The sequence below is a fragment of the Micromys minutus genome, assembly GCF_963924665.1.
Source record: "Micromys minutus genome assembly, chromosome: 3".
Classification (NCBI taxonomy): domain Eukaryota; kingdom Metazoa; phylum Chordata; class Mammalia; order Rodentia; family Muridae; genus Micromys; species Micromys minutus.
Genome location: NC_137972.1, coordinates 6,674,080 through 6,811,836, shown reverse-complemented (window position 1 = coordinate 6,811,836; position 137,757 = coordinate 6,674,080). Strand labels below are relative to the sequence as shown.

The 137,757-nt window shown below is 37.9% G+C and overlaps 2 protein-coding genes across 2 annotated transcripts; both read right to left on the bottom strand.

The window, feature by feature from the left end:
* Positions 1–46,458: 46,458 nt before the first annotated feature.
* Positions 46,459–48,077, bottom strand: LOC308418470 (ubiquitin-conjugating enzyme E2 Q2-like; the record flags this gene model as incomplete). The annotated part of the gene is made up of 1 exon (XM_080913841.1): positions 46,459–48,077. The coding sequence occupies one exon, from the start codon at positions 48,075–48,077 to the stop codon at positions 46,977–46,979; it is 1,101 nt and encodes a 366-aa protein (XP_080769967.1). The 3' UTR covers positions 46,459–46,976.
* Positions 48,078–59,217: 11,140 nt separating this feature from the next.
* Positions 59,218–119,888, bottom strand: LOC308418467 (solute carrier organic anion transporter family member 1A5-like; the record flags this gene model as incomplete). The annotated part of the gene is made up of 14 exons (XM_080913838.1): positions 59,218–59,437; positions 65,962–66,079; positions 67,165–67,229; positions 72,320–72,492; positions 74,355–74,520; positions 75,934–76,129; positions 77,511–77,675; positions 88,544–88,765; positions 89,807–89,905; positions 96,132–96,278; positions 96,687–96,793; positions 99,321–99,453; positions 116,690–116,831; positions 119,829–119,888. 14 exons carry the CDS (start codon positions 119,886–119,888, stop codon positions 59,218–59,220), a joined length of 2,013 nt encoding a protein of 670 aa, XP_080769964.1.
* Between the last annotated feature and the right edge of the window lie 17,869 nt (positions 119,889–137,757).

Genomic DNA, 137,757 nt, shown 5'->3' with positions numbered 1-137,757 from the left:
TCTCCATTTGATATTGGCTGTTAGTTTGTAGCAAATTGATTCTATTATTTTTATGTGTAGGCCTTAAATTTTTGATCTCTTCAATACTTTAATGAGGAAGGGGTGTTATATTTTGTCAAATTTTTTTTCTATATATAAGGAGATGATCATGTGTTTTTGTTTTTGTTTTTTGTTTTCTACACTTGTTTGTTTGTTTATATAGTGTGTTACCTTAATGGATTTTCATATATTGCACCAACCTTACATCCCTAGATGAAGCCTACTTAAGCATGGTGAATGATGGCTTTGATGTATTCTTGGATTGAGTATTTTTGTATCAATATTCATAATCGAAACTGGCCTGAAGTTCTTTTTTGTTGTATCCCTGTGTGTTCTGGGTATCAGAGTAATTGTTTCTTCAAAGAATTAATTAGGTAGTGTTCTTTCTGTTTATATTTTATGGCATAGTTTGAGAAATATTGGTATTAATAACCTACATATTATGTATAAACAAACATGTTTCTCTGTGTATAGGTGATATGTCATTATAAGTATTTATATGCAATGAAGAAAATGGGCAAGCTCTATTCAGCCTCATTAAACTTTCTACTTCTCATCTTGAAAGTATGGTTTTTTCATATTTACTCTAGACAGGCATATCAACATACCTACTGACATCTCAGGTGTATCCATAGCACTAATTTACAAAATCCCTCTGAACACACCCACTTCACAAGTGATCTGGAATGGCTCTGAGTTTATAGAACATTTTAAACACTTATCAGAGTTCTAAATCCCAGTCACCAATGAGTGATTAGACATGACCCCAGATCTCATTACTGCCCTGTAGTTCTAACAAATACTCACTCTGTGCCAATCACTGTGTGAACTACAAAGATCTCAAAAATAAGAAGACAAGCTATGCTGTTCTACAGAAAAGTGAGAAACAACTCAGTCACCAGGGAATGTTGCTTGGACCCAGTTCTCTAGGAAACTATTCTTCTCCCGGGAAAGCTAAAATGTACCTATAAATAAATAAAAATAAATCAATCAATCAATCCTACAGTGAGATAGAAATGGGTCGTGTAAATTGAGGTACAACTTATTTATTCTGTAAAGTGGGCTGTAAATTCACAGGATATAGATGAAAATTATAAGGATTATATTGACAGATCTGGACAGACCTACAAATAAAACTGCAGACTCAAGGCTCCCACATAAAACTTCAAGTCCACTTAACTTCCTGAGGAGACATGATACTGAATTTGGAAAGAAGGCACAGTGGGATGATTCCTAGTACAGAGTAAGCTCATAATTTAAATCTACACCACATATAAAAGAAACATCAAATTCTCAACTTGTATCACCTGCCTCTATTTTTATCATCCTTAGTACAATTTTTAATTAGCCTTTTCTTTCTTCTGTTTCTCCTTGCCCATGCATGAGCTGGAGCTGGTCAATCTGGAAGCTCCTTGTGACATGAGAGTGGCCAGGCCCCTTCACAAGAATCTCCAACCATGAGGTCTTACCATCTGAACATTCTAACTGCTCTAACATCTGGAGTAATACTCCAAATCTTTGTACTTGAAATCTTACCAAATAGCACCCTGAATGTTCCACCCTAAAGAAATTCTATCAGAAACTGTGTCTTCTACTCAGTTCTTTGTTGCCTCTCTCCTGAGCACAAGCAGTCACCCTCCTGGGTCCATCCTTTCCATTAAATTTTTTATGTGAGGTTTGTTGTACAGTGGGACTTTATAGTATTGCTTGGCTTTCATCTGATAGGATACCCTTCTTCTCAAAGCTTTAAAACTTACTTTGGTTCTGTGACTCACATAGGTTCTCCTGCTTTCTCACTTGAGTTCTAAGCTGCATTGAGATACTATCCTTCATCTCTAGCCCACCATCAAGAAACTCAGCTTTCAGATCACCAAGTGCTCAGCACCCCCTCAAACAGTGGCAATTAGGTAAGTTTCTGTTTGGGTCAGTGTACATGTTTCCCTGAGTACAAGGACAATACCATTGAACATCTGGCCCCCATGTGGTATTCTTAGAGATAAAGGTACCCACAGCCAACAACTTTAAGTCTATGCTGGCCCACTTCACCTGACCCCATTCACTTCCCTATCTTTGTAACTCCAACTCTGCCATTTCCTAAAGCACATATGTTTTACATATGAGTGGCATTAGACCATTGCTTTTGTGCTGTTTCACTTCACTTAAAGCTGACTCTAGCATTGGGGTATGGCTCCCCCTCCTTTAGATCCATGCATGCTATTAAAAGGTTTCCTTCAAATTCTCTCTCTCATATCAGGTGAGCCGTCTGACTTTATGACAGAGAAAAAAAGAACAAGACACCAACAAAAGAAACAGACATTTCCTATGGGGCTATAGCTACTTATGCTCTTTTAGCTTTGGTTTAACTCTCTGGCATTTTCCTAAAGTTCCTAAGTCTTACCTCAAAAATTTTAAGCATATTGAGAATTATTAAAAACATGTAAAGTCTAACAAAGTGGGTAACCCAGAGCTGGTAACACTAAGGTTGATGTTTTTTAAAAAATCTACATATAGGTAGTCTTAAAGGAAACATTTGTTGCTGCCATTTTAGAAGATGCTCATCTTCCATCAGAATGGATACAGCCATGTGGACAGCATCCATTTTTGCTAGAGTTGGAAAGGATAGATTTTTCTGAAATTGTCATTTATTTATTTACTTATTTATTTACATCTCAATGTTAGGAACAAACTAATGTTAAGGTTATCACCCTCGGACCTGTCCAAAAAATTTTTTTTAAACGACTTTATTTTGCAAAACAAAGATACATGTAAAGATTTTAAACATTTTTTGCTTAAAATTATACATTTTTGTCAGTACTGTTTTTTCAGACATTAAAATAAATTTTACATAAAACCATGTGAATATGTTTTTTAGTCAGTACTTGATTTTTTTCAAGGGCTTGACAGTATGTATTGAAAACCTACTAGTTGCAATAAGCGTAAAGTACATGCAAAACAAAACGCAACATGGAAATAGTAAAAGACTTCTTGTTTTGTGAATATATGTATATTTTTTTGTTTTCTTTATTTCTTGGACTTCATACAGTCTGTGAGTTGTTTTTGGGGGAGTGCAAGCCTCTGGGGTTAGCATCCCACTATCAGTGACTGCATATTATGTCTGTTCTTTTGTGACTGGGTTATCTCACTCAGGATGATCTTCTCTAGATGCAGCCATTTTCTTAAGAATTTGGTTAAGTCATTGTTTCTGGTGGCTGAGTAGTATTCCATTGTGTATATGTACCACAATTTTTGTATCCATTCGTCTTCTGAAGGACATCTGGGTTCCTTCCAGCTTCTGGCTATTATAAATAGAGCAGCTATGAACATTGTGGTGCATATATCTTTGTTGTGTATTAAAGTGTCTCTGAGGTATATGCCCAGAAGTGGAATAGCTGGGTCTTCAGGTAGTACTATATCCAATTTTCTGAGGTATCGCCAGACAGATTTCCAGAGTGGTTGTATTAGCTTGCAACCCCACCAACAGTGGAGAAGTGTTCCTCTTTCTCCGCAGCCTCGCCAGCATCTGCTGTCATCTGAGTTTTGGATCTTGGCCAATCTGACTGGTGTGAGGTGGAATCTTAGGGTTGTTTTGATTTGCATTTCCCTGATGGCTAAGGATGTCGAGCACTTCCTCAGATGTTTTTCGGCCATTCAGTGTTCCTCAACAGAAAATGATTTGTTTAGCTCTGTACCCCATTTTTTAATAGAGTTATTTCATTCTCTGGTGTCTAGCTTTTTGAGTTCTTTGTACACCTTGGATATTAGGCCTCTATCTGATGTGATGTTGGTAAAGATCTTTTCCCATTCTGTTGGTTGCCGTTTTGTTTTCTTGACGATGTCCTTAGCCTTACAGAAACTTTGCAATCTCATTAAGTCCCATTTGTTAATCTTTGACCTTAGAGCTTGAGCCATTGGTGTTTTGTTCAGGAAATTTTCTCCTGTGCCTATGTGTTCTAAGGTTTTCCCTACTTTCTCATCTAATAGTTCCAGTGTATCTGGTTTAATGTGGAGATCTTTAATCCACTTACACTTGAGCTTTGTACAAGGAGATAAAAACGGGTCTATTTTCATTCTTTTGCATGTTGAGTGCCAGTTGGACCAGCACCATTTGTTGAATAGGCTGTCTTTTTTCCATTGAATGTTTACTGCTCCTTTGTCAAAAATCAGGTGACCATATACATGAGGGCTCATTTCTGGATCTTCTATTCTATTCCATTGATTCACTTGCCTATTTCTGTACCAGTACCATGAAGTTTTCAGCACAATTGCCTTGTAATATAGCTTGAGGTCAGGGATAGTGATTCCCGCAGATGTTTTTTTGTTGTTGAGGATGGATTTCGCTATTCTAGGTCTTTTGTTATTCCATATGAAATTGCACATTGATCTTTCCAATTCCATGAAGAACTGGGTTGGAATTTTGATGGGGATTGCATTGAATCTGTAGATTGCTTTTGGTAATATGGCCATTTTTAAGATGTTGATCTTTCCAATCCATGAGCATGGGAGATCTTTCCATTTTCTGAGATCCTCCTCAATTTCTTTCTTTAGAGGTTTGAAGTTCTTGTCATACAGGTCCTTCACTTCCTTAGTTAGAATCACACCAAGGTATTTCATAGTTTATGTAACTATTGTGAAGGGTACCTTTTCCCTAATTTCTTTCTCCACATGTTTGTCCTTTGAGTATAGGAAGGCTACTGATTTGTTTGAGTTAATTTTGTATCCGGCCACTTTGCTGAACTTGTCTATCAGCTGTAGGAGTTCTCTGGTGGAATTTTTGGGGTCACTCAAGTACACTATCATGTCATCGGCAAAGAGTGATGTTTTTATCTCTTCCTTTCCGATTTGTATCCCCTTGATCTCCTTTTGCTGTCTAATTGCTCCAGCCAGGACTTCCAGTACTATGTTGAATAGGTAGGGAGAGAGTGGGCAGCCTTGTCGAGTCCCTGATTTTAGTGGGATTGCTTCAAGTTTTTCGCCATTAAGTTTGATGTTGGCTGTTGGTTTGCTGTATATTGCTTTTATTATGTTTAAATATGGGCCTTGGATTCCTGTTCTTTCCAGGAATTTTAACATGAAGGGGTGTTGGATTTTGTCGAATGCTTTCTCAGCGTCTAGTGAGATGACCATGTGATTTTGGTCTTTAAGTTTGTTTATATGGTGGATTACATTGATGGATTTCCTTATGTTAATCCATCCCTGCATCCCAGGAATGAAGCCTACTTGGTCATGATGAATGATGGTTTTGATGTGTTCTTGGATTCGGTTTGCAAGGATTTTGTTGAGTATTTTTGCATCAATGTTCATAAGTGAGATTGGTCTGAAGTTCTCTTTCCTTGTAGGGTCTTTGTGTGGCTTAGGTACGAGGGTTATTGTAGCCTCAAAAAATGAGTTGGGTAATATTTCATCTGATTCTATCTTTTGGAATAGTTTGGCGAATATTGGTGTTATATCCCCAATAAATGTCTGATAAAATTCTGCACTGAACCCGTCTGGACCTGGGCTTTTTTTGGTTGGGAGGATTTGATGACTTCTTCTATTTCTTTAGATGTTATAGGGTTATTTAGATGGTTTACTTGGTCCTGGTTCAACTTTGGGACCTTGTATCTGTCTAGGAATTCGTCCATTTCCTCCAGATTTTCCAATTTTGTGGAGTATAAGTTTTTGTAGTAGGATCTGATGATTTCTTGAATTTCCTTAGTTTCAGTTGTTATGTCCCCACTTTCCTTTCTGATTTTGTTAATTTGGATACTCTCTCTTAGCCCTTTAGTTAGTCTGGCTAGGGGTTTATCAATCATGTTGATATTCTGAAAGAACCAACTCTTTGTTTTGTTGGTTTTTTCAATGGTTTTTTTTGTTTCTATTTGGTCTATTTCTGCCCTAATTTTGATTATTTCTTGGCATCTACTCTTTTTGGGTATATCTGCTTCCTTTTGTTCTAGGGCTTTTAGCTGTGCTGTCAGGTTGCTGATGTGAGCTCTCTCCAGTTTCTTCTTGGAAGCACTTAGGGCAATGAGTTTTCCTCTCAATACTGTTTCATTGCATCCCATAGGTTTGGGGATGTTGTGTTATCATTTTCGTTGAATTCTAGAAAGTCCTTAATTTCTTTCTTTATTTCTTCTTTGACCCTGCTATCCTTTAACAAAGCGTTGTTTAGTTTCCATGTGTATGTGGGCATTTTGTTGTCTTTGTTGTTGTTAAAGACCAGCCGTAGACAATGGTGATCTGAGAGGATGCATGGGAGTATTTCAATCTTCTTATATCGATGAAGGCTCGTTCTGTGTCCAATTATGTGGTCAATTTTCGAGAAGGTGCAATGGGGTGGTGAGAAGAAGGTGTATTCTTTTACTTTAGGATAGTATGTTCTGTATATATCTATTAATTCTAGTTGGTTCAAAGTCTCTGCTAGTTTTGCAGTGTCCTGGTTCAGTTTCTGTTTCCCTGATCTGTCCATTGGTGAGAGTGGGGTGTTAAAGTCTCCCACTATTATTGTGTGGGGTGAAATGTATTTTTTGAGCTTTAGTAGAGTTTCTTTTATGAATGTGGGTGATTTTTTATTTGGAGCATATATGTTAAGGATTGAGAGTTCCTCCTGACAGATTTCCCCGGTAATGAGTAAAAAGTGTCCTTCTTTATCTTTTTTGATAACTTTTGGTTGGAAGTTTACTTTATTCGATATTAGAATGGCCACTCTAGCTTGCTTCTTGGAGCTGTTTGCTTGGAAGTTTTTTTCCCACCCTTTTACTCTGAGATAGTGTCTGTCTCTGTCTCTGAGATGAGTTTCCTGTATGCAGCAAAAGGCTGGATTTTGTTTATGTATCCAGTCTGATAGTCTATGTCTCTTTATTGGGGAGTTGAGACCATTTATGTTAATAGATATCAAGGAATAATTGTTTCTGTTTCCTGCCATTTTTGCTTTTTTTGGGTTGAGTTGTGTCTGTGTTTTTTTCTTCTTTTAGTTTTCTTGTTTAGGAGATTTCTTGTTTTTATTAGGCTGTATTTTCCCTCCTTGTATTGGGTTTTCCACCTATAATTTGTTGTAGTGCTGGGTTTGTGGTCAGATATTGTGTGAATTTTGATTTGTCTTGAAATATCTTTGTCTCTCCATCGATGGTGATTGATAGTTTTGCTGGGTATAGCAGCTTGGGCTGGCACTTGTGCTCTCTTAAGGAGTGCATGATGTCTGTCCAGGCTCTTCTAGCTTTCATAGTCTCTGTTGAGAAATCGGGTGTGAGTCTGATTGGTCTGCCTTTATATGTTACCTGACCTTTTTCCCTTACTGCTTTTAGTATTCTTTCTTTACTTTGGGCACTTGATGTTTTTACTATTATGTGTCGGGAGGTATTTCTTTTCTGGTCCAACCTATTTGGAGTTCTGAAGGCTTCTTTTATGCTCGTTGTCATCTCATTCTTGAGGGTAGGGAAGTTTTCTTCTATGTATTGTTGAAGATATTTACTGTGCCTCTTAGTTGATAATCTTCTCCCTCTTCTATTCCTATTATCCTTAGGTTCGGTCTTCTCATTGTGTCTTGTATTTCCTGGACATTTTGGGTTAAGAGCTTTTTGTTTTTTGCATCTTCTCTGGCTGTTTTGTCTATGTTTGCAATGTTGTCTTCTGCCCCCGAGATTCTCTCCTCGATCCCTTGTAATCTGTTGGAAATGCTTGCTTCTGTGACTCCTGATTTCTTTTTTTGGTGTTCTGACTCTAGGGTTAACTCTTTTAGCGCTTTCTTTATTGTGTCTATTTCTTTTTTAATTTCCCTCTTCCATTCCTTTATTTCTTTGGTTCTGTTTTCGTCTCGTTTTTTGAGTTCTTTGAGTGTTTTTCTTGTTTCTTCTTTAAAAGCTTCTGAATCTTTTTGCTTTTCCTCCCTTTCTTGTTTAAGTAACTTTATCAGCGTCTTGAGGCATGATTTCAGGTCTGTGTCTTCTTTCTCTGGAGTGTTTGGAATTCCGATGTTTGCTACTATCGGAGAGCTGGGTTCTGGTGTTGCTAGATTGTCTTGGTTTCCTTGGGATATACTCTTTCTCTTTCCTCTTGCCATTTTGTTGTCAGTGATATGTTCTTGCCTTTCCCTTGTATCTGGTCTGTGTCCCTGGTACACTTTCCGTGTGCACTCCGCAGAGATCTCTCTACTCCCCGGCAGCCCAGGTTCTGGGTGGCAGCTGGGCCAGGCTCTGCTCTGCGTCCTGAAGTCACCTCCGGGTGGGAACAGACGTTCCTAAGATCTGTTCCTGGTCACAGATGCTCAGCCTCTCCGAGCCACCTTTCCGGCTGGCAGGTGGGCCAGGCTCTGCTCTGTGTCCTGAAGTTGTCTCAGGGTGGGAACAGAAGTTCCTAAGATCTGTTCCCGGTCACTGGATCGGGGAGGACAGGACAGGTCAGGGCAGGGGGTGCCCTTTCCGTGTGCACTCCACAGAGATCCCTCTGCTCCCCCGCAGCCTAGGTCTCCCACTCACCAGTTGCTCAGCCTGTTCGAGCCGCCTTTCCGGCTGGCAGTTGGGCCAGGCTCTGCTCTGCGTCCTGAAGTCGTCTCCGGGTGGGAACAGAAGTTCCTAAGATCTGTTCCCGGTCACTGGATTGGGGAGGACAGGGCAGGTCAGGGCAGGGGGTGCCCTTTCCGTGTGCACTCCGCAGAGATCCCTCTGCTCCCCCGCAGCCTAGGTCTTCCACTCACCAGTTGCTCAGCCTGTTCCCAAATTTTTATACACCATTCCATCTGTGTCCATGGTGCTATCAAGAGAAGCTTTGGGACACTGTCTTTATATTCCTCAAAATGTAAGGAAATCAAGCCCAGATGATTCTCAGGTTTGGCCATTGAAACATGAGGAGATGCAGGTCCTCTTGACCAAACCATTGCCATCTCCTACAGGAAGCCTCAGGTAGTCAGCATAGTTTCAGGGCAACCCATCTCCTTCTGTCAGTGAACTGGAGCCATGTTTTGGGGCATGACAGAATTTGGAAGATCTACCTCTCCTTTCCCTTCTTTATTATCAGATTATGAGAACAGCCTTATCAGAATTCCCAAACCTAACACTTCACTATATTTTTAGGCATATTCCTCTTACTCATTCTTTCCTAGTGGTACTAACCTGTCCTGTAACCCTGCTGAGATGAGACCTCCTAGCCAAAGTAGGAGCCTCTGTTGGTTTTGCTCACCCCATCCTCTTTACCCCAGACCCAAAAGCTATCCTCTCTTTGTTTTTCTCCAAAGCATACAATCTGGCAAACCTTTTCCCTTACCAGCTTTCCAGGTGGATTCCTTAGTGGGGTATACAAAAACCCCTCTAGAGACAAATGTTGTTCCCCTTTCATCCAATTACACAACTCTTTCATTCTCTTCTAGGGAAAAAGTTTAGCTGTGGCCTACCCACATAATTTTGGTTGTTTGGGAAGTTACATCTGTCTGTTTTCTGTGTGCAGATGGGACAATGTTTTCTGGTGTATTTGTAAGTTCCGTTGTCAGCATTGTCAACAAGGTGAAAATCAGTTAGGCTGAATGAATGGTTATTTGAATATATGAATGATGGTAGCCATTACATGTTTGGTTTTTTACTGGTCTTCTTTGAGTGTGTGAGCTTTTTATGTTCTGTATTATTATTATTATTATTATTATTATTATTATTATTATTATTATTATTATTATTAATGTTTTGCTTTCTCTGCTGCTGCCAATTGCCCCTTACTATGGCTTCTTTAATGTCCAGAGTAAAAAATTTTATCTCTGAAATTTTTGGTCACTAGATTCAATTTGTGAAAGATAGGATTTTAAAACTATGCTTGTTTAATAACTTATTAAAGCTACATCTTCATGCATTCATATACAAGAATAGACTGTACCATTGTCTGTAACTAAACTTCTTATATGTGAATTAAAGAAGTTCACTTTTGAGTCACCTGTTTTCGTCTTCTCCCATCATGAACTGTTCTATCTTCTAACATACAAGAGTCTTCAAACATTACTCCCTTTCCCAGGTCTCTCCAGGTAGCATTACTAGAGAATGCCACACTCACCTTTCAGCCATGTGCAGATCCCACCATTTCAAACTGATTCAAGTTACTGATTTGATATCTAAACTTGCTCTCTTCTCTCTTCTGTTTCTTCCTATCTATACTTGTATGGGGTAGATCTTGCATATGGTTATGCAATATCCAAGAGACTTCTGTCTCTCACCAACTACCTGTCATAAAAATGTCTGGAAATTCCTCTATATCAAGATGTCAAAGGTGAGTTAAGTCCCCTGAATTCCCCATTTTCTCAAAAATAAATAAATAACTCTAAAAAGTGGCCACAAATTTAAATTTGTTACCCACATTGGTGCTGAAAATATTATAGGACAATCTGGGCCATTCTATTTGCTTAGCAATAGCACTCTTGTCACTTTGGAGAGTACAGGTTGCATCAATCCAGATGTTGAAGGTTATTTTATGATTGTGTAATTTACTGGGGGGGAATATTCAGCTGTTTCTAGCTGTGTTGGTGCTCAGGCCTACCACATTCCTATAATTCCTCTAGCTGGAATGCAGATGGATCCTTAGTATATGCATGCAGTCTGAAACAATGAAGGTGGCTAGTTTGTAGGAGGAAGTTCTCACATTGGAAGGTGATGTCTAATTGAGTAGTAGACAAAGTGATGAATCAGAGAAAGATTTGACCGAATAAGATATTCCCAACTCTCACCAGATGAGAGAAAGAAGAGATGCTACTGAAGAGAGTAGTACAGGGAGAGAAGGAGGCAGTTTTACTGGAAGAGATTTACAATGACAGGTTAAAGAGAGAACAAACTAGACACAGGTAAAGATCAAAGGAACCAGAATGGGAGAAGAAGCCAGAGGATTACAACAGATTGCCTGAGTTAATATGAGTCCAAGAAGAGACATTCAGGAGAATCCCAGAGACAGAGAACTCAGATTGGATTAGTCATCTTATAGAGGAGTTTTGAGCCAGAACAGCCAGCTTGAAACAGCCAGTAAGAGCACATAAAGAACTAGGAAGGTGTTCAGCAGCACATCTCAAAGGCAGAAAACATTCTAGGCCTTTATTAGATTGTACAGAGGCTAGAAGATTCCAGGACTAAGCCTAGGTTTACAAATAGAGCCAGGAGCTTCAGAGATAAGAATTACATCAGGCAAATAAAAGTTACTGTTATTTCCTGAGTCAAACTCATGACCACAGTTTATAGCTTCAGCCACTGGACTACTAGACTCTCTAACCTCAACTTTCATCAACATCAGTTTTCATAAAAGTTCATCTGGGATCTCCAGTGGATGGCTCAGACCATTCTTACACTCCATGGCAAAGTAGACTCATTGGCAACTGTTATACTACAAAATCAGTCAAAATTAGATTTACAGTAGAGGCAGGGAGTCTTTGTATCCTCTTTATGGAGGAATGTTGCTTCTGTGTTAACCAATATGATATAGTAAAACAAGATCTGACAACTCCAGACAGATTTCCAAATATGTTTCAGAAATACCAACTCAGTGGCTCTTGCCAGTGGATCATTGGCAATTGAATATTTACTTAGATATTACCCGCCTTAATCCCCCTTATCCTCCTTTCTTTTCTAGTCATACTCTGCCAATAAACTTTTGTGTCTAGAGTTCTTTAATAACTAATTCAAAAGGTTCATAACCAGACTTTTAAATAGTTGCTATTAGTTTTACCAGTCCCTAGATAAGAATCCAGATTCAGAGGGCTTCCAATTATATTCTGATGGTAAAAGTCAAGTTTGCCACAAAAACTTTGATGCCCCAATTCAGCATGAAGTGGTCTAATGATAAGTTATTTAATGCCTTGTCCTGAACCCTGGGTTTTTTTAATTATAGTAAACACAAAATGTGGTGTAAGCCCTAATAAAGCAGTTTGTGAAGTTTGTTGTGCAGTATGACTTTGTGGTAACCCTTGGCGCTTGACTATGAACTTACCTTTCTCCTCAAAGAAGGAACACTTACACAACTTGCCCATCAGTAATAAAAAAGTTACCCCCATTTAAAATATGCCTTCAGTTTCTTTAGTGGCTTAAAATATAGCCTTTCTAAATACCTATCTTTAATTTTTTGTTCAAGAGAAACTGAAATGGCCTCTCAGAAGATCACTGAATAGTACTTTCTATGTGCACTAAGTAATCATCTGGGTAGTTTCTATCACCATCTTCAAGAGTCATTTTAAAGCACTTTTTCTGTGTTAGAGAAGTTTTACAAACAAGTTCCTTGACTATGAATAAAGCAAACAAAACCAAGCACTTGAAAACAGATTAAATGTTAAAAAATTAATTTCTACCTTTCCTCTAATGTGACAACATTTTACATGGAAAACATCATATCTTTTGGGTACACTTTAAAGATGTCTATAGAGAAAAAGAGGCAAAACAATATCTGTTTCATTTATTCAGCAAAACCTGTGTTTTTGAATCATGTTACATTCCCCTGTTGAGCACTTTGAACCTAAATGAAATACAGCCACATGTCAGTTTGTTAGCACAGGTTGTTTAAACAATTATTTCTGCTCCCAGAATTATTGAGCATACAGATAAATCCATATCAATCACCAAGGCTCATGAAAACAGCAGACTGTTCCTTTAATTAAGCAGAGTGAAACAAATGTGATATCTCCCCCTCTTTAGCATCCACATAAGGAGTGGGAAAACACCACCCATTCTTAGGCAAAATTAGCCACAGTTGTGAACCATTTTTATTTTCTTTTATTTTAAAGATATTTGATGAAATGTCTGCTCTCAAACTTTTTAAGAATGCGGGTGAGCAACATACAATAAAGACACATGACCACAATGTTCATTGCAGCCCTATTTATAATAGCCAGAAGCTGGAAAGAACCCAGATGTCCTTCAGAAGATGAATGGATACAAAAATTGTGGTACATTTACACACTGGAGTACTACTCAGCTATCAGAAACAAAGATTTTATGAAATTCCTAGGAAAATGGATGCATCTAGAGAATATCATCCTGAGTGAAGTAACAAAAGAACAGACATAATATGCAGTCACTGATAATTGATACTAGCAGAAGAAAGCTCTGAAAACCCCAGAAACAACTCACAGGCCATATGAAGCTCAAGAAAAACAAAGGCCAAAATATGAAAGCCTCAGTCCTTCTTAGGACAAAAATAAATGTGTGGGACCCTCTCAGAGTGTGGTACACCAGGACCTTGAAGCATTAATAGCCCAAGAGCTAAGAATATACCCTTGTGGCAATTTTTGGCATTCAAAGATTATTATGTTTAATCTATACTCACCAAGTAAACTGTTCCCATGTTACATTCTGCCCTACATATACTTTATACTTATGGTAACTAGTGGGATTTCTCTGCATGCTATCAAACCTCTAAAAGAATTAAGTACTGACAAAAATATTCATATAATGCTATGCTAAATGCCTTTTAAAATCTGTATATGTATCCCTCTTTTTAAAAAAATAAAAATTGTAAAAGGGAGAGAAAACAGAAGAGAATGCACGTGAGCACACTTCAAAGAAAATCACTAGAACAGTACCTAACACTGCCTACTCATTGAGCACTCAGTCTAGAGAGGGGACACCCTTTGGTTAGCAGTCCTTAATACCATCTCAAGTGGGAGAATACAACCTTGTACAAAATGAATAAACATGCTCACTCACTCTCAGTATGCACACATGTTGTATTTGTATGCTGTTCACCCCACCTACTCTGTACTACTGAATTAAGGAAACAAAGGCTTTACTTTACCTTGGTCAATGGAGAAATACACACATGAAGAAACCATAGGAAAATGTCCTCTTGATGATGCTGGTAAGAGAAAGACACAGCAGCTAGTCTTATGAAACACACCTATTACAGAATCCTCAAATTGCCTTTAACTGTAAGGGACAGCCAATTGGATGACGTTCAGCTGGAATCAATTCAGCCAATACCAATCGAAGAGAAGATGTGGGTAATCTATAATGAATTGTTTGTTTGGCCAGCTTCTTTTAATTAAAAATCAGAGGAGACAGTAGTAAATTCTACCTGTTAAGCCTGACATATACAGATACATTTTTATTTCCTAACTTTAAGGTACATGGAATGTGCACTTCTGAGAAAATTTATTCATTAATCATTCATGTGGTTTTACCAAGACAGGAACATGGACAAACCCTTCACTAGCAATATAGCCAGCTTGTGAGTTTAGATGTATTCTAAGTCTAGACTGAGAAGAAGAACAGAGAATTCAAAAAGTGAATTCTGTCCTTAACAGAGGCAGCTGCAAATGACTCTACTGGCCCTCTGGGCTTTTTTCTTTTCTCCCTGAATACCTCTCTGCCCTCGTCTTCTCCTCCTTTTCCCCCTCCCATCCGAGTCTCTCCCTCCCTCTGTGTACCATGACTACTTTGTACTCTCTTCTGAGTGGAATTTACGCATTCATACTTTGGCCTTCCTTTATTGGGTCTTTGGTGTATATCATGGGTATTCTGTAAGTTTTGGCTATTATCCACTTATCAATGAGTATATGCTATGTATGTAATTTTGGGTCTGGGTTACCTACTCAGGAAGGTACCTTCTAGTTATATCCACTTGAAAACAAAATATATGATGTCCCAGTTTTTAATAGCTGAATAGCCTTTCATTGTGTAAATGGACCACATTTTCTATATTCTTCAGGTGAGGGGCACCAGGTTTGCTTCCAGTTTCTGGCTATTGTGAATAAAGCTGTTATGAAAACAATGGAAGTTGTGTTGTTGTGATATGGTGAGGCATTTGAGGGTATATTCCCAACAGTGGTTACAGCTGGCTCTTTAGGTAGAAATATTTAAAATTTTGTGAGAAACCTTCAGATTGATTTCCAGAGTGGTTGTACAAATTTGCAACCACACCTTCAGTGGAAAAGTGTTCTCATTCTCCATATTCTCACCAGCATGTACTTTCACATGAGTTTTTTTTTTTTTTTAAGAAATTTGAACCATTTATTTGCATATTGGCTATTAGTATTATAATTATCCATAATAAATATTGACATTTTCTGTACCTAATCTCTAAAAGTAGTATATCATAGTGGATAAAACAAAGACTTTGAAAAAATTTTGGATTTATATTCATGGCCTTATTGCCACCTGTAATGGAGTCATGTTACCTGAGTCTTTGTTACCAGATCTCTAGATTTAGCAGGATAAAAACCTTTCATGTAGTAAGAATTATGATACATAGGAAAAATAAAAAATACATGGTTTTAGATTTTCCATTTCTTTTTTTCTTTTCCTTTTGTTTGTTTCTTTCTTTCTCTTTCTTTATTTCTTTTTTTTTTTTTTTTTTTTTTTTTTTTTTTTGTCTTCAAACCAAGATTTATTTTTTTTTAACATGAAAATACATGGAAAATACATTGGTCTCTTATCTGTTACAAATAAGACTCAAATTATTAATCATAACAAGAAGTGTTTCTTGAGATATTTCCATCTACACAAAAGACTAACAGCTTATTATTTTTTTAAAGATTTTAAACATTTTTTGCTTAAAATTATACATTTTTGTCAGTACTGCTTTTTCAGACATTAAAATAAATTTTACATAAAACCATGTGAATATGTTTTTTAGTCAGTACTTGATTTTTTTCAAGGGCTTGACAGTATGCATTGAAAACGTACTAGTTGCAATAGGGTAAAGTACATGGAAAACAAAACGCAACATGGAAATAGTCAAAGTCCTCTTGTTTTGTGAATATATGTATAGTTTTTGTTTTCTTTATTTCTTGGACTTCATACAGTCTGTGAGTTGTTTCTGGGGGAGTGCAAGCCTCTGGGGTTAGCATCCCACTATCAGTGACTGCATATTATGTCTGTTCTTTTGTGACTGGGTTATATCACTCAGGATGATCTTCTCTAGATGCAGCCATTTTCTTAAGAATTTGGTTAAGTCATTGTTTCTGGTGGCTGAGTAGTATTCCATTGTGTATATGTACCACAATTTTTGTATCCATTCGTCTTCTGAAGGACATCTGGGTTCCTTCCAGCTTCTGGCTATTATAAATAGAGTCGCTATGAACATTGTGGTGCATATATCTTTGTTGTGTATTAAAGTGTCTCTGGGGTATATGCCCAGAAGTGGAATAGCTGGGTCTTCAGGTAGTACTATATCCAATTTTCTGAGGTATCGCCAGACAGATTTCCAGAGTGGTTGTATTAGCTTGCAACCCCACCAACAGTGAAGAAGTGTTCATATTTCTCCGCAGCCTCGCCAGCATCTGCTGTCATCTGAGTTTTGGATCTTGGCCAATCTGACTGGTGTGAGGTGAAATCTTAGGGTTGTTTTGATTTGCATTTCCCTGATGGCTAAGGATGTCGAGCACTTCCTCAGATGTTTCTCAGCCATTCGGGTTTCCTCAACTGAAAATGATTTGTTTAGCTCTGTACCCCATTTTTAATAGGGTTATTTGATTCTCTGGTGTCTAGCTTTTTGAGTTCCTTGTAAACCTTGGATATTAGGCCTCTATCTGATGTGATGTTGGTAAAGATCTTTCCCCATTCTGTTGGTTGCCGTTTTGTTTTCTTGACGATGTCCTTAGCCTTACAGAAACTTTGCAATCTCATTAAGTCCCATTTGTTAATCTTTGACCTTAGAGCTTGAGCCATTGGTGTTTTGTTCAGGAAATTTTCTCCTGTGCCTATGTGTTCTAAGGTTTTCCCTACTTTCTCATCTAATAGTTCCAGTGTATCTGGTTTAATGTGGAGATCTTTAATCCACTTAGACTTGAGCTTTGTACAAGGAGATAAGAATGGGTCTATTTTCATTCTTTTGCATGTTGAGTGCCAGTTGGACCAGCACCATTTGTTGAATAGGCTGTCCCTTTTCCATTGAATGTTTACTGTTCCTTTGTCAAAAATCAGGTGACCATATACATGAGGGCTCATTTCTGGATCTTCTATTCTATTCCATTGATCCACTTGCCTATTTCTGTACCAGTACCATGCAGTTTTCAGTACAATTGCCTTGTAATATAGCTTGAGGTCAGGGATAGTGATTCCCGCAGATGTTTTTTTGTTGTTGAGGATGGATTTCGCTATTCTAGGTCTTTTGTTATTCCATATGAAATTGCACATTGATCTTTCCAATTCCATGAAGAACTGGGTTGGAATTTTGATGGGGATTGCATTGAATCTGTAGATTGCTTTTGGTAGGATGGCCATTTTTAAGATGCTTATCTTTCCAATCCATGAGCATGGAAGATCTTTCCATTTTCTGAGATCCTCCTCAATTTCTTTCTTTAGAGGTTTGAAGTTCTTGTCATACAGGTCCTTTACTTCCGTAGTTAGAGTCACACCAAGGTATTTCATAGTTTTTGTAACTTTGTGAAGGGTACCTTTTCCCTAATTTCTTCTCCACATGTTTGTCCTTTGAGTATAGGAAGGCTACTGATTTGTTTGAGTTAATTTGGTATCCTGCCACTTTGCTGAACTTCTTTATCAGCTGTAGGAGTTCTCTGGTGGAATTTTTGGGGTCACTCAAGTACACTATCATGTCATCGGCAAAGAGTGATGTTTTTATCTCTTCCTTTCCGATTTGTATCCCCTTGATCTCCTTTTGCTGTCTAATTGCTCCAGCCAGGACTTCCAGTACTATGTTGAATAGGTAGGGAGAGAGTGGGCAGCCTTGTCGAGTCCCTGATTTTAGTGAGATTGCTTCAAGTTTCTCGCCATTAAGTTTGATGTTGGCTGTTGGTTTGCTGTATATTGCTTTTATTATGTTTAAATATGGGCCTTGGATTCCTGTTCTTTCCAGGAATTTTAACATGAAGGGGTGTTGGATTTTGTCGAATGCTTTCTCAGCATCTAGTGAGATGACCATGTGATTTTGGTCTTTAAGTTTGTTTATATGGTGGATTACATTGATGGATTTCCTTATGTTAAACCATCCCTGCATTCCAGGGATGAAGCCTACTTGGTCATGATGAATGATGGTTTTGATGTGTTCTTGGATTCGGTTTGCAAGGATTTTGTTGAGTATTTTTGCATCAATGTTCATAAGTGAGATTGGTCTGAAGTTCTCTTTCCTTGTAGGGTCTTTGTGTGGCTTAGGTACGAGGGTTATTGTAGCCTCAAAAAATGAGTTGGGTAATATTCCATCTGATTCTATCTTTTGGAATAGCTTGGCGAATATTGGTGTTATATCCCCAATAAATGTCTGATAAAATTCTGCACTGAACCCGTCTGGACCTGGGCTTTTTTTGGTTGGGAGGCTTTTGATGACTTCTTCTATTTCTTTAGGTGTTATAGGGTTATTTAGATGGTTTACTTGGTCCTGGTTCAACTTTGGGACCTTGTATCTGTCTAGGAATTCGTCCATTTCCTCCAGATTTTCCAATTTTGTGGAGTATAAGTTTTTGTAGTAGGATCTGATGATTTCTTGAATTTCCTTAGTTTTAGTTGTTATGTCACCACTTTCCTTTCTGATTTTGTTAATTTGGATACTCTCTCTTTGCCCTTTAGTTAGTCTGGCTAGGGGTTTATCAATCTTGTTGATTTTCTCAAAGAACCAACTCTTTGTTTTGTTGATTTTTTCAATGGTTTTTTTTTGTTTCTATTTGGTCTATTTCTGCCCTAATTTTGATTATTTCTTGCCGTCTACTCTTTTTGGGTATATCTGCTTCCTTTTGTTCTAGTGCTTTTAGCTGTGCTGTCAGGTTGCTGATATGAGCTCTCTCCAGTTTCTTCTTGGAAGCACTTAGGGCAATGAGTTTTCCTCTCAATACTGATTTCATTGCATCCCATAGGTTTGGGGATGTTGTGTTTTCGTTTTCGTTGAATTCTAGAAAATCCTTAATTTCTTTCTTTATTTCTTCTTTGACCCTGCTATCCTTTAACAGAGTGTTGTTTAGTTTCCATGTGTATGTGGGCATTTTGTTGTCTTTGTTGTTGTTAAAGACCAGCTGTAGACCATGGTGATCTGAGAGGATGCATGGGAGTATTTCAATCTTCTTATATCGATGAAGGCTCGTTCTGTGTCCAATTATGTGGTCAATTTTCGAGAAGGTGCCATGGGGTGGTGAGAAGAAGGTGTATTCTTTTACTTTAGGATAGTATGTTCTGTATATATCTATTAATTCTAGTTGGTTCAAAGTCTCTGCTAGTTTTGCAGTGTCCTGGTTCAGTTTCTGTTTCCCTGATCTGTCCATTGGTGAGAGTGGGGTGTTAAAGTCTCCCACTATTATTGTGTGGGGTGAAATGTATTTTTTGAGCTTTAGTAGAGTTTCTCTTATGAATGTGGGTGATTTTTTATTTGGAGCATATATGTTAAGGATTGAGAGTTCCTCCTGACAGATTTCCCCAGTAATGAGTAAAAAGTGTCCTTCTTTATCTTTTTTGATAACTTTTGGTTGGAAATTTACTTTATTCGATATTAGAATAGCCACTCCAGCTTCCTTCTTGGAGCTGTTTGCTTGGAAGTTTTTTTCCCACCCTTTTACTCTGAGATAGTGTCTGTCTCTGTCTCTGAGATGAGTTTCCTGTATGCAGCAAAAGGCTGGATTTTGTTTATTTATCCATTCTGATAGTCTATGTCTCTTTATTGGGGAGTTGAGACCTTTTATGTTAATAGATATCAAGGAATAATTGTTTCTGTTTCCTGCCATTTTTGCTTTTTTGGGTTGAGTTGTGTCTGTGTTTTTTTCTTTAGGTTTCTTGTTTAGGAGTTTTCTTGTTTTTACTAGGCTGTATTTTCCCTCCTTGTATTGGGTTTTCCACCTATAATTCGTTGTAGTGCTGGGTTTGTGGTCAGATATTGTGTGAATTTTGATTTGTCTTGAAATATCTTTGTCTCTCCATCGATGGTGATTGATAGTTTTGCTGGGTATAGCAGCTTGGGCTGGCACTTGTGCTCTCTTAAGGAGTGCATGATGTCTGTCCAGGCTCTTCTAGCTTTCATAGTCTCTGTTGAGAAATCGGGTGTGAGTCTGATTGGTCTGCCTTTATATGTTACCTGACCTTTTTCCCTTACTGCTTTTAGTATTCTTTCTTTACTTTGGGCACTTGATGTTTTTACTATTATGTGTCGGGAGGTATTTCTTTTCTGGTCCAACCTATTTGGAGTTCTGAAGGCTTCCTTTATGCTCGTGGTCATCTCATTCTTGATGGTAGAGAAGTTTTCTTCTATGATTTTGTTGAAGATATTTACTGTGCCTCTTAGTTGATACTCTTCTCCCTCTTCTATTCCTATTATCCTTAGGTTCAGTCTTCTCATTGTGTCTTGTATTTCCTGGACATTTTGGGTTAGGAGCTTTTTGTTTTTTGCATCTTCTCTGGCTGTTTTGTCTATGTTTGCAATGTTGTCTTCTGCCCCCGAGATTCTCTCCTCGATCTCTTGTAATCTGTTGGAAATGCTTGCTTCTGTGACTCCTGATTTCTTTTTTTGGTGTTCTGACTCTAGGGTTATCTCTTTTAGCGCTTTCTTTATTGTGTCTATTTCTGTTTTAATTTCCCTCTTCCATTCCTTTATTTCTTTGGTTCTGTTTTCATCTCGTTCTTTGAGTTCTTTGAGTGTTTTTCTTGTTTCTTCTTTAAAAGCTTCTGAATCTTTTTGCTTTTCCTCCCTTTCTTGTTTAAGTAACTCTATCAGCGTCTTGAGGCATGTTTTCAGGTCTGTGTCTTCTTTCTCTGGAGTGTTTGGAATTCCTATGTTTGCTACTATCGGAGAGCTGGGTTCTGGTGTTGCTAGATTGTCTTGGTTTCCTTGGGATATACTCTTTCTCTTTCCTCTTGCCATTTTGTTGTCAGTGATATGTTCTTGCCTTTCCCTTGTATCTGGTCTGTGTCCCTGGTACACTTTCCGTGTGCACTCCTCAGAGATCTCTCTACTCCCCAGCAGCCCAGGTTCCTGGTGGCAGCTGGGACAGGCTCTGCTCTGCGTCCTGAAGTCGCCCCCGGGTGGGAACAGACGTTCCTAAGATCTGTTCCTGGTCTCAGATGCTCAGCCTGTCCGAGCCACCTTTCCGGCTGGCTGTTGGGCCAGGCCCTGCTTTGTGTCCTGAAGTCGTCTCCGGGTGGGAACAGAAGTTCCTAAGATCTGTTCCCAGTCACTGGATCGGGGAGGACAGGGCAGGTCAGGGCAGGGGGTGCCCTTTCCGTGTGCACTCCGCAGAGATCCCTCTGCTCCCCCGCAGCCTAGGTCTCCCACTCACCAGTTGCTCAGCCTGTACAAGCCGTCTTTCCGGCTGGTGGTTGGGCCAGGCTCTGCTCTGCGTCCTGAAGTTCTCTCCGGGTGGGAACAGAAGTTCCTAAGATCTGTTCCAGGTCACAGTAGCTCAGCCTGTACGAGCCGCCTTTCCGGCTGGTGGTTGGGCCAGGCTCTGCTCTGCGTCCTGAAGTCTTCTCCGGGTGGGAACACAAGTTCCTAAGATCTGTTCCAGGTCACAGTAGCTCAGCCTGTACGAGCCACCTTTCCGGCTGGTGGTTGGGCCAGGCTCTGCTCTGCATCCTGAAGTCGTCTCCGGGTGGGAACAGAAGTTCCTAAGATCTGTTCCCGGTCACTGGATCGGGGAGGACAGGGCAGGTCAGGGCAGGGGGTGCCCTTTCTGTGTGGACTCCGCAGAGATCCCTCTGCTCCCCCGCAGCCTAGGTCTCCCACTCACCAGTTGCTCAGCCTGTACAAGCCGTCTTTCCGGCTGGTGGTTGGGCCAGGCTCTGCTCTGCGTCCTGAAGTGCTCTCCGGGTGGGAATAGAAGTTCCTAAGATCTGTTCCAGGTCACAGTAGCTCAGCCTGTATGAGCCGCCTTTCAGGCTGGTGGTTGGGCCAGGCTCTGCTCTGCGTCCTGAAGTCGTCTCCGGGTGGGAACAGAAGTTCCTAAGATCTGTTCCAGGTCACTGGATCGGGGAGGAAAGGGCAGGTCAGGGCAGGGGGTGCCCTTTCTGTGTGCACTCCGCAGAGATCCCTCTGCTCCCCCGCAGCCTAGGTCTCCCACTCACCAGTTGCTCAGCCTGTACAAGCCGTCTTTCCGTCTGGTGGTTGGGCCAGGCTCTGCTCTGCTCACATGAGTTTTTGATCTTAGCCATTCTGATGGGTGTAAGATGAGACCTTAGAGTCATGTTGGTTTGCATTTTCTTGATGACTAAAGACTTCAAACTCTTCTTTAGGTGCTTCTGGGCCATCTAAGATTCTTCTGTTGAAAATTCTCTGTTTAAGTCTGTACCTGGTGTTTTTAATTGGTTATTTGGAGGTTTTTTTTTTTTTTTTTTTTTTTTTTGGTTGGTTGGTTGGTTTTCGTATTTGTTGTTGTTTTTGATTTTTGGTTTTGGGTTTTTAATTGATTATTGGTTTGTTTGTATGTTTTAGAGTCTAACTTCTTGAGTTCTTTATAAATTTTGGATACTAACCTTCTGTCAGATTTAGGGTTGGTGAAGATCCTTTCCCAATCCGTAGGCTGCAGTTTTGTCTGATTGACCATGTCCTTTGCCTTGCAGAAGCTTTTTGGTTTATGAGGTCCCATCTATCAACTGAAAATATTAGAGTTTGAGCCTCTGGTCTTCTGTCAGGAAATTTCCCCTAGCACCTATGTATTTGTGGCTGTTTCCCACTTTTTTTTTTTTCTTTTAGATTCAGTGTATCTAGCTCTATGTTCAGGTCCTTGATGTTCTTGGATTTGAGCATTGTGCATAGTGATAAACATGGATCAATTTGCATTATTCTACATGCAGACCAACCGTTAAACCAGAAACAATTTGTTGAAGATGCTTTCTTTCCACTGTATCACTTTGCATCTTTGTCAAAAAAATAATAGAGTGTCTCCAGATGTGTAGGTTTACTTTTGGGCTTTTGAATCTATTCTATTGATCAACCTGTCCGTTTCTGTACCAGTACCATACAGTTTTTATCACTATTGCTCTGTGGTACAGCATGCAGTCAGGAATGGTGATTCCTCCATAAGTACTTTTATTTTTAAGAATTGTTTTGGCTATCCTGGTTTTTGTTTTTCCATATAAAGTTGAGAACAGCTATTTCAGTTTCTGGAAAATATTGCGATAAAATTTTGATGGGAATTGCATTGAATGTGTAGATTGGTTTTGGTAAGATGGCTAGTTTCACTATGGTAATTCTACTGATGCATGACATGGAAGATCTTTCCATTTTCTGAAGTCTTCTTGGATTTCTTGCTTTAGTGGCTTGAATTTCTTGTCACATAGATCTTTTACTTGCTTGGTTAGAGTAACACTGAGAAAATTTATATTGTATGTGGCTATTGTGAAGGGTATGGTTTCTCTAATTTCATTCTCAGCCCATTTATTATTTGTATAAAGGAGAGCTATTGATTTTTAAAACAAATTTTATATCCATTCACTTTGCTAAAGTTGTTTATCAGCTTTAGAAATTCTCTGGTAGAATTTTGGGAGTGACTTATGTATAATAGCATATAATATGCAAATATAGTTATTTTGAACTTTTCCTTTCCAAGTTTTATCCACTTGATCTCTTTTTGAGGTCTTATTACCCTAGCTAGAACTTCAAGTACTCTATTGAATAGATATGGCTAGAGTGGACAGCCTCGTCTTCTTCTTGATTTTAGTGAGATTGCTTCAAGTTTCTCTTCATGTAATTTAAAGTTGGTTATTAGGTTGTTGTACATTGCTTCTATTATGTTTAGGTGACTAAACCAGCTTCATCAGTCAACAGGGTTTTAAGGTAAGGAATGAAGATTGAAAAGGAAAAGATAATTAGACAAGACTATAACATGACTCCAGCCAATGCTGAGGCTGAAGCTCCTTTATTTTTTCCCAGTCAGCTTTTATATCAATCTAGGTACATTCAAAGAATAAGGCTAGTTCTTAGATCAAAGACAAAATAATCAAGCAAGAAAGAGAAACTAATTCATACCAGATAGTCATCAAACAAAAAAAAAAAAAAATAAACAGTCCCCAAAGTCCCTGGGTCTGGGGGCTTACTAGGATTATGAAGACAAGGGGGAAGTCACACAATCCTTGGCTGTATCTACCGTGATCTTTGCATTAGTCCAAATATAAATATTCTTATTTATATTTCTTCCTCTGAGCCCAGTGATAATTTCTGTAAATGGCACCAAAAGATCTTCATATTTCCTCCTTTTTAATTTCATAAACAGGACTGCATCTGTCTTAGGTTGTTCTGACAAAACAAGCCTTCCTTACACATCTTGGAATATGCATTATCAAAAGCAATGCACTTCTGCCTTAGGTTCGTTAAGACACTGTACAGAAACTTACATCATGGTCTAAGAGCCTGTTAAATTAATAACTCTATTCAGGGATCCATTTTTAGTTTCAAGCCGCATATTCTGGCCACCAAAATATCAATTTTGTTAAAGGCAAGTTTGATCACAATGAGCAAGAATAGAAGTATTTCCAGGACAAAAAGGGCTAATATGATCAAGCTATATATGCCATTCTTGAAGTTTCACCAAGATGAAAATACTGACCTTAAACCATAAATAATTTTATCATCAATATCTTCAGCATCAAAATTCAGTGGAGAAGCATTTTTTAAATTCATAATTTTAGTATGCAGTGTTAAAACATTCAGAGGGTTGTTAGAATCGTGCCAAATATCCTACAACTATCTTTACATTTTCCATTTTTATTTTGCATGATACTCAAGATGACTTCTTATTCTATTTTTCTTTTCTTTTCTTTTTTATAATGAGCAGACAGTACATGTAATACAGGGTAAAACCCAAAATTTATCAATGTGTTCTTGGTGGATAAGGATTGACCATGACTATTTGTTTTTGTTTTGTTTTGTTTTATTTTTTTCTTGGACATCATACAGTCTGTGAGTTGTTTCTGGGGCAGTGCGAGCCTCTGGGGTTAGCATCCCACTATTAGTGACTGCATAGTATGTCTGTTCTTTTGTGACTGGGTTTTCTCACTCAGGATGATATTCTCTAGATGAAGCCATTTTCTTAAGAATTTGGTTAAGTCATTGTTTCTAGTGGCTGAGTAGTACTCCATTGTGTAAATGTGCCACAATTTTTGTATCCATTCATCTTCTGAAGGACATCTGAGTTCTTTCTAGCTTCTGGCTATTATAAAAAGAGCTGCTATGAAAATTGTGGTGCATATATCTTTGTTGTGTATTAAAGTATCTCTGGGGTATATGCCCAGAAGTGGAATAGCTGTGTCTTCAGGTAGTACTATGTCCAATTTTCTGAGGTATCGCAAGACTGATTTCCAGAGTGGTTGTATTAGCTTGCAACCCCAACAACAGTGGAGTATTCCTCTTTCTCTGCAACCTTGCCAGCATCTGTTGTCATCTGAGTTTTGGATCTTGGCCAATCTGACTGGTGTGAGGTGAAATCTTAGGGTTGTTTTGATTTGCATTTCCCTAATGGATAAGGATGTCTAGCACTTCCTCAGATGTTTCTCAGCCATTCGATATTCCTCAACTGAGAACGTTTTGTTTAGCTCTGTAACCCATTTTTAATAGGATTATTTGATTCTCTGGTGTCTAGCTTTTTGAGTTCTTTGTATACCTTGGATATTAGGCCTCTATCTGATGTGGAGTTGGTAAAGATCTTATCCCATTCTGTTGGCTGCCGTTTTGTTTTCTTGACAATGTCCTTAGCCTTACAGAAACATTACAATCTCATTAAGTCCCATTTGTTAATCTTTGACCTTAGAGCTTGAGCCATTGGTGTTTTATACAGAAAATTTTCTCCTGTGCCTATGTGTTCTAAGGTTTTCCCTACTTTCTCATCTAATAGTTTCAGTGTATCTGGTTTAATGTGGAGATCTTTGATCCACTTACACTTGAGCTTTGTACAAGGAGATAAGAAAGGGTCTATTTTCATTCTTTTGCATGCTGAGTGCCAGTTGGACCAGCACCATTTGTTGAATAGGCTGTCCTTATTCTATTGAATGTTTACAGCTCCTTTGTCAAAAATCAGGTGACCATATATGTGAGGGCTCATTTCTGGATCTTCTATTCTATTCCATTGATCCACATGCCTATTTCTATACCAGTACCATGCAGTTTTGAGTACAATTGCCTTGTAATATAGCTTGAGGTCAGGGACAGTGATTCCCGCAGATGTTTTCTTGTTGTTGAGGATGGATTTTGCTATTCTAGGTCTTTTGTTATTCCATATGAAATTGTACATTGATCTTTCCAATTCCATGAAGAACTGGATTGGAATTTTGATGGGGTTTGCATTGAATCTGTAGATTGCTTTTGGTAGGATGGCCATTTTTAAAATGTTGATCTTTCCAATACATGAGCATGGGAGATCTTTCCATTTTCTGAGATCATCCTCAATTTCCTTCTTTAGAGTTTTGAAGTTCTTGTCATACAGGTCCTTCACTTGCTTAGTTAGAGTCACACCAAGATATTTCATAGTTTTTCTGACAATTGTGAATGGAACCTTTTCCATAATTTCTTTCTCCACATGTTTGTCCTTTGAGTATAGGAAGGCTACTGATTTGTTTGAGTTAATTTTGTATTCAGCCACTTTGCTGAACTTGTTTATCAGCTGTAGGAGTTCTCTGGTGAAATTTTTGGGGTCACTTAAATACACTATTATGTCTTCGGCAAAGAGTGATGTTTTTACCTCTTCCATTCCGATTTGTATCCCCTTGATCTCCTTTTGCTGTCTAATTGCTCCAGCCAGGACTTCCAGTACTATGTTGAATAGGTAGGGGGAGAGTGGGCAGCCTTGTCTAGTCCCTGATTTTAGTGGGAATGCTTCACGTTTCCCAACGTTAAGTTTGATGTTGACTGTTGGTTTGCTGAATATTGCTCTTATTATGTTTAAGTATGGAACTTGGATTCCTGTTCTTTCCAGGACTTTTAACATGAAGGGGTGTTGAATTTTGTCAAATGCTTTCTTACCATCTATTGAGATGACCATGTGATTTTGTTCTTTGAGTTTGTTTATATGGTGGATTACATTGATGGATTTCCTTATATTAAACCATCCCTGCATCCCAGGGATGAAGCCTACTTGGTCATGATGAATTATCGTTTTGATGTGTTCTTGGATTTTGTTTGCAAGGATTTTGTTGAGTAATTTTGTGTCAGTGTTTATAAGTGAGATTGGTCTGAAGTTCTCTTTCCTTGTTGGGTCTTAGTGTGGTTTAGGTACGAGGGTTATTGTAGGCTCAAAAAATGAGTTAGGTAGTATTCCATCTGATTCTATCCTTTGGAATAGTTTGGAGAGTATTGGTGTTATATCCGCAATAAATATCTGATAAAATTCCACATTGAACCTGCCTGCTCCTGGCTTTTTTTGGTTGGGAGACTTTTGATGACTTCTTCTATTTCTTTAGGTGTTATAGGATTATTTAGATGGTTTACTTGTTCCTGTTTTAACTTTAGGATCTTGTATCTGTCTAGGAATTTTTCCATTTCCTACAGATTTTCCAATTTTGTGGAGTATAAGTTTTTGTAGTAGGATCTGATGATTTCTTGAATTTCCTTGGTTTCAGTTATTATGTCTCCACTTTCTTTTCTGATTTTGTTCATTTGTATACTCTCTCTTTGCCCTCTAGTTAGTCTGGCTAGGTGTTTATCAACCTTGTTGATTTTTTCAAAGAATAGACTCTTGGTTTTGTTGATTTTTTCAATGGTTCTTTTTGTTTCTATTTGGTCTATTTCTGCCCTAATTTTGATTATTTCTCGCCGTCTACTCTTGGGTTTATCTGCTTCCTTTTGTTCTAGGGCTTTTAGCTGTGCTGTCAGGTTGCTGATGTAAACTCTCTCCAGTTTCTTTTTGGAAGCACTTAGGGCTATGAGTTTTCCTCTCAGTACTGCTTTCATTGCATCCCATAGGTTTGGGTATGATGTGTTTTAGTTTTCATTGAATTCTAGAAAATCCTTAATTTCTTTCTTTATTTCTTCTTTGACCCTGCTATCATTTAACAGAGCGTTGTTTAGTTTCCATGTGTATGTGGGCTTTTTGTTGTCTTTGTTGTTGTTAAAGACCAGCCATAGACCATGGTGATCTGAGAGGATGCATGGGAGTATTTCAATCTTCTTATATCGATTGAGGCTCATTCTGTGTCCAATTATGTGGTCAATTTTTGAGAAGGGTGATGAAAAGAAGGTGTATTCTTTTACTTTAGGATAATATGTTCTTTAGATATCTATTAATTCTAGTGGGTTCAAAGTCTCTGCTACTTTTGCAGTGTTATTGTTCAGTTTCTGTTTCCATGATCTGTCCATTGGTGAGAGTGGGGTATTAAAGTCTCCCACTATTATTATGTGGGGTGAAATGTAGTTTTTGAGCTTTAGTAGGGTTTCTTTTAAGAATGTGGGTGTTTTTTTTATTTGGAGCATATATGTTAAGGATTGAGAGTTTCTCCTGAAAGATTTCCCCAGAATGAGTAAAAAGTGTCCTTCCTTATCTTTTTTGATAACTTTTGGTTGGAAATTTACTTTATTCGATATTAGAATAGCCACTCCAGCTTGCTTCTTGGAGCTGTTTGCTTGGAAGTTTTTTTCCCACCCTTTTACTCTGAGATAGTCTTTGTCTCTGTCTCTGAAATGAGTTTCATGTATGCAGCAAAAGGCTGGATTTTGTTTATGTATCCAGTCTGATAGTCTATGTCTCTTTATTGGGGAGTTGAGACCATTTATGTTAATAGATATCAAGGAATAGTTCTTTCTGTTTCCTGCCATTATTGCTTTTTTGGGTTGAGTTGTGTCTGTGTTTTTTTCTTCTTTTAGTTTTCTTGTTTAGGAGTTTTCTTGTTTTTACTAGGATGTATTTTCTCTCATTGTATTGGGTTTTCCACCTATAATTCATTGTAGTGCTGGGTTTGTGGTCAGATATTGTGTAAATTTCATTTGTCTTGAAATATCTTCATCTCTCCATCTATGGTGATTGATAGTTTTGCTGAGTATAGCAGCTTGGGCTGGCACTTGTGCTCTCTTAGGGTGTGCATGATGTCTGTCCAGGCTCTTCTAGCTTTCATAGTCTCTGTTGAGAAATCGGGTGTGATTCTGATTGGTCTGCCTTTATATGTTACCTGACCTTTTTCCCTTACTGCTTTTAGTATTCTTTTTTTGCTTTGGGCACTTGGTGTTTTGACTATTATGTGTTGGGAGGTATTTCTTTTCTGGTCCAACCTATTTGGAGTTCTGAAGGCTTCTTTTATGCTCGTGGTCATCTCATTCTTGAGGGTAGGGAGGTTTTCTTCTATGATTTTGTTGAAGATATTTACTGTGCTTCTTAGTTGATACTCTTCTCCCTCTTCTATTCCTATTATCCTTAGGTTTGGTCTTCTCATTGTGTCCTGGTTTTCCTGGACATTTTGGGTTAAGAGCTTTTTGTTTTTTGCAAGTTCTCTGGCTGTTTTGTCTATGTTTATAATGTTGTCTTCTGCCTTCGAGATTCTCTCTTCCATCTCCTGTAATCTATTGGAAATGTTTGCTTCTGTGACTCCTGATTTCTTTATTAGGTGTTCTACCTCTAGGGTTATCTCTTTTAGTGTTTTTTTTTTTTTCGTGTCAATTTCTGTTTTAAATTCCCTCTTCAATTCCTTCATCTCTTTGGTTCTATTTTCCTCTAGTTCTTTTAGTTCTTTGAGTGTTTTTCTTGTTTCCCCTTTAAAAGCTTCTGAATCTTTTTGCTTTTCCTCCTGTTCTTGATCTTCAAGAGGTAAACTAATCGGTTGCCGATCTCCACCACACAATACCTGACCCCTATAACCTGCCTAGCTCATTGTCCCCATCCAGAACTTGGTATATAGTTCTGGACTTGAAGCAAGTGCATAAATGGACTCCTTCAGAGGTCGACAATTTTGTGAAGACCACCTTGCTCTCAAATTATTTTGTGCCATATTTGAGGTATCAAGTGGGACACATAGTAGATATCTATGTGTCATTCTATAAGATGCATGCATTTAGAGCTAAGGTAGAAAAAGAAAAGAAGCCAAGGGGGTAGACCTGGCTTTCACTGGGTAGTGATCATTATAAAGATAAAGTCAGGAAGATATAGATATAAATATCTATTAGTCTGTAGATAATAGGTGGGTAGGAGCTGTCTCAACAAAGAGATAAATGGTGACAGTGGTGGCTAAGAAAATTCTAGAAGAAATATTCCCTAGATTTGGCACCCCTAAGGTAATAGGATCAGACCATGATCCAGCTTTTGTTGCCCAGGTAAGTCAGAAGTTAGCTCGTTTCTTGGGGGCCAATTGGAAACTTCATTGTGATTGCAATCCCCAAAGTTCAGGACAAGTTAAAAACAAATAAATAAAACTCTAATGGAGACCTTAACTAAATTGACCCTAGAGACAGGAGCAGACTGGGTGGTGCCCCTTCCTTTAGCCCCTTTTAAGGTTAAGAACAAACCTCCCACTTCAATTTGACTCCTTTTGAGATATTATATGGGACCCCCTCTCCTCTCACCCTATTGAGGCATCTTCCCAAATTGACTTGCCATAATGATAATAATTTATATGTCAGACTTAAGGCTCTACAGACAATTCAAAAAAAAATGTCTGGGCTCTGTTTGCTGCTGCCTATGCTCTAGCTACTCTGGAGATTGCTCACCCTTTCCCAGTGGGAGACTTGGTTTATGTGAGACACCATCAAACCCAGACCCTTGAACTGTGTTGGAGGGGACCATTACTGGTTTTGCTGACTACACTAACAGTGGTCAAGGTAGATGTGATCACTGCCTAGATACATGCCTCCCATGTAAAACCTGCTCCAGCACCTGAGCTGTCTGACACCTCCAGAACATTGTAATTTGGCTACTGGTTTGCCTGTGGCTGATGAGGAACTGTGAGCACACCCATATCCCTGCTAGATGTACATGACAGGCCCTATCAGCTACAGGAGGTATGGTGTGGTCTATGACTAAATAATCACACACACCCTTACACCTGGTGGCCCATTTTAACCCCTGATTTGTGCAAATTAGCTACTGGGTTAGACACGTGAGATATTCCCACTCAGGAACTGGGAGAAGGGCTATCAGAATGCAAGGGTAAACTCGCCTGCTTCCTGATTCACTGTCCTGGGTGTGGCTTGGGAGAACAAGTGTTAGGATGCTGGAACCCTCAGCTAAGAAGTAGACTAAGCTTTGTCCCAGTCTATGTGTGAACCTCAAAAAACCCTCTCTCGACAGCTGTTGTTGACTATGCTATGATGCAGTTTCCCCATGTTATAAGGGAATAGCTGCCATGGGCCCCATAAGACAGAACAACACAGATGAAGATGGCTCGTGGAGGTCCCAACAATTTCTCACTCGTCAACAAGTGTTCGAGCAAGGACTATACATAGGCACTGTCCTCCCAGAGGGGAATTTTTTTTATAACTCTACTCATTACTATGGTAGGCCAGATAGATGTTTGATTTCCCCCCAAGGATACCTGGTGGTCTTGCTCTTCAGTATTGACCCTTTGTGTGCATCTTCGGGTCCTGAATTAAACCAAGGAGTTTTGTGTCTTAGTTCAGCTGATGTCCTGGCTCCTATATCATGAGGGCTTCAAGGTCTTTGATATACTACAGCCAGGACTGGGTCTAAACTAAAGAAAGAGAGAATCAATTACAGCCTTAACACTGAGTGTACTTCTGGGAGCCAGCCTAGGAAAGTTAGGGACAGGAATTCGCTCCCTGGAAACCTTACCCAGCAACTATTCTATTTTGTGTGGCACCATAGACCTTGATATCCAGAAGATAGAAGATCCCATCTCCTGCCTTCAGGGGTCACTCGCCTCCCTGGCAGAAGTAGTCCTACAGAACAAGAGAGGGCTAGACCTATTATTGTTACAGTAGTGAGATTATGTGCCATAGACCACTCAGGGGTAGTTAAAGACAACATGGCTAAGATCCAAGAGGGGCTGGACAAAAGGAAGAGAGAAAGAAAGGTCACCAGGGGATGGTTTGAGGCTTGGTTTAACTCTTCTCTATGGCTGACCACTTTAGTGCAACTCTGATAAGACCTTTGATCATTCTATGTTTGCTCCTAACTTTCGATCCTTGCATTTTGAATTGTTTAGTTGCTTTCATCAAAGAGCACCTTAACACTTGGCAAATAATGATGCTCAAACAACAGTGTGAGGCTGTGGAACAGGATGACCTTTGATTTCAAGATTAAAATAGAAAAAAGACAGGGGGGAGAGAAAAAGTCACAGTGGGAAATTCTCTACCCCTGACACCCCTGCCTTCTACATGCCATAGATTCTCTTTCTCCTCTGTGTCTGACAAATAGAAATAAAAAAAAAAACAATGGCCCAGGGGCCTACCCTGCCTCAGCCTAAGGAACATCCTTGAATAAATAATTCTCAGGAGAATCAGAAAATATACTGACTGAGAGACATCTGACCCTCTGGAAAGTCCCAGATAGGGTGCTAACAAATATTCTCAATAGCAAATAGATTTAAAGGTCAATATTCTTAGCCAATGAATTTGAATTATAACCTTGCTGGTGTAACCTGTACCCCTAAAACGTATAAAGACTGCTCGTAACAGCTTTTTGAGGTCACCTCTCCTCTGGATGTAGGCCACCCCAATACACTGGACTAATAAGCCTCTTGCTTGTGCCTCAGTTCCCAATCTCTCATCTCATTTATGGGAGCCTCAAGTAAAGAAGACTCAATTTGGGTCTTACAGATACAGGCAAGCAAAGTTGGGTCAGGAACATATGCCCAATCCAGCTTCCCTGTCACCATTGTCAGGGCACTCAGCAAGCTCATAGTCAGCGTCATTCTTGTCCCAGCATCAGATGTCTCACCAATTATGCTGGCAGATACCAAACTCATTCAGCATCTTGCAGAAGAAATCACAAAATGCCCTCTTCCCCGTATTAATACCTGATCGGGATCATGACGAATGCTAGTAAGTGGATCTTTCCATGTCACCTGGGTACAAGAATGCTTAGATTCGGGGTACCATAGACACTCAGCGAACATTTCCTTGGCATCCAAATTTTAAAATTTAAAATAAAAAGAATATTATTTAAATAAACTTGTGGTGTGCAAGGATATAATTCCCCCTTTTTTATTTTATGAGATATTATTTTAAAGTTCCACAATACCTTATCCGTGAGGAATATAAGAAATCCTAGTAATATGGGTAACATTAAATTGTTGACAAAGCATCTCAAGTGCTTGACTACAATACCCAGTCCCATCACCTGCTTTAATCTGATTTGGAACACCCAGCATAGAAAAACATAGACAATAACTAATTATAATATTAGTTGCCTCTCCTGTTAAAGCAGTTGCAACAAGAAAGCCTGAAAATGTGTCAATATTCACATGTACATATCTCAATTTGCCAAAATCAGAAATATGAGTAACATCTATTTGCCATAATTGAGCAGGTGCAAGTCCTCAAGGATCAACATCATTATGTAGTACAGGACATTTAAGGATATCTTTACAATTCAATGTACACATTCTCTAGAAATACTAAATTGCTGTCTCAAGCTGTTACTATTTTGGTGACACAAAGAATGAGATCCTATGGCTAATTGTTCCTGAGTAAGGCCTATATTCAGCTTACTGTGCAAATCTGCTGTGGCATTGCCCTCACTAAGGGGTTTGGGCAATCCGGTATGAGCTTTAAAATGTCCTATACAGTATGGAACAGTACATTCTTTTAAGTTGAGTTGTATTTACATTAATAATTGCAAGACTTGAGAATTAGCAGGATCTAAAAAAGGAACAATGTCAAGCAAATTCAAGTCTCAAGATATATATTGCTATCAGTATCCAAATTAGAAGCTTGATTTTTCAACAATTCAAAAACAACAGCTACAGCACTCAATTCAATTATCTGTGCTGAAGCAGAGGAGAACTCAAGAGAATGAACATGTGATCAAATTACATATATTCCATTTCTGTTAGGTGGGCCATCTGGAAATACAGTAAGCACATTCTCTACTAGATATATATGCAATTTACAAGAAATAAAAAAGCATACATAGAGGCAAATTGTAACAAATCACCTTTTGGATAATGATTATCAATTTTGCCTGAAAAGTTTGCACATGCAACAGGCCACATATCAGTTTCCTGAAATGACCAACTTAATTGCTGTTTGGAATAAGGAATAAATATTTCATCAGGGTCTGAAAATTCTTTTGTGATTTTAACCTACAATTCTGTATTAACACAGCAACAGCTTCAGAACAGGGTGCTAAAACTTTCTTTGGAGATGGAGAAAGATGGTTCCACGTTAATGGTTCCTTTTGCCAAAGGACTGCTGCATATGCAGACAGCCAACAATTGATCATAGTCTATATAATGAATCTTTTGTTGACTAATAGCATCCTCTACTTTCTGCAAAGCTATTCTCTCTTAATCAGTTAATTGTCCAGAGGAATTAGAATGTGCGCACCTCCCACACACCTTGAGAAAATCAAACAGAGTCTTAAGTCCTCCTGTGGTGAGCTTAAGGTGAGGTCTTAGCCAATATCTTAGAAGCTTTTGAAAATAATTTAAATAAAATTAACTATTTTCTTTTTAATTTTTTGTGTATATCCCAATTTATTAATTTGGGATATAACTGATATCTCAAATATTGAAAAGGATATTGTCTTTGCATCTTTTCTGGAGCAAAAACTACTCCCTAAAATTTTAAAGGTCATTGTACAAGAGCAAAAGCTTGTAGTAAAACTCCTTCAGAGGGATCAGCTAATAAAATAGCTATATAATAATATACATTGAAGGGTTCAAAGTCCTAACTTTTGCATTGAACCAGCAATACTTTTGTGTGTGTGTGTGTGTGTGTGTGTGTGTGTGTGTGTGTGTGTGTGTGAACTATTAGGTATTCTCTGCAGCAAAAGTTTCCAATAATATCACTTCATGGGTTCTTTAAAATTACAAGCAGACATGATAAATGCAAACCTTTTTCATTATGAAGATGCTAAGGAATAGTACAAGGACAATCTTTTAAATCTATAATAATTTTATGCATATTTATTGGAATGGCAACAGGAGTAGCTAAGCCAGGTTGTAATGCTTTCATACGGTCCTAGTTTCTGTGGGTTGATGTTAAAATGATACATGATTGGACAGTAAAGAGGTAGGAGGGGAAAGAGTCTGGAGGATCTGAACATATTGAAGGAGGCAGGATTCCAGGTGGAACCAAGATGGAGGCAGATGTTTATGTTTCTCTTGGTGCATCTGTTCATAAATAAGGTTTCACTGAATGTACAAGATCATTTGACTTATAAAGGTTAGAAAATTATATTATACTTATTGGATCAGAGTAGCTTGGTGTGTTCTTTGATGTGACTACTTAATTGAGTTCAAAGGGTGCAATGGCAGAACACATAAAGCCTGCCACATAGTTGGGTTGTGTGTGTCTAAGGCTTGGCAACAACACGCCAAGGGGAAGTGAGTGAAAACAACACTCTGGGGTGGTTGTATCCATCCGGGATAGAAACAGGAAAGGCAGTACGGTGAACCACACCAGAGTTGCCAAAATGAAAGATCCCTGTCGTGCCTGATGGCCCAGTGCAAGAGCTGGCAAAGCCCCAGATAAAAGATTGAACCTCCTTTTAATATTTACCACAAGTTTCATTAACCTTTCATAAATTCTGCAATAATCTCCACTTGCTTATTTTTTTAAATTACAAGTATGTGTGAGTTAGCATCTTGAGCCTGTGATCAAACTACAAACTGCAGCTAATAGAACACTGGCAGTTCAACTGCAATCTTCAAGATTCCCCAGAGCGCAGCTACAACTTTGGAAAAGAAAACTCAACCTCCAACAAATAATCCAGTCTCTACAAAACCAGCACCAAGTGTATCACCTTCATGCTAAGAAGTTTGGCTGTTAATTTCTGCAAATGAATGCATAGCGTTGCAGCCTCCAATACTTTACCAGACATTGCCCTAAATCCTATCTTATTACATAAAATATAACCCAATTGAGAGGTATTTTAGAAACCTGTTTCTCTGTGTTGGCCCATGCCACATGTTGTGGTCTAGAATGATTTCAATTACTAGTTGTAATCCAAACTTTTTGTTACCAATGTTACAAAACTTTAACCATCCCCAATAATTCATAAGCCAATAATCTATATACAAGATATGCAAAGCATTTTTATACATTTAAAGTTAGTCAGAAATAAACATGAATTGAGTGGTCACACACTGTATATATTTAGACTAGACAATATTTCTTTTTACTTTTTCTAACTGTAATTTCAAGGAAGAAGTACCTTGTCACCTGATGAACCCAATAAACACAATCACAGAGATTTTTATAGACAAAACCACTATCAGCTCCCTTACCATAGAAGACAAGAAGCTGCAGGCCCCTTTAAGAAGAGCTTGATCAGAAAATTAGCCAGTAGCAGAGATTCTCCAGTCCTGCTTGACTCCTAATTACAGGTGCAGGGTTCCAAAGGCCAATTGAAGCTGCCTTTTTATATTTTGAAACAAGTTAAAACTAAACCAAGGAGTAAATGACCAGCAGATAAAGTTTTAACCATTTTTTCTTTTGAATATGACACACAGAGTATCAATCAAGCAATGAAACAAAAATACAACCATAAACTGAAATACATGGACAGACTGGTGCACCAAGGACAAACAATACACAAAAAAGGGAAGAGAACTAGATGTGCCACCAAAGGGATCCAGATATTCTACCTAAGGGACCCAGAACCAGAACAAAACATTCCTCTAGTAGGAGTCAGAGAGGCAGGACTGCTCCAGACCCCCTGTCCCTAGGAAAGCTCTGGAAGTGTCTCAAGTAAAGGAGTGAGGATTGAAAAGAAAAGAACAATTAGAAAACACTATAACATGACTCCAGCCAGTTCAGAGGCTGAAGTTGCTATTTTTTCCCAGTCAGCTTTTATATCAATCTAGGTACGTTCAAAGAATAAGGCTAGTTCTTAGATCAAAGACAAAATAATCAACCAAGAAAGAGAAAAGTGTTCACACCAGAGAGTCATCAAACAAAAAGAAAAATAAAGTTCCCAAAGTCTCTAGGTCTGGGGGTTTATCAGGATTATGAAGACAAAGGGGAAGCCATATATTCCTTGGTTGTATCTACCAGTGATCCTTACATTGGCTCAATGTGTGTATTCTTATCTGCTTCTAAGTCTTCTTCTGAGCCAAGTGTCAAGTACTTGCCAAATTTCTTTAAGTGGTACCAAAAGCTTTCCACATTTAGGTATGTTCCTTGAATCCCTGAACTCTCTAAGGTTTTGAACAAGAAGGGGTGTTGGATTTTGTCTAAGGTTTTTTCAGAATCTAATGAGATGATCGTGTGATTTTTTTTAAAAGAGTTTATTTATATAGTAAGTTACCATTGATGGATGTTCATATACTGAAACATCCCTGCATCCCTGGATAATGCCAATCAATCATGGTAAATAATGGTTTTGATATGTTCCTGAATTTTGTGAGAATTTTATTGAGTATTTTTGCATTAATGCTCATAAGCAAATTGGTCTGAAGTACTCTTTTATTTTTGGGTCTTCATGTTTGTTTGGGTCTTCATTGTAACTTAGCCTCATAGAATGAATTAGGAAGTGTTTCTCCTGTATCTATTTTGTGGACTAGTTTGAGGAGTATTGGTATTACCCCTTCTTTAAAGGTTTGGTAGACTTCTATACTACAATCACTTGGCTCTGGTTTTATTTTATTTTATTTATTTTTTTTTTTTTTTTGTGGAGTGAGAAGGGAGTTAATGTTTATATAGTTTACCTGATCTTTGTTTAACTTTTATATTTGGTATCTGTCCAGAAAATCATCCATTCCACTAGGATTTTCTAGTTTTGTTGAATATACACTTTTTAAATAAGACCAGATGAATTTTTAAATTTCATCAGTTTTGGTTATGTCTCCCTTTTCATTTTTGATTTTGTTAATTTTGATACTGTCTCTGAGCCTTAAAGTTAAGTCTGGCTAAGGGTCTATTTAGCTATCTTATTGATTTTCTCAAAGAACCAGCTCTTGGGTTTGTTGATTTTTTTTATTGTTCTGTGTTTTTCTAATTGGTTGAATTCAGCTCTGAGTTTGACTATTTCCTGCCCTCTATCTCTCTTGGGTGTGTTTGTTTTTTTTCTTCTACAACTTTCAGGTGTCCTGTGAACTTGTTTTTATGCAGTCCCTCAATTTTTTTGAAGGCGCTCAGTGTTATAAAATTTTCTAACACTGCTTTCACTCTGTCCCATGATTTTGGGTATATTCAGTCTTCATTTTTATTGAATTCTTTAAAGTCTTTGAATTTTTATTTCTTCCCTTACTAAGTTATCACTGAATAGACAGTCTTTCAGTTTTTATGAGTATGTGGGCCTTCTGTTGTTTCTGTTGTTGAAGTCCTGCCTTAGTTACTAGTGATCTGGTAGAATGCACAGTGTTATTTTAATCTCCTTTTATCTGTTAAGGCTTGTTTTGTGTCTGCTTATATTATCAATTTTGGAGAAGGTTCCATGAGTTTCTAAGACTCTCTGAGCCAAGCATATTCAAAACACCACAAGAAGGCATATTTTTTTTTTGATTTGGGGTGAAATGTTCTGTAGATATCGTTTAAATACTTTTGGTTATAACTTGTGTTTGTTTTATTGTGTTTCATAGTTCCTATATTGAATACCTGTCTATTGGAAGAGTAGGGTATTGAAATCTCCCACTGTTATTGTGTGGGGTTCAATGTGTGTTTTGAGCGTTAGTACAGTTTCTTTTATGAATGTGGGTGCCCGTGCATTTGAGGCATAAATGTTCAAAATTGAGGCTTCATGTTAGTAGATTTTTTTTCCTTCAATGAGTATAAATTGTTTTCCCCCATCTCTTTTGATAACTTTTGTTTAAAAGTCTATTTTATTAGACATTAGAATGGCTACTCCCACTTCTACCTCAAGACAGTTTGCTTGGACATTTTTTCCCAAGTCCTTCACTCTGAGATAGAGTCTGCTTTGTTGCAGGGGTGAGGCAAAGAAACTGCTTCATACTCAAAAGTGGAGCACTTGGTTTCAGGAAGGGAAGAGGGAAGCAAGGCAGAAGCTGGTGGTGGCTGTTAGAGTATTAAAGCAGAGGTAGGGCTGACATTGGAGTGGACCAAACAATAGATGAGCAGCAGTAACTGGTTGGGGAATTTTTGCTGGAGATGGAGGGGAGTCATTGGAGCCATGGAGATCTTACAGAGAGAGCAGAGGGACAGGGTACCAGATCAGGAAGGAAGGGGTGCTTTGGTCAGTTATCCAAGCTTTGGCATTTAGTTGAAAAAGAAGTGGAGGAACTTTTGGAGCAGTGAAAGGTGAAAGAGGATTTCTGAGCTATCATTCTGAGGTGACATTTCCTGAGGAGGATGCATTGGAGGGGTAGCAAAACTGTCTGTCTGGGAGGGCTCAGAGCATTGGGCTCTCTGTTAATCATGGTGTTTCTATGGACCTGCTGAGGTGAGTTGGATGACTGACATGAGAACAGCAAGCAAGAGCTGGTGTTTAATTTCACCTGCTCCTGGAAACCTTTCATGTGTGGCTGCTATGTCACATGTGTATCAGTGACAGAGAGCTGAAAGGCTATGTCAAGACACTGTGTTCTGACCTATGAACATCTTAATGATAAGTACCCTACCTTTCCCTGGAAAAAAAGAAAAGCAAAACAAGCTGGGCGTGACCGCCAGTTTGGTGCCAGGGAACTAGGGCAGTGGTGTTGCCTGGCACATTCAATAGTCTGGCACTGAGCAGGCCTCAAAGGTTCACAGGTCCAGAAGCAATCGGGACTAGAATAGCACTGCCTGAATTGAGGAACCTGGTTAGCAGTGAGCTTGAGACAGATGACCCTCACATAGGTGTATTCTGGCAGACCAGGTGAGAAGCAATTCAAAGATGACCACCAGACCAGCACCATGCGTCCTGGAGAGGGAGCTAGCTTTAGATGACCACTAGTTTGGAACCATGCAGGCTTTAAAAGGGTAGGAGGCACAGGCAATGTTAACGACGACTTTTGCTGGTGCCATAAATGTACTCCTGAGACCACACCTAAGATGACCACAGCCACTCAGAGGCCCTGTGCATCTTTAAAATCAACAAAGACATGGTGGAAAATGGAAGTGAAAAAGAGACAGAAGGATGTGGGCACAGTGAAGAGAGGCAGAACCAGAGACTTCAGGTCAGTGAGGAACAGCCTGATGTGAGTAGACAATGAAACCACCGGACACCATGGTGAGATTCTAGCATGTGCTGCCACCAAGGTCCACATCTGGGTCTATGGCTCTCAGGCAGCATGAGTCTGTTACCACTGAAAGCCAGACATTTTTCTCAGGTCTGGGCTGCTACCAGGGGCATGTTGATATCTGAGGATTGTGGAGATTGGCTCCACCCCTCACCTAGGCCTTGTGAGAGAGCTGTCTCTGGGCTCACAAGAAAGGGAGCTGGCCTGTTCCCTCACCTGGAGCAACACTTGGGGAAGTGAGCCCTGTACCTTACCTGGGCAACACAATAGAGTTGGCCCTCCATGTAGGAGATGTGGGTGATATATCTCTGAGGATGTGGGCAAACCTGACTCTTGTCTTCTGTGCAGCACAGATGAGGAAGAAATGCCCCCACTTCCCTCCTGTGTCCATCATTTTCTGTAGCAGATGGAAGAGTTGGTCTCAGCATTATGAGAATGAGAGAACTGGCAATGTCCTCCACAGGCTGCAACTCACAGGAGACCAGGCCTTGCACCTCACCTAGGCAGCAGGAGCAAGCTGGCCCTGTTTGCCGGTAGATTGGGAACATGAGAGCCAGAGAGCCATGGGCTGACCACCTCCTTTACCTCTGAGGCCCTCAGCCAAGGCTTTGAATTGGCCTACCACAACAGCTACCCCATTAATAAACTGCTGGAGTGCATGAATGAACCAGTGCTATAAATCAAAAATTGCAGAGTCTCCATGACATAGAGCAACAATGGGATTTTTAAGAATCTCACTGAAGTTTCAGTATTGATAGGGTAGCAGAAGCGAGTGACCTCCTGCCAAACCAATGACTTGTTGCAATGAAGGTTTGCAGGCTAAGTATGGACAAAGGGATTGCTGTCACCATGTTGTGACATACTACAGCTTCCAAAATGAGATCATTTTACTCTCCTTTAGGAAAGGTTGCAAGGGTTTGGGGTGGGTAGAGGAGGGGAGAATTAGATGAGTGGTATTGGGGTACATGATATGAATTTTTCAAAGAACCAATTATGAAGTTTAAAAAAATAAAAAGAATGTGTTTCTGCAATAGTGGGTTTTTAAGTTTAAAAATGGGAAGCCTATCTTAAGGTGAGTTGGTAAGTTCTGATTGGACATGTATAAATAATGTATAAAATAATACATTTTAATTGGCAGACTTTGGTATTTTCTTCAGGAATTAGTCAGTGTCCAAATATGAGAATAGACTTTGTCAGCTAGTCTTAGAAACATGATGGTTTTTAGCAAGGGAGAGGAAGAGCAGGAAAAAGGGAATAAGCTCTTTGCAATGTTTGCCACTCTCACGTCTGCTAGTACTCCGTACTTCTGTAGTGGGTTCATCTGATCCTGCTATGTATTCAAATACTAAATTCTGAACCCCAAGATATGGTTGACCCCAGTGAAGAAAGGAGATGGGGCAAGCAGAAGCCACTGTGAGAAGAGATGGACCGTGAGTATGTAATCAGGAGGAACAGCAAGTAACAAGGAACATATAGCTGGGCTATGAGTTAGACCAGCTCCAAATCTTGCCCAGTCTAAAGTTTACAGCTTAGAAATAAATTACCTGGATTGTGTGTCTTTTATATGGGATAGCTAGAATTTATAATTCCTTTTACAGACAGAACTGCATGTTGGGCACCAAAACAGTATGGTAAATATTATTTGGGGGATTTAGCCCTCTTTAGATCATACAGTTCCCAAATATGAAACAAAATTTTTATATTTATAATAAACCTTAAAACCTTAGAGCTGGACAGATATCAATCATAATTGTTGTCTAAACTTATAGCATGAGAAAAAAATTCAGCATTAATTTTTAAATTAATTATATTATTATTTACTAAATTTAAAATATGGAATGAATGCTTTTGGTCTTTTTATGAATTATAGATATGTTGCTATTTAAGGGGGTGGTTACAAATAGTCAGGGACTTAGACAGAAAGGAAATGAAACAGGGAGTTTAAACTCAGGAATTTCTATCATTCTTCTAGTTTCTCTATCCTTCCTTTCTTAGAGAAAGGGAGCAGGGTTAAGAAGAAAAAGGGGGAATATGGAAAGATCACATAAAATGATAAGATAAAGTTTATATTATTTAAGCTACTATTCAACTTATAGCTATTGTTATTCTCAAATAAGGTTATTTTGGAAACATTATATATAATATAATATATAAACAAAATATAAACTCTGTATATTGAAACAGAAATAAAGTTATTTGGGTTCATAATATATGTTCTTATATATTGATGCATATTTAAGGTTTTTATTGATATGAATTTTTGTATATCAAAACAAAATTTAATGTTAATTTTGTTACAGCATAAGGTATACATGCTTCAACTCTTTTATAGATGTTGTGTCTATGTGACTCTTTTGAAAATGCAAGATTTAAATCCAGTTCTTTTAATAGGTGCTATTGGAAACTATTAGGGATGATTGAGAAATGCAAAGTCAATGGTAGGACAGTCAAAGTTATAATCACATGAGATACTTTTCTGGATTATCACAGAAATCCTGGTTTGAACAAATAATAAACAGCTAAGAATAAGCAATTGTCTGTGTTCCAGATTTCTCCAGAGCTGCTTGTACTTCAGTCCTTCCAAATTGTTAAACAGGACCTAAAAGAGGAACTAGATGTCCTCTGCCTCCTTCTGGCCTTTGAGTAACATTTCAGCCTTCCTGGTCCCTGACAACCACATCCTAATTTCAGCTGAAAAGTGGTTATAAATTGTTTTTATCCCTTAAAACAGGCTGGAGTGTGAGGTTCAAAAGCAACTGGCTACTCTATAGCAATGAAGTTATTTCCCTATCACTGTCAAAAGAGTCACATGTGTATCTTTTGTGCCTGTTAGTATGCCAAAGCCAATGCTGGTCTTCAGGACCATCTAATAATACAAATACAAATACATACATACATACATGCATACATACATACATACATACGTCATAATTAAGAAAAAATCCTTAGCCCTACATAAATGTGAATAAATTATTTGATTCATGTGATCTAGAGCAAGGGATGAATGTGATATCTTAGGCAATGACAACAATAAACCCCCTTCATTTTATGCTAACATTCACCTTGGTACCTACTAACCACTTGTCTCTGACTGTAGAGCTAGAATGATAAATTCCCAGTAACCCTGACTCCATAATTACTATATCCAGAAATGTGCATCTACACTATCCACTTGTTATGTTATGACTATCTGCTTTTTTTGTCCTCTTTAACACACTTATTCAGACATTCAAGATGCCTTTACTACCAACTCTTGGCATAGCAAAACATCTCTTGGACTGATTGCGCACATACTCAAGATCTTCTTGTGGGTTTTATCAATAAAAATCTGTCCCTTAACTAATTTCTCGTGGAAATCTCAAGTTTGTCTCAGAGTCTGTTCTCCTACTAGAAATGATAAGCATTTTAATTTGTGGTAATTAGATTGAGTCTATGCTCCTTTCCAGGGGTCAGAAACTATACAACAACACCTCTCCTTTGCCTCACTTGATGTTGATTCATAGGGTGTGTGTGTGTGTGTGTGTGTGTGTGTGTGTGTGTGAGTGTGTGTATGAGAGAGAGAAAGACAGAGACAGAGACAGAGAGATAGAGAGAGACAGAGATTTGGACAAAAATGGCCCCATAGGCTCACAGGGAGTGTCACAACTGGAATGTGTGGACATTTTGGAGAAGGCATGAAAGAAAGTGTGTAACTAAATGTGGGCCTTGACTTTCAAGTACTCATATTTGGTTCAAGAATTTTTTCTTTATATTGCATATGGATCCAGAGGTAGAATTCTCAGCTCCTCCTGTGTCATATTGGCCTACATGTTGCTATGCTTCCCTCAAATATGACAATGAACTAAATCTCTTAACTTAAGACATCCACAATTAAATGTTTTCCTTTATAAAATTTTTAGAAATCATGTTGTCTCTTTGCAACTATAAAACCCTGACTAAGACCCTGATAAATTATAGATTCTACGGACAAATCCTAATGTGTCTAGTATTTTTAAATAGTAATTTTTGGGCATAAGAAAAAATGCATAAGCAATAAAATATTTGGGATGCAGGTGTGAGAACCTAAGTTTACATGATCAATGCATACAAGATACCCTGATATCATGGGGAAAAATGATACATGTGTTTGAACTTTGGCCTCCACACATGCATGCACAGGGCATGAACCCATCTGCCATCCACACACATCACATATTATCATACAGAAATCAATAAAATAAAGTTTTAATAGAAAATGTGTGACTTAAGAGCAATATTATTATAGCCTAATTTAATTTTCTTGTTTAGTTTTGGTTTGCTCATTCTTCCTAATTTCCTCAATATTTGTTGCTATTAAAGATACCTTGGATATTATTTCATTTCAAACACTGGTTCTTATCCCAAAATTAGAAAACAGCATGCTGTGAGTTGAATCCCATAATTCCTAATAGAACAAACACTGGTGTTTGATGTTTGTGCTTTCATACACAGCTTCTCATTCAGACTCACAAATTAAACATCCTCTTTTTCTGTTTTTTTTAATTTATGTATTAAATTTCCATCATGATTGCTTCCCACCTTCCATCCACCCCCTTGCACAGTACCCCCATTTGCTCCTCCTCTTCTCCTCTGAGAAAGTGGATGGTCCTCCGTGGGCATCCCCTGACTCCCACCCAGGCATATCAAGTCTCTTCGGGGATAGGCAAACCTCTCGCTGAGTACAGACAAGGCAGCCCAGATTGAAGAACACACTCCACAGACAAACAGCTTTAGAGATAGCCCCTGCTCCTGTAGTTTGGAACCTACATGAAGCTGTACATATGCTAGGTATATGCAGGAGGCAAAGTTAAGTTCATGTACGCTCTTTAGTTGGTGGTTCAGTCACTGAAAGCCCACACGGATTCAAATAGGTTAACATTAAGGTGTTTCTATCACCTTCAGGACACTCAGTTCTTCTACCAACTCTTCTATAAGAGTCCCCAAGCTCCGTCGAATGTTTGGCTGTGGGTCTCTTCATCCTTCTGAGTTAACTACTAGGTACAAACTCTTAGAAAACAGCCATGATATGCTCCTGTTCACAAGTATAACAAAGTATCATTAACAGTGTCAGGGACTGGTGCTTGTACATATGATGCTTCTCTCATTGGACCAGTTGTTGGCTAGCCATTCCCTCAGTACCTGCTCTATCCCTAGTCCCCACATTTCTTGTAGACATGTTCAAAGTTTTGGTCCAAAGTTTTGTGTGTGGGTTAGCAGTATCCCTATCACTCCACTGCAGAACCTTCCTGGCTACAGGAGGTGGCCCCTTCAAGTTCTATACTCCCACTGCTATGAGTCTTAGCTAAGGTCACTCAGGATGATATTCTCAAATTTTACCCATCTGCCTATAAAATTTATGATGTATTTGTTTTCTTTTTTAAAAATGGTTCTTTATTCATAAACTTGATGCAAGTTTACAAAATTTACTGTACATTGCCAAATAAATCTGCAATGAAAAATAAAATTAAAAAAAAAAAAAAAACAAACAAACCCCAAAGCATGCCAAATGTGCGCTGTCAATCTGCCAGCCATTAGGAAATTAGAATTCAATAATGTATTCAAGATTCTGCCTTGTCATTTGTCATCTGAGCCACTGGCAATCCTTTATTTAAGGTAACCAAGTGACCAAGAATAACAGGTATCTTTACTGCTCTCTTAACCAACAGAATCAAGAGAAATTAAAAATCACATAAAATGTACAAGAGCCACGTCTCATAGATGTGGTTTACAAAGTTTTTTTTTTTTAAATCTCAAATCGAATATATAAGAAATACAGTTGAACTTTGTACTGGTTTGTGCAGGAAAATGTGCTTCTGGGTTTCTTTTTAAAAGTGCTTAAATAGCTAGATCTAAATCAAACATGGGATTATTAAGAAAAGAAATCTATTGCCAACCAAGAAGTACTGATTCAGGTAAGGCAATAAAATGCAAAGTACATTGATTTGTGTCACATTTTATAAAAATTAACATAGGCTGAATTCCTACTGGTCTTCTGATGTAAAAGCCACTGCATGACTATAGCAGAAATGTAAGGCTCTCCAATCTGGGTATCTTTCATAATTTTGCTCAAAGAGTCTGTCTTTGTGCCAATCATTCCGTAAGTTTATTTGTTTCTCACCAATTGCAATACCCTGCTAATAGATGGAAAGGTAAAATGACCTCATACTTTAGAACTTCAGGCTCTACACGGTGGCTCTGCCTCACAGGAGGCAGGTTCAGTCAAACACAACCCCGCTGCCCCATGGAAATCACTGCTCACAAATGGCCGCCTTGCTTTGCTGTACCTCACGATACAATTTCGATCATACTTTCAGATTAGTTCAAACCTTCACACAACCATGAAAAAGTGACAATTTAATGAAGAGGCTTCCTGTCATAATTTTGGCAATAAAATTATTTCAGACCTGAAAAGGCTATGGTTTAGAAGACCTAAAATTTCTAAACCAGTATTGACCATCAGTTAAACTTTTATTGGCTCTAAACAAACAAGATTTTGCAAATCTTCATATCCCATAGGCTCAATATAGAAAGGTTACTGTAAAATCACAGCTGCAGCAAACTGATGCTGACTTCCCTGCTTAAAGGTTTCACTTTTCAAGAAAGAGGTGGTAACGAGTGGCTATTGTGTGTACTTATCAGGAAAAATACAGTAAAGGCCCCACTGCTCAGTCCAAGATACCTAAAGTGACCAAAATGAAAAGGCTGTAACTGGATGTCAGCTGACAGATTATCCACTAAATGATCTATTAGCTAATGTCTTCGGTACTGCTGCTATACGGGCACTCAAAAGCTTATGTCTGTACGTTGGAACGATTTTCTTTAAAGCAACATTGGTCCAGACATATGTCAATGTAGTTATCCATCTTCCTTTGGTGGTGTGTACCAGCCATTTTTCGCATGTATCTGTACAATGGAATTATAGGACTGTTGGGCTTGTGCTAAATTATACTGATTCTTGTTTGCTCCAAACTGCACCCGGGCTTTGCCTTTCACTAAGGTGGCATTGATCTGCATGATGACAGATTCTATTGAGTAGGCGCTGCTCCAGCCCTGTTTTGTGAGAAGTTCCATACACAGTGCTCCTCCACCCAACACATACCCTCCTGAAAGAACAGGTAACACCACCCGAACAAATGGAGGATCAAATGGAAAATTATCCTTAAAAGAGAAGTTAAGCAAAATATATTCTATGCCTTCTTTTTCTTTTAAGATCTGAAGATCACTGTGCAAAGGACTATCAGAGTCAACCTTGTGTAGTTTGACATGCCAGTCATATAAGCTGTCATTTATTAGCTCCACAGAATAAATCCCTGCCTTGTAGCTCTGTGATCTGTAGACGTCCCTGAGCTCCTTCATGAGTCTATCTGATGCTTGTACTGACCCGGACACCGCACCATTTAAATGGTCTTGCCTTTGAGTCTTCCTGATTTTCTCTAATATTGCTAAATTTTCTTTTTCAATCCCTTCGTCCTCTGACTTTTTTCCATTAATAGGCTCTTCTTCCTTCATCTCATAGTGATCCAAGTCTTCTATATCTTCAGCCATCTCCTCCTCTTCCTCCTCTTCTGAAGTTACTTCTTCAGTTGTCCCATTCTGACCCATGGGTAGTGGTTGATCTAGCATCTCAACATCCAGGTGCTTAGGAAGGTTATATCTGCAGAGGTCACATATCAACCACTTCAGTTGCTGACGGAGCGAACTATTGTTCTTAGTATCTTCTAAGCGTTCCAGAACTGATGTCAGATTGGGGTCATCAGAGTCCACAAACCATATTGGTGAAGAGGATGGGTAAGATTCCATGATGTTGCAGTGGAGTGTGAGCGGCGGCGGCGGCGGCACCAGGAACTGGCAGAACAGCTCGTCCAGCTTCCAGCTGACGATGCGGAATCGCTCCTGGTTCTTGTCGAAGATGGACGCCAGGAACTTCAGCTCGGCCTTGAGCCCTGACACGGACATCTTCCCCTCATCTCCGGCGGGAGGGGTGAGGAAAGGGAGCCGGGGCCGGCAGCCGCTGTCACCGCCGCGACCGCCCCGCGGGGCCGGCCCGGGCGGCTCTCTCGCGGCTCCACCTCTCCCCGCCGCCGCCGCCGCCGCGACCCGCGTCCGAGCGCGGCTGGAAAAATGGCGAGGAGCTGGCGAGCGGCTGTATTTGTTTTCAATAGCAAGTCAGCATTCCATTGTGTAGATATACCATATTTTCTTTTTCCATTCTTCACTTGAGAGATAAAGTTTTTGCCCCAGTCTTTGGCTGTTATAAATAAAGTTGCTATGAACAAATGTCTAAGAGCATATCGCTAATCATATATATATGTATATATATATATATATATATATAGTATAGTGGAGCATCTTTTATTTTATATATATATATATATATATATATGTGGTATAGTGGGGCATCTTTTAGGTATATGCCCAGGAGTAGTATAGCTGATTCTTGGGGTAAAAATATTGCCAGTTTTTCTGATAAATCACCAGATTAATTTCCAAAGTGATTGTACAAGTTTACACTCCAACCAACAACTGATGAGTGTTCCCTTGCTCCACATCATCACGAGCGTGTGCTTTCTCTTCAGTATTTGATCTTAGCCATTCTGACAGGTATAAGATGAAATCTCAGCATCATTTTGATTGGCATTTCCCTCATGACTAAAAACTTTGAACATTTCTTTAAGTGTTTCTCAGCCATTTGATATTCATTTCTTGGGAATTTTGTTTAACTTTGTACCTCATTTTAATTGGATTTTATTTGGGTTGTTGGTGTCTAACTTATTGAGCTCTATAAATTTTGGATATCAGCCCTCAGATGTAGGGTTGGTTAAAATCTTTTTTTTCCAGTCTTGGGCTGCGTGTTTTGTCCTAGTGACAGTGTCCTTTGCCTTACATATTTTTACTTCATAAATTTTCATTTATCAATTCTTGATCTTAGGTCCTGCATCACTGATGTTCTGTTCAGGAACTTGTCTCTTGTAACAATAAGCTCAAGACTATGCCTCACTTTTTGTTCTCTTAGATTTAGTGTATCCAGTTTTATGTTGGGCCATTGATCTACTTGGACTTGAATTTTGTGCAGGGTGATTAAAGGGAATTTATTTTCATTTTTCTACATATAAACATCCAGTTAAACCAACAGTATTTGTTGAAATTTGTTTTTTTTTTTTTTTTTCTTATTTTATGGCTTTGCCTTCTTTGTAAATATCAGGTGTCCATAAGTTATGGGTTTATTTGAGGGTTTTGAATTTGTTTTCATTTATCAATTTGTTTGGTCCTATAGCAATACCAGGAATTCCTCATATCACTATTTCTCAGTAATACAGCTTGATGTCAAGAGTGGTGATTCCTGCCAAAATATGTTTGTCGTCCAAGATTGTTTTGGTTATCCTAGGTTATTTGTTCTTCAATATGAAGTTGAGAATTTGTCTGTCAAAAATCGTGATGGGATTATTATCGGAGAAGCATGAAATCTGAAAATTGCTGTTGGTGAGATGGATGTTTTTGCTATGCAAATCCTACCAATTAATGACCATGAGAAATTGTCAAGAGCCATCTAGGAGAAGATAAAAATATAGCAGGTCATCTTACTGAGATGGTTTTTACCATAAACTATAAAACCATGGTAGATTCACTCTTCTAAGCAAGGCCAAAGAGATTAAATTTGAGCAAAGATTCTTAGTAATAATATGCATTATTCTGTTATTGAATACAGATACCGATCACTAAAAATTAGCCCACCCATTCCAGCAGAACAATGGCAATTGTACTCTCTTGTAGTGATACTAAATAAACAAATGGATGGTTTCTTAATTCCTAATGATTATTCTATAAGAATTCTGAAATTATACTCATAAAATGTAACCCCTTTATAATAGGACTGCTATTAAGTCCTCTCTAATATAAAAATGGAATGAAAACCCTAACAATCTCAAGTATCACCAGTTAATTGCTTCTGAGACAGAAAGCAGGCATTTACAACTTAGAGCACTTCCCAAGATACTGTAAACAATTCTTCTGGGCATATACCCCAGAGAAGCTCCAACACACAATGTTCATAGCAGCTCTATTTATAATAGCCAGAAGCTGGAAAGAACCCAGGTGTCCTTCAGTAGATGAATGGATTCAAAAAGTGTGGTACATTTACACAATGGAGTACTATTCATCTACCAGAAACGACTTTACAAAATTCTTAAGAAAATGGGTGCATTTAGAGAATATTATCCTGAGTGAGATAACCCAGTCACAAAAGAACAGACATAATATGCAGTCACTGATAATTGGATACTAACCCCCAAAAGCTCTGAACACCCCAGAAACAACCCACAGACTATATGAAATTCAAGAAAAGAAAAGAAAAGAAAAGAAAAAACCATTATGCTTAATCCTTACCCACCAAGAAAACTTTGACTAATTCCAGGTTACATCCTGTCTTACATATACTTTATGCTCATTGTAACGAGTAAGATCTTAAGGCACACTATCAAACTTAAAAAAAAAAAACTGAAAAAATGTATTTGTATACTTTTATGCAAGAATGCTTAAAATTTGTTCATCTATCTTTGTTTTTTAAAATAAAGTGGTGAAAAAAAGAAAAAGAAAAAGTAGATGAGAAAAAAAAACAATTAACCAAATGTCATAAAAAGGTAATTAATATTTTTTATAGGTAAAATGACAGAAGATAAAATGTTGACTGGCTTTATCTATACATAATAATAATTTTACATTTTAACTTTCAATGAACCTGTAGAGCTAGTGACAGATAATGAATGTCTAGTCTTAATGGATACATATGTAAAAAAAAAATCTCTCTTGTAAATTTCTTATTCAATTTATTGTCGCGCGCCCTAAGTCTTGCCAGCAAGAACAACATGTAACAACAGGATTCTTCTGCAAACAGCCTTTATTATACAGTACTCTTGAGCAGGGGACCACGTGGAAGAAAAATGCACTGCTTATAAATGCCCAGGAGACTCGTGTCACTACCTGATTAGTGCGCCCTCCAGTATCTCATTAGCATGCCCCAAGAGCGGGCTGTGGCATGCATGGTACATGCACACTACGTCCCTTGGGCTGGACAACAGCTCTGTTTGCTGAATCATCTGCAGGAAGCCTGCACCATCTTTGGGTGCAGCACAAACGGCTTCCAACATCTCCCCCGTTTTTCTTAAATAAAACATGGCCGATCAACCATCAGGCTCTTGTTGGACCTTTAGGGTTCAAGACCATGATCAGCAATAATTTTGGGTAAGGCACCTTCCTGCGTGCAATGGGAACAAGCCCTGGAGGGTGCAAAGCCTGCCTATGTGTAGGACACCCATTCCTGGTGCAATGCCTCAAAGGCTCAGGGTGCAAGGGCTATCCAGACGCAGACCCATCACTTTTTCTTAAGCATACTAAGCCAAACAGACGGAGAGGTGCCTATTTCGAGTGCAGCAAGAGCTTACGCTATGACCACTATGTCACGTTGATGTTGAGTATGGAGTTTGCACACCATCCAGAGCAGAAACACAGTCTCTCCACACAAAAGCATGCCAAAAACTACCTGATAAAGCAAAAGTTCTTTTTTCCCCTAACCCTGCTATCTCGGTGTCTAAGGGCAAGTATGGTACATCAAAGGTTTTATTGGTGCCAAACAAATGAGGAAATAGTTTTGCATTATGGCGAATGGGCACCAGTTTTGGAAACACCGACAAAATCCCCCATCTCGGTTCCACTTGAATCATCATGCAGGACAGGCTCATCAGAAGCAGGTGGAACAGCATCTTGTTCTGGTAGCACTTGATGTGTTAGACGTTCTGGGATCCAAATCGGGCTTTCTTCTTCCTGTGAAAACACACAAATAGCTCCCCTGGATCATATTAAAATAGGATTCTGGCCTTTCCAATCACAAGTGAGGACATCTTTCCATTTTACTAACTCTTTAGGTGGAACGGGCCATTCTCCATGGCGCTCGGCAGCTGAATGGCCAAGAGCATCCAAATTTTAAAAATTTAAGATAAGAAGTATAGTAGAAATAGCCATTTTGGGTGTAGGGGGCACCTCTTCAATTCCCCTTTTTTGTTTGTTTAAATAAACCTTTAGGATGTGATGATCACGTTCAATGATGCCTTGACTCTGAGGATTATAAGGCAATCCTGTCAGGAGTGAAACTCTCATGTGATGGCAAAATTGCTTGAATTTTGATGAAGTATAGGCAGGACCATTATCTGTTTTTAACACTTTAGGTATGCCCCATGCACTCCATGCTTCAAGACAATGAGTAATAACATGAGAAGCCTTTTCTCCCGATAAAGGAGAAGCAAAAATGACTCCTGAACAGGTATCAATGGACACATGTAAAAGATACTGAGATAATTGTTTAGAATAATTTGCAGCTTTAGTAAAATTTTCATACCGAATACTGGTCACACATAATCCTGAGAACGTCCATTGGCAGCCCAGCTGGGCAACCTGCCACAATATATCTATCTGTTCTTGAACCAAATCAATTCTCTAAGGTATTATTATAAACAGTTCCTATATTAGGAGAAAAGGTAAAGAGGCCCTTAACTGCCCAACCTACTCCCCGAGATTGACAGCCAATCCAAGGAGGCAGGGCTGAATCTCTTCTTCCTGTACAGAAGGGTGACCACTTAGGTTGGACTGGAATAGACAAATTACCCTTTGACTGGGGAATAGGCCAGTGACCAGCAATCCAAGTGGCATTAGCCTCCGCAGGTTTTTTGTATAATTAGCAGTGACTCTATAAGTTTGAACTGACTCTGCCAACTCTTTAACTTGCTTATGTTCGAGGTGGTGATAACCACGAACACCATTATCATCCTCGAAAACACAGGAAACATTTGCCTAATGGCATGGCGTGTCTCTGGTGAACAAAAGGAGAACTCGCACTTCCTCTCTGGATAAAGCAGAGGAGCAGAGGCTACCACAGCGGCTGCTTTAAGAGCTTCTGGTTTTACTACAGGAGTCCTCCACCCTGATGATATCACTCCACCTCATATTTCACTGCCTCCTCCTCTAAATCTTCCTCCTCAGACTCAAACAATTCATCCTCTAACTCCTTGTCTGGCAGCTCTAAAGCTTTTTGCTCTTTTAGCGGATACAAAGTATCCTCTTCCGGAAACTTGTACTTCGTTTCCCGGGGCTGAATTGCTTCCTCTCTGGGCAATCTTTCTCGGGGCTCTCTCGGGGGTCCTTCTGCCTTTCAGTTTTCTTTCATTTTCGTTTTGCATTCTGCTCCGTTTCTGACATGTTCTGAACATGCCTCTCGGAGCCTACCTGTTTTAATTTTTGTTCCATGCGTGCTCCCTATTTCATTCCGCTCCGTTTTTGACCCACCCTCTTGGTGCTACATGATAACTTTCTGTCTAACTAACTTCCACAGCGATATTGTTACAATAGTTACCACAAATGCAAGCAATAACTCTTCTACTAGAATCCAAAAAGGGACATGCCTCCATTTTTGGCACTCTCTCTTGGTGCCCGGTAAAATCCAAAGAGGGACATGTCTCTCGGAGCTTACTTATTTAATTTACCTTTCTGTAGTTCTGAATCCACTTCATCGGACTGAAGGGTCCCCTTGGCGCCAGCGATGTTCAAGGCTTCCCGGGATTTTCGGCACCACTTGTCGCACGCCCTATGTCTCACCATCAAGAACGAAGTGTGAACAATCTTTATTGTACAGTACTCTTGAGCAGGAGACCACGTGGAAGAAAAATGCACTGCTTTTAAATGCCCAGGAGACTCATGTCACTACCTGATTGGGGCGCCCTCCAGTATCTCATTAGCATGCCCCGAGAGCGGGCTGTGACATGCGTGGTACATGAGTGCTACGTCCCTCGGACTGCACAACAGCTCTGTTTGCTGAATCATCGGCAGGAAGCTGGCACCATCTTTGGGTGCAGCACAAACGGCTTCCAACAATTTATCAGGTGAATTTATGTTTAAACTTTTAGTAAACTTTCTTTTAAAATGATGCTTGGAATATTCATGTGATCTATTCCTTTATAAAAACTGGAAATGATTACATTGAGGGAATTATTACATTAGAGCAGGAGGAAAAAGCAAGATTCAAAGGAGGACAGCAAACTAAAATAACTAATAAATTAAAAGATAATAGAAAATAAGAACATTTTGGAGAGAAAATGTTTAGAGAAAATTTTTGGAGAAGAACTTAGAAATAAATATTAAAATTGCTTTTCAATGTGTCCCTTTTCCCTTCCTAGACTTTTATTAGCAGGCTGGTAGCTGGAGCTTCAAAGTTCTAGTGGAGATAAAAACAAATGCTACTTTATTTAATCCAACTGGAATTACTAAAACAGATCTCTGGGAAAAGATCTTTCCACCTGTTGATATCTTCCTCTATTTTTTTCTGTAGCAACTTGAAGTTTTTGTAACAGATTTTTCACTGGTTTTGTTAGAGTTACAAGAAGGTATTTTTTATTATTTGTGGCTCTTGTGAATGGTGTTGTTGCCCTAATTTCTTTCTCTGTCCATTTATCATTTGTATAAACAATGGGTACTGATTATTTTTTAAGTTGACTTTGGATCCAGACACTTTGCTGAAGTTGTTTATCAGCTGTAGGAGTTCTCTTGTAGAATTTTTGGGATTAGTTACATATTATCATATCTCGAAAGAACAATTCTTTGACTTCTTTTCCAATTTGAATCCCCCTGATCTTCTGTAGATGTCTAACTACTACTGTAATCTAGCCCTAGCCAGAACTTTAAGTGTTACGTTGAATAAGTAGTAAGAAAATGGGCAGTGTTATATTGTCTGTGATTTTAGTGGAATCACTTTAAATTTCTATCCATTTAGTTTAATGTTGGATATTGGCTTGCTGTATATTAATTTTATTATGTTGAAATATACCCTGTATCCTTCATCTCTCTAAGACTTTTAACATGAATGAGTGTTGTATTTTGTCAAAGGCCTTTTCAGCATCTAATGTGATGAGCAAGTAATTTTATTCTTTCAGTTAATTTATTTGATGGACTACATTGATAAGATTTTTTAATATATATTGAACCATTCCTCCATTCTTGGGGTAAAACCTACTTGGTCATGATGGATGATGTTTTCAATGTGCTCCTAGATTCAGTTCATAGGGATATTATTGTTTGTTTGGTTTTGCATCAGTGTTCATAAAATATTGGTCTGAAATTCTTTTCCTTTGTTGGGTCTTTGTGTAGTTTAGTTATCAGGGTGACTGTAGCTTCAAAGAGTTAGTTTAGCAGTTTTCCTTCTGTTTCTGTTTTGCAGAATCATTTGAGGAATATTGCCATTAGCTCTCTTTTGAAAGTCTGGTAGAATTCTGCCCTAAAGCTGACCTTGGGTCTTTTTGTTGGTTGGGCTATTTTTAATGATGCTTCTATTTTTTTAAGGGTTAATACTTTACCTGATCTTGACTTAACTTTGATAGCTAGTATCTATCTAGAAAACCATTCATTTCTACTTGTATGCTCTTTCAATATCCAGTTGTTATCCACCTCTGAGTCCACCCTCTGGCAGTTCTTTATCCCACTCTTCCTCCACCTCCCACCTCCAAGAGGATATTCCCATCCCATGCCATACCCAGCCAGGCATCCCCATTCCCTGGGGCCTCAAGTCTCTCAAGGGTTAGGTGCATCTTCTCCCACAGAGGCCAGACTAGGCAGTCCTCTGCTGTATATGTGCTGGGGGCCTTGTACTTGCTATTTTATGCTACCTGGTATGTGATTCAGTGTCTGAGAAATCTCAGGGGTCCAGGTTAGTTGAGACTGTTGGTCTTCTTATGGGGTCATCCTCTTCCACAATTTATTTTAGCCTTTCCCTAATTCAACCACAGGGGTCCTGACTTCTGCCCATTGGTTGGGTGGTATCTGTCTGCCTCCTTCAACTGCTTGTTGGGCCTCTAGGATAGCATCCATGATAGGTTCCTGTCTGCCATGGATTCTTTGTGTTAATTTTATATCCAGCCATTTTGGTGATGTTGTTTATCAGCTTTAGGAATCCTTTGGTAGGATTGTTGGGGTTGCATATGTATACTATCATACTATCTGCAAATAATGATACCTTGACTTTGTCCTTTGCAATTTGAATCCCCTTGATCTCCTTTAGTTGTGTTAAGTGCTCTAGGTAGAACTTCAAGTACTAAATTAACCAGAGAGGGACAAAGTGCACAACCTTGTCTTATCCCTAATTTTAGTGGGATTGCTTTAATTTTCTCACTATTGAATTTGATGTTGGTTGTGGGTTTGCTGAATATTCCTATAATTATGTTTATGCAAGTGCCATCAACTACTCATCTCTCTGAGATTTTTACTATTAAGTGGTGTGGATTTTGTTAAAGGCTTTTTCAGCATCTAATAGAATAGTCATGTGACTTTTTTTCCTTTGAGTTTGTTTATATAGAGGATTACTTTTATAGATTTTTTAATCTATCCCTGCATCTATGGGGTGAAAACTACTTATTGTGGTGAATGATACTTTTGTTGTGTTCTTGGATTCAGTTTTTGAGAATTTTATTGAGTATTTTCTGCATCACTATTCATAAGTGAAAGTGGTCTGATGTTCTCTTTCTTTGTGGGGTCTTTGTGTTGTTTAGGTATTAGAGTAACTGTGTCTTCATAAAATAAATTAGGTAGCATTCCTCCTGTTTCTATTTTGTGGAATAGTTTGAGGAGTATTGGTATTAGATATTGGGGTTTTTTGTTTCTAATTGACTGATTTCAGCCATGATTTTGATCAATTCCTGTACTCTACTACTCTTCATTGTATTTGCTTCTTTTTTCTTAAGATTTTTCAGGTCTTCTTTTGAATTTCTTGTATGAGAACTTTCTAATTTCTTCATATAGGCATTTAGTGCAATGATCTTTTCATATGTTAAGTTTATTTTCTTTGAATTTTAGAAAGTTTTTAATTTCTTTTTTATTTCTTCCCAGAGATCATTGAGTAGAGAGTTATTCAGTTTCTATGAGTGTGTAGCCTCTCTGGTGATTCTGTTGTTGTTGGTATCTAGCTTTAATTCATGGTGGTCTAATAAGATACACAGCATTATTTCAATTTCTTCTATTGCTAGAGACTGGCTTTGAGATCAACAATATGGTAAAATTTGTGGAGAAGGTTTCATGAAATGCTGATAATGTACTATTCTTTTGTATTTGGATGGAATGTTCTCTAGATATCTATGAAGTCCATTTGATTTATAGCAATAGCTATTTTCATTATTTTTATGTTTATTTTTTGTTTGGATGGCCTGTCAATTGTTGTGAATGGAGTGTTGAAGTATCTCATTAGAAATGTGTGGAGTTCAATGTGTCATTTAATCTTTAGCAGTGTTTTTAATGAATGTGGCTGCCCATGTGTTTAGGACATAGATGTTCAGAATTGAGATATCATCTTAGTTTATTTTTATTTGATAAGTATGAAGAGTATTATTCTTTCCTTTTTAATTAATTTTGTTTAAAAGACCATTTTTATTAAATATTAGAATGGCTACCACAGTTTTCTTCTTGTGTTTGGACAACTTTTTTCTAGCCCTTTACTTTGAGGCAATGCCTATCTTTATTGCTGAGGAATGTTTTTTATATGCATGAGAATAATGAGTCTTCATTTTGCATCCATTCTGTTCGCTTGTGGATTTTATTGGGGAATGGATTGTACTGATTTCAAGAGATAGTAATGACCAGTGGTTGTTAATTCTTGTTATTTTGATGTTGTTGGTATTAGTGTGTGTGTGTAGAGAAGCAAAGGAAGATCACCCAGAGCTAGTGTCACAAGTGGTTGTGAGATTCTTGATGTGGGTGATAGAAGCCAAACTCAGATTTTTAGTAAGAGCAGCACATGCTCATAACTCCCAATTTATCTCTTCATCTGCATGAAGCTTCTTTGGCAATACACACTAATTCAGAAACAACTGGAAGACAACTCTAGAAAGCTCTGCAATTAGGTTGTCTGCTTTCTCTTTGCTGTGGTTTTGAGTTCAGACCACCCCCATTGTCCCATGTGTTAAAACCTCAGTCTTCATCACGTTGCTATTGAACACAAATGGAATCATTAAAAGATGGGACCTATACTAATAAGCCCTTGTAAGAGATACTAGATTCCTGGTCCCTTCAATCTCTTGCTACTTCCCAAGCAATGTGAAGGCATCAGCTTACTTATTTCATAATGAGTATATTCCCCAATTTGATCTGAGGATAAAGAAATAAAGTGAACCCTGAGCCAACATTTCCCCCTAATATAAGAAGCTAGTATTTAAATAACATATTATACTGAATCTATCAATGATTTATTTTTATTTTATTATATTTTGTCATTACTTTACTGTACCTTTGATCTTAACCCAAGGCCTCACATATACTAGGCAAGCATTGTAACCCCAAGATTCAACCCAATTTCCACAAAGGGCCTTTGAAATGACTAGCTTTTTCAAAAACATGCTTTTAAGAAATAGTTTCACGACCAGCTTTTAGTTCCTAAAAAAAAATAGTTCTTACAATCTTTTAATAATATGATTATGTTTGTCAGATTATAAAATTTCTTTTGTAATACACAATGATCAAATTATTAAACTAAATGATCAAATGTGTGATATGAGTAAAGAAAGAAGGGACTAAAACCAGGAAATGACACATGAGGGAGAAGTCTAATCTCAGAAGCATCATGACTAAAATAAAAATTAAGAGTTAATAACTCCTAAATATAGACATATACAGATATCATGTGCATAGAGAGAATAATTATTTCAATGTGGCAAAATCACAATGTGTATTTTCAGCTCTAATACAACCAACATCAAAGCATAAATTCAACAGAATTAAATAGTGTTTAAGGAATAGGTTTTACAGCTATTTGAAGATGTACAGGAAATACATAATTCTTTTGATATAATAAAAAAGCTGTTTGCAATAAGGGAAACTTTACTGTTCAGTGCAGGGTTCTCTATAGAAATATATCCTGGAAAAATCTTAAGTTCTACACCAACCTCCTAAAAATTCTGTCCATAATTATTTTTATCATGAGTAAAACTAATTTTTAAGATTCTTAAAAATAGGAATTCATTTTGTTTATCTCATGATTCAAAACTTCATGGATTTGCACAGGGCAGTAGAAAACTCATTACAGCTTTGTTTTCAGTTCTCCTTCATTCTCGATCTTGGGAATTCTGTGCACATCTGTATACTCGCTTTCCTTCTCTGTGAGCTCCACCTCTGCAATTTCCATTTCTGAAGAGTTGATTTCTCCAGGGAGATATACCTTCCTTATAAGTATTAAAATAATGATTGCAGGGATATAGCTTGATCCTCTTAAAGCTGCAGGCAACCCAAGGTAAATGTGCCTATTGAAAAGAACTAGTCTGTATTAGATTTTAAGGTATTTAGTGAATCTAAATTTGTATATTATTAAAGATCATTTATTCTTTGAAGAAAAATATCAGGTAATTATTTTCCCATGTTCTTTATGTAATCTACTTTGCCAGTTTATTCACTTTGTTTGTTAAAATGTAGAATTTTTTTTCACTATAAAATTGAAATGTACTTTCTTCATTTTCATAATGGCTCATGTCTATTGTCAACTTGACTGAAGTTATAATTGTTATTGCAATACATATCTGAGTGTGTCTATGAGGATGTTTTCAGAAAGTCCTTTCTGATCATGAATTTCCACCATGAGTGTGAGCAGCATACTCTGTGCTTCTAGTACTTGGCAATGTGATCAGCCTCCTCATACTGTACTACTGTTCCCCCTATGCCATTATTGCCTGTTCTCTTAAGTATTCAGCCAATGTCAGCCCATCACAAGTTAAAGAAATGTTTTCTTTCTGTTTTGTTTGCTTAAATTTTGATCACACATATGTAAAGCATCATAAGATAACTTTTTAAGTTTTCTCCTACTCAACAATTATATGCTGTTTCACTAGTAGATTTTTGTAATATTCAAATCCTGGAATACCTAAAATAATTCATATTAGTCAGTTTTGTATGTTAGGACATTCAATTTGTTCATTTTTATGCATAGTATCATATATAAAGTAATCAATCAATTTTAAATGTTTTATTGATTTTCAACAATATGTATGTGTTGCATCTCTGTGTTAGTATGTGTTCATATTCCCTAAATACATTTGCCTTGGAGTAACAAGATTTATGTTCCACTCAATGTGAGATGTGGGTATTGAACTCATAATCACTACATGGTTGACATGTGTGCTTAAGCCCTGCACCGTCTCTTTAGCCCCAAATTCTTTTCTTTTTTTGAATTTGTCCAGGTAAGCAGGAAGATAGCACAAGCTTCCTGAAATGAACTCTCCCTTTCACTATTTCTTACAATAACTTGTATACTGTTGTAAATATCTGTTATATATAAATTTGATAAAATGTGCCTTAAAGTCTCTGGACTCCATATGTTTAGGAAATAGGAATTTTGCTATATGTATATTTCTAAATGATTATGAAAGTGTTATTTCATGTTCTAAATATATTTATACTAAAATCTGGTGTGATGGATTGTTTTATCAACTTCATACTATGTAGAACTTCCTGAGAAGAAAGTTTCAGTGAAGGCCTATAAGGATTACATTGGCCTATAAACATGTTCATGGAATATTATTTTCATTACAATAATTGAGCTGAGACAAGACAGACTGCAGTGGGTAGCACCATGACTTTGGTAAGAAATCCTGGACTAAATAAATGTCAGGAACCATCAAGGAGAAGTTAAAACCTAACAGGTTCATCTTGGGCTAAAATTTACGTAGGCAAGGCCCAATAGAATTTTATTTTAGGAAAGATTCTTGTTATTTGTATGCTTTTCTTGTTATTATCAAATATATAGAGCAGCCACTAGGCATTAGACTATACTTTTGAACAGATCTCTGCAAAACTATGAAAATGTACTCTCTTGTACTGATGCTATACAGACAAATAGATGACTCCTTTGTTCTTAATGATGATCTATAAGAATTCTTAAAATGATATTAGTAATTATTAACTTTTTTATAATATGATTGCTATTAATGTTCTTTCTGATGTCAAAACTGCATCAAGAACTCTGCCAGTGTTCAAGCATCAGAAGTTAATTAATTCTCACAGAGAGAGAAAGTAGGCAGGCATCTGCACCTTGGTTTTATATGATCAAGAGGTTATAAAACAGCAAGCAAAGCTCATAAAAAAACTAATGATTTCTATAGGTACAAAGCAGAAGATAAAATATTGACTGGGTGCATCTAAACAAACCTTCTCTAATACCTTAGACACAAAACCTATGGTAGAATATTGTCCATGAACCTGCCGAGCTGGTGACAGGTGAAGAATGTTTAGCCAGAGGGTTACTCCCATGAATATGCATGTAAACATTCTCTGTTATAAACTCTTGTTCAATTTATGGTTTGAATTTATGTGTGATCTTGTGGTGAACTTTTGCCATGTAATCATGCATTCTGCAAGATGTATAAGTGCTGAAGACAAAGAAAGGAAACAGAATTGAGAAATTTTTAGGTAGGACTGAACTTAAGAAGAACTTAGAAAAGAAAGCATTGTGAATAAAAGAATTGGTACTGTCATTGCTTGTATTTCCTCAGCACATGGAGTTGCACAGTTGGAGTAGGTGTGGTCTTATTGAAGTAGGATGTCACTGTGGGCATGGGCTTTAAGATCATCATCCTAGCTGTCTGGAAGCCAATATTCTGCTAGCAGCCTTCAGATGAAGATACAGAAATCTCAGCTCCTGCTGCACCATGCCTGCTTGGATGTTGCCATGTTCCTACCATGATGATAATGAACTGAATCTCTAATCCAGTAAGTCAGCTCCAATTAAATGTTGTCTTTATAAGAGTTGACTTGGTCATAGTGTCTGTTAACAGCAGTAAAACCCTAAGTTGGTACCATGAAATGGGGTATTGTTGTAATAGACCTAACCATGATTTTGTTTGGAAGAATGTAAATTTGGAACTTTGGATTTGGAAAGCAGTGGAATCATTTACATGGAACTTAATGGGTCATCCTGGTAGGAGTATGGAAAACTTTGTTACTGAGGGTGATTTGAATTGTATGAACTTGGCCCAAAAGGGTTCAGTGAAGAATTTCAATATGTGGCCTAGAGACTATTTTTGTGGTGTTCTGGTGAGGTAATTGGCTACTTTTTGCCCTTGTCTGAAGAGTCTTCCTGTGGCTAAGGTAAAGAGACTCAGATTACTTCATTGACAAGGGAAATATCAGAAACACATATTATAAACTTTGTTCTTATGAAGAGCATCTTAAACAAGCATAGCAAGCTGAGAAAGGGAAAATATATGGTTTGAATTTTATTGTGGGGCACAAGAAAGTGAAATGAAGTGAAATTCTGTGTTTTAAGATATTAAATTGAATTAAGGGAGTTGTGATCTTGGGGCAAGATTCCAACTAGCTAAATTTAGGTCCAGTCATGGTAGTACAAACCTTTAATTCTAGAAGGTAAAGACAAGCAGAGCTCTGAGTTCAAGGTCAGCATAAAACAAAGCAAGTTCTAGGTGAAAAAAATTAAATCTAGGCTTGATGGACAACGCCTTTAATCCCAGTGCTCAGGAGAAAGGCATGTGTGTCTATGAGTTGAAAGTCCATCTACAGACAAATTTCCACAACATCCAACCTTAGGCAGTGAAGGAGTTGGAAAAAAGAAAACTGGTGATAGTATAATAAAAAAGGGTCAATGTTCTAGCCCCAGTAAGCAGTAGAACTCTGAAGATTTGGCCAGTGGCTTTGGCTTTAGAGTTCAAAACACGCAGAACTATGAGAACAACTAATGTGGGTTGATTAGAGCAAAGAAATTAGTGGTGATTAAGAAGAGACCAGCATCATTGACATAAAATCTTCTGGGAAGTGTTTTTCTGGGAGGACAAAAAAGCTGTGTTCCAGAGATACCCAGGGTTATACTTCATGCTGTAGCTGTACTTGGTAATGTGTAAGAGTCACCTTAATGGTACTGGTTTTGAAGGCATAAAAGAATCAGGGAGAACAGCTGAGACTTGGCACTGTGAGAGGCTATGAAAGGCCATTAATGAAGGTACAGCCTCAGTTACAGTTGATGGTCCAGGACTGAAGCAGTCATGTAAAGGATTTGAGGCTTTGCACCATGAAGAGAGCCTATACTAATCAATTTGTGAAGCCTAGTTGCAGCGGAAGACACAAGCATATTGGAGATGCCAATACCATGATATGATCACTAAGAACACCATCAACAGTGGAGTGGATCAACCTGAGTTTAGAGTGCAGCAGAGGACAGAGCTGAAGAAGTGAAACCAGCCCTTTGGAAGAGCCTAAAAGATCATGTGTGGATCCCAGCATTGGAACAAGAAACTACAACTACAATGTTAAAGTTGCCTTGGAGGCTCTAAGATGTTTAGTTTGCCGTAGCTGTGAGATATCTGCTGAGGAATGCTGCTAACAGCCCAGGGGAAAAAACTTTGTTGCAGTCAACAAAAACTTAAATAGTAGTTGGAAATCTGAAGACAACTTTGACATCACACATAGAGATACAGAGTTTGGAGTTTGTCCAGCTTGTCTCCTTGCTTTGGGAAGTACAGTTAGATTGGATGGATCTCAGAAGAGACTTTGGACTTTTAACATTGTTGAGACAGCTATTGACTATGGGGACTTTTGGAGTTTGAAAAATATATTTTTTATTATGCTATGCTTAGATATGGTCTCCACAGACTCATGTGATTGAACAAGCCTATGGGGGCCAGGGAGTGAAATGATATGGAATGTGATGCTCTGCCTAAGGCGTGGCACTACTGGAGTAGGTGTAGCCTTTTGGAGTAGGTATTCCACTGTGGGTGTGAGCTGTAAGGCAAGACCCTCACCTTAGCTGTCTGGAAGACAATATTCTGCTAGCAGCCTTGAGATGAAGATGTAGAACTCTCATCTCCTCCTGTACCCTGACCATGACTGCTAGTATGTTGCCATGTTCCTGCCTTGGTAATAACGTACTGAACTTCTGAACCTGTAAGCCAGCTCTGAATAAATGTCATACTTATAAGAGTTGCCTTGGTCATGGTGTCTGTTCATAGCAGTAAAACCCTGACTAAGAGAGTTACATCAGAGTAGAAGAGAATAATATTAGAAGGAGAATGCAGAGTGAAATAACTTAAAAACTGTAAGGCAATTTAAAAATTAAAATAGCAATATGCAGAATAAAAAGGGAAAGGGACAAAGAAGCTGAGAGAGCAGAAGCAGCAAGCAGGCTTCTTCATAACAACAGAGCGGGTCTTAGCAGCAAGGTAGACTCAGTCTTACTAAAGAGAACAAAGCTTTCTTCCTACAGACCACTTTAGTTCATTTGGTAATGAAAGGATAGAAGCTTTTTCTTTTGCTACGTAGTAAAGGTTGAAGCTCATTTTTCCTCCAGAATGTGTTCTTTACACATTTGCACTTGGTCTTTTGCTCTATATACATATCTAAGTATAGATGTGTGTGTATAAGTATGAGTATGAAATTGCACAAAAGCTGGGCCCAACTGGCTCAAATGGAGATTTAAAAATATGTATGCATGAATATGTGTGTAAATTTGTATGAGTCTAATCCATGTTTGCTTATGTAAACGTTTTTTCTTCTGAAAGTGTGACTCTCTTCTGGTTTATTAATAACAGTTTATTGCTCCAAACTTCCCCCTAGCCTGACAAGCAGGAGACGTCTGGAAAAAATCTCTAACAATTAATCCATTGCTGAGTCCCCTGCTGAGGTGCTAATGCCAGAGACTACAGCTTCAGGTGTCAGAAGCACTCAGACAGGAAGGTCACCTACTGCAGCAAAGTGACTTACAGTTAATGTAAGTGTGCATTTTATTCTTATACAGCAACCCTAAATATATCCTGAGTCTTATTTACACCAGCCATTCCCCCCCTTCTGCAGCTTCAAAAATAACCAAGAAGAAGAAAGAAAACCCACCAGGGCTAGCCCTTAGCACATAAGAATAGAGAAACTGAAGCCAGGGGTTTGTGGTCTGCACCCCTAATCCTAACACTTGGGTGGTAGAGGCAGATATATCTCTGTGAGTTCAAGGCCAGCCTGGTCTATAAAATGATTTCCAGGACAGCTGGAGCCCTGTTTTGAAAAACAAAGTAAAAAACAAACAACAATTGAGAAAATGATCCCATCTATTCTACAGAGGGAAAGTGTAAGTATGGTATGTAACTGTAGATGCTTAAAACTTCAGATATAACAGTATAGACATATGATGGAAGCTTTTTCCTAATTAAATAATAGATTTACAAATACCTTACTTTATTTTCTTGTCACTGTTATAAAGGACTGACAAAATAAAGGCAAGAAAGAAGAGTTACTTTGCTCACAATTCTGGGATACAGTCCACCACCCTGTGGATGTCAAGGCCACTAGAATGTTTACACACATAGTTATGTAGAAAAAAATAGTCCTGCTCTTTCACACTGTTGCTGTAGGTATACCAGGCTGGGACTCTGTCATTCCCACCTCTGCGAAAGGGAGGCCTTTGCAGAAAGGTGGTAAGAAATGAGCGATTTCATTCTCCTCTAAAGCACCCTTGTGCTAGTTCTCTGAATTTTGATGTCTAATCTTTAGTCTTCAGCCATGATAGTTCAGTTCAAGATGTAACTCGACTCTGCAACTCCAGGGCCTCTATGCAGATACTTGCTCGCTGTCTAAAATATTTTGAAGCACTCAGGCATGTATTTATCAAGCACTTTAGAAATAATGAGGAAATACTAAAATATATAAGTAAGTTTAACCTCATAACATTCTGAAAATGAAGCCATAAGTAATCTTATTACTCAAGACAATGTTTTATATAAAAAGAGAATATTATATAAGAATTGTATGCTAGAAAAGCAAGTTTCAAAGTTATCTTTACCTGAACCTATTTATATCATACATCCTGCATGCCCCTGGCTCACCACATTTCTGAGTTCCCCAGTGTAAACAGATTCTGTCTAGCAAAGCACCAAAATAAATAGGTGCTGGAATGCCAGCTGTAATGAAAGAAAAAAAGAAAACAAATCAACAACAACAATGAAAACAACAAAAGCCCATCCTACTGATAAGGACAAAAGCAAAAATAGATGAGTAATTAAATATATTTTGAAGTATTTTAATTTCCCTATTTTTAAATCAATATAACAAATTATGAATCAAATATTCAAAGCTTACTTCAAGGAATTGTCAGTTAATACAACATTTCTAAATCACAACAAATGAAAGCTGTGTGTTTTTAGGAAATATCCCAAAAATAGTATTCCTAGAGTTCATAATATTGATTCTCATATATTTTTAAATGCATTGGTTTTCTGTATACCCAACTAACAAAACCATTTTATTCTCATTTGTTCTAAAATCTATAAAAAGATGAAAGGTGAGATTAAGTTTAGGTAAGGTCTTTAAAGGTAAGGGGGATCTTTTCGTCTTTATAATTACTTAATTTTCAGACTAATTACATGTAGCCAGTTCCAAACACAGAGGTTTGTAAACTGAAGTTCAGGTAAAGTGGGCAGAACACACCCATGTTAATGATGCTATAAGGTCATGAAACTTTTTGAATGTGGACATTTGGGATATTGCTGATCCAGACACAAGTTATATTTACCTTTTTATTGATTATTCATCACCCCATTCCTGTGTCTGACCTTATATCCATATAACTATCATATGAAACCTTTAACGATATATTGACTTAAGTCTCTACCTCTGACTTCAACCTACTGAAACACTAAGAATGCCATCAGATAGCATCTGAGCCTATGGTGCTGATCTATTTGCTTTGCTGTAACCATGCAACCTGACATTCCCACAAATACATTTGGGAAGAACCTTGTCCATGGATTCTTTCATTCTCTAAGTATAAACATCATGAAACTGTCTTCATATTGTAGCATAATGTTTGAAAGATGTGAATTTGTGTTTCCATGTTATGGTCTCTTTCAGAATAAACCCTTATTCCATTTATGGTAATAATTCTGTTTTGGATTGGCTAGATACCTGCTATCTTCTTATTCAGAGAAAAGTAATTTGTTTACTAAGCATTCAATATCAATATAAGATATAGGGAGAGTCTTCATACCAAATACTCTCATGCAAAATGTATGTAATCCAACTCCAAGTGACTTCTCTTCAGGCTTGATACACCTGAAAAATATACACATACATATATAAAAGTTCATCTTCCCAATCCAGATCTGCCATAGCATCCTTCCAATGAAAATAGTAGTTCATGATTCTATTGGTTAAACTTTTCATCCTGAAGTAAGAATGATGCATAGTTACCTCTGTCAATTCCATACAGAAGGGGAGTGTAAGGACTTATAAAAGATGCCCCCTGACCTCCATACATATAAAGAATGACTGAGCCCTTTAACAGTTAGAGATTGTTTGATAATTTAGATTAATAATTTTTTGGTTCCTTGGTAGCCAACTACCATGCCATGCCCACCATAAAGAACCCAAGCCTTTGAAACCACCAACCAATTAAATCATTTTTTTCTTAGGCTGTTTGCAAGCATTTTGTATGCTGATTAAAATAAAAAGCTAGTACATGTCATATAAAAGTTCGAGATATTATAAATGCAGTTCCACAGATAAACAGAGAAAGAAACCATCATGTAAACCATGACATTAAAAAAAATTACTGTGGTATATGGAATGAATAACTGTAGACATTTGTCTCTTTGTGATTATCTTGATAATTATATACAAAAGGCCTACAAAAAAGTCAGGACAGTAACTAACATACTTTTAGAAATGTAAAAATCCTTTTAAAATGTAATGTATTGCCACCGAATACTTCATTGTGTAAAAAAATCATAATAAACAATTGTTGGGATTTCATTTTGGAAGTGATTCCACAAGAGTTAAAGAAAACACAACAAACTAAAAGAATAATGATATGCCAACAGCAGCACTGAATTATCCATCATTTAGATTTCAGCATTTAAATGCATCAAGAAAGAGAAAAAATACAAGAAAAATATCTTGAATAGGCCTATGAGATGGCTGAGTTGGTAAAATTGCTAGCCAGTGAGGTTGACAAACTAATTTCAATACCTGGAGCACACATGGTGCAATCAGCTTCTGTGAGCTGTCCTCTCATTTCAACATGAATGCCTTAGCATACACACACACACACACACACACACACACACACACACACACACACACAAACACAACCTCATCAACACACAAAAAGTTTCAAATAATCATACATTAAAACATCAGTGTAGCATGTTTTTCTTACTCCAAGTGGAACAGTCACTTTCAGAAACTAAGATCATTGAGAAAGTGAGTAGAGGATAGAGATGGGAACAGGTGTGCAGTAAACGTGAGAGCTCCTCATGAGAGCATGCTTGTGGGTTCTAATGGGAGAGTTCTGTGGCCATTCTTCCCCATGAGGAAAACTCATTATCAATCAACTGAACATGAAGCTTGGGAACTAAGGTATCTGGAGTGGTGTAGGAGACACCACTTAACCACATCAGCTGAATCACAGCTGACAACTAGCAGTACTTTGTGTCTTTATATTTCTGGGAATGTATGAACTGAAACAAGGCATATACCACATCTCCAATTCATCATTTAGTGGAATATGAATGTATAAGTGTTGGGGTCCACTGTATGGAGGTGTATCTCTGTTCTTCCTCACTTGCCTAGGACATTCTCTGATTGGCTTTAAAAAATAGCTAAATGCCAGTAGTTAAACAGGAAAGGGGAGGTGGGACCTCTAGGGTAGGAGACAGTCTTTGGGAGAAGAATCAGACATGTGGCAATTTGTTAATGGGATCTGGAGATGGTCTGAAGTACCGGGACTGAGAATTAAGTAAAGAACTAACCACATGCAGGGATAGAATAATAAGATTAAGTTAGATGGAGCAGCTGGGTAGTATCCCCAAATAAAGACCTAAGCTATGATTAAAAAACAAACAAAAACTAATAAGTCTCTCTGTCATTATTTAACTGCTGGCAGCTTCTGAAAGTCAAGCATCCAATGTGATAGCAAGAAATCTAAGCTTAGGACACTAAATTCAGGCAAAAAGTCCCAGGTCATAGGCAGGGGGGAAAAAGTTTTCCTATCAGTCAGTCACAAGATGCTCTGTGGCACTCTGTTCAGACAGGAGGCACAGCCCCTGGAGTGTGAGTAGGGCTCCAGAGGCTCACCGTGGCTGCTGCAGTTTTTCACACCTGAAGCTCAGCCATGCAAAGGCAGAGCTGTGAGTTGGAGGAAGGATTGAGGGACTGGGAGGAGATACGGACTATACAGGAAGATCTAAGAATAAATTAACCTGGACCCTTGGGAGCTCCCATTAACTGAACTACCAAACATAGAGCATACAAGGGCTAGACCTAAGCACAACTCCATATGTAGCAGATGTGAAGCTTGGTTTCCATGCAGGTCCCCAGCCTGTGAGTCCTGTTACTCTAACTGAGCTAGTGTGGCTGTCCTCAGAGGGAGAGGATATATCTATTTTTGCAATGACTTGAGGTGTCAGGATTCATTTTGCAAAACAAACAAACATATCAGGTGTCTTTTAAATTATTGCCAAAACAATCTTACCCACATGTGTTTTTCACAGGTCAAAAATTGTTGCTCAGGTATAGTCAATAATTTGGACAAAGACTGTAAAGTTCTACCTAAAAGAATATTGCTTCTCCAGTCCACTTGTATGACTACCCAAAGAGAAACGGGCTTGCTGTGCTAATGTCCTCCTGGGTCAGAGGGCTGACCTGTGTAACTGCCACTAATCCCTGTGGAGGGAATGCCTGCCAACATGCTGTAAAGACCCTGAGCATTTTGTCTGTATCTGCCCTGCTGTATAGCAGAATTCTCCCCTAATTAATAAATAATAAGGATGACAAGAAGCCAATCACTGGGCAAGAAGGAGGCAGGGCCTCCTGGATCCTAGAGAGGAAGAAGGAAGGCAGGGGGAGGGCGCTTCCTTTTGAATGTAGAGGGGAGCAAAAGCAGGCAAAATGTAGGCCATAGACTATTGTATCTGGGGGTGAAATCCACCCGAATCTTCCACCAAAAAGATTTATAATTTAGAATAGTTAATGAGTTTAGGATGATAGATTCCATGTCCAGGATTTGTGTTATATGTTGATTCTAAATTAAGATTGTCTGGTGTTTTCCATTTCTAAGCAAAGGCAGAACATGGGTTGGTGAGAATTCGCTCCCAGCTAGCAGGGAAATTTGGTAGTGCTGGCATTTGGCAGCAGCCAGCTGCAGGGGTTGGATTGCTGGGAAAATACAGTGGTTCAGTGGCAAGGGAACTGTGAGAAGTGAGTTCAACAGACAGGCACATGGGTATAGACATGGGAGCAAGGAGACTCCCTTGGCTGGAGAGTAGCCTGCAATAGGTGGGTTGTTTTTTAATAATTCCATGCAACACTGCTGGATATGCTGGCGGATTCTGAGACATATCAGAATGGTTGGGTTCCATCTTTTGCCACAATTGTGCTTTGTGCCAGGATATAATCAATGGCTATTCCTGCTCCTATGTGCCTGGATACCAAGGCAAGCACTGTGACAGACAGCAGAGAGTATGAATGTGGTTCTTATCCCTGCATGAATGAGGCTGCATGCCTCAGTGAGATGGGAAGACACACATGTGTCTGTCCTCAAGAGTATTCTGGTGGAAGCTGTGAGTTGGGAATTGATGAATATGCATCCCAGCTATGCCTACATGGCGTCCTGAGTCAGGATGCTCTTGGGGTTTAGCTCTGTGGCTGTGCACCTGGATTCCTTGGAGAAAATGACAAAGTCAACTTTGATGAATGTGTCATGTCTCCAGGGAGGCCTATGTGTGGATGGAGAAAACAACTACTGCTCAGACTGCATTGACAGAACAGGTAAAGATGCCGTTGGCAGCTGTATTTGACCTACATAAGTGAATGCAGTAATGGCCCCTGCATTCAGTTTTATTTTTTTGGTTTTTTTTGTTTGTTTGTTTTTTGTTTGTTTTTTTTTTTTTTTTGTTTTTTTTTTAAACAGGTTAAGCCCTGCATGTCAAGGGAGCCTAGGCCAGTTTACAGTTTCACTCTCTGCAGATCAGTTTAGCTGAGGCCATAGGAAGTGAGAGCTAGGGAAATACTCTCACATTCCAAAATGAGACACTGTCCATTTATCCTTAATAGGGAAGAAAATAGGAAATAGAAAATGGAAGAAAAATTTCAGCAAACGTTGTTATTAAATGTAGAAGGACTTAGTATAAATGCCTTAATAAAAGTATCTTAGGGCATCGAGGTTGTAGTGAAAGAGTTACATTTAAAAGCTAGCTCCACTGACTCTGCCCTGAGAACAGATATGTCTCAAGGCTAAGAATAACATTACGTGTTTCAAGAAGCAGCCTGACCTCAAACACCATAAACCGTCTGGTGTTGACAAAGTCCGACTCTACAGTCCAGAGATAAATAAGTATAAAGGTCAGTGTCCCCCAAAACAAGGTGGTCTGGAGTTGAATCATATCCAAAAACAGACAGAAAATGCCAATTTTGAATAAACCAAGGAAATTGTTATATGCTTGTTACTAACTACCTATGTAATTTTCCCTATAAATATATCCCCCTAATTGAGCTCAGGGTCGACTCCTCTATCTCCTGCATGAGATACGAGTCATCCTCAGAGCTCTGAATTCCTAAATATACCTAGTTGCAGCATGTCTGGCTCTTTGTCAGTTTTTGCATTCTCCCAGTACTTGAGTGAGGGGCTTCCCAAATCTGGGGTTTTTCAGTAGGAACTATAACTCCAAGGATCTTTTCTGAGAAGAGAAACTTTTCTAAATGACAAAAAAAAAAAAAAAAAAAACAAATCTAAATGACATCAGTGAGATGGCTCAATTGGTAAAAACATATGGCCTGGTTTCAATCCCCAGAACCCAGGAACATATGTAGAATATTCAAATAAAGATGACCAAATCAGTGACATGCATCCCCGTGGTGAAATAGGATGTGAAAACAGAATTGTGTGGGAACTTGAGGGTCAGGTAAGCTGAAGTATGCAGGCAGCACAGAAGCAGAAATACTAAGTGAGACCCTGCCTCAAGTAGGAGATGAAAGAAGAGAGCAGGTTCTCTCCAACACTGTCTTCTGACATCCTGTGTTCTTAGAGGCACTCAGGAGCCCACAATGCACACACACACACTCATGAACACACACACACACATACACACATGCTCACACTACAGAAAAAGAAAGAGGAAAACTTAAATGAAGGAGTTACTTATTACCTAAGAAGAACCATGTATCCAGGAATGGCTGAAAGTGAGTAGAAGACACCGCGAGATACTGACATTATTAAATAGTAGTGCAGGTTGTTTACGCATTCTGGGCCTTTTTTACACAGCCCCAGGACTGCCGATGAATTTCCTGATGAGCCAATGCAGCTGCAATTCTGAAACACCTGTCAAAACAAACAAACAAACAAACCAAAACAAAAATCCAGTGTCCTGTTTAATAATGAAAAATATTGTGTTTGAACATTCAGTATTTCCTGCACAGCCAGTTGGATCAAAATGGAAAGTACTGGACCAAGTACATGACTCAGGACAAACACAACATGCACCTAGGTTTAATAAGGACCTGAGTGTGGGCACAAACACCCAAACACCGCTGAATAAAAATTACTGAATAAATAAAATGTGAGGTATTTGTCCTCTTTATTAACATCTTTCTTTTTCCTTGGTATCTCAGGATTCTACCATAAAACATAAAGAGATATATTTTAATGGTATCATTTCCTTTCAAATTCATCAATAAATTGCATAATTTCAATTATTCTAAATGAACATCTCATTTTACTTTTGATATCTATTTGCTTGTTTGTTTTACATTTCTTGTATATGTATTGGATACATGTGTGCATATGTGTGTGCATGTGAGTGCATTTGTGTGTCTAAATATGGATAGGAATGTGCCATAGATTATTTATAAAATCCAGGAAATAAGCTAAAAAAATGTTAATTCTTTCTCTATACCATGTGGATCCCAGGATATAATTCTAGTGTAAAGGGTTAGTGAAAAATGCCTTTCCCTACTCAGCCAACTTTATAGTCTACACAGTATGGTTTTGTTTTATTTTGATGCTTGAACTAATTGCTAAAGCAAAATGTATTTCTCAATGTTAATAGAATAGTTAGGGGGTTACTAATAAAGTCATGTATCCAGGAAAAGAGTTTACTTAAATTTCACATATTTTCTGAATAGTTTTTGTTTCCAGGTCTGATTAAGGATCAAAATTTCTATTTCATTTAGATTACCAGTCACCTCTCAGTATTATGTTTGAGGCAGGAAAAAAAGGTGTAACATTGTATGATGCTAAACTTTCCGGATAAAGACTGGGGAATTAGAAGAGCCAGTGATGACTTGCACAAGTGTGAGGAGCTGAGTTCCTTATCCAAGCACATAAGGGGAGAGTGCATAGAAGAGGATGTGCTTGCAACACTGCATCTCAAGGGGGAAACAGGCGACTCCCTGGGGATCACGTGCCCAGCAGCCTAAATGATCTAGCAAAACCTAGACCAGTGAGAACCTGAGTCAGAAGCACAAAGTGCATGGTCATGTGAGTTCAAAGCTGAGGTTGCCTTCTGGCCTCCATAGGCACAGATACCTGCACACACACACACACACACACACACACACCATACATATACAATAAAAAATAAATAATAAATAAATAAGCAAACAGATAAATAAATAATTGTAGGAAGTCTGTGATATGGAAAGCTTAGTTTCTGTCCACCTCAACTACTTGAGACCCTATCAGAGCAAAGAATAGACTCTATCCATAGTAATTTAATTTTGATGCTGATTTATGTGTATCCTTCTATATCTATGTGTATGCAATCATATGCATGTGGGTACCTGAGGCAAGAAAAAGAGACTGTCAGATGATCCACAGTTGCCTCATATGGGTGTTGGGAACCAAACATGGGAAGTGCTCTTTACAAATGAGCTACCTTTCCAACTAGGCCATAGCATTTTAACTCAAGTCATTTGACTGATGATTCCTACTACTTTGCAATCAACAACTAATATTCAGACTCTGTCAAGATTTTGCATAACATCTCAGAGTTGTAAAATCAAGCATGCATATACTGAGTAATTTAAGCTGTATTTAAAATATTATTCTATTTTAAATATATTAAACATATTAATCTATTTTTAGCAAGGACTATGTTTTTCTTTTTAGCAGATGAAGGCTTCAGTCACAGCACATGTTAATACAGTACACAAACATCAGCCCAAACACTGAAAGGATGTTACCATGTTGGTTCCTGTTCCGACAGACTTCTCACAGCCCGCGAGGCAGGGTGACATGTATGCTAGGCCATTGTCACCACACACTGGATCCCATGTGTTCGTTGAACAGCTACACCTTGTGTTGCAGTGAGCAAGGATGTTATTTTCCACATACAGAGGTTTCTGAACTCTGAAATAATTTGAAATAATGTTATAGATGCTTAAAACCCACACAAGCATTTTACTTCCTTCTCCTTATCTCAGCATGTGCACACACACACACACACACACACACACACACACAGAGAGAGAGAGAGAGAGAGAGAGAGAGAGAGAGACAGAGACAGAGACAGAGACAGAGACAGAGATAGGGAAGAAGAAACATTTGATCTCTCTCAGAAGAGAAAAAGGAAATTATACAAATATTAACAGAATCATCTCTATTCTGTTTTTCATGGACAATTATCAATTCCAGTGGTAATGTGATTCATATCAGATGGCATATATAATTTCTTAGAATTTTGTGTTTGAAATTTTTAAATCTTATAATTCTTAAGGGTTTTAAAAGAAATATTACCTTTAATATCTCCCTTGTTTCTATTTCTGTCTCTTTATGTCTCTGCCTTTGTCACTGTCTCTCTCTCTCTCTCTCTTTCTCTCTCTCTCTCTCTCTCCCTCTCATGTGTGTGTGTGTGTGTGTGTGTGTGTGTGTGTGTGTACAACAGCATGCATGTAAAATTAGTAATAGTTTTCCACCTTGTTTGAGACAGAGGCATGTATTTTTACCACTACAAAATCTGAGTAGCAGGCCCGTTAACTTTCAGGGTTTCTGGATTATGCTGGTCATTTCACAGTATTAAGACTGGAGTTACAGATACTCAGCAATGTTAAGATTTTCCTGGGTTCTGGGCGCCTGAACTCAAAACCTCCTGCCTGCTCAGCAAGTATTTTCTTACTGAGTTATTTCCTCAAACCTTTGAAAAACGAACCTACATGTATATGTTTAATTTGATTTTACCTGATTGGTTATGTAGTTTAGTCCTAAACTGAGTTTTAAATTCCCTGTGCTAATACAGAATATTACCAAAAACCGCTTAAAATACAAAATCTAAGAACACAGACTATATGAGATACAACTATTCCAGTGGTCTATAAAGTATTTGGGTTAATGGGTTAAATCATGCATTAGATTTGATTATGCTAAATTTGAGCCTACCGTAAACCTGTGAAGACTTGTGGACTTACATAGTCAACTTTTAAAGCTACCTCACTATAGGAGTATAAAGCAACTGAATAATTTAAACTGAAAGCTCCAGGTTTCTGTCCTTTATTGCAATTTAAAGTTGACTACGATACCACCATGATGACCATTACAGTGTTTGAAATCAAAAGTTGACTTACAGGAAATCCCTGGTCCTCATTTAATAATCTTACACAAAGTGTGGGGTGGTATAGGATTACTGGATGGGAGAAAATACAACCTTGCCATGTATCAGTACCATTAATTCATAATAAAATTACCTGGTCATATATAATACTTGAAGAAAATTAACTAGAAATTGGGAAAAGGGTATGACCTTCATTAAGAAAAAAACAAACATACCCTTCATATGAGACAGTTAAGCCAGCAACTGGGAAATTATCACAGGATATCATAAAGCAAAAGAAAGACAAAATGTACTCAAGCACGGATAGGCTGAATGCGATGTATGCTGCCTGCTTGACATTAATCTTGAATTTCTTCATAATGAAGCCACCAATTAAATATCCAATGCATACTGTAGGTAAGGTATAAATACCTATAAATGCAAGGAAAACTGTATTTATAAAGACAGCAGAAAAATAAATTTTATAACTTTTTCTAATACAACTTACTTAAGAAACTATTTAGGTCTATTCTAGTGTATAGCAACTCTAGTCCTCACTCACTCAAATATTACATAAAAAGTTTTTCTCAAATGCCCCATAATGTCAAATTTAAAAGACAGTATTTATTTAATCATTTGCAGCAGGTTATAAACACCTTATGAGCTTTACATGTTATATTAATTATTTCATGTGTTGTTTTCCACTATGTTTATTACGACTTTGATTTAGTTTCAAGTGGCTTTGAAGGTTATAACTGAGTCTGTGCTTTTCAGTGTAGGACATTTTGTACATAGTTGATATTGCTCAGCCTTTTTCCTCCTGACTCTCCTTCCAAATTACAAAAACCAAGGGAAAAAAACGGAAGAGAGAATTCCCACTGGGTTGCATTAACACAACACCAGCACACAGCTTAGAAGAATGTAACCATCCTTTCCAGGTCCCTACCATTGAAAGTTACATGTCTGGGAGTGAGGACTGAGATTTGGAGTGTCAGAAACTCTAGACAACGTGGATAGAGATAGCCTCTGATCTTCAGTTTTTAAGAGTAAAGATAAATACTTGGCTTCAGTGTACTAAAAGAAAATCAGAAAGTCTGAACATACTTTTCAGACCATGAAGGGACTAAAGAACTGAGTTCAGAGGAAAATGGAGAGCAGGAATTGAAGCCCAGATGTACAATCTGGAAATAGGAGAGTCTCAGTGATTTAACACCGTATGTGTTTTTGAATTTACATATTTGTGTCTGAAAATGGGGTGATACAAGCTTCTCCCAAAACTGCAATGACTCTAATGATTTTCCTCTTTGATTGGAAAGAGATCTGAACAGCTGTTTGTTTGTTTGTTTGTTTGTCCCTTACTTTCCCTTTTCTTTCTCAATTTCCCTGGAGCCTGGAAAGAAGAAATTTACAATAGCCTAAGAGACTGCATTTCATTGTAATCTCATAGTCATATTATTTTACTACTTATCATGCCCTTGTGTAGATAATCCTGAAGCTGTTTGTATTTTGATGTTAATTTTACTTTCCCAAGAAGTGTTGTCAAGTCACTGTACTTAGGACTTCATTTGAGTAAACCTCCAGGGAAGGGAGTCATGTGGACAGTGAGACCATGGGGGCAGCTTGGACCAAGCAACAGAGTCCATGTGCTGGCTCCGTACTAGAAATGGCACCCACAGAGTGAGGCCATTGGAACCTATAAAGAGATAAGGTAATCCATTATTTTTAATACTTACTGCAACACCCTTGGGTATAGTGTTTATTAAGCTACCATGGGAGGAGGAAGTGCTGTGAGGGAAATAATAAAAGTGCATACCCATGATGAAGATGACCTCTGCAGTGGATTTTCCATATTTATGTTCAAGGTATTTAGGCAGGAAGATAAATGAAATGTTAAATTCATTGACCTGGAGCACAGTTATGAGGACGAAGAGCATGTAAATCGAGTTGCAGAAGAGGCTCTTCATGAACGGAAAGAAATCTGCAATGAGAGAGTATAGAGATCCTCAAGCTTGGCCTTACATTTTGTGTCCCATATTCTCCTAAAAAATCTGACAGCTTCTGTGCTGCAACACAAGTGCATTTGATAAATCGTTACCCCTTGGAGTTAAAGTTCGGTAACATTGCTTAAGTCACTAATGAAGGTTAGTGACAAAACTAGCTATATAAGAACTGGAGCTTACTTCCAACCTACAACTAGGCACTGGTCAAACTCAGCTCTCCAGACACCCTCCCACACTCAGATAACTTGACTCCCAGGAGATCCATCACAACCAGGCTCACATGTGAAACACTCCTAGCCCCAGTACCTGGCCTAACTGGGACAACCCCACACAGGGCCCATCAGAGGTGGCCTCTATTCACCCTGCTAGAGAAACATTAATATTCTGGTCCATGGGTCCACAACTGTGCCCAGGATCAAATCAGGTACTCCAGTGCCCCACTCCCAACACCCATACCCAGAAACAGCTCAAGTCCCAGGAGGTCTATCATAACCACAATTGCAAAGACAGCCTGACTCAAGGGAATTCATCATAAATAGGCTCACAGGAGGGACAAGATCCAGTCAGAGACATCAAGGCCAGTTAACACCTGAGATAACCAGATGGAGAGAGGCAAGGGCAAAAACATGAACAAAAGGAACCAATGCCACTAAAGACCATCCGAAACCAGTTCTCTCTCCCACTGCAGCAAGCCTTAGATACTCTAACACACCTGAAAAGTAATAAAAATATCCTGGCCTAAAATATCATCTCATAATGATGATAAAAGACCTTAAGAAGGACATAAATAACTCCCTTAAAGAAATGTAGGATAACACAGGTAAACAGGTAGAAGCGCTTAGAGAGAAAACACATAAATTTCTTTTAAAATACAGGAAAATGCAACCAAATAGGTGAAGGAATTGCAAAACACAGTCTAGGATCTAAAAATGTAAATTGAAAAAATAAAAAAAAAAACACAAAGAGAATCAATTCCTGGAGATGGAAAACATAAGAAAGAGATCAGGAATTACAGATGAAAGCATCATAAACAGAATACAAGAGCTAGAAAAGAGAATCTCAGGTGTGGACAGTACTATAGATATATTGACACAACAGTCAAATAAAATACAAAGTGAAAAAAGCTCCTAAACCAAAACATCCAAAAAATACGGATACAATGAAAAAAAAAATCAAACTAAGAGTAATAGGAATAATAGAGAAAGAAGATTCCCAATGCAAAGGGCCCGAAAACATCTTCAGCAGAAATATAAAAGAAAATTTCCTTAACCTAAAAAAGGAGAAGGTCATGAATGTACAAAAACCACACAGAACACCAAATAGATTGGATCAGAAAATAAATTTCTTACATCACATAATAATTAAAACACTAAATACACAGAACAAAGAAAGGATATTAAAATTGCTAACAGAAAAATTCCAAGTAATATATAAAGGCAGACCTGTCAGAATTATACCAGACTTCTCAACAAAGACTCTGAAAACCAGAATATCTTATGCAGATGTCATGAAGATACTAAGAGAACACAAATAGCCCAGGGTATTATGCCAAACCAAACTCTCAGTCAACTTAGATGGAGAACCTAGACATTCCAGGCCAAAACAAATTTAAACAATATCTGCCCAGTAATTCATTTCTACAGAGGATAATAGAAGAAAAAACCCCAACATAAGGAGGGAAACAACACCCAAGGAAAAACAAGAAATTAATCATTTCACAACAAATCCAGAAGAAGAAAACCACACAAACATAATACAACCATTAACAACAGAAATAACAGGAACCAACAATCATTGGTTATTAATATGTGTCAACATAAATAGAATTAATTCCCCCAATAAAAAGACATGGGCTAATAGACTGGATATGTAAACAGGACCCATCATTTTGTTTCAAAGAGGAAAGATATCAGTGACAAAAAAGACACTACCTCAGACGAAAAGGCTAGAAAAATATATCCAAGTGAATGATCCTAAGAAACAAGCTGGAGTAATCATTCTAATATCCAATAAAACAGACTTTCAACCAAAAGGTATCAAAAAACGTGGGGAAGGACACTTCATACTCATCAAAGGAAATATCCTCCAAGAGGAATTCTCACTTCTGAACATTTATGCCTCAAATGTATTTTTTACCCACATTTGTAAAAGAAATGTTACTAAACTTCAAACACATATTAGGCATCACACAGTAATAGTGGGATTTCTAATTCCTTCATTCTGAGAATCCAGTGTTACTCTGATACCTAAACCATGCAAAGACCCAACAAAGAGAACTTCAGACCAATTTTGATTATGAATATTAATATAATAATACTCAATAAAATTTTTGGAAACTGAATCCAAGACCACATCAAAACAATCATTCATCACAATCAAGTGGGTTTCATCACAGGGATGCAAGGATAGTTCAATGTACCCAAATGCATCACACATAAATCACTATATAAACAAACCCGAAGAAAAACACATGATAATTTTATTGCATACCAAAAATCCTTTGGCTAAATAAATATGCTTATGTCCAAAGTTCTAGAAAGATCAGAAATACAAGGCATATACCTAAATGCAATTAATGCAATGTATAGCAAATTAACAGACCCATCAGATTAAATGGAGAGAAACTTGAAGCAATGCCACTAAAATCAGGAAATAGATAATGCTGCCCACTCTCTCCCTATTTATTCAATATAGTACTTAAAGGTCTAGCCAGAGCAATTAGATAAAAACAGGAGGGCACAGAAATGTAAATCACAAAGAAGTCAATGAATCCATATTGGCAGATGATATGATAGTATAGATAAATGACCCCAAAAATTTTATCAGAGAACTCCTACACCTAACAAAAAACTTTAGCAAATTGGCATGATACAAAATTAAATCAAACAAATCAGTAGCCTTCCCCTACACAAAGAATAAATGGATTAAAAAAGAAACTACTGACACTCCACCCTTGACAATAGTCACAAATAATATAAAATATCTTGGTGTAACTCTAACCAAGCAAGAGAAAGATATGTATAGCAAGAACTTCCAATCAAAGAAGACCTCATAAGATAGAAAGATCTTCCACACTCATAGATCACATGAATAAACATAGTAAAAATGGCCATATTACCAAAAGAACTTTACAAATTTAATGCAATTCTCATCAAAATTCCAACTTAGTTCTTCACAGAGGTAGAAAGAGCAGTTCTCAACTTTATCTGGAATAATAAAAATCCAGAATACTAAAAAAAATCTTATTAATAAAAAAATTTCTGGAAGAATCACCATTTTTTTTAATTGAAGAACTTTATTTTAAAAAACAAAGATAAATGTACAGATTTTAAGCATTTATGCATAAAAGTATATGAATACATTTTTGTCAGTACTTGAATCACCATTTCTGACCTCAAGCTGTATTACAGAGCAATCATGATAAAAGCCACACAAGTGTTGGTACAGAGACAGATGGGTAGATCAATGGAATAGAAGTGAAGATCCAGAAATCAACCTACACACATATGGCCACCTAATTTTAAACTGACAAGCAAAAACCATACAGTGGAAAAAATAACAGCATTGCAACTAATGGTGCTGATCTAACTGGTAGTCTACATGGAGAATAATGTGAATTGATACATTTTTATGTGTACAAAATTCTAGTTCAAGTGAATCAAGGATCTCTACATAAAACCAAACACACTGACTCTAATAGAAGTTAGAAAAGAGCCTTGAACACAGGAAAAAATGTTGAACAGATTACCAATGACTCAGGTTCTAAGATTCATAATCAACAACTGAACCTCATGAAACTTAAATGCTTCTGTAAAGCAAAGAACAAAATAGCAAACTATAGATTGGGAAAAGATATTTATAAACCATACATCTCATAAAGAGCTTATATCCAAAATATACAACGAACACAAGAAGTTAGACTAAAGGGGTGAAAAACACCAAATAATCCAATTAAAATAGGAGTACACAAAAAATGGAGTACAGAATTAAACAAAGAATTATTAACTTGAATAGCTAAGAAGCACCTAAAGAAATGCTCAACATCCTTAATCATTGAGGAAATACAAATCAAAATGAGACTGAGATTTCACCTTACACCAAGCAGAAAGGCTAAGATCAAAAACTTACGTAACAGCAGATGCTGGAGAGGATGTAGAAGAGGAGGAACATTTCTCCATTGCTGGTAGAATTGCAAGCTGGTATAAAACCACTTTGGAAATCAATCTGGAAGGTCCTCAGAAAATTGGAAATATTTCTACTTAAAGATACAGCTACACAACTTTTAGGTATATATCCAAAAGATGATTAAACATATTACAAGAAAACATGCAACAATATGTTTGAAGCAGTCTTATTTATAATAGTAAGAAGCTATAAAGAACCCAGATGTCCCTCAACAGAAGAATGGATACAGAAAATGTGATGCATTTACACAATGAAATAATACTCAGCTATTTAAAATGATGACTTCACAAACTTTATAGTTAAATGGTTGTAACTAGAAAGTATTATCCTGAAGGAGATAACACAGACCCAAAAATACATACATGGTATGTACTCACTGATAAGTGGATATTAGCACCAAACCTCAATATAACTACCACACAACTCATAGACCATATGAAGATTAACAAGAAGTAAGGCCAATGGATAGATACTTCAAATGCACTTAGATGGGAGAACAAAATAATCACGAGAGGCAGAGGGAGTTAAAGACCTGAGTAGAAGAGGGGAAGGTAAGGAAGGCATGATCAAATATGGGAAAAGACAGAAGACCAGAAATCCAGGAGAATGAATAGAAATAAGTAGCTGTGAGAGAAGGGGTCTAGGAGGACCACTAGAAAGTTCCATATGCCAGAGATCCAAGAGACTTCCAGAATCCAGTGGGGATAACATTAACTGAAATACCTAACAGCAGGGAGATAGAACCTGAAAAGACTACCTCCAGTAGACAGACATAGCCTCCAGTTGAGGGATAAGGCCACCCAACTATATCAAATATTTTAATCTAGAATTGCCCCCCTCTAAAGGAAATGCAGGAATAAAAATGGAGCACATGCTGAAGGAAAGAGCATCCAGAGACCCCACCATGCAATCCATTTTATGTATAGACACCAAACCATAAAACTATTGCTGATGTTAAACTGAGCTTGCAGACAGCAGTTTGGTATGGTTTTTCTCTGAGAAGCCCTGCCAGAATCTAACTAAGGCAGACCCAGATACAGCCAACCACAGGCCTGAGCCCAGGGACCCTAATGGAAGTTAGGGGGAAGGACTGAAGGAGCTGCAGAAGATTGCAACCCCATAGGAAAAGAACACTATCAGCTAATCTGGGTCCCTTGGAGTTTTATACATGAGCTGGCCCATGACTCCCACTAAATACATAAGGCAGTAGAGGACTGACTTATCTTGCATCAGTGGGGGGGGAGGTGCTTGGCCCTGTGGAGTCTTAATGACCCAGAGAAGAGGGATGCTACAGGGGTGAGGATGGAGTGGGTGAGGGAGCACCCTATTAGAATCAAAGGGGAGGGAAATAGGGTGGGGGTTTGTGGAGGGAAGACAAGGAAGAGAATAGCATTTGATATGTAAATATATATAATGATTTTTTAAAGGTAAACAATTGTAGTGCCAAGCCAAAATCTGAGATGTATTCAAGTATACAGCCACACTCTTTCATTTATTTTCTCCCCTTTCCTTGTATTAATACCCACCATTCACTAGAGTACCTTGTTTGTTCTTTGATAATTACAAAGGACTCAGCTGGATGAAGTTTGATTTCAGAAATTGATGCTATCACTCTTTTAAGCAAGAATAAATGGATAAGCTAGAAACATAGGAATGTATAGACAGCCTCAGCTTCTCAGCAGAACTTCACGGCAGACCACCCATTGGAAGCACCTAGTTGTTGTGGTAAATAAAAATGTAGTAACTTTTATCCTGTGCTAGTGCCTGCACCATTAGGGTCACATAGCACTTTTGGGCATCTTTATCTCAGTGGCACCACACTGCCTCTGAGTACTCTCAGACCCAGCCTGTCTATGGGTTGCCGTGTCCTAGCCATCTCCCTGCCAGCTGCGAACTTTGCTTACATTTTCCACACCCCAGTGAAATCATGACTCAACAATCAATAATTTATCAAACGGGTTTATGTCTCAATCCACAATTCATCTACACAATAAGCTTACAATAATTTGACAAAGATGCAAACCGCCCACCTAGATAATACAAATTGGCCCATAGAAACCCTTAGAAATAATCATATCTACCTATTGCCAATTAAGACCACCTGGATCTAGCTCCTCTAGCTAGATCTCCTTCTCCAGCTCCATCTTGATTCTCCTTACCTCTCCACATCTTACCTTCTTCCTCAGCTTTTCCCTGCCTATCCTTTCTTCTCATCCAATGATAGGCTGGACCCGCCTAGCCGCATAATGACATCATCCTACACCTAGTGATAATTATAAGCATATCAACATGGAGGTTTCATTGTAAGAAATGCTGCTGACTCAGTTGGTGAAAGTTAAGAAACTTCTAAGCAACTTAACCAAAGCTTTTCTCTGTTTAAAAAGCCAAGTCCAGTTTGTAGACTGTCTGCTAAATGGACATGACTCAAGATAATTTGGCTGAAATTCACTCCTAAAAGAGTCTTTTCGTTTCATGTCTTTCTGTCTTCTGTCTTGATTGCCTAATCTTATTATTTGCCTTAATAAATTGTCTAAAATTTTATTGAGAGAACACAATCATGAAGACGCCATTCAGAAGTAGAGGCAGAGCAGCTAATGAAAAAGAATGGACTCGAGCAGAAAAATCCATCTTTATGTGTGAGATGGTTACAGTCAGTCTTCCTGGCAGCTTCAACTAACTCAGGTTTGTTGACATCCTTGTCCTCCTAATGAGTCTCCACAGTTCACAGTTATTTTCTGTATGCCTTATTCTCTGCTGAGTTCTTTCCTAGTTTTGAAGTTTAGGTTGATCTGGTAGATCAAAGTCACATAGAAAAGTCAGTATTTCCCCATTCAGCAGGATTGTTGACATGACCAGGATTCTGAGAAGTTTTAATCATCTTCACTGTCTTCCAGTGTGGCTTGGCTGCTCAGTCATGGTCTCTAGTGTTTAAGTCAGACCTGTGACCATTTAGTGAACATTAGTGTTGGAGGATATGAGTGGCGGAGGAAATAGCAATGTCATCAGTAAGGTGCTCCCCACGGCTGTCAGTAACAGAACATCTCAGACACACAAGAATATGCCTTTTTCCTCATTTCACAAGTAAAGCAAATGTTCTTCCAATCTTTTAACTATACACTTTAAGCATTCTAGAGCCCCTTTTATGAGATTCAGTGTATCTAGTTTTATGATGAGGTTCTTCCTTGATCCACTTGGACTTTAGCTTTGTGCAAGGTGACAAATATGGGTCTATTTTCATTTTTCTACAGACAAACAGACCAGTACCATTTATTGAATATGTTTTCTTTTTTTCATTGCATATTTTTGGCTTCTTTGTCAAAGAGCAAGTGTGCATAAGTGTGTGGTTTTATTTCTGGGTCTTCAATTCTGTTCCATTGATCAACCTGATTGTCTCTATACCAATACCATGAAGTTTTTAACTACTATTGCTCTGTAGTAGAGCTTGGGGTCTGGAATGATGATTTCTCCAGCCATTCTTTTGTTGTCGAGAATTTTATTCTGGTTTTTATTCCTTATTCCTTTCCAGATGAATTTGAGGATTGTTTTTTCCATGTCTTTGAAGAATTGTGTTGGGATTTTCATGGGAACTGCATTGAATATGTAGATTGCCTTTGGTAAGATGACCAGTTTTACTGTGTTAATTCTGCCAATCCATGAGCGTGGGGGATCTCTCTATTTTCTGGGAATTTCTACTTCTTTTTTGAGAGACTTGAAGTTGTTGTCATACATATCTTTCACTTTTTTGGTTAGAGTTACCCCAACATATTTTATATTATTTGTGGCAATTGTGAAGAAAGTTGTTTCCTTAATTTATTTTTCAACCTGTTTATCATTTGTATAAAGGAAGGCCATTGATTTATGGAAAAGAGCCTTGAACTCATTGGTACAAAGGCAAATTCCCAAAACAGAACTACAATGGATCATGCTCTAAGATCAAGAATTGATAAATGGAACCTCATGAAACTGGAAAGTTTCTGTAAAGAAAAAGTCATAGTCAATAAGACAAATCATCAAACTACAAACTGGGTAAAAAAAAAAAAAAAAAAAAAAAAAAAAAAACTTCATTAACCCCACATCTGATAGAGGGCTAATATTCAAAATATGTAAAGAATTCAAGAACCTAACCACCAAAAAACAAAAAACAAAAACAAAAAACATAAAGGAAACAACACAATCAAAAAATGGGGTATAGAACTAAACAGAGAATTCACAAAAGAGGAATCTCGAATGCCTGAGAAACACCTAAAGAAATGTTCAAAATCCTTAGTAATTAGAGAAATGCAGATCAAAATGACCCCAAGATTCTACCTTACACCAATCAGAATGCCTAAGATCAAAACCTCAGGTGACAATGGATGTTGTCGAGAATGGGGAGGAAAAGAAATACTCTTCCATTGTTGGTAGGATTTCAAACTGGTACAGTCACTCTGGAAATCAATTTGGAGGTTCCACAGAAACTTGAAAATAGATCTACCCAAAGAACCAGCAATACCACTCTTGGGAATATACCTAAAAGATGCCTCACCATGCCACAGGGGCACATGTTCTACTATGTTCATAGCACTTTATTTGTGATAGCAACAATCTGAAAACAACCCTGATGTCCCACGACAGAAGAATGGATACAGAAAATGTGATTCATTTACACAATGGAATACTACTCAGCCATTAAGAAAAAGACCATCCTGAGTTTTGAAGGCAAATGGATAAAAATAGAAAATATCATCTTGGGTGACACAACTCAGACCCAAAAGTACTTGCATGGTATGTACTCACTAAGATTTAAATATTAGCCAAAAAAAGTACAAAATACTCAAGATACAGTCCACAAAATTCGAAAAGGTTAACAAGCTGGAAGGCCCAGGTGAGGATGCCTCAGTCCCACTTGGGAGGGAGAAAAAAAGCAACTACAAAGGGAAAGGGAAGGAGTGAATGGTAGAGAACAAGAAGAGGAGAAGGGAAAATGATTGGTATTATATGGGATAAAAGAACTGAAGGCCTGGGGGAGAGCAGCAGAACAAAATGGAAACAAGCATCCTCAGGGGGTAGGAGGTTTAGAGGGCTCTTCAGAATATAATAGAGCCCTGAGAGGTGAAAGTGCCTCAGGACTCAAATGACATGGGCTCTGGATGAAACAGCCTACAGTAGGGAGAGTGAACTTGTAGAGCCCACCTTCAGATGAAAGACAGGGCATCTAGTGAGGTCTGGGTTGCTATCCCACATCAACACTCTGACCCATAATTGTTTATATATGAAAGAACTGCAGGGATGAAGATGGAGAAAAAAAAGATAAGATAAGGTAAGATAAGCAAAGAAAAGGAAAGGAAAGGAAAGGAAAGGAAAGGAAAGAAAAGAAAAGAAAAAAAAGAAAAGAAAAGAAAAGAAAAAAAAGAAAAGAAAAGAAAAGAAAAGAAAAGAAAGAGAAGAAAATATAGTGACAGACTCAAAATGGGATTCAGCACTAGGGGAAGTCCCAAGGTCTGACACTATTTCTGAGTCTATGAAACACTCACAGAAGGGGACCTATCATGACTGCCCTCTGAAAGACCCAACAAGCAGTTGAAAGATTCAGGTGCAGATATTTGTACCCACCCAACAGAAGCTGATGACTCCTGTGAATGAATTAGGGAAAAGCTGGAGAGAGCTGAGGAGGGAGGTGACCCATAAGAAAACCAGCAGTCTCAATTAATCTGGACCCCTGAGAACTCTCAGATACTGGATCACCAACCAGGCAGCACATACCAGCTGATATGAGGACCACAACACATGTTTAGCAGAGAACTCTTTTGTCTGGGTTCAGAGAAGATGCACCTAACCCTCAAGAGACTGGAGGTCCCAGGGAATTTAGAGATCTGTCAGAGTGGGCAAGGTGCAGATATCTTGATGGAGACATGGGGTGGGGAACATGAAGGAGGTATAGGATGTGCAACAGTAGGAGTGTGGACCAGGAAGGGAATAAAATCTTGAGTGTGAAAGCAAAGTAAAATAAATAAACAAAGAATTCCAGAACCCAAACTCCCCTTATGCACTATTTCTGATCTCTTGAGATCACTGAGTAGGTCTCAACACACAACTGTGAAAACAGTGGAAAGTTTTAAGAATGTGCACTTCGAGGTGCACTCCACAATTCCATCTCAGCTTTCATAGAATCATCTCTATTCTGCACCATTGCGTAATAACATTCCTACTTATAAAATAGTCCATTCTTAAAGAACAATTGCGCTGTAAACTATCACATGTCTTCACATTCAGAGGATGTCACCTATCATGTTTTTCCTTTCAGCCTTTACTTCAAGGAAAATCACAACTAAACTAACCTTTTCCTTGTTAAACAGGTTTTCTTTTGCCACTATATATAGCTTAGATTCCTGGTTATTTGTGATTTTTTTAACTTGGACTAATATTTGCAATAAAATAGAGTTGCCAAAACAGACAGAAAAAAAGAATTTGCTTCTTGAGTGTTCAGACTGACTTGAAATTTTCATAAAGTTAAGTCTGGTTCCCTATCATGACAGTTGTTCCCAAGCAGTGACTGTGGAAGCCATTTAACACAACTGCGTAGTGAGGATGAGTCACACGCTGTCTTACCTCAGTGCAAGCAACAAGTGCCCACTGACCACAGACACAGTTAAACCGAACAACGTCTAGTTCCCATGTTTACCTTTAGTGATTCGTTGGTTTTCCTCTTTGGCCTTTACTTTGTGCTTTTCCTTTTTGTCATGTTCAGTTTTATCCACATTATCCTGTAACCCTTCCTTTGGGAGTGTTTTGGGAAAGAAGAAAAAGGGGATGCTGATCAGGATATTTATGCCTGCACAGACCAAAAAGCCAATCCACCAAGCACCAACCCAGCGTGTATCAGTGGGAGTTATGGTCAGGTCATCTGTAAAGAAATGTGGATATTATATTACCTTACATCATTCTTTCTGGTATAAGCTGAAAAAAATTATTGACATTCATAATCATTTGTAAACTATTCATAATTTGTTCTTGTTCTTTCAGGGAAATTGAGCTTGTGATTACCAAATCCTGGGAGTACTGACATCTACCACCTAGCTTGGCTAACTCAGATATTTAGAAGAAGTGTCTGAGGTTGATCAATAGAGTGAAGTTAAAATTCAATAAGAAAAAAAGTTCCAGAGTAAGAGTACTACATTGAATATTATTGAAACCTAAAGATCAAAAAGACAGAAACATTATTTATTTGAGATATATTTAAACAATAACTTTACCCCACTGTAGTCTTGTTTGAACATGTCGCAATATATAAGAAAAGGGTCTTTAGAGACAGTTCAGTGGCCAACAGTTATTATTGCTCTTGCAGAAGTCATGGGCTTTATTCTCAGAACCTACATGGAAACTCATCACTGCCTGTTGCTCTGATTACAAGAGACCCTCAAAAAGTACTCTGTCACACAGTGAACCACCCAGCATCCTCCCCCAACACACACATAGACATATATATATAAATAAAGATAATGAATGAAGTGCATGGTATTCATATATACTTTTTACACATTTTGTGTATTTATTTTTGAAAATACTGATTTTATACAGAACTATGTGGTGATATATTTGAAAGCACTAAATCTATATTTCTGCCTGTCATGTGCAACAATTATAATTTTGTGCTTATCACATAACTAAAAGTTCTGCTGTGTCATTCACAGCGACTGCTTCATTAAATAAAACTTATGTGAGTAAATCTTCTTAAACATAAAATGTAGCTGAAACATAAAGAGAGAATGGAAGATCTTTAATCAGGATGAGGCCATTTACCCTTACCTTTGCCCCTCTTAGGTTTGCCATCTGTAAGTGGTGAAAACTTTCCTAACTGAAGATCAAAGAAGGCAGTGGTATAGCATTCCTAAACACTCTCCCACACCCAGGGACCAGGTTGTATAAACAAAGTGCATTGTGTTACCTGTATTCACAGACCCTGTGTCTACATAAATGCTTGCACAGAAGGATCCCAACAAAAGTCCAATTATTGGGCCAATTATCTTTCCTGTTTCTAAAATTCCTGGAAGTAAACAAAGACAGGGCATTACATAACCACACCAAAAAAAAAAAAAAAAAAAAAAAAAAAAAAAAATGTTTGCCTGCACACACACAACATGGCCTTGACATTGAGCTAGTTTTAATATTAGATTGCTTTTCCTTCATTTGCAGAGCTGGGTATCAAATCCAAGAAGCTAGACAAGCACTCTATTGTAGGTTGTTGTCTTTATGTAAGTGGGGCTGGCACAAGGTTTGTGATAGTAGAGTCTGTCTTATCGAGGCATGGACATAGTTTTAGAGAGGAAGAGAGGAGAAGCAAGGGAGAGAGAGAGAAGGTGGAGGATGATGAGAATGATACAGACCCATCTGACCTTAATTAGCCACAGGTAGATATGAATATTTTATAAGGGAAGGACTTATATGGCATGATTTGTCTAGATGGAAAAATTATATCATATCATATTTATTACAAGTTATAATATCATATTATAATGTGGATGATTTATGAAATTTAAAACTTACAGAGAAAATCTGAGATAAAGCCATTACTAAATTACAAGTTTCTGGAGTTTGGAATTTGTCAAGCTGGTTGGAATGTAAACAGTGTTCATGGCTAGCAGACAGACAGCCAGAAGAGAGAGTAACTAGAATACAGCCACTGGTGAGATAATTATACAGTTAGTTCTATATGGCCCACTGGTGCAGGAACTAATGTGGGAGAGAACACTGTGGTCAGAGAGAACCCGTGGCCAGCCTGGCATGGTGCAATATTGAAATGGCGTGCTCATTTTTAATATGTACCACAACACTCTAACATTTGATTATGTACCATCCTACCTCAAGTATTTTTATTCTTATATTCAACATGTAAAGATAGCCTTAGGGCTATCATGAAAAGGGTCCTTTCTGGCCAACAGAGAGGGCCGGATCTCTGGCATCAGGACTCAGGTGTTGCCCACAGAAGACTGAGCACCCGGAACAGCTGCACAGGTGCTTTTCCACCTGAACCAAGGGAGAACCTGAGACACAGACCCAGCGAGGGAACAGCAGGAGATCTCGGAGCACAGGGAGCACAGTGATCTCTGGAAAATGGTAATTTCTGGCCGACAATGAGGGCTGGGTCTCTACCATCGGAACCCAGGATCTGCCTGCAAAGAGGCTGAGCTCCAAGATCAGCTTCACTGGCATTCTTCCACCTGGACCAAGGGTGAACCTGACACACAGGTCCACCAGCTGTCCTGCAAGGGAATACTGGTATTCTCAGAGCAGAGGGAACATGGTGCTCTCGGGAAAATGGTAATTTTTACCAGAGAAAGGGGGGGGGGAGAGAGAGCCAGGTCTCTGCCATTAGGACTCAGGACCCTTTGGCAGAGGGCTGAGTTTCCAGAACAGTCTCACAAGAGCTTGCACACTTGAGCCCACAAAGAAAGAACTGAGTCACTGCCATTAGAACACACCGCCTGCCCACAAATATCCAAACAACTAAGAGCAATCTCCCTCCTGAGCCCACAGGCCTTCAGACCCACAGAAGAGACAAGCAATAGTCAGAAACAAAACAATCATCTACAATCACTGACAACAAGATGGCAAGAGGAAAGCACAAGAACCCAACAAATGGAAACCAAGATAATCTGGCAATATCAGAACCCAGTTCTCCCACCACAGCAAGTTGTATATTTCCCAACACTCCTGAAAAAACAAGATTTAGACTTAAAATTGTACTTCATGGTGATGGTATAGATCTTCAAGAAGCACATGAATAACTCCCTTAAACTATTGCCATAAAAACCAGGAGAAATCACTCAAAGAACTGAAGAAAAACACAACCAAACAGGTAAAGGAATTAAAAATGGAAATAGATACAATAAAGAAATCACAAAAAGAAACAACCCTGGAGATAGAAAACCAGGATGTCATAGATACAAGCATCACCAACAGACTACAAGAGATGGAAGAGAGGATCTCAGGGGCCAAAGACAACATAGAAAACATAGGCAAAACAGTCAGAGAAAATGCAGAAACCAAAATGTTCATAATCCAAAATGTCCAGGAGATCTAGGACACAATAAGAAGAACAAATATAAGGATAATAGGTGTAGAAGAGGGCAAAGAATATCAACTAAAAGGCACAGTAAATATCTTCAACAAAATCAGAGAAGAAAACTTCCCTACCCTTAAGAACAAGATGATGATGAACATACAAGAAGCCTACAGAACTCCAAATAGATTGTACAAGAATAGAAATTCTTCCCAACACATAATAGTCAAAACACCAAATGTTCAAAACAAACAAAAAAAAAAAAAAAAAAAAAAAAAAAACACTAAAAGCAGTAAGGGGAAAAGAACATGTAACATATAAAGGCAGACCAATCACAATTACATCAGACTTCCCAACAGAGACAATGAAGTTAGAAGATTCTGGACAGACATCACACTAACTCTAAGCGTACACAAATGCCAGCCCAGGACACTATATTCAGCAAAGCTTTCAATTACCATATATGGAGAGACCAAGATATTCCCCACAAAACCAAATTTACACAATATCTGAACACAAATATAGCCCCACAAAGGATAATAGATGGAAAATCCAACACAAGGAGGGAAACTACACCCTATGAAAAGCAAGAAAATAATCATTCAAGAAAACCAAAAGAAGAAAGACACACAAACATAAGTCTACCTGGAACAACAACAATAAAAAAAAAACAGGAAACAACAATCAACAATTACTATTCCTTATTATCTATTAATATCAATGGACTCAGTTCCCCAGTAGAGTGACATACACTATTTGACTGGTTATTTAAACAGAATCCAGCATTTTGCTGCATACAGAAAATTCATTTCAGAGACAAAAACAGATGCTACCTCAGAGTAAAAGGCTGGGAAAAAACATTCCAAGCAAATGGTCCCAAGAAACAAGATGGAGCAGTTATTCCAAAATAGAATGAAATTGATTATTGACCAAAAGTTATCAAAGAAAGATAAGAAAGGACACTTTTTACTCATCCCAGGAAAAACCTATCAAGATGAATTCTCAATCCTGAATATCTATGCTCCAAACACAAGAGCACCCACATTCATAAAAGAGACCCTACTTAAGCTCAAATCACATATTACACCAAACACAATAATAGTGGGAGACTTCAACACCCCACTCTCATCAATGGACAAATCATGAAGACAGAAACTGAACAGAGACACAGTGAAACTAGCAGAAGTTATGAACCAACGGAAATTGACATCTACAGGACATCTCATCCAAAAACAAAAGAATATACTTATGTCTCAGCACCTCACAGAACCTTCTCCAAAGTAGACCATATAGTCAGTCACAAAACAGGCCTCAACAGATACAAGGAGATCAAAATACTCCCTTGCATTCTTTCAGATTAAGGAATTAAGGAATTTTGAGAATTTAATGAAAATAAAAGCAGAACATACCCAAACCTATGGGATGCAATGAAAGCAGTACTAAGAGGAAAACTCATAGCTCTGAGAGCCTCCAAAAAGAAACTGGAGAGAGCATACACTAGCAGTTTGACAATATGGCTGAAAGCTCTACAACAAAAAGAAGCAGATACACCCAAGAGGAGTAGAGGGCAGAAAATAATCAAACTCGGAGTAGAAATCAACCAAGTAGAAACAAAAGGAACCATACAAAGAATCAACAAGACCAGGAACTGGTTTTTTAAGAAAAGTAACCAGATTGATAAACCCTTAGCCAGACTAATGAGAAGGCAAATAGAAAGTATCCAAATTAACAAAATCAGAAATGAAAGGTGAGACATAACATCAGAAACTGAGGAAATTGAAGAAATCATCAGATTCTACTACAAAAGCCTATGTTCAACAAAACTGAAAAATCTGGAATAAATGGACAAATTTCTATACAGATACCAGATACCAAAGTTAAATCAGGATCAGATAAACCATGTATACAGTCCCATAACACCTAAAGAAATAGAAGCAGTCATCAAAAGCCATCCAAACAAAAAAATTCCAGGGCCAGATGGGTTCAGTGCAAAATTCTTTCAGATTTTCATAGAAGATCTAATACCAGTACTCTTCAAACTAGTCTACAAAATAAAGACAGAGGAAACACTACCCAACTCATTCTTTGATGGCACAATTACTCTCATACCTAAATCACACAAAGACTCTACAAGGAAAGAGAACTTCAGACCAATTTTCCTTATTAACATTGATGCAATAATACTCAATGAAACGAATCCAAGAATACATCAAAATTATCATTCACCATAACTGAGTAATCTTTTTCCCTGGATTGTAGGGATGGTTCAATATACAGAAATCAATCGATGTAATTCACCATATAAACAAACTCAAAAACAACAACAACAACAACAAAAACATATGATCATCTCACAAGATTCTGAGAAAGCATTTGACAAAATTCAACACCCCTTCATGTTAAAAGTCTTGGAGAGCAGGAATCCAAGGCCCACACATAAACATAGTAAAAGCAACATACAGCAAACCAGTACCCAACGTCAAACTAAATAGTGAGACACTTGAAGCAATACCACTAAAATCAGGGACTAGACAAGGCTACCCACTCTCCCTCTACCTATTCAATATAGTAGTGAAAGTGCTGGCCAGAGCAATTAGACAACAAAAGGAAGTCAAAGGGATACAAACGGGAAAGAAATAAGTCAAAATATCACTATTTGGAAAAGGAGTTAAATACATCCAATGGAAAAAGGACAGCTTCTTCAATAAATGGTGTTATTTCAACTGGCAGTCAGCATGCAGAAGAATATAAATCGATCCCTTCTTATCTCCTTGTACAAAGCTCAAGTGAAAGTGGATCAAAGATCTCCACATAAAACCAGTTACACTGAAACTACTAGAAGAGAAAATGGTGTTAAGCTTAGAACACATAGGCACAGAGGAAATTTTCCTGAACAGAACACTGGTGGCCTATGCTCTAAGATGAAGAATCGATACATGGGACCTCATGAAATTGCAAAGTTTCTGTAAAGCTAAGGACATTTTTAAGAAAACAAAAGAGCAGCCAACAGACTGGGAAAGAATCTTTACCAATCCCACATCTGAGAGAGGGCTAATATACAATATATATAACGAACTCAAGAAGTTAGACTCCAGAGAATCAAATAATCTTATTTAAAAATGGGGTGCAGAGCTAATCAAAATTTCTCAACTGAGGAATTCTGAATGGCCTAGAAGCACCTAAAGAAATGCTTAGCATCCCTAGTCATCAGGGAAATGCAAATCAAAACAACCCTGAGATTCCACCTCACACCAGTCAGAATGGCTAAGATCAAACCTCAGATGACAGCAGTTGCTGACAATGATGCAGAGAAAGAGGAATGTTGGTGGGGTTGTAAACTGGTACAGCCACTCTGGAAATCAATCTGGTGGTTCTTAAGAAAATTGGACATATGAAGACCCAGCTATTTCATTTTTGGGCATATACTCCAAAGATACTCCAACATATAATAAGGACACATGCTCTGCCATGTTCATAGCAGCCTTATTTATAATAGCCAAAAAGCTGGAAAAAAACCAGATGTCCTTCAAGAGAGGAGTGGATACAGAAACTGTAGTACATTTACACAATGGAGTACTACTCAGCTATTAAAAAAATGACTTTGTGAAATTTCTAGGCAAATTGATGGAACTTCAAGCTATCATCCTGAGTGAGGTAACCCAGTCACAAAAGAACACACATGATATGCAGTTACTGACAATTGTATACTAGCCTTAGAAAGCTGTGAATGCCCAATAAACAACTCAGAGACCTTATGAAGCTCAAAAGAAGGAAGGCCAAAATGTGGAAGCCTTATTCCCTCTTAGAAAAAAAAGAAAAAGAAAAAGAAAAAATGTGTATTCATCATATATTATTATGCAACAAATTTTGTGAGCTATAATAATATTTTATAAAATAAATAAATTAATAAAATGTCTCATTAACTAAAGGCTATCACAAAAATATAGAAATGTACACACAAGCACATATAAAACACATACACATATACACATAGGCATGTTATACATACATACATACATACATACATACATACATACATACATACATACATATATATGTACATGCATTGGTTACTTTAAACACTGAGAAAGAAGCTCCAATTGTTTGAACCACCTTATGACCAACTACGCTGTTGCACTGCGCTCACTGTTGTGGAATCCATAGAGCTTTCAAGTGAGTAACTGATTTCTACCCTGATTCTGAAACTTACCAATGTATAAAGGAGAGTTTTCAGATTTGGCAAAATCTTCTATGTAGGAAATACCCAAGGGCATGATGGGAGTTTCACCAATTCCACGGATAATATTTCCCAACAGTACACATATCCACATTAATGATTTCATTTTTTTCCCACACTCTGCATTAAAACAATAGAAAGATGTATGAATATTTGACAACCAAGTGTTACTGACAGTTCAAAATTTTCTGTAAATATTTTGTCAGGTTAGTGTTTTATTTCAGCAACAAAAAAACCACATAAGACCAACTACATATATCACAGCTTGAGGCTAAATCTATCCATCTAAGTTTTTTCCCATGTGGACTAACTCTACAAATGTTGTTTAAGAAACAAAGGATTCTAATAAGTATATTCAGACTCAGGAAGAAGAGTAGTGTTGGCTATTAGACGTAAAGAAGAAAATAAATTGTGTTCATTTATTTTGCAAGTCTATTAAACACAGTACCATATTAAAGCATGCCCTTCAAAAAAGAGAATTCTGTAGCTAAGTCTCTGAGCAGAAAGCAATGAGAAGCAAGAGTCAACCTGCTGGGTCTTCCATTGGATTTAAGGTCTGGGTTCTGTTTTCCATGCACAAAAAGCTGTTTGAGGAGAAGTTACTTGTAGGTAAAATTGTTGATTCATATTCATATCTGTGTAGACAAAGAAAACATTTACTGTGTGTAGCTGACTGCAATGAGAGCATCTGCACATTACTGACTCCTGCTTCTCTGAAAACAGGGCATCTAGAACCAGTAAAGAAATTTTCACAGCAGTCATTCTAATCATCATGAGTCCTGTGACAGTACCAGTGAAGTGATGACTCAGGTAAAGTACTTGCTGCACCCGATGACCTGATTTTGATCCCTGGAACCCCCGTGAAAGTGGAAGAAGATTAATGGCTGCATAATGTTATCTTCTGATATACACATGGGCACACACGTGCAAGCCAAAATCTATGTCAACAGGATTGACATGTAGCTCTAGTTTGAAACTCTATAATTGTATGAAATGGGGGTGGTGTCTTATGCCAGTTGCCCTAGCACATAAGAGGTGAGGGCAGGATCATTATAAGCTCAAGGCCACCCTTAAATCTGCAATTCAGAGACTAGCCTGAGCTTTATAATAGCTTTTGTCAAAAGGGAAACAAAACAAAACTGGATGAATCAATGGAAGTAATCAATATTATAAAAAACAAACTTGATAATCACCAAAAAATATGTCACTTTACAGTTAGTTAGCACTGGAGTATCTATACATAGGTGACATAACTTTCAGATTCTCTAATGCCAACTCGTGGTGATTTCTAAATTACCATTTTTTTGAAATAATAGTTGTGACATAAAGAACAAAGGCAAAACCAAAAGAAAAATTCAGTAATGCAGAATTAAGTAGACAAAGCTTTAGAGAGACACAAACAACCCAAAGCAAGACACCTGCTCTGAGTTCTCTGAGTTTAGCCCAATCCTTGCTTTCTGTGAATTCAAACAATAAGTCTTTCATATGTTCAATAATGTTAACAAAAGAAAACTCTACACATTTTAACAAGAGGTGACAAAAAACATCACCTGACTACAAAGAGTCATGGGACTGAAAATGCTAACAAACTGTATTAATTTCACTTGATCCCATCACCAAAGAGCATTTTGTCCAAGAAAAAAATGACCAAATAAAAAAAGAGGTATAAAATGTAGCAGTCTAAGTCTCAGCATTATAGAGTATGCTATATATTTTTTTTCTTACCTAACTTTGATGAGAGACACTCAGAAGAAAGCATGAGCCTGGGCAGCTAAATTCTTCAATGATAGGGAGATATACTTGCCAACATTTCCATGGCATAGGAAAGAACTCAAAATAACTTTTCCTTATAAAACCGCTCTGGATGGACATCCCCAAAATGGTGGCCAGTGAAGTGTGAACAGGGCCTGTGTCTTTCTACTCATAATATTGAGAAGTTAAGCCAACTTCAAATAATTATCTCTTTTGGCAGAAGATAGAAAAATTTCTTGATATTGATTTGAATAAAATATAAAGAATAACAAATAGAAGATAGATGATGGATAGAAAGATGATAGATAGATGATAGATGATAGATAGATGATAGATAGATGATTGATAGATGATGATGATGATGATGATAGATAGATAGATAGATAGATAGATAGATAGATAGATAGATGAGAAAGAGGAAAAGGAGAGAGAGAGAGAGGTATTCTATTCATAGACGTTCTGTTCTCTTCAAACACACTTAAGAAGATAAAATAACCTTCATTTGGTTCAATATTCACATAAAATTCAGTTGTTGATTCCAGGTCCACTTATTAATCCAATTGACAATAAAATGACAGTAAAAAGTAGGGGTCAACCAGACAAGGTTTCGATTGAAAGAGTAGAAATAACAACCCAGCCACAGGTTCTCCAACCTACAATTTGCCATGTCTTTAGGATATACTGGGATTGGATCCTAGCATAATCATCTAAGAGAACAGAGTGACTTCATCCAGCACCTGATGGGAGCAGATGCAGGGTTTCACAGACAAATAATAAGAGATCAAGAAGTCCTTTGGAGAAGTGGAAGGAAATATTGGGTAAGCCAGAGGGGTTCAAGGAAGCCATGAGAACACCATCCACAGAATCAACTGATTGGGACTCAAATGGACTCATAGAAATCAGGAAGTCTGAATATACCTATCCTAGGAATTCTGCATGTATGCTATGGCTCTGTAGCTTGGTGTTCTTATGGGATTCCTAACAGTAGGAGCAGGGGTTGGCTCTGAGTCTTTTGCCTGAGTTTGGGACTACTTTGCTCTTTCTGTGTTTCCTTTTTCAGCCTTGATGTGAAAATATGTACCTGTTTTTACTGTAACATGTTATGTCATATTTGGCTAATGTCCCTGCAAGACTGGCCCTTTTCTGATGGGAAGTTGGAGGAATTGATCTGGGGATGGAGAAGAGAAGCTGAGAGGAAGGAGCTAAATTTGCAGTCAAGTTGTAACAAGTGAGAGAAGAATACATTTTAAAGGGAGAAAATGTTGGTCTGAAAGTTTAAAAAGTGAAGACCCCTTCCCCAAAGAATCATTCCTCAAATAATCATTTTGGCTATGGAGCTAGGAGAGTTATCCTCCTTCCAGAAAGAAGATTCTGAGTCTCATTTTATGTAGGTTAAAGCTGCATACTCACCGGCCCATGAGGAAATGGGGTAGTGATATTATAAAACAACCCATGCCCATAACTGCACATCCAACACCAATCATGATAGGTCTGTGTAGTTTCATTCCGAAATAACTCACCAATATAATCAACAAAAGGTTCCCTGGGAGGGGGAAATGAGAATACACATTTCAGTAAAGCATTAGCAGCTCTTAGACAACAGCCTCTCCAGCATTTGGACTTTAGGGTTGTTGAAGAACTGACCACCTGAAGAATACAGGAATATGGTTGGGGTTTAGAATGCTTTGCATATTGTTTTAATATGTAAATCAATTGTGATCTTGAGAGAAGGATCTCTTCCGTGCTGGAGAATACTAAAGGGCTATTCTAGAGAACTCTGACTAATACAGAAGTTGGTACTAGGAGTGGGGTTCTAGAGGAGCAGAAATATAAGGATGAATCTTTCAAGAATCTGGAGTTGATTTAATAATTCACCAACACCTTCAACTACTGAAACCTCTTTAGATACTCTTTTTCCTGGGAGCTTGAAGAATATTGAAGGTTCATAGTTTAAACTATTTTTCAAATTTAAGCTGAAGCCTTTGATTATCTTGGTGAATTAGGTGATTTGGTGTATAAAACTCTACAAGTTGGGAGAAAAATCAGAAAATGATTGTGCTGGCTTGTTACTCTTAATATCTCTAGAAAATTAATGAAGGAAAATAATGAGCTGTATGATAAAATCTAACAGCTCCAGATGCAAGTAAATAATCAAAAGGTTGCTAACTGTGTCCTTAAAGAGAATCTTCTCTCCAGCAGCCTTAGAGCTCCAGTTGCACAGAATCAAACTGAAGCCCTCATTATAAGGTTGACTGGATTACATCAAAGAATCAAGTCTCAGCGGGTGTCAGTAGTTAAAGTTAGGGCATTAATTGACAAAGGAATGGGATCCTATAACTTGGGATGGAAATGTGTGGGAGGACCCTGCTGAAACTGAGAATTCTGAATCTTCAGATTCTCACGGCTTTACCCCACCTGAAGAAGTAGTACTCTCAGCCTCACCCCTTGAAATAATGCCTTGTTCCCATGAAGAAATTAATCCCTCTGAGTCTGATAAACCAACATTGACTTTTGCTGAAGAAAATGGCAGACCAGACAATGTTGACACTTATCAAGGCCCCCGAATAGTTTCTTCTAGACCCATAACCAGACTCAAAGACAAACAGGTCCTTAGAGGGGAGGAGGGCAAGATGGTGGCTGGTAAGTGATTCTCCCTGGGTTCTTTCAGGGCTAAGGAAACACCCAGGTAGGGGACCCACTCATGTAGCCTGCTGGCCTTCTCACCCCCACCCCCAGAGGCCTTCTCTTTCCTGTCCTCCCACTCAGGGTGGCCAGCATCCTCAGATATCATGTCAAACTCTGAGGAGGAGAGCCAGGACCAGCAACTGAAAATTGTTGTGCTGGGGGATGCACCTCTGGGAAAATTTTCTTAGCTACAATTTTTGCTTAAGAGACATTTAGGAAATAGTACAAGCACACTATAGGACTATATTCTAGATTTTTTTAGAATAATTACCTTAACAGGAAATTTTAATGTTGCTTTTCAAGTTTGGGATATAGGAGGGATGACAATGAGTGGAAAGATGTTAGATATATATGGGACACGGGGAACCCTCCTCCACGAAAAGAGCCAAGACCTGATGAGGTGCTTACAGAGGTAGAGGAAATACAGAATGGGTAGTAAAAGACAGTAGATATAAATAGCAGCAAAGGCCATGTAACCAGTTGAAGAAATGAGGATTAAAAGGTAATAAAAATGCTTCTGTTTTATTTTGTTAAAAACACATTTGTCTTTCTTCCTTTTTTTTTTTTTTTTTTTTTTTTTTTTTTTTTTTTTTTTTTTTTTTTTTTAGCATCAGTTGGTATTTAAGTTGAGATACTAGAAGAATGTTCTCAAGGGACATTTCCCCATTGTAAAATTATAAATGTGTTTGTGATTGTACAAGTAATGGTTATGTCATGTTGGGTGTATTCATGTGGATGTGAAAAATTATTTGTGTCAACTTGACAAGGGATGGATTGCAGTGACTATTTATGGTTGTTTACTTGACTATATCTGGAATGAACTGTAATACAGAATTAAAGTCTCACCTATGATCCTGATCTTGAGGCTGAGAAATAAAAGTTCTGGCATGAATCTTGGCATAGAGATCTTGAGGCATAGTGGCTATCTCAAGAGACTAACACAAGGAGATCTCTGAGTCAATGTCTTCTGGGACAAAGCAAGTCCCAGATCCAGGCAAGGTGATACACACTTTTAATCTGGAACACACATTCTGCTGGAGACCTACATAAGGACATTGGAAGAGGAGAGATTCTCTCTTCTTTACCTACCTGCCTTGCGGGACTGAGCAACTGCTAGATCCTTGAACATACATTCACAGCTGGTCCTGACCATTGTTGGGGAGTTGGAATACAGACAATAAGCAATCAGTAAATTCCCATAATATATAGAGATCATCCATAGGTTCTGTGACTCTAGAGAACCCGAACTAATACAATGATCCCTTGGGATTGTATACAAAAGTAAGTGTAGGCCTGCATGTCACCTGTGACCTCTTCTCCCATGCCTGCTCTATGCGAATTCAAATGGGTTCATGTTTTTTAGCATTCTATTTAAACCACCTTCATTGCTCAGCAGGGTCAAGCTAGATGCCTGCTTCTACTGTCACCTCTTCTCTTAGATGACATGATACTGTTAGGATTCCTAATGTTCCAACCAGGCTTTTAAGTCTACATTGCAGTAATCAAAGGGTCAAAGCAAAAATTCATCCCTGAGGTTTTGGAGAAAACTTGGTTTAAAAAAATTGTTTGGAAGCCTCCATGCTACAGAGTGAGTTCAAGCCTGCTGTCGGGGCTTGGCCCACACTGAGGACAAACAGAAGATACCCTGAGAGTTAAATCTCTTATATTACCTATATCAAGGTGAGTCATTTCTCCCATGTACCAACTCCACAGGGAAAAGCATTTTGTCTTCTGGGCCTGTCAGCCAGACTGACTGTTATGATGGAGACCACAGGGACCTGGGAACTGTTTAGGTAGAGGACTACAGACCAACCTCTGTTATTTTAATTAATAAGTGCTTCAGATTTCTTCTCCTTGGTATGCCACTGTACTAACACTAACCTATAAAGTTCTTATACATTGTCCTAACCCTAATAAAACATTCCAATATACTATCCACTTTTATAATGACAAGTTCAGTTTCCTTTGGTTGACTTTCAACTATAAACTTAAAGTGTTTCTTGTGCTAAATCGATACTACAGCCATCATAGTTACAATATGCTTCTTTGTTTGGCTTTTAACTATGGACCTTAAGTGTTTCTCATCTTAAACCTATATGATCAACTATGATATTCACATGGTTAGGGTTTTGAGTTTCCTCTGTCTTTTAAATATAAACTTAAAAATGTTTCTCATTATGTTATTCAGTCTTCTAGACAGAATAGAAAATCCCTCCTTGCCTCTTCTGCTCCAGGATGTTTTTTTATTTCCTTTTTACCTTCCTAAGCTCACCTTTAAAAATGTTTGTTTTTAACAAATTTACATCTTTTTTAAATTTATAAGCAACAGAAAACCCACTTAAACATATCACTCATGGATCAAATACACTCCATTCATATAAATACATCTGCCAATCAGTAGCCTAAATTCTTACCTGTGACCTATTCCAGAGGGTGGGATTCCTCTCCTGTTCCTGGAATTGGGACTCCCCTCATCCTAACTACAAAGACCTAAGGTTTTCAAATGTACACCTAGGAAAAATGTTTCTCCCAAACTTACTTCACTTTATACACCCCTCTCTCTCTCTCTCTCTCTCTCTCTGTGTGTGTGTGTGTGTGTGTGTGCTTCAGTATCTTTTCAAGTCCAGGAATTTACTCAAAATCTACATCCAGAATACCTCCAGGGAAGCAACCCACAAATAATCCTCCAGCTACATTCACAGACACAGGTGCTTCTACTGGACCCATTCTATCCACAGATGACTCCACAGACCCTGGACACAAGGAAATAGCCTATTCTCCTGATATTGGACCAACAGCCCCATTTTCTTTGATTTCTCAGAAACACATTGCCCCAAAGTAGGAGACCATAGCTAAAATCAAAACTACCCTATTCCTGCTTCACCATTGTCTCTGTCTAGTTTTTCCTTTTTTTAATGAATTAAACCAAGGGGAAGATTATTAGCATTCCTTCTAGGCTCAGTCCCAAATACCTTGGCAACAGCCAGCAATGCCTACTCAGTATAAAAAGGGCTGTTTGACCCCTTTGCTCCCTCCTTACTCTTTCTTATCCTCTTACTCTCTTATTCTCTTACTCTCTTCCCCTTCTCTTCCTGCCCCTTCTCCCTCTTTCTTTGTACCCTCTCACCTCTCTCTCCACAAGTTCATGGCTTCTTTCCTTTTCTGTCTGTCTTTCTTTGTCTCAACTCCCCTTCCCATGCCATAAATAAACTCTATTCCATACTATATCTATTGTATGGCTGGTATCTCAAGGGAAAGGGAAATGGGCCTGCAGAGGCACTCCTTCCAGCTCAGCATATCACACCTCTACCAAACATATCCTTGGCTTTTATTATTTTTAAAAAACACAACATCATGGGCAACTTATTGATAGTTATTAAAAAGGTAAATAAAGATGATGGGGAAAGAGTGAGAGAATGCTAGTTTTAACTGCGTGAGGACACAGGTTCAATTATCAGTACCATTCACACAGTAAAGAGGTTGAATAGAATCAAATACATAAGTTCTCTACAAACCACATATTTTTGCTTTATGAGAATGTTTATCCTGTTTATATAATACATAAAGGAAAACTGGAAAATTTAAGTTCTCTTCTTTGATGAGTTAGCAAATCTCTAATTGGTCTTACATATTTGAAGATATATGAAGACTTTGTATCTATTCTTATTATTTTCCTCTCTAGTCTGCTCTGTAGAATAGATGTGGGGTTTTTTTTGTTGTTGTTGTTGTTTTTGTTGTTTTGAGGGAGAAATGGCATTTTCCCCAATTCCATATTTTTATTACTTTTCTTACAGCATGTCCCTGTTTTTAAAGTTCCCCATCAATAAAGGCATCATGCAGAACATAACACCCCACTATTTGAACTCTCTATGTATCCTTCTAGTCTATGGCTGTGCACCCCTGAATGTACAGGGTCTTGTCTGGAGTATCTCTTGGTTGAAAGGAAAAATATTCCTGTTTCATATTAGGCTGAGTTTACCTTTTATGTCACCTTGCTATGTCCTCAAATAATGGTGTAAAGATGTAGTGAGAGGTACATTATTGATCAGGCTCAGGTCAGGTTGTCAGCAAACCTGATGCAGAATGCCCTCCAAGTGCTACTTTTGCTAGCCAGTGTGAATTACTTTCTCTCCTGATTGTTTCTACATAAGACTTCCCCTTAAATCACCTGTCATAGAGACTGGAGATATAAACAGTTGATACTTTTTCTTTTAATGAGGTTTTTTTAACCTTTAGTATACAATCCATTGAGTTTGCAGAATTTAGTGTTTTTTCAGAAATTAAATTTTCCATAAACTTGTTTGAAAATTATTTTTAATAATCATTAACTTGGTCTTAGCATTTCTGGGAAGTATGGAGCAAGAGTGAAAGGAGCAGCCACAAATTTTTCACCATTAGAAGTATAAATAGTGGTAAATAATATTGTAGTTGTTATAAATACTGCAAATATCATGGATATAATAACTAATTAAATTCAGATTTAGGTAATGTTAAACTTTTTATTTAAAAGCACCAAGCTTGCTGTCTGACAGGCTATTTAAATGTTCTGACAATATTTTAAACATTATTTTCAAAGAACAGAGATATATGTACAGATTTTTTAAAGCAATTTTACATAAAACTATATGCATATATTTTTGTCGGTACTTGATTATTTTAAGGTTTTATGTTATGCATTAAAATCTTACTAGTTACAATGAGCATAAAGTACATGTAAAACAAAATGCAACATAGAAATACTCAAAGTTTTCTTGGTGTGTAAAGATTAAGTATAATGATTTTTTAAATACCAGGAATCACCGCAAGGCTATATTCTTAGTTCTTGAATTAGTGATTTAAGGTCTAGGTGTAGCAAATTCTGAGAGGGTGTCATACACTTATTTTTTTCTAAAAGAACTGAGGCTTCCACTTTTTGGCCTTTCCTTTTATTATTATTATTATTATTTGAGATTCATATGGTCTGTGAGTTGTTTCTTGGGTATTCAGAGCTTTCTGGGGTTAGTATTCAATTATTAGTGACTGTGTATTATGTCTGTTCTTTTGTGACTGAGTTATCTCACTCAGGATGATACTCTCTAGATACATTAATTTTATTAAGAATTTCATAAAGTCAATGTTTCTAATAGCTGAGTAGTACTCCATTGTGTAAATGTACCACAAATTTTGTATCCATTCGTCTATTAGAGAATATTTGGGTTCTTTCTAGCTTCTGGCTATTCTAAATAAGGGGGCTATGAACATGGTGGACAATGTGTCCTTACTGTGTGTTGTAGCATCTTTGAGGTATGTGCCCAGAAGTAAAATTACTGGGTCTTCAGGTAGTACTATGTCCAGTTTTCTGAGAAACTGCCAGACTGATTTACAGAGTGGTTGCACCAGCATACAACCCCACCAAAGTGGAAGAGTGTTCCCATTTCTTCACATCCTCACCAGCATCTGTGATTATCTGAGTTTATGATCTTAGTCATTCTGACATGTGTGAGGTGGAATCTTAGGGTGGTTTTAGTTTGCATTTCCCTGATTACAAGGGATATTTGAGAATTTCCTTAGGTATTTCACAGTTATTTGGTAATCCTCAATTGAAAATTCTTTACTTAGGTTTGTACTCCATTTTTAATAGGATTGTTTGATTCTTTTCTAACTTCTTGAGTTTTTTGTATATACTGGGTATTAGACCTCTGAGATTAGTAAAGATTTTTTTTCCTAATCTGTTGGCTGCCACTTTGTTTTCTTGACAGTGTCCTTAGCCTTACATAAACTTTGCAATTTCATTAATTCCCATTTATCGATCCTTGATCTTAGAGCACAAGCCATTGGTGTTCTGTTTAGGAAAATTTCGCCTGTGCCTATGTGTTCTAAGCTTTTGCCCACTTTCTGTTCTAATAGTTTCAGTGTACCTGGTTTAATGTGGAGATCTTTAATCCACTTGTACTTGAGCTTTGTACAAGAAGATAAGAAAGGATCTACTTTCATTCTTCTGAATGCTGACAGCCTGTTGAACCAACATCGTTTGTTGAAGAGGCTGTCCTTTTTCCATTGAATGTTTTCAGCTCCTTTGCCAAAAATCAAGTGATGACATGTATGAGGGCTCATTTCTGGATCTTCTATTCTATTCCATTGATCTACCTGACTATCTCTGTACCATGCAGCTTTTAACACAACTGTTTTGTAATATAGCTTGAGGTTAAGGATGGCGTGTCCCGCAGAATTTTTTTATTGTTGAGAATGGATTTCAATATTCTAGGTTTTTTGTTATTCCACATGAATTTTTTAATTGCTCTTTTGAATTCTATAAAGAATTGAGTTTAAATGTTGATGGGGATTGCATTGAATCTGTAGGTTGCTTTTGGTAAGATGGCCATTTTAACAATGTCGATCCTTCCAAACCGTGTGCATGGGAAATCTTTTTAACTTCTGAGATTTTCTTCAATTTCCTCCTTCAGAGATTTGAAATTCTTGTCATACAGGTCCTTCACTTGCTTAGTTAGGTTCACAACAAGGTATTTCATATTCTTTGTGACTATTGTGAAGGGTATCTTTTCCCTAATTTCTTTCTCAGTATGTTTGTCTTTTAAGTAGAGGAAGGCTACTGATTTGTTTGAGTTAATTCTATATCCAGCCACTTTACTGAACTTGTTTATAAGCAGTAAAAGTTCTCTAGTGGAATTCTTGGGGTCACTTATGTATACTATCACATCATCTGCAAATAGTGATATTTTACGTCTTCCTTTCCAATTTGTATCCCTTTGATTTCCTTTTGCTGTCCAATTGCTCTGGCCAGAAATTCCAGTACTATGGTGAATAGGAAGGGGAAGAGTGGACAGCCTTTTCTAGTCCCTGATTTTAGTGGGATTGCTTCAAGTTTCTCACCATTTAGTTTTATATTGCCTATTGCTTTGCTGTATATTTCTTTTATTATGTTTAGGTATGGGTCTTGGATTCTTGCTTTTTCCAAGTCTTTTAACATGAAGGAGTGTTGAAATTTGTCAAATATTTCTTAGCAGCTACTGAGATAACCATGTGGTTTTTTTCATTGTGTTTGTTTCTGTGGTGGATTACATTGATGGATTTTCATATATTAAACCATCCTGGCATCCCAGGTATGAAATCTATATGACCATGGTGAATGATCATTTTGCTGTGTTCTTGGATTGAGTTTGCACAAATATTATTGAGATTTTTGCATCGATGTTCATAAGGTTGATTGGTCTGAGGATCTCTTTCTTTGTATGGTCTTTGTGTGTTTTAGGAATCAGAGATATTATGGCTTTGATAATTGAGTAGGGTAATGTTCCATCTGACTCTATTTTGTGGAATAGTTTGGAGAGTATTTGTATTAGATCATCAATAAACATCTGATAGAATACTGCATTGATCCCATCTGTTCCTGGGCTTATTTAACTTTGATATCTGGTATGTGTCTAGAAATTTATCCATTTCCTCCAGATTTTCCAGTTTTGTTGAGTATATGCTTTTGTAATAGGATCTGATGATTTCTTCAACCTCCTCAGTTTCTGTTGTTATGTTTCCTCTTTCATTTCTGATTTAGTTAATTTGGATACTCTCTCCTTGCCCTCTAGTTAGTCTAGCTAAGGGTTTATCAATCTTGTTAATTTTCTCAAAGAAACAGCTCCTGGTTTTGTTGATTCTTTGTATGGTTCTTTTTGTTTCTACTTGATTGATTTCTTTTCTGAATTTGATTATTTCAAGGCCTCTACTCCTCTTGGGTGTATCTGCTTCTTTTTGTTCTAGAGCTTTCAGCTGTGCTCTCAAGTTGCTAGTGTGTGCTCTCTCCAGTTACTCTTTGGAGACAATCAGAAATATGAGTTTTCCTCATAGTACTGCTTTCATTGTATCCCATAGGTTTGGGTATGTTGTGCTTTAATTTTCATTAAATTCTAGAAAATCCTTAATTTCTTTTTTTCATTTCATTTTTGACCATGCTATTGTGTCAGCTCCCATGTGTATATGGCATTTTTGTTGTCTTTGTTGTTATTAAAGACCAGCCTTAGTCCTTGGTGATCTGATAGGATGCATGGAAATATTTCAATATTCTTTTATCTATTGTGACCAACTATATGGTCAGTTTATGAAAAGGTGCTGTGAGGTGCTGAGAAGAAGGTGTATTCTTTTGTTTTAGGATGAAAAGTTCTGTAGAGGTCTGTTAATTCCAATTGGTTCATAACCTTTGTTAGTTACACTGTCTTTGTTCAGTTTCTGCTTCCATGATCTGACCATTGATGCGAGTGGTATGCTGAAGTCTCCCACTATTATTGTGTGTGGTACAAAAAGATAAGGAAGGACACTTTTTACTCATTATGGGGAAAACTTTTCAGGAGGAACTCTCAATACTTAACATATATGCTCCAAATATAAGAGCATCCCTATTCATAAAAGAAACCGTATGAAACATCAAAAAACAAATTGCACCCCACACAATAATAGTAATAGTAGCAAGCAGATACACCCAAGAGGAGTAGACAACAAGAAATAATCAAACTCACAGTAGAAATTGACCAAATAGAAGCAAAAAGAACCATTCAAAAAATGAACAAAATCAAGAGCTGGTTCTTTGAGAAAATTAACAAGCTTGATAAACCCTTAGCCAGACTAACTAGAGGGCAAAGAGAGAGTATCAAATTAACAAAATCAGAAATGAAAGTGGGGACATAATAATTGAAACTCGGGAAATTCAAGAAATCATCAGATCCTACTACAAAAGCCTATACACGACAAAGCTGGAAAATCTGGAGCAAATGGATTAATTCCTAGACAGATACTAGATACTAAAGTTAAACCAGGAGCAGGTAAACTATCTAAATAATTCCATAACACCTAAAGAAATAGAAGCAGTTATCAAAAGCCTCCAAACGAAAAAAAACCCAGGTCCAGATGGGTTCAGTGCACAATTCTATCAAACATTTATTGATGACTTAATACCAATACTCTTCAAATTATTCCAAAAATAGAATGAGATGGAACACTACAGAACTCATTTTTATAGGCCACAATGTCCCTTGTTCCTAAACCACACAAAGACCCAACGAGGATAGAGAACTTCAGACCAATCTCACTTATGAACATTGATGCAAAAATACTCAACAAAATCCTTGCAAACCAAATCCAAGAACACATCAAAACAATCATTCACTATGATCAAGTAGGCTTCATCCCTGGGATCCAGAGATAGTTTAATATATGGAAATCCATCAACGTAATCACCATAAAAACAAACTCAAAGAAAAATAACCACATGGTCAACTCACTAAATACTGAGAAACCATTTGACAAAATTCAACACCCCTTCATGTTAAAAGTCTTAGAAAGAACAGGAATCCAAGGCCCATCCCTAAACATAATAAAAGAAATATACAGCAAAGCAATAGCCAACATCAAACTTAACAGTAAAAAACTTGAAGCAATCCCAGTTACATCAGGGACTAGATAAGCCTGTCCACTCTCCCCATACCTATTCAATATAGTACTGGAAGTCCTTGCCGGAGCAATTACACAGCAAAAGAAAATCAAGGGATACAAATTGGAAAGGAACAAGCAAAAACATCACTGTTTGCAGATGACACGTTAGTGTACTTAAGTGACCCCAAAAATTCCACCAAAGAACTTCTACTGCTTATAAACAAGTTCAGCAAAATGGCTGAATATAAAATTAACTCAAACAAATCAGTAGCCTTCCTCTACTCAAAGGACAAACATATGGAGAAAGAAATTAGAGAAAAGATACACTTCATAATGGTCACAAACAATATGAAATACCTTGTTGTGACCCTAACTAAGCAAGTGAAGGACCTGCATGACAAGAACTTCAAGTCTCTAAAGAAGGAAATTGAGGACAATCTCAGAAAATGGAAAGATCTCCAATGCTCATGGATTAAACAGATTAACATTGTAAAAATGGCCATTTTACCAAAAACTATCTACAGATTCAATACAATCCCCATCAAAATTCCAACCCAATTTTTCATAGAGTTGGAAAGAGCAATGTGCAATTTGATCTGTAATAACAAAAGACCTAAAAGAGCGAAATCTATCCTCAACAACAAGAAAACATCTGAGGAAATTTCTATCCCTGACTTCAAACTATATCACAAGGTAATTGTACTAAAAACTGCATGGTACTGGTACAGAGATACGCACATGGATAAATGGAATAGAATAGAAAATCCAGAAATGAACCCTCACATATATGGTCACTTGATTTTTGAAAAAGGAGCTGTAAGCATTCAAAGGATTTGGACAACCTCTTCAACAAATGGTGTTGATCCAACTCGCACTCAGCATGCAGAAGAATGAAAATAGACCCTTTTTTCTCCTTGTACAAAGCTCAAGTGCAAGTGGATCCAAGATCTCCACATTAAACCTGGTACACTGAAACTATTACAAGACAAAGTAGGGAAAACCTTAGAACACATAAGCACAGGAGAAAATTTCCTGAACAGAACAGGAGTGGCTCGTGCTCTAAGGTCAAATATTAAGAAAAGGGACTTAATGAGATTGCAAAGCTTCTGTAAGGCTAAGGAAACTGCCAAGAAAACAAAATGGCAGCCAACAGATTGGGAAAAGATCTTTACCAACCCCACATTTGATAGAGGTCTAATATCTAAGGTATACAAAAACTCAAGAAGTTAGATACCAGAAAATCAAACAACCCTATTAAAAAATGGTGTACAGAACCAAACAAAAAGTTCTCCGTTGAGGAATATCAGATGGCTGAGAAGCATCTAAGGAAGTGCTCAACATCCTTAGCCATCAGGGAAATGCAAATCAAAACAGCCCTGGGATTCCACCTCACACCAACCAGAATGGCTAAGATCAAAAATTCAGATGACAGCAGATGCTGGTGAGGATGTGGAGAAAGAGGTACACTTCTCTACTGTTGGTGGGGTTGTAAACAGGTACAACCACTCTGGAATTAGTCTGGTGGTTCCTCAGAAAATTTGACATAGTACTACCTGAAGACCATTATTTCACTTCTGGGCATATACCCCAGAGAATCTCCAACAAACAACAAAAACACATGCACCACAATGTTCATAGCAGCCCTATTTATAATAGCCATAAGCTGGAAAGAATCCAGATGTCCTTCAGTAGATGAATGGATACAAAAATTGTAGTATAGTTACACAATGGAGTACTACTCAGCTATCAGAAACAATGACTTAATGAAATTCCTAAGAAAATAGATGCATCTAGAGAATATTATCCTGAGTGAGATAACCCAGTCACAAAAGAACAGACATAATATGCAGTCACTGATAATTGGATCTAACCCCAGAAACTCTGAACACCCCAGAAACAACTCACAGACTATATGAAGTTCAAGAAAAAACAAAGGCCAAAAAAGAAAAAAGAAAAAAGAAAAGAAACAGTTCATGTTGGTGAGGATTTACTGCAAGATGAACACTCCTCCATTGCCTACTGGAGTTCAACCTTGCATAACCACATTGAGCATCAATTTTTATTTTCCCAGAAAACTGAAAATAGATTTACTTCAAGACCCAGTTATAATATTTGTGAGCATATACCAAGAGAAGTTCTACCGTGTCACAATGACACTTGCTCAACTATATTTCTCATGTTACAGACTTACTTGGGTATTTCCTCTTTATCTCTGTTTTTCTCTGCCTCCTCTCCCTCTCTCTCTCTCTCTCTCTCTCTCTCTCTCTCTCTCTCTCTCTCTCTCTCTCTCTCTCTCTCTCTCTCTCTCATTATCTCTCTCCATCCTCCCCTCTGTTCCCTTCATCATTCTCCAAACTATTTAAACAAAATACATGTTCTTTTCCCTCCAAAACTCTGTGATCTGGAAAGATAATAAAATTCATCTCTTTTGTTTTGTTTTGTTTAGTTTTAAATGGTCTCCTTTCTGTGAGTGTAGCCTGTCAAGATTTAATTGTCTTATGATGTGTTATATTCATAAAATTTGCTTGCAATCACATTATAACCTCTACGCATCTGTTCTCCATTCTCCTAAAGCATTTCAAAATGGGAGTTGTCAGTTACCTTAGGTGTGAAGTTATGCTCAATTCTACTTCTTTTTCTCAACTCTTACCTCTTGGCACATAAAATTATGGTTGTATTTGTTGCTCTCTGTATCATTTGTTTTTCTCATCAGTTTTGTTGTTCACTTTTGAATTTAATTGAGCTTTGTTAATCATTTTCAGTGGGAGGGTCAATTTAATACAAAGTACATCACAGTAAGCAGTGAAAGTCTCATTATAGTTTGAATATGTTTTTCTCTATTTAATAATTAAAATTAGTTATTTTCATGGACTTATTAACATATGGATTGTTCCTTATATTGTTTTATGTGAATTTACACACTGTTTTTTGCATATTTTATTTTATTGTCTTATCAGAACTACTGTTTTTTGGGAGTAAGATTTGCTTGCATTATTCTATTGTGGATCTTAGGTATTTTACAAAGCTAATATTTTACTGTATTAAGGCACAGTATTCTATCTGTTGGCAAATGGTTGTTCTCAACTTGACAGGAATTATTTGCTGGTGCCTGTTCTTTATAATATGAATACGCTGTTTTCCAAATATCGCCAAATAAAATACTATTGAGGTTAAAAAGAGAAAGATCTCCATCATCCTTGTGAAGTTTGATTTTCAGTCTGAGTCTTCTTTTTCTGTAGTGTTTGGCAATCCACTACTTGCTGTGGTGGGTTCTGATGTTTTCAGGTTGTCTTGGTTTCTATTGCTTAAGTTCTTTTGTTTTCTTCCTGCCATCTTGTTATCTGTGATTATGCATGGTCTTATTGTCAGTGTCTGGCGCCTGTCTCTCCTGTGGGTCTGAGTGTCCATGGGCTCAGGAAAAAAATTCTTCTGAGTGTTCGGCTTTTTGTGGGCATTGAGTTCTAGTGGCAGTGGCAGTGACTCAGCTCTGTCTTTGTGTGGTCATGTGTGGGAGCTCTTTTGAGGCTGTTATGGAAGCTCATCCTTCTCTCCACAGGTCCTGAATATTACTGGTGGGGACTTGGCTCTTTCTCTAGGCCAAAATGGACCCTTTTCCAAAGAGCACAGTACTCTGCTCTCTGAGAACTCATGGTGTGCTCTCCCTGGGCCTATGTGACATGTTCACCTCTGGTCCAGGTGTAAGAGGGCCTGTGGAGCTGATCTTCAAGCGCTGCCTTTCCCGGGCAGACCCAAGTTCCCTCAACAAAGGCCTGGGCCTTACTGTGTGCTGGAAAGGAACCTTTTCCAAAAGCACCACCAAGCACTCTCTGCACTGTACTCATGGTGCAACCTCACCAGGCCTGTGCCCCAGGATCTCTACTGGTCCAGGTGGCAAAGAGCCTGTGCATCGAGTCTGCAAGCACAGCCTTAAGGAGCAGATCCGGAAGCCCTCTGACAGAGGCCTGGCCCTTACTGTGGGCTGAAGTGGAACCTTCTCTGTGAGCACAGCTCAGCACTCTCCGTGCTCTGGGTACTCACAGTGCAACTTTCCCGGGCCTGTGCTTCATGTTCTTTGCTGGTTCAGGTGGGAAAGAGTCTGTGCATCCAGTCTGCAAGCACAGCCCTTCCAGGTAGATCTCAACCGGATTCCCTCTGACAGAGGCCCGGCCCTTACTGTGGGCTGGAGGGGCATATACTGACAATTTTACTTGGTGTAACTGGCTTCCTCTTGGTTCGTACAGTTTAATTTTGTGCAACTAAATATTCTCCTGAAATATCAGTGGGTTTTCATGATGAGTTCTCAGCATAGAAATATCAATATCTATGTCCAATCCTTTACTGGCACTCTACCATCTGAATTATAAAGATACACCCACAACAAGACTAAGTCTCTTCTCTCATTCCTGCACAGTCCTCAAGGCTCATGTATCAATGACAGCCATCTTCCATCTCCACAGAAATGATCTGATGCTTTGCCCTCCACAACTTCCCTTCACATTCACCTGTCCATGTCTTCTCCTAGAAAACCTTTACTCCTTCTGGGGCCTTTCGTTTCTAGCACTTTCTTCTCTTCTAGTGAACCTAATAGGAACTTGGATAATCAGTGGACCATATTTGCTGCATCTCATAGAACACTTGCAAAATCTGTGTGAGGCATTCATCCTGACTCCACTGAAAGCCTAGAACACTCATGGAATGAGAAACAGAAAGATTGACCCTGGAAGACAAAATGGAAAATCCCTAGTGTGGGTGAGATTCTGCTCAATATCAATTTTCTTTTCCATTTTTATTAAACACATTAAAACAATTTAGGGAATACAAGGATTCATCTAGAAGAGGCTAAAAACGAGCAGATAATCTTCCTGAAATGGTTTCACCATGAACTATGGATGAGCCCTTCTTGGCGAGGCTGAAGGGACTACATTTTAGGAAAGATTCCTGCTATTAATATTACACACACATAGTGTTTGTGATAATAATTGTTTCTGAATTGGAAAGCAGGCATTTTCAACTTAGGACACATTGCAAGAGATTATAAAACTAGTGATGGATAATGAATGGCTACTCGTAAGGGAACAAACCTAAACATCTCTGTTTTAAACCTTTTATTCAATTTATAAGTTGAATTTATGCTTTAGATTTTAGTGAATATTTGTTCAAAAATACTTGGAAAACTATGTGATTTATTTCCCTAGAAAAGGTAGAAAAAGAAAATCTATTAACAATTCCACTGAATGGCATTGTTACATCAGAGCAGCAAGAGTGAGCAAGATTAGGAGGAGGAAGTGAGAATGAGAGGAAAGTAACTTAGAAATTAAAAGCAAACTTAGAAAATAAAAGAGCAATATGCAAAATGCAGAGGGAAAGGGGACAATGAAGAAGCTACAGAGAGAGCAGAACAGGCCTCTCCTTGCTTTGAGATATAAATTTTCTTAACAGCAAGACAGGCTAAGTATTAATAAAGGGACAAACTTTTCTTTGGGTTTAATTTATTTAACAGTAAAAAGGTAGAAACCTTTTCTTTCTCTATGCAACAAAGATTGGAGCTCAATTTTCATACAGAATGAGTAAAATTTTCTGCCCTGGGCACTAGGGTTTTGCTCCATATGTAGATTTATGGATAAATGTGTATGTGTGAGTACTTATGTAATTATGACAGTTAAATAATAGGGCTCAACTAATTTGCATGAAGGTTTTTGCTTATGTATGCATGAATTTGTATATGAATGTATATGAATTTATGCGTATTTGCGTTATAAAAGTTTTTTTTCTTCTGTGAGTAACTTTCTTCTGGTTCAGTGAACGTTTATTGCTCTAAATGTCCTTCCTGTCTGACAAGCAGAGGTGAGGCTTCTGGGCAAGAGAGAAAAAAGCCCTAGCAATTAATACTTTACCTAATCTCCCTCTATTAGGTTACAGGTGTTAAACACCAAAGCTAGTGGTATTTAAGCTCAGAATAAGCACAAGAGTTATTAAAAAATTTTTAGAAGCCCAGCAGCTTCAGCACTGAGCATAGTTAGAGAGTATAAAGGCCAAAGACCATCACTCTTTAAAGCCACCTCTCAGGGTCAACTCTGTTTTTCACTTCAGTCCACTCCAGGCCAGGCAGACTCCAGGCAAAGGAAATAAAAACTATGATTAAACAAAGATCACTTTGTTTATCAATGGAATCATTTTGTTCTTCAGCCTTGATGTTATCATATCCCAGTTCATCACCAAAAATCCAGAGCTGAAGTTCATCCACCCCTTTTTAGGAACTGTGTATGACAGAACTCAACACAGAAAATCTTCCTCCTCTTCTCTATAGACATAGGAGAGGAGTGCCATCAATAAACCTCACAGACACAGCAGGGGAAGAGAAACATTTGCTTTGTCCTTTGGAACACAAGTTCCTCCAGATTCTTATATCAACCATTTAAAATACCAAGGAAATGTCTTTACCATCTCTTTGACTTATCAAATGACAGAAGTAGATATTAAGACTCTATCTTCCACTCATTATAAAAGGGGACAATGTCAGTGTATATGGTACAAATTAAGTGCTATAATGAGGATATTTACATAAGTAGCCTCTTCACAAACAAATTATATATGTATGTGTGTGTGTAAATATATTATGTATATTTTTACATATATACATATATGTAAACATATATATAAATATAAATTTAACTCACCTATCTCAAAGCTCCCAGTGATGAGTCCAACTATAGATGTGGAGATACCAAATCGTCTCTCTATTTGTGTGAGCATGGAACTCATGTAAGCTCCTGATAGTGATTTGGATATATATGTCCATGTTAATGCTATCAGAAACATCTAAAGAGAAAAAGAAATAAAGCAAAAAAGAAAACTTTGATTTCTGATTATGTATCTGTCATCTACAGGCAAAACAGCCATTCATGAGATGGATGACTGTAGCCAACATAATCATCCCTTGAACATCAATTAATCTTTTTTAAAGTGTAGTCTCTCCTCTGCCATCCTATCATCACTCTGGACATGCGGATAGAGTAGCCAGTATGGAGTTTTATTGTTGATAGGTATGACTTTGCCCCCTCCCCTTTTGTCAGTGTATCTTATTCATAGAAAAACATGAAGTTGTGACATGGAGTTTTTCCATTTAAGACACAGCTATTTACAGGGCTTCAGCACCGTTCTGTTACCTGCAGGACAAGTGTTGTCCTGCTAAGAAAGGGAAGGAAGTAAACACAAAATTATACCAAGGTGTTGTGTCTGCAGCAAGCCTGCTCTGTTCTCTATGCAGGAATGACATTGGATGTCCTTGGCCAGTTTCTTCTCTTTATCTGCCTTTTTTTTTACACAGAAAGCTACATTCCCTCTACTGTGGACAAAGACCATAGTGAAGTGACCTACTTTTTCTTTTTCTTTTTCTTTTTTTCTTTTTTTCTTTTTTTTGGTTGACTATTTTCTGTTCAAGTGATGCTCATGGTATAGGAATCCAGAGCAGAACTTTTTGGTGTCCCTAGGGTATCAGATAAAGCATGTACAGTCTTGACTCCTAACTACTTGTTTATGACTAATAACTCACCTTGAGTAATGTAGTGAATTAGCTTTCTGGTTTTCCCAACTTGCCATCCATTTGTTATCAACCAGCTACTGGACTTACTGTACTATTTCATCTGAAATAATATGCATACAATTCTGTATTGCATTACTATTTCTTACTTATTAAATTATTGTCACAAGAACAAAGTAATTCAGATAAACTTGAGTAGATACATATGCAAAAAAATGGAAAAGGTGAATACTGAGTTCAGTATGGTTTAAAGTATATACACCTTTACTTCTAATTACAAATTACACTTGCAGTGATGTTCTTTCCTCTCACTGTAAATCTTTAAGAAGGTGTGATTGACCCTCAATAATTTTCATATGAATTTTATAATTCAGGTCCTATGTTTAAAGCACAATTTACCAAAATTAAAAAAAAACAATCTTACTTGATAGACCATTTGTCTCACTCACATTTTGGAGAAGAAAGAGAGCCCATTACTTCTCAAAAAGTAAAAGAAACCAGTGGCCTTGCTCATTAAGATCTATGCTACATAGAATTGGTATTTATAACGCTAATCCTCCTGAAGTTTTACCTCAGCACTATAGAGTCTGCACCCCTTCAGAGCAAACTTCTCAAGCTTACTATGTTATGTTTTCTTTTCTCTCCTAATGTCTTTCACACACACCCTTTGTGTGTGTGTGTGTGTGTGCGCACACATTCGTGCTCACGCATGTAGGCATGAGTACACGTGTGTATGTTTATGCTAGATGAATTTATGCTTGCATATGCACATGGGAAACCAGAAGACAATCTCAGGTATAATTCTTGAAGCTTTGCACTTTTTTATTTTTCTAAACAGAGTCTCTCGCCAGCCTGGAATTCACTCAGGATGCAAGACTGGCTCTTCAGTGAGTCTCAAATATTTATCAGCCTGACTCCCATCTCCTCAATCTGGAATCAAAGTTATGTGACTCCACACAGAGTTTTAATGTAGGCTTTGGGGACTAAACTCAGTCCCTCCAGCCTCCACTACAAGTACATTGCTAAACAAGGTATCTCTCCCATCCCCCTTAAGAAATTGTCCTCCATTTTCTTCAGTAACTTTTATTGATTAAATTTGCTGCTTTCTAATTTTCTACAAAGCTGATATGGACTGATTATCTAGTGCCTCCTCTCTTCTCCCCCCTCCTTCCTATCAACAATCTTATTCCCAGCCATCTTTTTCCAGGGTTCATAAATTTTGGTTTACAGTTTTTGAGCCATGTAGGTTAACCAGGGCCTTCTCTGTAGACACTGGATTAGAAGTAAACATTTGTGTCTGGTGAGGTCACCTGTACATGTATTACTGAAGGCCATGAAAGCCATGAAAGTGATGAAAGTCACGAGTTTTCCTGTACTGGGAGGCTTTTCCTGACTATTATATTTCTAAATTTAGGCAGCAGGAGTTTCAGTATGGTACTGTATTTTTTTAACCATTCTAACATTCTAGATCTAAATTCAGAAAAGGGGAGAAATATGATTGTTTTTAACCAGTTGCCTCTAACTTTTGTTTTTTAGAAGAATTGTTTTAACATTTCCATAACATCAATATAATAATATAAAATGAGCATTTAATATGTAAATTGTGTAGTTGAGTAAAATTAACTTTTAATAGGATGACTCATGAGGCAGCATCTTAGAGAGGAATGTTTGCAGGACTCTGTAGAAGTAGGCCAGTACTCAAATTTTCTGGGCTAATATAAGTTCACATTTTGTGATGTAAAAATGACTTTGGAGCTATGAAAATAATAATTGTATTGAAAATACTGAAAACCAACAACACAGCTAAAAGAATAAGAAATTCTCTTACAAAAGCATGAATAAAATATTCTTTTCACTGGACCATAAAGGCTTTGCATATTAATAAACAGAATTCTGGTGCAGAGAACTGTTTCCTATCTGTGAATTCTGACCTTCTGTCAGGAACTCCTAGTCTGAGTATTACATTGATCTCTAAACTCAGACTAAGTTCTATCAGAACATAATACATACCTAAAACATTTTAAACTACATCCTTCTTTAAAAACTTCAAAAGCTCTCTAATTAAAATTTTTGGATGAATAATTCTGGTTAGATGTCCTTAATATTAAATCAATATTAAAATGGTTTTCATGTAGGAAAACTTTGTGTAAACTGGATAATATAATCACCTTCAGTTCTTGCTTAAAAAGACTTTCATGAGTATATACATACATACATACATACATACATACATACATACATACATACCTACATACATACATAGAAACAATCCATACCTTGATCTTGGCAAAGCATCTGACCCCATGGGTTGCAACCCTCTTCTCAAGTTCTCCCATGCTGTTCTTCTGACTGCTGAAGAATGTCTCTGCTTTAAAAATTCTACTGCTAACTTTTTGAAGAAATAAAAAAGTGGCTAAATTATTTACTGAAATATAAACGTTTTTCATTTCTGATGTTGAATTGTTTTTCTTATTTTTTTTAATTTTCTCTCATGCATTACATTCCATAGTTTAAAATGTTCCCTCCCTCCACTCTTCACAGTCCCTCCCCTCAGCTACTCCTCTGTCATAGATTCCCTCCACTTCATTTACCTTCAGAGAACCCATGCTGCTGTCCCCCACCCCCTCAGGGATATCAACAGAGCATGATACAACAAGTTACAATGAAACTAGAAACAGACCTTTCTATCGGGGCTAAGGAAGGCAACTCAGTATGGGGACAGTTGTCAAATTATTTACTAAACTGTAACAAGTTATTCATTAAAACATAATAAAAAGCAAAAAGATTAAATAACTCTCTTAGGGCTAAGGTATCTTAGTCAAGGTTTCTATTGCTGTAATAAACACTAGGACCAAAAGCAGCTTGGAAGGGGAAGGGTCAGTTTTACTTATAGTTCTATACCACAGTTCATCACTGAGAGAAATCGTGTCAGGAACACAAGGCAGAACCGTGGATAGAGAAGCCAATGCAGAGTCTATGAAGAAATCCTGCTCATTGCTTTGCTCCTAATGTTTTGCTCAGCCCGATTTCTTATAGATTCCAGGACTTTCTGCCTGGGGATGGTCCCATCACAGTGAGCTGGACACTCATATCAATCATCAATCAAGAAAGTGCCACATAGGTTAGACCATTGGTCTGCAAATGACTCTAGTGTGTGTCAACTTGTTACGAAACTTTACAGCACAACTGGGAAAGTGGTTCGATATTCAAAGCATTTTATTCCCAACTTTAAAGAGCTGAGTTCGAATTCTTTGCATCCAAGTGAAAATCTGGGCTTCTATGCACCTGCCTGTAACTACAACATCTGGAGGACATGTCACCCCATTTCTGCTTTCTCCCTTGGATTAGCCAGGCCTGTTGTGCACTGGGATGAACAAGAAAGAGGAATAGTTAGCTGGTCATAGGTGAATACATTGCAGGATCTTGGCTGAGCAACCAGGCAATAACACACCCAGTAACAGCTTTGGAGAGCAGATTTATTCAAGGCCAGGTATTTATTCCCCTAGGGAGGTAGCTAGGGTCTCTGGTGCAAGGTCTGTATGGCCAGGGCAGGATGCTGCAAGATGCATCATCTGCATATTCAAGATCTATAGGATCTTAGGGGAAAACCTTGTAAAGTGAACTAAGGAGTAAAGCCTCAAAACTGTCAGGGTAGTAATTCTTACTAGGGGTTGTTAGTGCCAGGTTAAGAAGCAGGAATGTTGCCAACTCCTAACTTCCTAATGGCTGAAGGAATAAAGCTTTCTGGGTTGAAACACCCTTGAACCTTCCTCAGTAAACCTAGGCCATTACAATCCCACCAGCATCCAGACAGCAGTATTAATACAGTGTGCCAATGTGGCACATGGACTGAGTGAATCATCAACAGTCTCAGTAGAGAAACCCCATCAAATAAACATAAGATTGAGCATTGTAGAGAAAGACCTTTAACATCGATTTCTGACCTCTGTAATATGCAGGCTTGTATATGTACACCTGCAAGGACTTACACATATATACAAAGCCATAAATACATTTATATTGTGCACATACATACATGCACATACACACATACTAATTTGAATAAGAAAAATTTTACCAGTACCGTGAATGTTAAAAAAATAATTTTAGAAAGTCTTTGTCAGTTTATGCTGACCTACTTTGTATATAACTGCATAAAAGAACTGCAGGCATACATTTTTCTCAATCTACTTTAATATGGGTTCAACTGCTCACAGCTCACCACCCACCAGATGTAGTGGAAAAGAAAAGTTATTAGGACACAGAGAAGTAGATCTGTTTAGAAATAGGTTTGGGAGGGGGACAATGTCGCTACCGTCCCCAACCAGCAGAAAAGGAGCAACGACACAGCATTCTTCTTAAAGTGGTTTATTCAGGAACCTTACAGAATACAAGTGAAAATCTTTCTGTCTCTTTTTTGTCTCTCTGTTTCTCTTTCTGTCCTCTGCCCCCAAGCACAGACCCTTTTATCCTCTCTCAACTCCACCTTCTCAGTCCATGTTGCATGGCTGCAGTTCATAGGTCGGCGTCATGTGACCTGATCTCCCTTCATGGGTGCACCTGCACAGCTCGAATGGTGGGAGTGGCTAATCTTGGGGGGGCAGGAGGAAGTCAGGTGCTAGTCACAAGACTAGGCCGGAGTCCTGAGCGCCATCTTTGGACTGCCGCCACACCGGCTCTCCGCAAGGCAAGTTCAATGTTTGTTGTCAGGATATCAGCAAACACCAAATATGAATCAGCAGCTGCCGTCCAGTCCTCTCAGCAGATATCACACATTAATCAGAAAGGGCAATTCAATCTAGAAGAAAGCACATGGCTTGCTGCTAACAGGCCACAGAAGCAGCAAGAAGCAGGAACCTCATAAGACATTCTTGGTGAGCTTTGCTCAATGGCATCCCAACAAGTGATTCACAGCAGCACAATGTGAGGTTAACCAATATATGCATGTTGTCAACAAGACGGAGCAAACCAAACCAATGCTATAGCTCTGACTGTGGGACCATATTCATATTCCTTTTGAAAATTATATGACAGTTTACGTGTTTGCTATAGCAAAATGACATTTCACCTGTGTCTGCTTTAGCTAAACATCCTTTCACTTGTGTGTCACCGCAAAACCTTGTCTGGCATAACTGACTTTCTAAAAAACCAGAAGTTTTCACTCCAGAGAAGATTGTGTTTGATTTCTATTGAAAAATCCAGTACAAATAACTATGCTCCTTCTTTGGTTGTATTAAAGATGGGCTTGGAGTTTATTAGACTCTGACATTAAAGCGAAAGACAATGTAGTTAATATAAAGCTTTTCTATTCTTTAGCCAAAGCAAATAAGACACAGCAATGCCCTTTGAAATCACTTGGAGGCAACTGCCTTTAAGCACAAAAAGGTCCATCTGGAAATCAGCCAATCCATATCCATTTTCCTGCACAAAACTTGAGTCCAAGTGGATCAACATAAAAATCGGATGTACTGAACCCAATAAAAGAGAAAGTAAGGAATAGCCCTGAAAGAATTGGCATGAAAGAAAACTTTCTAAAAGGAACAGTGATAGTGGAGGCACTAAAAACAACATTCAAAGGGACTGAAAACAAAAAAGCTTCTAAAAAGCACAGAACCCTGTCAATATAACAAAATGGCAGTCTGCAGAATGGGAAAAATTTTCCCCAACTTCATATCTGACAAAGGGCTAGTATTCAAAATGTACAATAAACTTAAGAAACTAGACAGAAAACAAACAAATAGTCCAATTTAAACATAGGACATAGATCTAAACAAAGAATTCTCAACACTGGAATCTCTAATGGTAAAGAAACAAAGAAATGTTCAGCATCCTTAGTCATCAGGGAAATGCAAATCAAATCTACTTTTAGATTTTATGTACACCTATCAGACTGTCTAAGATCTATTATCCAAGTAAAACCTCATCCTGGCAAGGATGTGGAGCAAAACTACTCCTCCCTTGATGTTAGAAGTATAAACTTGTACAGTCACTGTGGAAAGCAATATAAATGTTCCTCAGAAAATTGGAAATTGATCTACATCAAGACACAGTTCTACCACTCCTGGGCATATATCCAAAATATGCTCTGTCCTGCCACAAAACATGTTTAACTGTGTTCATATCTGCTTTCTTTATAATATCCAGAAAATGGAAACAACTAGATTCTCTCAACTAAATGATGCATAAAGAAAATGTGTTACATTTACAAAATGGTGTATTACTCAACAGTTAAGATCAATGACATCATAACATTTGCAGGCAAATAGATGATATGAGAAAATCGTCATGAGGGAGGTAACCCAGATCTAGAAAGACAACCATAGTATGCAATCACTTATAAGTAGACTTTAGTAGTTAAGTGAAGGAAATCCATGCTGCAATCCATAGCCCAGAGCGGCTAATTAATAAAGAGGTCTCAAAGGGGGATGTCTGGAACTCCCTGAGAAGGAAAAATAGAGTGTATTTCGCAGGTAGGCTAAGGTCAGGTGGAAATAGGAACAGGAGGGTTACTCCAAGGGAGTAAAATGACAGAGTAGTGGGAGAGATGATTAGAAAATTGGTCATGGGGTTAGGGGCACAATGTAGAGACTTAGTGCAGTGGAAATTCCATGGGATCTATGAGAGTGACCATAATGAAGTCTCCAAAGTAACAGGGGTTATGTAGCATGAACTGCCCACCTTCTATAATTAGGCAAGACTCATTAGTAGGCTTAGGATATCAACCCTACTACAAAACCTTTTACCTACAATATGTCCTTTCTGTAAAATTGCTGGAGTAATGGCGGTGAAGAACTTGTAGAAGTGGCCAACATATGACTGTTTCAACTTGAGGCCCATCCCATGAGGAGTGTTTATGTTTGACATTATGTGGATGGACAGCAACCAGAGACTGGTCATCCCAAAGTCCCAGTATAGAACCAAATGCTAGTGGCAACAAAAAGGTCAATAAAATGATCCCCAATGATATTCTGCTATACTCATAGATCAGTGCCTTGGCCTAATTGTCATTAAAGAGCCATCATCCATCAACTGAGTGGAGCAGATACAGAGACCCACAGCCAAATTGTAGGGAAAGCCAAGGAAACCCAGAAGAAGAGGAAAAGGATAGATTTTAGGAGCCAGGTGGGTAAAGGACACCAGGAAAACATGACCCTCAGAACTGATCATATAGGGCTCACAGCAGCTCCTAGAGAGTGGCAAAATAATCATGGATCCTGTGTGGGTCTGAGCTAAAACCTCTGCATATGCATTACAGTTGTGTAGCTGACATTCTTATGGGAACCCTCAGAGCAGGAATGGGAGGTATCTCTGGTTTTGTCTGAACTTGAGATATTTTTTAACTTATTGGGTCACATTATCCAGACTTGATATGAGGATTTCTACATAGCCTTAGTGTTATTTGTAATTGCATGTTCTGTTGCTATCCCTGGAAAGCATGTAAAATAGAAACTTGTAGTTCTTTGGAAAGTTAGTTATATCAAATAATGTTTTACTGGGGCAGACAAGTGGAAAAATGTATTGATAAAGCAAACAAATGGAAGACTGTTTTCCTAAAACAGACACAAATGAAAGGATGTTCAGATATAACAAACAAATGAAAGGACTCTTGGTAAAAGAGTATAAATATGACCCTACAGACAGTGGGAGAGGTGAGAGAGGAGCCCTGAGCATTGGTTTGGTTTGCACCACCTCACTGTTCACTAAAAATATGCACATTCTGAATCGCCTTACATAGTGTTGATGAGCTCAAATTGTGCTGATGCAGCTGCTTAGAGAAATTTGCCCTAGACTGCTAGCAAGCTTCCTGTGGCAGTGTGGCATTTCAGCAGTCTCACCTTAGCCTGGTTGGTGTGCTTGGCAGTTTGTTCAGGATTAAGCTACAACTGCCTGGTGTCTCCTGGCTGAAAAAAAAAACTGGACTGTAGATGCTAGTTTCTGCCTGGTGTTTACCTGCGTAGAGGACTCCTATGCAGCAGCTAAGTTCTATTTGGTGTTTGTTACAGGACTGAACTGTTTCCCAAGAAGATCAAGCTTGCCTCCCAAAGAAAAAAACTATTGCTGAGCAAACCCACTTTCCCCTATCCTAATAACTTTTCTTTTCCACTCTCTTTAGTGGGTGGTGGCCTGGAGGAAATGCTGAACCCTTATCAGAGAACTACAGCTGATAAACAACTTCAGCAAAGTGGCTGGATACAAAATTAACTCAAACTAATCAGTAGCCTTCCTATACTCAAAGGACAAACATGTGGAGAAAGAAATTAGGGAAAAGGTACCCTTCACAATAGTCACAAAAACTATGAAATACCTTGGTGTGACTCTAACTAAGTAAGTGAAGGACCTGTATGACAAGAACTTCAAACCTCTAAAGAAGGAAATCAAGGAAGATCTCAGAAAATGGAAAGATCTACCATGCTCATGGATTGGAAGGATCAACATTTTAAAAATGGCCATCCTACCAAAAGCAATCTACAGATTCAATGCAATCCCCATCAAAATTCCAACCCAGTTCTTCATTGAGTTGGAAAGAGCAATGTACAATTTCATATGGAATAACAAAAGACCTAGAATAGCAAAATCCATCCTCAACAACAAGAAAACATCTGCGGGAATCACTATCCCTGACCTCAAGCTATATTACAAGGCAATTGTGCTGAAAACTGCATGGTACCAGGACAGAAATAGGCATGTGGATCAATGGAATAGAATAGGAAATCCAGAAATGAGCCCTTACATATATGGTCACCTGATTTTTGACAAAGGAGCCGTTAACATTCAATGGAAAAAGGACAGCCTATTCAACAAATGGTGCTGGTCCAACTGACACTCAGCATGCAAAAGAATCAAAATAGACCCTTTCTTATCTCCTTGTACAAAGCTCAAGTGTAAGTGTAATCAAAGATCTCCACATTAAACCAAATACACTGAAACTATTAGATGAGAAAGTAGGGAAAACCTTAGAACACATAGGCACAGGAGAAATTTTTCTGAACAAAACACCAATGGCTCAAGCTCTAAGGTCAAAGATTAACAAATGGGACTTAATGAGACTGCAAAGTTTCTGTGAGGCTAAGGACATTGTCAAGAAAACAAAACTGCAGCCAACAGAATGGGAAAAGATCTTTACCAACTCCACATCAGATAGAGGCCTAATATCCAAGGTGTACAAAGAACTCAAAAAGCTAGACACCAGAGAATCAAACAACCCTATTAAAAAATGGGGTACAGAGCTAAACAAAACGTTCTCAATTGAGGAATATCGAATGGCTGAGAAACATCTGAGGAAGTGCTCAACATCCTTAGCCATCAGGGAAATGCAAATCAAAACAACCCTGAGATTCCACCTCACACCATTCAGATTGGCCAAGATCCAAAGCACAGATGACAGCAGATGCTGGCAAGGTTGCGGAGAAAGAGGAACACTTCTCCACTGTTGGTGGGGTTGTAAACTGATAAAACCACTCTGGAAATCAGTCTGGCTATACCTCAGAAAATTGGACATAGTACTACCTGAAGACCCAGCTATTCCACTTCTGGGCATATACCCCAGAGACATTTTAATATACAACAAAGATACATGCACAATGTTCATAGCAGCTCTATTTATAATAGCCAGAAGCTGGAAAGAACCTAGATGTCTTTCAGTAGATGAATAGATACAAAAATTGTGGTACATTTACACAATAGAATACTACTCAGCCACCAGAAACAATGACTTAACCAAATTCTTAAGAAAATGGCTGCATCTAGAGAATATCATCCTGAGTGAGATAACCCAATCACAAAAGAACAGACATAATATGCAGTCACTGATAGTGGGATGCTAACCCCAGAGGCTCGCACTGCCTCAGAAACAACTCACAGACAGTGTGAAGCCCAAGAAAAAAACAAAACAAAACAAAACAAACAAAAAAAAAAGTCATGCTCAATCCTTACACACCAAGAACACATTGACAAATTTCGGGTTACACCCTGTATTACATATACTTTTTTGCTCACCGTAAAACAAAAGAAAAAGAAATTGTGTTGATTGATATTTTCTACAACATTCTTTTCTTTCTGTTAAACTCTCTAAAATTTTTTTCTAAAGTCTTGGACAACCAGGGGACTATTGCCTGCAAATTTTTCACTGCCTCATTTACCATGTGGAAAGAATTTGGTTAAAATTCTGTGTATTAGAAACACTGTGCTTCTCCTTTAGATGTTTTGTGTACTATTGTTTTTTCTAGGAAACCCCATTGTGGTTTTTTATTGTTTCTATGGGCCCTTTTACCAATAAAAGACGGTCTATGAAAAAAAATAATAAAAAAATAAAAAACTCACCCACCTCTTCAAAAAAAAAAAAAAAAAAAAAGAAGTAAGTTGCAAATACCTATTCCTACAAGCCTTTTTTTTTTTAAAAAAGGTAATCAAAGGAGAAGTAGATCTTGGAGTAACGGAGGCAAGGGAACCTGTAGATGGGATCTAATACATGAAATAAAGAAAGAAAGAAAAATGTAAGTAAATAAACAATAAAACATGTGAAGACACCCATTACATTTTTGCTAAACTTCCACACCACTGAGCTAATAAAAGCTACGTGACCAGGATTCTTTCATGAGTTCTTTGCATTCCAACACTCCCTGGATTCTCCAATGAGAAACACTCTGGGACAATTTTGACCCACAAAAACTTAGGGAAACACAAAATTTTGATTGCAAAACAACCTAAAGAAAAATAACAAAGAAGTCCATGATAAGTAGACAAATACAGCAATTCCAGATTTTAAAATGTAAGGTTTAGGGGAAAGACCAGACACATAATGCCCTACTTAGTATGCATGGACAAAAATGTTCCTCTCTGTATAGGTGATATATACATATAAGAATTTTATGCAGTGCAGAAATGTTGGCTTTAGCTCTATTCAACTGTACCATTCTCATCAACCTTTCTACCTTGTGTTTTGAAAGTAGCATACTTTTCATTACCATAATGATAAATATTTTAATTTCAGATTTCTTTTTTAGAAAATCTATTTCAACTTTACAATTGATTTCTAAAGCATATCTGAAGCAGTAATTTATGAAATTTCTCTGAATAATGTTCATGTAATATGCAATCCAGCACTGCCCCAAATTTATAAAACATTTACCAAACTTCCCAGTCTGAGCTACAACTAAGCAATTATGTATGACCCTAGTTCTCTTTGTTGCCTTCCAGTTACAACAAATAGTAACTGAACACCTAGTGTTCCAGTCACTGCACAAAGCACCAAGAGTCAACAGAATAAGACAAGCTGTGCCATTATAGAGAAAAGTAAAGTTGTTTGAGATACCTGAGTTTCCAGAGAAAACTGCTTGAATATAAATCCCTAGAAACCTATTTTTCTGGTAAAGGTAAATTTTAAGATAGATAGATGTAGAGAGATAGAGAAATAGGTGGGGTACACTGAATAGAAAGAAGCCATGTAGGCAGAGATAGATACAACTTACTTATAATGGAAGTAGGGGAGAAAATTTATAGGCTGTAAATAAAAAGGATAGAAACTATCAAAGATATGTCAACGGTGAGGACTACTATCCTTTCATTCCAAAAAATGTTAATTAAGTCTTCACTAAATTCCGAACACAGTAGCAGATATTAGCCATGCAAAGATGAATAGTTTCTGCTTTTTCTCAGGTGGTTTCAGAAGCCACCAGGAGAAAAAAAATCATTAAGTGGTAATGGGTAGTTTTTTCCATAGTGCACTTAATTTCAGAGGAAAGAAAAGGACTGAAGAAATCCATTCTCATGAGCATAATGAACACTTTCGTTTGGGTGCAATATAGAAGTTTGACCACTCATACTTTAAAATTTAAAGATATTTTCGCAAACTAACTACATGTTTTGAAGAGGCCACTAAATTTCTCTATCTACAACTGCAAACCATATCTTTCTCAAAATACCAACAAGAGTTTGTAGCATATACTAGAGGGATGTAAGATGGGAGAAAAACTCAGAAAGGCTTAAGAAGAATTAGAAAGCCAATTTGGCTAAAGGCTGTATCAGAAAGGGAAAGAACTGAGATGCAGAGATTTGAGATGTCAAGGACATAAAACCATCATTGGGAGCTAGGAAGATCCTGATATTTCTCCTCTTCTTTACAATTTCAGGGCCACACAAATGCCCCCCAGTAACACAACCTAACAGAACCTGATGGACATGGAACATGGAAACTTTGATTTGCTGCTATTAAAGAACATGAAACAAGATTAACATCAACAAAGACAACCATAATTCTCAGTAAGAATTAAATATAACTAGTGAATTTTATAAAATGGGTGCATAAGCAACATTCAAGCAATGGTAGTTTTTGATGCTGCTTAACAGATTTAATTCCTCACTGCTGTTCTGACTCAGGTTAGATGATAGCTCCTTGCATATTTCAGGGGCTCTGATTTCAATTAGATAACACTTTATTTGGATAAAGTTGGGCAACATTGGCAATTACAGATAATTAATGATAAACATCAACTTAACATATGCTGTCACGCGCCCACGCTTCCTGCCGATAGGAACGGGCGTGCAACAACCGGATTCTTCTGCGGACAACCTTTATTGTACAATACTCTGAGCAGGGGATCTCTTGAGCAGGAAACTTCTCGATGAGCCTGGGACTCCCTACCGGGGTCTACTGTATAGGCGACCTCTCATGTGCAGTCTCTCCACGTAGGATCTCTCTGCCATCTCTCCACGTGGGGTCTCCCGCAATCTCTCCACCATCTCCCTCTCCACATGGGGGAGAAATGCACTGCTATATATGCCTAGGAGACTCATGTCGCTACCTGATTGGTGCGCCCTCCAGTAACTCAATAGTATGCCCCGAGAGCGGGCTATGACGTATGTGGCGCATGCACATTAAGTCTCTTGGCTGGGCAACAGCTCTGTTTGCTGAGTTCTCGGCGGGAAGCTGGCGCCATGTTTGGGTGTGGCACAAACAGCTCCCTACAATATGCTTTTATGCATTATTCTGGAAACTTTTGCCACACCCATGCATTCAAATATCCTAAAGCCTTGTGGCATGAGTACTGTAACTCATCTTTTAAGATAGAGAACTTAAAGCACAGAGATCAAACAACTGTCTAATGTAACATACGTCCTAAGTGGCAAAGTCAATACTTATCCCTGTAGGCTCTTCCCAAGTGCAGCAACCTGGCCCTTCTGAGGAGCACACGTCTGTGTGTAAGTGGTAAGCCAGAAATTTATGAATGGGTTTACAGTTAAATTATTTTAAATCTCCTTTGGTAATTTCTATGCTGTTTTCTTTAAGTATAATTAGAGTTTTTCCTTATTATAAATGGTGGAGGAGCTAGAGGTTTGTTAAGAGCTTTTGCTGCTTTGCCAGAGGACTGCAAATTAGGTACTACCACATACACACAAGGTGCTATATACAGCAGGTAATTAATAAATATTCATCTCTATTGCCTGTAGTCATATAAATATTTATAAAGATGTATTCCTTTTTTGTTAATAACCTTCTGTTTCTCAATTCTGACATCTTATAAATCACACACTCCTTCAAGGTTGACTGTGACGTAAACGTGGGCAGTCCTAGATTAGAAACTATCTCCCACTGGGCACAGGATCACATGCTACTGCCTCCCACTCATTACAGGATACGGAAGCACATATTTCTTCACAGTGTAAGAGAATGACCCCAGGATTTATAAAGGTGAGATTCCACATACAATTCAGGGGTCAGTATTCCAGCTTGATGCATTTCTGATTTCGGTTAGTGTTGAAGGTTGAATTTCACACCTTGTTTTACTTTTTTAAACAATCCATGAATAAGCGTGAGAATGAATTACACTTTTACTGTTGGGTATTGTGGAAATTTTCTGTAACAGGAATCCTTACTGAGTAGAGGATTTGAATTCAGTTTTGCTCAGCATGGGTGAAGGACATTCATTTTAACATCACTGAAGTTCTTGGAACTCTGTAAAAATTACAATTGTACGGTAGGGGGTGGATTAAAGATGAGCACACTTGCAGACACAGGAGGTACAGAAGATATTCCCTCAGGTTCTATAAGAGCAGCTGAATTTTCTTTGCTGGACCTCCAAAATTCCACTGGATAATGCCATTTTATTATCATAATATCAGGCCACATACCTTATTATTAGATACATCAGTTCTGTCTGTGTGTCTAATGAAGCCTTGTTACCATCCCAGAACCTCCTTCTGCTATATTTGTAGCATTGCACCACCAGGAATGTGATTTCCAAATAATGGGGTCAAGTGTAGCTGTCATGTGTTGTTCCACTGTGTGAATATCAAGTACTTGTCTCTGACTCTACTAGGATGTTCCTTTGACATTTATACTAATCTATTTTCTTCAAATTTGAGTTTCTGTTCTTGTGTGAATGTGTGTGATCGCACATGCATGCACACATGTTTGTGCATGTGTTTGGGTATTTGAACATGTACATATGTGCAAAACAGAGAATTATATCAGGTATTGGTCTTCATTTTCTGTTTAAGAGTGGGTATTTTGCTGCTTTATACCCAAGAGAGCTGTTCTCTGAGCTTCCCAGGTTACTCCTGTCTCTGCTTCTTCTGACATAGGCATTAATAACTTTAAGAAATTCCATTGTGAGTTACCTTTAAACAAAACATTTAGAAAACCAATGTAAAATGTACCCAAAGTTTAGACATCATGTTTCTTTTTCTTTTTAATCTCCTTTTGCATAATTTCTTCCCACATTTTAGAAGAAAGACTTACCCCTTGCCTCCCCTATTGACTCCTTCCACTTCATCAAATCATTTACTCTGCTTCTTTCTTGGGGAGCATCCCCTGAGGTCAGTCTTCCTGTACATGTTCTATGTAGTAGGGGCCAAATACTTTGGCTTTGTAGTTCATTTTCCAACAGAGAATTTCATTGCATTCTTAAAAATCATAACATCTATGTTTACAGAAAGAAAACAAATGTTCTAAAAAGCCATTGAAGTAGCCACACCTTAAACCTTGGAAAAGCTATTTCCTTTGTTTAAGATTGATTCTCCTGCTCAGAGAATGATAAGCTCTCTAATTTTATTAAGCACTGTTGAATCACAAAGACAATTTCTAATCAATATAGATAGAAAATTCTCCAAGAGATATTTTTCAGTCTGTTTTGAATCTATGTTGAAACATCTCAGAGCTTTTCAATTTTAAAAAAATAAATTAAAGTTTTCAGAGTTAAACATACCTTTATTGACTTATTAGGGAGCATGAATATTCTAGATTAGAGTATACCCAACTAATTATTTGGATAGAGTTGATACCATGTTTGTGGGAGAAGTGTAGTTGCTAATCCTTTTATAAATCCAGATAGTATATTTTATATATTTATTAGAAATCAAAAGAATAATTCTCATGGCCAAATAACATTTCTGAAAGAGAGATTGGCCCTCTGGTATCAGTACGGGATACACATAAACAGCAAACTCTTAGCACAAGGGACATTTATTACCTTGGATAGGAAGAAGGCCATCAAATGCAGCAGGAGCAAGAAAGAAAAGCAAAATGAGGGTGTTTCTGCAAGAGTGGGATTTTAAGGAGGAAAATGAGAAATCTGTGTCAGAGTGAGTTGGACATATTAGCAATAGTTAATTTTAATTGTTAGACCTTGGCCTCCTTTTTCCAGGAATCAGTCAGTGGAATAGACCTTGTTAGTTGGCTTTAGGAATGTAACATTTTTTAGCAAGTGTAAAGAAAAAGATTAAAAGTGTGAAACATGTGTACAACAGTTGCTATGCTCTGCCCTGTGTCAACATGTTTATAACAATTAAAGCTTGCTAGAGCCCCTTCATTCCCAAATTTTGTTTCATTATTGAGTTGATGGGTGTTGGATAAGTGGGAATCATTCTGTTAGAGGGGGTGTGTCATTGGGAATGGTTTTGAAGTGCTCACACCACTCCCAGGTGATTCTCAGCCTTCTTGTTGTCTCAACATATGAGGTTTCAGCTACTCCATCAGCACCTACCATGGTGGTCACATAAAAACTCTAAAACTTTAAATAAGCTTCCCAATTAAATGTTTTTATAATTGCCTTTGTCTTGGCATCTCATGGGAGCAATAGAAAGTAGCCAAGACAGCACCTTAGAAGAAATATCAGTCATTAGTGTTATGGGATCCCCATAGACCCCTCACATTGCAAACTTCACCTAGCTTACTCAAACTTCCTTAGAAAACATCCTGCCAAACTCTAGGGTTGGCACACCTGTTGAAAAAAAGGAGTCTAAAATGATGACCAACTAAGATTATCCACTTAGAAATCACTTTATAATCTAAAAGTTACTACTCTAATGACAACCAAGCAATTTATGCCTCATCTGTACAATGACATTAGAAGATTTGAAGCAATGTCAAGGGCTACATGGGAAAGCTTGATATGTGGTCTTCGATTAAAAATAAAGAAACGAAAATCCTGTATCCTTAAGAAAATTGGAAAAGCAATCAAGTTGTATGAACACTCCTTAACAGTTGTGGAATCATGAAAAGAAGAACTTTGGAATGGCCTGTGTTGGATCACTGCGCTACAACTCTATAAGAGATTGCTCTACAACACTGCAGATGTTATTCTGTTGCAGTCACTTTGGTTTTCACATCATCTTCCATGATACCCAAGTTCCATGTGGTTATGCAAAGGGATTCTTCTCTTACCTCATGAAACAGAAGGTTATCTCATCTTCCCCTTTTTATTTTTTGCCTCCTTAATTATTTGTAGATCTTCCTCACAACTGTCTATCATATGTATTTCAAACATTTTCTACAAATTTGATGGTCATTTTCTTTAAAACTTGACTTAGGACATATTTAACTCAGTATTCTAAAAACTTTCTTACTTATTCTATTGCTAAAAAACCCAGAGGATTCTTTTCTCTTTAACTCAGTGCTTTATTAAACATAACTCAGTTTTTATTAAAAATTATAACTCAGTTTTTATTAAACATTATAATTCAGTGCTTTATTAAACATTATAACTCAGTGCTTTATTAAACATTGTAACTGTGCTTAGTAAACATTATAACCCTGTGCTCTATTTAACCCTTTATGCTTAAATAAGTGCTATGGAAACTATTTCTTACTGGTCTGTACTAAGAACTTAACTCTTACTGTTCTGTGCTTTATTAAGCGCTAAAAACTTTAATTCTTTATTAATATTTTTACTTGTGCTTTGATAACCGGTAATCTCTGGTAATTAACACATAATGTTTAGCAGCAACAAATTAAATAGAAAGATTTATAGCTGGGGCTCTTGTCTCTGGTGAAACCAGAAGCTTCTCTGGATAAGCTGGTTAATTCTTTGTGAACCATACAGGAAGGGAAGGAAAAAATGAAGATCTTTTATACAAATATGCACAGATACATATACCTTCAATCATCCATAAACCCACACTCTGGCAAGGCCCAACAATCTGTCACAATCAACTCAACAAGTATTAACACATGCTTGCATGCATACATATATAACTACACACAAACATATAGACAAACAGACATACACATTTGGATGGATGAATGTATGAACGGAAGGGTGGATGGATGGATAGATGGATAGATGGATGAATGGTAGATTTCCAAGTCAAACCATTCAATCAACAACTTTATTTCTTTTCTCTGGTCTTTTATACCTTCTTAGGCAAAAATTTTCCTAGAAAATTACCTCAGAGATAAAATGTCACATTTAATGGGAGTTACAGAAGGATGTTTATATTAAGTTTAAAGCAGTATTTCATTATAATATATTTATAATAAGCAACAGTTTTACTTGACCTTGCCTAATCAGAGTGCACACCTGTGAATTTACACTTGCGGCCTCCCAGTTTGTAATTTCAGCAAGAACAGCCAGTTTCTCAGTCACTACAGGGTCTGAAACTGTTGGGTACCCTGCTTTTTAACTTCCTTCATGTAGGAAGGCATTTCTGTTTGTGTACCAACAATTAGGTGGCCTGAGGTATCTTGTAGAATGAAGTAGTAACAATTCTATGGTCTTATTATAAGAGTGTGATAGAGAGTATTTCAGAGTGAGTCAGGAGAGAAGTTTGGAGGAGCCTAGAGCTGAAAATGGCTAGAAAGGAAGTGTAGTGTTCTTTATCAATGATAACTAAAAAGAGAGAACTCAGGACTGGGGTATTGTTTGGGAGATTATTGTTTGATAGTTTGTAGGGCATGTGAGGAGGAGAAAAGAGAGTAAGGGAAATTAATTATTTTTTAATATTTTTGTATAGTTGAGAATGCATAAATTCACCACTGTTTCTGGAAGTTGTTTGTTAATATTTATTGAATAAAAGTCATCTAGTACTTTGTAATTCTTTTGTTATTGATCAACCCTAAGGAATTAATTAGTAAAAATGTATTTATGGTTATAGCCAAGACATCTCTTTAGGGCAGAAGGAAAATTTTAAAGTATTTTACAATTATAAACATACAATTAGGGGTCTGAACAATGAATTAGAGTGCTAGCTCAGTTTCTAACAGCCACATGGTCTCTCACAGCCGTGTATAATTCCAATTCCCAGGGACTGGACTCCCTCTTTTGGTCTCCGAAATTACTGCATGTATGTGGTACGCAAACACAAACACACAAGCAAAACCTGCATAAATATTCAAAATAAAAATTAAGGAACAACCTATATTCTGATCTGATCATTCCTCAGTGTTGTTAAAGTCCCAACACAAACTACAACAAGATGAAAACAAGCATAGAACTGACCTAGGCTAGTGCTTTCTGTAACAGTGATACTAACAGACCAGCTGTTTACTTCTTTCTATATTGCCTGAGTCTTCTTTAACTGGAGTGTTTGGCATTCTGCTGTTTGCTCTGATGGGAGAGCTGGGTTCTAGTGTTGCCAGGTTGTCTTGGTTTCCCTGGGGTAAGCTCTTTCGCTTTCCTCTTGCCATCTTGTTGTCAGTGATTGGTTCTTACCTTTCCCTTGTACCTGGCCTGTGTCCCTGGATCTCTGCTGTTCCTGGTGGTGGAGGGTCCGAGACCTGTTCTGCACCCAGAAGCCACCATCTGGGAACAGAGGGCCCAATACTGGGTTCCTGGTCCCTAGATCAGGCAGGTCTGGAGCGCATTTTCCGCTTGCTCTCGACAGAAATTTTTCTGCCCCCTAGCTAGTCAGAACCCCTTCTCGCCAGGCCTTAATCTCTGGGTCTCCACTGGTCCTGGTGGCAGATACTTCTATATTACATGTAAGAAATCTGTATATTTTATGTATGCCAAAAACGGAAGATGAACAACAAACATCAATGATTTTCTTTGTATAGATAGATTTCCGATCATGCGTGCTTTCTGTATGCTTTTCCCCTTTGTGTCCTTTTCTGTTTTCAAACTTTGCAGATTGTGTAGAAATCACACAAATTTAAAAAGAAAAGCAAGAGGAAGCAAGGTTTGCAATATCTTGGGAAAAATTAATGGTCTGAATTTGGGAAGTTCCTGATATCAGTACTGTAATTAATGTTTAAATTAAAGCAGGCTCCTGTCTATATCAGTTGTGAAAAGGGATCCAAGTCATATATGTGGGTATGTCTTGCTGGGAAACACATTCGTGATATAAGTGATACAACAATAAGAGCCCTGGGAATTTCCTATATTGAAGACTTTACAAAGAAGGAAACTCTTCTACATACTTATGTAATATGTAGAACATATTAAAATCTGTGCTTTATTTCTTTGAAACTAACCTTAAAATTACAGCAATACTAAAATAATTATTTTTCAGATTTATTTGTTTTTATTTCATGTATATAGTGTTTTGCTTGCATTTAAGTCTGTGCACAATATGTGTGTTGTACACGTGGAGGTGAGAAGAAGGTGGCAGATTCCTTGGACATGAATTTATGAATGGTTGTGAACTGCCATGTCAGTAATAAAACTGGACCCAGGTCCAGTAGCAGAACAGCCACTGTTTGTAACTCTGAACTATCTCTAACTCCTTAGGCCAATTCACATCCCCAGGAAAAACAATTATTTGGTAAAGTGCATTGTGTACCATTCCTTTCTAAGATCTGATGCATAAAATCAAACATTTACAGGATTAAGATAAACAAAGGCTCAACATGGACCCAGGAGGAAGGTACATAATCTCATTCTGAGCTAAGAAGCTATTTGCAGTTAATGGCTACTGGGAGAATCAGATTAAGGGTTTTGTTTTGTTGTTTTGTTTTGTTTTGTTTTTGTTTCTTTCAGAAGTGTAGCCCAT